At 42.4% G+C, this 121,896-nt stretch overlaps 1 protein-coding gene across 3 annotated transcripts; it reads left to right on the forward strand.

Annotated features, from left to right (window-relative positions):
* The first annotated feature begins 63,816 nt into the window (after window positions 1-63,816).
* RNF180 (ring finger protein 180) lies at window positions 63,817-119,507 on the forward strand. Of its 3 annotated transcripts, none has more exons than XM_069962717.1 (7): window positions 63,817-63,888; window positions 67,345-67,467; window positions 75,743-75,826; window positions 78,703-79,599; window positions 108,268-108,496; window positions 118,242-118,367; window positions 119,266-119,507. In XM_069962717.1, the coding sequence occupies exons 2-7, from the start codon at window positions 67,363-67,365 to the stop codon at window positions 119,460-119,462; spliced, it is 1,638 nt and encodes a 545-aa protein (XP_069818818.1). In that variant the 5' UTR covers window positions 63,817-63,888; window positions 67,345-67,362; the 3' UTR covers window positions 119,463-119,507. The 3 variants fall into 3 exon arrangements, with proteins under 3 accessions (XP_069818818.1, XP_069818819.1, XP_069818820.1); XM_069962718.1 differs by having other exon boundaries at window positions 119,269-119,507; XM_069962719.1 differs by lacking the exons at window positions 63,817-63,888; window positions 67,345-67,467 and adding an exon at window positions 68,772-68,855.
* The last annotated feature ends 2,389 nt before the right edge of the window (window positions 119,508-121,896 follow it).

Here is a 121,896-nt window from a genome sequence, read left to right on the forward strand (position 1 = left end):
TTTAGTAGTAAAATATTCTGTTATGCTTATGTTATATCGATATGGGATATGATACATCTAGTGAGGCTTAAGTAGAAGCTCCTGGGTCCTAATGCAAGATCTGTAGCAGTGCCCCTCCCCTTCACACACACACACACACACACACCTACCATGTGCCATTTAGAATACAGCTGTCTTATGTACATAAGGGCCCTTGTGCAACTTTTATCTCTGCACCCCCTACAGTTATGCCCCTGCCTTTGCAGTAATATTAATACACTTGACTATGTTATTCACTTTCTCTGCTGCAAGTACTTTAAATGAGACTGTATGTATGTTTGTATGTTTTTTACACATAGGGCCAGTGATTGGAACTTTACAGTATCTGAGGTCCGATTAGCTTTTATTGCATAGATATATTGGGGCTCATCTATGAACAATGAATAGTAAAAATACTAGTATAGACAAAAGTCTTATTGATGGTCCGCAATAGGATTCCTGGTCCCCAGTAGAAGTTAGTGGAATTTTACACAGAGTTTACAAGGTGAACAATCTATGCAATAAAACTTGATCCTGTTAAGAGAATCAATAATTGTTTCCTCCTCCATCCAGAGCACTTTCCACAAGTTTGGCTTGGTATAGATCACTCACATGCTACAGCCATGGTAGCCTTTCACCTTATATGATGTAACTTTGTTAGAAGTTGCCATCAAAATCAATCTCTTTAATTTTATTACCGTATCACCCTTTATCCCCAAAGTCTATGAGCAACTCACACAGAAGTTTACATTTTGTAACTTTCATGCAGAGTTTAAGAACCGGCTGACACTTGTGGAATTACCCTAATAGGGTATATTCAGCCCAAGTATGTAAGCCATAACAAGCTGGAAATACTGCCCTGCTTTTGACCATCCTTACCCTCCCTCTACTGTAATACAAAAATAAAATAAAATACAGTTAAAACAAACTGATCAATCAGGATCTTAGTGCTGCACATTATACACTTTACCCTACAGCTCAGCATTTGCTCTAACTCATTGCAGGAGATAGGCTCCAATATAAGTCTATGGAGCCTGGCTCCTGCCATGAGACGGATGGAGTAACAAGACGGGGAGTGAACTGTGTTGCTTCATGCTTTTCTGAGACATATCTAGAGATATCTGCATAATTAGATTTTATTAATCACAGTAGTACTTTAAAGGGGTTTTGTCATTTTAGACACTTACCCCCTATCCACTAAGTAACCCTTTTAGGATCCAACTGCAGGGTCCCTCCCCTGCAACCTTGAGGGTCTGCCTAACACCACACAGTGTACAGACTTGACCATGGCTACATTTAATCTTCAGAGGAGAGCCAAGAATAGCTGAGCACCACCATAGGCAATGAATAGAAGTCTTACAGTATGTGAAAGGCCCTTTAATAAGGATCAAAAGGGGTCCCACCAATGCCCCCCTTACTTAGCCAGTGGTAAAGTCACTTTTAAGCCAGTGGTAAAATCCCTTTTACCCATATTTATCTAGTAGTGCATTCATCAATTTCATATTATCGCTAATTTTGACTTTGGAACAATGCAGAAGTCTTTTTCCAATCTCTCATCTTTCTTCAATTGATGTAACACATATTTTGGTTTCTCATTTTCTTATTGTTTTTCCAGCAGACATGAGTGAATATTTCATCTTTTTCTTCTCTCAACATACTAAAAATAGCTCTGATTTGCTTTGAGTCTCAAACCTAGTGATCTGAATCTACCATCACCAATTTAAGCACCTCTCACACAACCCGCTGTCTATCCCTTATCTTTACAGAACATGTCCATGTTCACTTTTAATTGCATTTTTATCTTTCTTGTTATCATTGCACACAACAAGCACTAGGAATACACAATAGTGACAAGTGACTGCCAATAAAGTCAGCACCTGAGATTGTCTTCTACACTTATATAGCACATTGTCTTAAAGGAGAATGGAGGGGGTGGAGGTTAAAAAAAAAATTCTGTTTGGGAGTGGAGGAAACATAATAAAGAAGTTATATTTACCCATGTCGGGGCCTGCATGGCACCGTGATCCAATCCTAAACCCTGCTGACAGACTGCAGATCTACTCCACAGCTACATCATGACCCGGCTGATAGATGGCCCGCTCATCCAGTCAGTAACTGTGGTGGGACACCACTGCAGTCACTGATTGGCTGAGCGGCTAAATCCCACCCTTCAGTGATGTTTCAGCCAAGTCATGACGTAACTTGAAGCCAGGAGAAAGTGTCAACCGGCAAATTTCAGGAGCCCAGTTATGTGGCGCAGTGTGGGCATGAGGTCCGGTAAGCATGCTGCCTTTTTTATTTTCCCCTCACCCCCTGCCTGAATAGATTTTTCACCCCACCCCTGTGCGCCGTTTCTCCTTTAAAGACTGAGCCAAGCAGGAGATCCCTTAGCACTCTTTTTGGCCAGTCTGATCTTGCTTCTGTTTGCTCTGGCAACCTTCTACTAGTCTACTATCTAATATTCTAATAAACTCATCACCCTCTTATATATAAGTTGCCTAACAAATCTGCAACAAGCTTGTAAGTAGAATAAGTTCCTTAAAGGAGAAAATTTTTATTAAAGTATTGTATTGCCCCCCCCAGAAGTTATATAAATCACCAATATACACTTATTACGGGAAATGCTTATAAAGTGCTTTTTTTCCCTGCACTTACTACAGCATCAAGGCTTCACTTCCTGGATAACATTGTGACGTCACGACCTGTCTCCCAGAGCTGTGCGGCCTGTGGCTGCTGGAGAGGATGATGGCAGAGGGACACTGAGCATCCCTCGGCCATCATCCTCTCCAGCAGCCACAGCCCGCACAGCTCTGGGAGTCAGGTCGTGACATCACCATTTTATCCAGGAAGTAAAGCCTTGATGCAGTAGTAAGTGCAGGGGAAAAAGCACTTTATAAGCATTTTACCATAATAAGTGTATATTAGGGATTTGTATAACTTTTGGGGGGGCAATACAATACTTTGATAAAAATTTTCACCGGACTTTTCCTTTAACCATTGATTAATAATAAACTTCCACTGCATCATTCACAATGTTCAACTTCCCAATAGATTAACTTGTTATATAATCAGTGTTAATCTTAGTAATACTGATGAAGTACTTTAATTCTGTGGAAATGCTATCAATGTTAGTTTAGTTATAGTCTGAATAGAAATTAGGGAAATTACTGAGATCCATTTCAGGAGGTTTCGCTCTAATCGATAAACTGTAGGGGAGTCAGGACAATTGTCAAAATGACTGAAATCCTTAATCCTCTGCAGAGTACACTGAATACACTCACCCACTTCCCAAGCCTGTGGACCAGCATTTTTTTTATTTGCAGCCTCTAGAAGGCACTAGGGTCTAGTAATCACTAAACTGTAATTACAGGCTAAGGCTATGTTCACACTACATAAAACAACGGCCGTTATTTTCAACGGCCGTTATTTTGAGGCCAAAACATCTGCCGTAGAATTACGACCGTACGGGCTAGTCGTAAAACTACGGCCGTTGTTTAATATTGCCTCCTAGCATGTTTTTAATCGGGCTGAAACATGTCATTTAATTGAAATACTGCGACTAGCCCAATAAACCACTCAGTAAATTTTTTTATAATAAAATCAAGTTTAATTTGGCCGAAATAAATTTGACGTGTGCGGCCGCATTGAAATCCAATGTGCGGCCGTAGTTGTAACATTACCGGCCGCAAATAAATGTCATGTTCAGTTTTCACGGGTCCGTACGAACTACGGCCATACTCTTATACGCAGTGTGCATCGTATGACCGTAGTTCGTACGAATTGCTGTATTGTATCATCCTCAAAACAACGGCCGTAGGTGGGTATGTTTAAAAGACACTCACAAAAAAATTCAGATTCATAGAAGTCCAAGTTTTCTTTGTAAATTTGTTCTGATCACTAGTACTTGGCATCTTGAATGCTTATTGTAGCTTAGCTTTCACTTGTCGAACCTAACATAGTTAATAGCTAGCAATGCCTAGCAAAACTTATATAAATACCACCCAATTTTGGGGGTGTTCCCTAGGGTTTCCCATTATTCCCTGACTAAGCTTATGTATACCAATTTTGATTTCAAAAGTATCTGTAATTCTGCATACCTATACTGCAGCCCACATAGCTCTAGCTACCTGCAGGGGTCATGGAGGTTTGAACTTGATATAGAAACATACTAAAAAAGTCTATCCTTAAACAACCTCTACTAACTCTAGATGTGATTTATTGCATTCGCCGTGTGTTGTTGTTTTTTTTTTTTTTTTTTTAGTTTAGAACTCCTAAATCACCAAAAGGCAAGAGGAAACTCTTTTTTTATTGAAGTTCTGATTTTTGGTTTAACTCATAGAGTCTTCAGTATACCAGAAGCAATTTTTAGGTTTCCCATCGGATTTCTATTATCTCTTTCCCGCTAGGTGGATATTTGATATATTGCTTGTGGTTCAGTCTTTACCTGCAGGAGTTTATGAAGTATTATAGATTCTCAGATACAATCTCTTTACACAATCTTCAGTCGTCCTCACACGTGCTGTATATTACTTTCCTAGCGAATGGTCATTTACAACCAGCTGTCAAAAACTATTTCTGTTCCTTTGATATCATTTGTTTTTACTGTTACAGCTGCATTCCTCTACATTTACACTTATTTATACCTGTGTTTGTTTGGTTTTAACATGCAGCTACAATGTCGGCACTCCGTCACGTGGTGCCCATGGATATAATCGTAATATATCAACAAGGATTCCCGGCACTTCACCACAGCTTTAACTTGCAAAAGTGTGTTTATTTACAAGACATGGTGCACACATACAATCAGGCAAGACGCGTTTCGGCAAAGTCGCCAGGCAGTTGATAAAGGCGACTTTGCCGAATCGCGTCTTGCCTGATTGTATGTGTGCACCATGTCTTGTAAATAAACGCACTTTTGCAAGTTAAAGCTGTGGTGAAGTGCCGGGAATCCTTGTTGATATGTTTGGTTTTAACATCACAGGGGATTCCAGCGGTTGGACAACATCCCACAATCTTTTAGTTATGGCCTAACCTGTGGATACTGTAGATATGGCATGTCAAAAGTTTTTCTTTTGACACTTTAATCTTCCTGTAAACATCCAATGTTTTTTTTTATGATAACCCTGCTGCCTGGCTCTAGTCACTGCATCCCACAATAAGCATACTCAACTCTTCTAGCTGATCTATAAATTGCCCAGGTTTCTAACCTTCTCCTTGAATCTTAACTATATTCTTCCCTAACTTACCTCTGAATCCAATGATGTATGATGTGAGACAAAACACAGGAAGAAAATGTATATGTCCAGCAAATCCCTGTGAGCTTTCATCCGTATATACCCATTTTTAAATCAATGTCATTTAATGTATATGTTTTTTTAAATGAATGGAAGGAGATTGTATTGAATTGTTAATAAAAGTTATGAAAAGGTAAAGGTGAACAGATATATGGCAAAATGTATACAGTATATTCTTGTTTTTTTTCCTCGCCTCTCTAACCAAAGGCTTTCTTTAGCTTTCTGTATTATTTTCAGACCTGGACCCCAGATTTGATGCCTCCATCTCTACCCATCTACCCATCTGTAATACTACTAGCACTACCATCCATTACATTACATAAAACATCTACCCCATAGTTTTTGTTTCCTGAAATTGAGTCCACTGCCTATTCCTGTAATCTTCATCTTAAAAAAGAGAACACTTTTAAGGCCCTATTACACAAAATGATCATTGGCCGATTACCGTCCATCCAGGCTGATAATCATTTTGAGTAATAGCGCATGTTAAAAGGCAACGATCAGCCAACATGCACTGTGACTGCTGATCATTGTCGTTAAACATGCTGAGAAAAAGGAACGGCAGCAGCAGATTGTCACTGACTTCAATGGACAGCCCGAACAATCTAAGGATCTACTCTCCACTCACTATCTGTGCGTGTAATAGCACAGCGAGCAAGTAGGGAACGAGGAGAAAGCGAGGACTGACCTGACAGGTCGGCACTTGGTTTCCCCGGACAATCGTGCAATGTAGTACAGCCTTTAGGGTATGCTGACACCTTAGGATCAGTTGCAGAAATGGTGCAGTGATTGTGTGCCAAGACAAATCATAGTATGTATAAAAAATCTTAAGTAAATCTGCATGTGTGAACATACCCTAAGGGTCCTATTAGACACAAAATTTTCGTTATCCCTGACTAACGATTGCAAACTAGAGCTTTTGCGAACAACCTAAAATTGTTCACCACAATACACGGAACAATGGTCATTATTAGTGATGAGCGAACATGTTCGTGAATGTTCGTATGGTCGTATGAGCATGACCCGATTTTTTTGTGTTCCCCGATCACGAACAATTTGTTTGATGATTTAAAAATGGCTGTAACAATCATTTTCGAACATATTTAAATTTGCTAACACACCCAACTGCGTAATTTATGCTTTGCACCTAAAAATCTGTACTGATGTGTGTAACTCTAGACTGAAGCAATCTGTATGCAACTGTGTACGCAAATGTGTACACAACAAAGAAGTTGTTTTCATTTCAGGGAGTTTCGTGTTTATGCTGTTCGCTTTATGGTAAAACTGACATGTTATCTATGTTCCTCACATCAGTACAATTACAATTATATGTAACTTGTGTGACTTTTATTTTATTTGTCGGCTTTTGAAAAATGAAAACCTTTTTTTGGTCTATGGGGCTGTGTGAGGTGTAATTTTTTGCACCATGATCTGTTATTTCTATCGGTAACTTGTTTGCATATATGTGACTTTTTGATCACTTTTTATTACATTTTTTCTGGATTTGATGCGACCAAAAATGTGCAATTTTGTACTTTGGAATTTTTTGCGCTTACGCTGTTTACCGTGCAAGATCAGGAATGTGATAATCTAATAGTTCGGGTGATTACGCACGCAGCAATAAAAAATATGTTTATTTATTTATTTGTTTATATTTATAAAATGGGAAAAGGGGGTGATTTGGACTTGTATTAGCAAAGGGGATTTTGTATTAATAAAAAAATATTTTTACTTTTCTCTTTACAATAACTAGAATTCCCTCTGGGGGAATCTCATAGAGATTAATGCTGTGTATATACACAGCAATGATTAGTAAGATCAGTGATACATTGCTCTAGCCTGCTGCAGACCAGAGCAATGTATTGCCGAGCCGGGATCAGCGTCAGTGCGACGTTGGGGCCCCTCCCAGCCAGAAGAATGGATCTCCTCCCCCCCGATCACATCGTGAGGGGGAAATCCATCCCACTAGACACCAGGGACATAAGGTACAAAGCATTTAAATGCAGCTGTAAGGTTTGACAGCTGCATTTAAATGCTTGATTAGCCAGCGCGGCAACAGGTCCCGCGTTGGCTAATAGAAGCGCTCCAAGGCTGCTGATAGCAGCTGGGAGCAGCGCCATTAAGAGCGGGGTCCCGGCCTGACCCCTCTCTGAACTCCCCTTGCACCGTCATGACGTATGAGGTACGTCATGGGAGGCAAAGAGGTTAAGGTAGTTCTTATACTCTTGTGTATATATAAGTATACAAAGGATCATAATATCAAATGAACAATGTGTACATACAGCAAAAGATTTGTGAACCATTGACAACATTTTATGGTCAGCTCAAAAGATGTGATCAACGATGCATAAATAAATTTTCATTAGTCGTTTGATCGTTGCCCGTATACACACAGAAAGATTATTGGTTACATTCAAACTGTATAGAGATTTTTGCATACAATAGTATAGTACAAAAGTTTTTTTCATGTGATAAGGCCCTAAGGGCAATTTCACGCACAGCGTTTTCTAGGAAACTTGCATTGCAGTTTTTAAACAATTTTTTTTGAACCAAAGCCAGAAGGAAAATCAAAGGGAATGGAAAATAGACTGATGAACACACTTGTGGCTTTGGGTCAGAAAACTGCATCAAAATATGCTGTGTGTGAAACAACCCTAGTAAAATTTATACAGTGTATAGTGTATAGCACATACAACAAATTTGCTGTAGCAAGGAAAGATTATATGCATTATTGAACTTGCAGTGAGCAAATACTTTTCTCTCCTTTAATTGAACCTCCCTAATCATTTACACATACAGTGTGCACGTATGAGAGGAAGAGCTAGAGGCATCCGGCATGTTTGTATAATAAAATGGGATTTACATATCCTCAAGAATATGATCTTTAATATATAAAATACTCATCTGAATTGTAAATGATGCAAGGATTGCAAGCAAAATGAGTATGTCCCTGAGCAATGAAGCAAAAGCATTAACATGTCTTGTTATTCAAACAAGTGCAACTACAAGAAAAATAAAAGTATGTGTATTTTGACCGATAGAAAAGTAACTAGGGGCAAATATCTTTATCTATAATGATAAAAATACTACTTAATCACTAAATAGGCAACCAATGTCCAATCACACGACAGGTAGGCAGCCAGTATCATATCACACGACAGGTAGGCAGCCATAGACCAATCGTATGACAAGTCAGAAGCCATTAACCATCATATGACCGGCAAGCAGTCATTGTATAATCATATGAAGGGAAGGTCCATGCTGTTCAATCACACGACTAACCAATCATATTCAGACACTTGGGCTGTATTCCCACCTGCATTGACGACTGCTAACAAAAACATGGAAATTGTGAAGAGACTAAATGGTGTCCATCGGGCTTGGTTATACAGTGGAAATGGAATATATATATATATATATATATATATATATATATATATATTTACAACCATGAGGGGATAGTATCTTTTTAAAATCAAAATCAAGAAAAGCTAGTTTCTTTCTTCCCAAAAATATAAATTAAAAAATACAGAGCCATCCCTGTGCTCAGGTTGTGTGTCGTATTACAGCCCAGCTCCATTCACTTCAATGGAACTAAGGTTTAATACCATGAACAAACCGATGACAGGTGCTGCGCTGTTTCTGCAAGAAAGCAGTTATGTTTTTCTTCTCCTTCTCTTTCTATGTGAACAGATTCTAAGAAAGCATGAATCACTGTTTTTAATTTACTCCAGAGTAAAAAATATTTCCAGAAAGTTATACAGATTTTAAATTACAGTGGTACCTTGGTTTAAGAGTAACTTGGTTTAAGAGCGTTTTGGTTTAAGAGCTCCCTATACTGGGTTGGAGCGCGAGTGAAGGAGGGGCATGGTCTGCATAGCGGGGTCTACAGCACTGTACTCTGACCCAGGAAGTCTTACCTCACCTTCCAATTCATGGTAGATCCACTTCAGGCTGGGGCTTCCATCAGGGGACAGGACTGTGGAGGTAATTTCTCCATAGCTGCAACCCTTCTCTCCCCGGACAGAGAGTGCTGCTATACTGAGCCCACATCTGCTCTGCTCATTCTTTCATGCTCCCTGCAGTCTCTGTCAGCCCTTGTGTTTCCCATCCTCTCTATTACTGTACAGTAACTTATAATATCACATATTCAGATGTTTCTGAATGTTTGTTTCATCTGTTTTACATGTTATTCAGAATAATAAATCATTATTTTTGGGGTGTGGAACCAATTGTCTGCATATCAGTGATTTCTTATGGGAAAATTTGCTTTGGTTTAAGAGTGGTTTTGGATTACAAGCACGGCCCCGGAACGAATTATGCTCGTAATCCAAGGCACCACTGTACTTTTTTTTTTTTTTTAAATGATGTCTTCCAGTGCCTATCAGCTTCTGTATGTCCTGCAGAAAGTGGTGTATTGTTTCCAGACAGTGCTCTCTGCTGCCAACTCTGTCCATGACAGGAACTGTCCAAAGAAGAAGAGGATTTCTTTGGGGATTTGCTACTAAAGGGATTTAGCAGCAAACAGCACTGTGTCAGACTGGAAAGAATACACCACACCCTGCAGGGCATACAGCCGCAGATTAATACTTTAAGACATTTTTTTTAATGGACATAATTTATAAATCTGTATAACTTTCTGGTACCAGTTTATTTGAAAAGTGTATTTTTCTCAGGAGTACCCCTTTAACTACAGATGCTTCTGTGTTTTAGTATTTAGTAATTAGAAATCTGGGGTTAATAGACCTTTAGGAAATGCCCCAGAATGCTGGCATGCCCTAAATGTATCATTTGTTGTAGACATATTTTTTTCACACCTATATTTTTACACCTCAATAGTTTTGCGCAAGATACACTAACCTTATTATTACACATTACGAGGAATGGGAATACTTGATTTGTAGTCTATTTTACCATAGATATTTTCAGTGTTATTTCCTATTTCTTAAATGTCATCAACATATTCCAAAGAGATTTTCCCCATTGACATCAGCCCCTGTCTGTAGTACATCATACAATCTAGGGACTGTTCATGGAAGACGATTATCAGTATATTTGGGAAGAAATCAACACCAGCAGAACTTACAAACTACAGGCAGATGTTGCCCTTGGTCGGATGTGAACCCCAGATGCACTGCCCTGTATAATATGTTTGTTATTGTATTCTCACATCACTGTACTTTTATTATTGTTCTTTCATGTATTCTTATATTAATATTTGCTATACACCAATTGTCATAAATAATAAAACCTGTTATTTTGTATTTTTCATTTAAAGAAAAAAAATAACAGTTCTTCATATTCATTTCTAGTGTTCGGCTGGTTCAAGGGGGATTTTATGTGTGTCTTATGAATATAAATAAATGCTTGGGATTTCATTTTTATAAAGCTGAGTGTCAAAAGGATTGTGCTAAATCTTAATAAAACAGATGGTAAAAGGCCAGACCAGGGAATAGTAGTTAGAAATTCAGTGCGACCTATAACCCCAACTTTATTGCAGAGAATATATTAAGCATTACCAAGTGAAGATCATAGAGAACATTTAGTCCGAAAGCTTTATTGTTTGGTAATAATATCTTTACATTCTCAAATTTGTGCATTAAGTATTATGAAAAAACTGGTGCAGGCCTACGTCTGGTCAGTACCAGGTGAATTTATTTGGAATTTTTTTGTGGCTTTTTAATTAGACTAATTTACAAAGCCATGTTGACTTCATAATAAATAACACACATAATATTGGCACTAAATACATACCAATCTCCATTAGAATAGTCACACAAATTAGATTCTTTAGTAAATGTCTTCCAGTGTCTTTATTTTGGCCATAATTTTGGGGTAGCGTCATTTTTATGCCAAAAGAAGGCCGTATTCTTCAAATTACTGCCACAATTTGCATAATATGGCCATATTTTGGTGTCAAATTGACGGTCATTCAAATAAGCGGCTATGAAACAGGGAAAAGACGTTGTGTGAATGTAGCCTTAGGGTATGTTCACATAAGGTTTTTTTTCTCCTATTGTTTTGGGCAGCCATCATTTTGAGGTGATATTACAGAAGAATTTTGATAACAAGTAGTAAAATACTCAAAAGCTCAAAATTCAAGTCGAGTACTCCGTAATGCTTGAAAAATCGAACAAAAATCAGATCCCATTGAAGTCAATGAAAGATGCATTCTCATTTCTTGGAAACCTAAATTCGACCACTTGGAGGTCATCAAGTCGACAATGACACCTCAGAAAATGATGCAAACGCCTCAGGAATGCAACTGGGACAGCAGGGGAAGCATGCCTGGGTGCATCTAACTCCCCAATTCGCAGTGTTATGTCACTATCACATACAAACAACAAGAAAAATGGCTGAAGAAAAGTACACTGCACCTCCTGAGAGTAAGTAAATAAATATCTATGAAATCTTTATTAATTCATCAATGTAAAGGGACAAACATTTAAAATCATTTAAAAATACACACATACCAATTCACCGGTTCCAATCAAACACGGCGAAAAACTGACCTAACATGAACCAATAGTCGGAGCAGCAGCAAAAAGTCATACAGAAATGGCAGATGTATTGCAAACCAAGAAGTTGTGCAAAATCACAAATAATAAATTCCAAAAACCGCAAAAAATATTAAAATTACAAAGGACGATATAAGGCACAAGGCCATAGATCACCTAGAAAACATCAAATACAAAAAGTGAGACAAATGTTAAATGGCTGCTGCCACCCCAAGTCAGGTCAGACCAGAGAACCCCACGCGTTCCGTCACCAGGACTTTCTCAAGAAAGTCCTTTCCCTTGAGAAAGTCCTGGTGACGGAACGCGTGGGGTTCTCTGGTCTGACCTGACTTGGGGTGGCAGCAGCCATTTAACATTTGTCTCACTTTTTGTATTTGATGTTTTCTAGGTGATCTATGGCCTTGTGCCTTATATCGTCCTTTGTAATTTTAATATTTTTTTGCGGTTTTTGGAATTTATTATTTGTGATTTTGCACAACTTCTTGGTTTGCAATATATCTGCCATTTCTGTATGACTTTTTGCTGCTGCTCCGACTATTGGTTCATGTTAGGTCAGTTTTTTGCCGTGTTTGATTGGAACCGGTGAATTGGTATGTGTGTATTTTTAAATGATTTTAAATGTTTGTCCCTTTACATTGATGAATTAATAAAGATTTCATAGATATTTATTTACTTACTCTCAGGAGGTGCAGTGTACTTTTCTTCAGCCATTTTTCTTGTTGTTTGTATACGTTGTTTAGGTTGAGATAACTAGCACTCCTTTTCTTAATTTTTGTGGTGCCAGCCCAGTTCTTTACATATATGTCACTATCACAGGCTCTCAACAATACACTCCAAACACAACATAACCTCTATTTAAACTGGAAAAAAACACAAAGAAGCTTCTTCCCTCTACCTTAGCATGGACAGAAAGCCAAATTGTAAGAAAAAAAAATCCCGCACCAAATAAATCATGTTGCCTATGACAACCACATATGGCATAGATAAGAGGGAAATCAAACGGCACCCACCCCTAACTGTTATTGTTTATGTGATTTGGTCAGACACGTCCTACACATAAAGGGGTGTGGGTCTCATGGAAAACATGTAAAAATTGATTTTGAGGCCCTTGAGGTGAGCCCACTATAATAATTAATTAAATTTGAGATCCTTGAGATGATCCTACCAAAAATTGAGTTATAAGTAGCACAAAGCGTCAAAACTGGTCCCGCTACAATTAGAATGTAACAGCAAATAGATCAACAAAGGTGTATTGTGGAGAATTATTAGTCGCCTGCCTGCCTGTCTGTCTAAGTAGATGATGTCCTGGTAGCCATCCTATTTACTGTATAGAGGGGCTTTTGGGGTCTTGTCTGCCTACAATCACTTACAATCCTAACTGTCCCTACTCCAAGATCTCTCTCTTAACCTATCCTGCAACAGTTACAATGTAGGAGCAAATAGTTCTATTGCAGCCTATTCTGCACAATTAGCAGCTGTCTGCTTGTCTGTCTGTCTGTGGGAATAGGTAGCTGATGTGCTGTTAGCCGGACTATTCAATGTATAGATAGAGCTATATACTGTGCTATGTAGTGTATTAACCCTAAGAAAGGCTTTTGGGGTCTTGCCAGCCTAAAATCACCTAAATCCAAACTGTCCCTACTCAAAGATCTTTCCCTCACTAGGTTCAAGATGACATCTGATAACAAGCAGCAGGAGATGAGTTCTTGTAGTTTGAGGTCACATGAGTAAGCCATTCAATCAATGTAGATGCTGTTCTTGCGATGCCTGCATGCTCCTAGGGCTCGTCACAGCCTCCCTGCATGGTTATTGGCTAGAAAAAAGTGCCAACTATGGTGGAAGAAGAATCTAATTATTACAGCGTTTTGCCTTGGGTATTAAATTGAAAATGAATATATATTGAATAGTAGAACATTCGATCAAATAGCTACTAGATTGAGTACTACTGGATCAGCTCTTATAAATAACTATATAACAAACTTCATATCTCTCCCTTCTGCTACGTCACAACTCTGCTGATGGATGCACTGCTTAAAGAGTCAGTGACTAGGATAGGACACTGCTGCAGTCACTGATTGGCTGAGCGAGTTATCTCCCACCCTTTAATGATGTTTCAGCCAGGTAATGACATACCCTGAAGCTGGGAGGTTCGCAAACCTTGGATAGGATTCGAAAGTATTTGCGAATTTGGAAGGCAGGTAGCAGTAAAGGGAGTGAAACTGGTAGAATATGGGGTCGTGATAGTGGCCATCCTAACAGGCTTGGACGAAAGTTGCAGCTCCGAGTAAGACCCAGTGATCAGGTGAATACTAGCCAGGCTGTTATTGTGGAATGGATCCCTTAAAGTTCCAGCTCCACAGCAGTCAGTAGTCAATCCCAGATCTAGCAATCATTGGAAGATTCCTAACTGTGCTGGGTTTGTCTGAAGCTTTCTGCCTGAGGGTGCCCCAAAGGTTGGCTTGCGGCCAAGACACTACAGGAGATGGGGCGAGGAAATTCCCCGGGACTCTCAGCCACTGTACTCTGGAAGAATGGGAGGACAGTTAGCATTTGGAAGGCAGCGTTGTAATACCAGGGGTTGCTAGGCTCGCAAACAGTCAAGAGAGCCAGGCAGGGGAATCTTTTTACAAAGCAACGTGATCAAAAGGCATGCCACTAGAGGAAGACAGCCTTGAGGAAGAAACCATCCCCTACTACGATAATGATGTGGCAGACCCCTCGTGGAAACTGGGAGCACAGGAGTCGTCATCTTCATCATGGTGCAAAGATGTGTTTTTTCTACCAAGCCAGAATCAGGTCCCCAGAATCAGGGTACACTAAGGGGTACACCACAAGCTAATTTGAAGAGTAGCGTTCAGGAAGGCCCAAGCACTCTACGGGTACCCCAAGACAGCACCGACACTCAACAGCAGTTTTTCGGTCTCAGTGGTGGCAAAGACCATGGTACTATAATCACCATGTGTGATCATAAAGTGGGTCGGGTTGATTTCGAACCCAGGTACAACTTTTATGCGTCAGCACATAGAACATCACCACCCCATTGCCTGGAAGAACTGGGACCTCCACGCCACTTCTTGCCTGTAAACAACAACGGCTGCAGTTACCATCTCGCAGCCCCATCTCTGCAAGTCAGGATTATGCAGCCTTGGTTTAAAGCAGTAGGTCCCTCACATCTAACTCTGCCTCCTACATCTGGACCAGTGGGAAAACAATGCCACTGCTAAGACAACAGTTGCGGTCCGAAGCCATCACAATAAGACAGCACTACGCTAGCACCTACCCTAAGCTAAGATGATAAATGGACAAGTGGCTGCTCTGTATTTCTTATATTAAAAATTAAGTAAACCTACCATATCTGAACTTAAGAACATAATAAACATTAACTAATTATAAGGAAACACACCATACGTCCACCCCCACACTCATTCATTCCCTTTTATAACCTATAAAATCTATATCTACAATATCTCGTTAAAAATGTTTAACTACTACTAACCATAACATATTAATGAATTATATACACTACTATATAAAACACATAACATTAACCGATATATCTAGCTAAATGTTAACTTCCTTTGCATTGTGCATAACTTTATACCACAGAAAAAACAACAAAAAGGAGGTAAAAGGGGTGGACGTACAGTATGAGCCAATAGACGTCAATAGACTCAATGAGTACCCCAAGGCAGAGGTGGCAAGCCATAACAGCCTAGCAGTGTGCCTGCTTTGAAGAAGTGGCCACTGCAATCAGCAGTCTGGCAGTTCTTCTGTGTTGGTGGCGGCAAAGACCAGACAGGCCCTGTTACTCAACAGGTACCCCAAGGCAGCAGTGGCAATCCACAACAGCTTAGCAGTGCGCCTGCTCCGAAGAACCCGCTACTGCGATCAGTGGTCTAGCAGTTCTTACATGTTGGTATGTTGGTGAGCATGAAGTGGATTGGGTTTGGGTTCAACAGGTACTACATCTATGTGTAAGTACATGGAACGCGTCCACCCCACTTTCTATACTGCACACTAGCTGCACAGCTCTTACTTAAATCCACCCACAATCCCCTCTCCTATCCTCTCCTCTCTGTCCCTATCTCTCTAATACTCCCTACCTGCTCTAACTGCCTGCTGCAACCTGCTCTTCACTACACACACAGTCGACTGTCCGCCTCCAGGAAGTAGCTCAGCCTATATAGAGCGGGAGGTGCTGACATCACAGAGGGGCTTACAGCTGATTGGACGGGTGCAAGGAATTATGGTTAATTCCTTGCTCCTGCCCAGATACAACACTGTAAGCTAACATGTGCGGCTGCCTCGTTTAGCGAATTTGGAACGATTCGCCGGATTGGCTTCACTCAGCTCTAGTTACTAGAATCTCACTTTCAAATGCCAAACTTTTTAGATATCTGTGTGGCATGTCAAAATTTTTTTTTAGATGACAGTATTGCCTTGAGGTTATTAAACATAATTTATAAATGTTACTATTGTGTTATTTTTTAACCACCTTTATCTCTGTTTCTCTTTAATTATTTTATCTGCATACAGGGAAAAAGAACAAAAAAGAGCAAGGTGCTTGCATGTGCCACTAATTGGGTGAAAAAAGGTAGAACTGGTGGAATAGATTGATGTCTGCTCATGTGGGTCAGTCATGCAGGCAAGCATGATGTCTATATGTGCATAGTAAGTGGATCCAGGAGGCAGCCACCACTGACTGAAGCTCCAGAACCAGATTCTGATGAAAAGATGACTGGAGAGTAGAAAAATGGTGGTTTCAGAAGCGATCCAAACCAGCTTAAGTGCCTTTTATTGGGATCAGGTTAACAACATCTGACAGACAGCGTCAGTGGATAACCCCTTAGCGACAATAGACGTAAATGTATGCCATGGAAGTCTGCTCCTTAGCGACCTATGGCATACATTTAAGCCATTATCTGCAGAGGCTCTATGAAGCGAGCTCAGGAGCTAAACTCACTTTATAAAAGGCTTCTATAAGCTGTGCTACTGTCACAGTTTGATCAGGACCCCCACAATGTGACTGTAGGGGTCCAAACTGTTTCAGCTGACTGCCAGAAATCTAACACTTATCTCCTTTAAGTCAGCTTGGCAGTCTTCACATAGAGACTGCCACAGGTAGTTTCTATGTGAAGATGGTAAATAACACTGATCAATGTTATGCAATGGGATAGCATGAAATTTAGTTAAAATTGGCTCTGTGTGACCAGCAGCCATGCTCCTCACCTTCATCCCTCTGTACCTTCTGCTGCTGATTCTCTCCGGGGCATGGCCCAGCAGCATTAGGGGGCTGGAGCTGCTGCGGCGCACCCCATGGTTATTGTGATTTGCTATCCTGATCTATTTGTTTCCTGACTTTGGCTTGTGTCCCTGACTCCATGTTTATCTCCTGACTTTTTTACTCACTGCATTTTGCCGGTCCCTGCGGCTCACAAGATGGAGCCAGAGGAGGAGGAGAGCTGCTGCCTGCAGCCACACAGCCTGGATTAGGTGAGTAGGATGTTTGTTTTTTTAGGGGCACCTCTGGGGGCATTATTAGTTCATGGGGGCACCTCTGGGGGCATTTTTAGCTCATGGGGGCACCTCTGGGGGCATTTTTAGTTCATGTGGGGCACCTCTGGGGGCATTTTTAGTTCATGGGGGCACCTCTGGGGGCATTATTAGTTTATGGGGGCACCTTTGGGGGCATTATTAGTTCATGTGGGGAACCTCTGGGGGCATTATTAGTTCATGGGGGCACCTTTGGGGGCATTAATAGTTCATGGGGGCACCTCTGGGGCATTATTAGTTCATGGGGGGCACCTCTGGGGGCATTATTAGTTCATGGGGGGCACATCTGGGGCAATATTAGTTCATGGGGGCACCTCTGGGGGCATTATTTGTTCATGGGGGCACCTCTGGGGGCATTAATAGTTCATGGGGTGCACCTCTGGGGGCATTATTAGTTCATAGGGGGCAATTCTGGGGGCATTATTAGTTCATGGGGGCACAGCAGGGGATCCTACATACAGGGGGCATCCCACATTCCTACTCGCTTTACTGCACATAACACCAAACAGCGCAGTTACTTTGGGAGCCTACAGCAGAGAGACAGGAAAGGAAGTTGCTAGAAATGTGCGGAGCCTAAATTGTTTGTCTCACAGGTTCTGAAGAGAAGACGTAGCTGGAAGAAATCATCGTGGAGAACTGGACTGGATGGAGAGGAAAAGGGAAACTGATGCCTCAGATTAAAGAAGCCGTCACCTGTGAGTCACTGTATGACCGTTTTTTTATTTTGTAGAACATTATTTAGTAGGGGTGCCCCGAGGTGGAAAAGGTTGCGAAGCACTGGCATAGGGAATGGCTCCAAGTTGCCCCATGTTGCCTAGGACACGTTGAGACAAGTAGGCAGGGACAGTGGGCATGGAACAGCTTCAGGATTGCACTTGTCTCTGTTTCATCTGTGTGTATCCTGACCTGACACTCTGTCCTTAAGGGGTTACAATAATCTTTATTTCGATGACATGTTTCAAAACAAAAACTACTGACACTTTTATACCTAAAACATAGATCAACGAGTGGGAAGAATAATGTACACTATGACTGGGAGGTCAGGGCCGTACTTCTGTGGCATTAAAAAAAAACCTGAATTTTAAAGTTTCATTTTTTTCCCCAAAGTTCTTGCATTATTTGTTAGATAGTAACAAAATAAAACCAATTATTAAATATGGGTACATAAAATGTACAAGAAATGTAAAGTATGTATCATAAGAACATACATCAAATTGTTTCTAACAAGGTATAAACCATACTATAATCAGATAAAAATGTATCCTTTTCAAGTACATAAGAGGTTAATAACTTAAGAAATTTAAAAAATAAAATAAAACATTTATAAAGATGTCCACCTTATACAATGGACCGCATGGAAACGCCTGTAATACGAAGGCTATAACACTTAGAAAATCTCCCGATTGATTTCTGTCATTTTTAAACTTATCTGCCATTTGAAACATTTGTAGACTAGGAATCCAGATAACCCAAAATATTCTTTATTCATCATTCTTGTAAGATATGTTCTACAAGCCCAAACTCAGAAGTTTATCTGCTTCTTATCAAGAAGGATAACTGCTTTGTGCATGGGTTTACTCATAGGGCATGCAGATGTTGCCATTTCAAATGTGTCCTGAAGCCAGATAGCACCCATTTACCACATATGAAGACAGTATTGCTATGAATGGAACATGATGATTTGAGATGTCTGGTGCAGTTTTGCATCTATGACCAGGAGCTTTAGGTTATGTCCCTAGCAGGGAGGTGCACATTTTGGATTAATGTCCATCACATAGTGGTTGCTTGGAGTTTTTCTTCTACAATGGTTGAACTTTTTAAATGTAGTATTTAAATAAAGATTTATGAATAAAACATAGCCAGTTTTCATATCCATCCTTTATACGGTTAAAGTTATACTACTACTGTACGCTACAAGCATTGCCCAACTCAACCCTGACAGGCATGGGTTAAGCAGTTTCCAGTAAGTGGGCCATGCTTGAGGGTAATGCAAGTTCCATTTCTTCAGCCTGATTAACATATCCTTTAAAGTAGAAGCATCAGGAGGAGATTAGCAAGAAAAAGAAAACTCTTTAAAAGCTTGATTACATCTCCTATATTCAGTAATCTCTTTAAGAGTGTGCAAATGTAAGATTGTCCAGCTCTAGAATTCTCATTTTCTACCATAGAAATTGCTGGACAAAAAAGGACATATGGGAAATTCTTGAGTTTATAAACAGACCTCTCAAGACACAGCAATTTTATAGCAAAATTGGCAATTATTTTATCCATTATGGCAAAAAAATAATCTTTGCTCGGATCAAATAGTGAATAAATAAAAGGCGGAATCATGAATGAATATTTTCATTAGGGATTGTCATTTATTAACTATATAATATCTCCTTTATATTTTCCTACCAATTGTATCAATCTGATTGCTGCCTCACTCACTGCATCTTTTCCTTACTTTTAGCTGATATTAGTTACACCTACAGTATGTGGATGTCCATACACCAACCATATACAGTAACTACTCCTTGTAATGAGCAGTTGTACAGTAAGTCATGAATAGGATAGATAGATAGATAGATAGATAGATAGATAGGAGATAGATAGATAGATAGATAGATAGATAGATAGATAGATGCTGAGAATAAGATCTGTTTTAGCTCAAAACGCGTTGGTGTTGAGCTGGGCGTAACTAGAAATTGCTTGGCCCCATAGCAAACTATTGACCACTAAGCCGTCAAGTGTAGTCATAACTGCAAGGGCTGGTTAGGAGTACTTTCAGTTTAAGGGACATTTGAAGACCTTGGGAGGCCTGCTCGGCCACCTGGTGCTGCAAATGAAGACAGCTTAGGGGCCAAGTGTATTGCAGAAGCAGGCCATGGGGCCCCCTAATGTGGCGTGCCCCATGGCGTGCTTCTGCAATACACTTGGTCCCTAAGGCTGGCTGGCTGGCTGCTACCGTGGTAGTTACGCCCCTGGTGTTGACCACATCATACAGTTATGGATCGTTATATTTGTAACATGCTTCTAAGATTTGTGAATCAGGGTGAGTTCACACATATCACAGGGGATTTCACGCTACGATTCCCAGTACTTTCATTTTATATGAGTTTACATACTTGCAGTGGATTTTTCATTCTACTGCGAGTATGTAAATGTCCGCACTCTGGCCTGCTTCTATGGCTTCCTGAAGTCCCACTGTTAGCACTGGATGCTGGCAAGGGTTGTAAGACAGATACACAAAGACAGTGAACCCTTGCTGTTCCTGTCCACTGTCCCTGCCTACTTGCCATGGACAGTCCTAGGTGGCTTCGGACAACCACAAAGGCGGTCCCTGCTCTGTAACAAGTGAAAACAGAAAACAAGGACAGACAAACACAATAATTCAGGGTCAACAGTCCAGGTTGGCAATGGCAGACAGCAAAGGTACAAAATCATCAGGCAAAGGAAGGGTCAAAAGTCAAGCAGAAAGGTCAAGGTAGGCGGCAGATAGAGAAGTCAAAGAACGAGCAAAAAGGTCAGGAGAACTACAAGTCACAACAAAAATATGCTTAGCCTAGCAGGAACATTAATAGCCAGCACTGTCTGCTGGGCTTACACACTATTTATTGAGGATCAGGAACTCAGTCCAGCAGCTGATTGGACCGGCCCCTGATGCATCACACAGCTCACCTGCACAGCAGCAGGTGACCCTCAAGCTGCCAAAGCAAAACAAGCAAGACGAGTGGGGCTGAAAAAACCTAAAATAAACCTGTGTTCAGACAGGGTTCTGGAACTGCACCAACTCAGCACCTTCTCAGCCGCACAGCCCGAACCAAGGAGCGCCAGCGCACAGTCCTGACACCCACTCAGCCAATCAGTTCCCTGTCCCGCTGCAGCCATTGAATGCTTGAGTGGGATGTCAGGAAGCTGAGAGCCACAGAAGCAAGCCAGAGCGCGGATGGGTAAAGTATTAAACGGACAGCAAAGCGGAAGGAGGTAAGAGGCTTTACATGCTCGCAGTGGAATGAAAAATTTGCTCCAATTATGTGTGAAGTGTGAACCCATCCTTAAGGGAGATTTTAAAGGGAAACTATTAGCAGATTAGAAGCATCTAACCTAAGCATCTAACCTGCTGGTATGCCTCTAAAGCGCATTCGGCACTGAGGATGAAGATAATTTTCTTACTTTGATCCTCAGTGCCATTTTTGAGATATTACTCATTAATTTCATATACTAATAGGGCATTTTTGTGCACTGGGGGCAAGACTACCACCCTCAGTGCATCGATCTGCCCCAGCCAGTGGCCCCTTCTAATGAATATTCATCCAACGCTGTGCAGTGATGAGCGATGAGGGTTGTACCTGCAGAGCACAGCCCTAATATTCAATAAAAGAGACTGTCCGGCTGGGCAGGTTCAGTGCACTGGGAGCCCTACCTCCACCCCAATGCACCAAAATGCTCAAATTAGCATTTGAAATTAACTTCTACCATGTTTCCCTGAAAATAAGACAGTGTCTTATATTAATTTTTGCTATCAAAGAGGCACTATGTTTTTTTTCAGGGGATGTCTTATTTTTCCATGGATAATACACACTTATTGTTGAAAAAAAAATAATATTTATTATATGCTGTACAATAGTTGTCATCACAAATGAGCATAACCAGACATAACCCTGGTGGTGGCGGGGGTCTTAGATTTGGGGGATGCCTTATTTTCAGGGGGATGCCTTATTTTAAGCTATCCTGTAAATCCTCCACTATGCCCTTTTTTCAGAGAATGTCTTAATTTTGGGAAAATGAGGTAGTATCTTTAAAATGGTGCTGAGGATCAAGGTGTAAAAACTGGAGATGTGGATCCACAGAACCATCATTAGCGATGGTGTAAGTTGCACCAGGTAGCTAAGAGTCTAAGGGGTAGCTGGTCTTCACGAGAGCCCGCCACAAGAAATCACAGGAGAAAACTGCAAGAATGTCATGCTGAGCTCCCATTCCAGAATCTCATCTTCCTGCTCCCAGGGTCTCTCTTCAGGACCAAAAAGAGCCATCTCCACCTAACCGTCTTTATGCCCAGGATATCATTGACAGCGTAGCTGTTTGAGGAGACTAATTGGGGAGGAGGAGAGATGGCCTTACTGAAAAAGCGGTTGGGGATCACTGGCTTTAGAAGAGAGACGTGGATGGAATTCGGGACCCGCATGGTGCGAGGCAGACGGAGTTTGTAGAAGACTGGGTTGATGCACTTTAACCCCATCAATGGTCCTACAAACCGTGGACCTAACTTGTAGCTTGGGATCTTCAACTGCACATATTAGGCAGCAACTAGACTTTGCGACCGGGAGCAAAGGTCATAGACGGTCTCTTCTTTATGCATCAGGGAATGGTGTGCAACTGAAAGATATGCTGGAGGAAAGCGTTGGTCAGATGGGGAGCAGAAGGCAAACAGGGAAGAGGCATAAAATGGGATATTTTGGAAAACCGGTCAGTAACCACCCAGATGACAGTGTTACGCGCAGAAGGAGGAGGGTCAATAACAAAGTCAACGGCAATATGCACCCAAGGGCGATCTGGAATGAGTGAGGGCTGAAGCAGATCTGCTGGCTTTAGATGGGAATTCTTGTTTTGGGCACAATAGGCCACATATTCCTTGACATCCTTGGAAAGATTTGGGAGATCAACTGCCTGGTCTTATGGACTCCAGGATGTCCGGCAATCAAAAAGGAATGCCCCCATGTCAGAATCCTCCTTCCAAGTGCTCTCCAGCACAAAAATTGGGAGGTATTTTTAAGTATTAGATGCTGTAGATGGATAAAGAGATAGGTAGATAATGAGATATGTTGATATAAGACGAGTAGATAGATAAAAAGTTTGGATACGGTAGAGAGAGGAAGGAATTCATAGCTCTGACAACTGCTCTGTACATTTGTCCATAGATACTTTCTAGCTTTCCTGGCCTACTATTACTTACCCTCTAGACCAGTGCTTTTCAAACTTTTTTTTACTGGAGCCTCACCCAAAAGACCAAGGCAATGCCTGGGCCTCACCAGACTGACCAAGAGGGTGTCTGGGCCTCACTATCTGTGGTGAAAGTCCATTTAAAAGCTGAAAATAATGCTAGGGAGGTCTTTCACCCGTCTCCCAAGCTCTCTATACTAATAAATTAAGTACAAAATAAATTATTATTGCTAAAATGGTGATTTTTGCAAACAGCAAAAGGGCTGTGTAAATTATAGTTACTTTGTAAAAACTGGCCCCCCCAGCTGGGCCTCACCAACAACTAGGGGGCTCCTCACTGGTGAGGCCCGCCTCACAGTTTGAGAAGCACTGCTCTAGACCACTGTATTTGCAATAAGTGCAAAATGAAATAGTGTTTTATGAACTTCCTAAATGTATAAATGTACAGTAAGTTTAAATGCAGACCTTGAGTTATGTTGATACATAGGAATCTCCAAATATGTTCTTCTCTTTGACATTCCTCTAAGCCATACTTCATTTTATTGTTTGTCTTAGCTCCTTGGGTGTTCCTCATAAATATATACTTTTATGCAGTGCCATGATCTCTTTTTACATTTCAACGAAAGTAGATATGGGATTAATGTATAGGATCCACATGAATAAATTATAACTGAATCTCACATTCAGTACTTCACTCAATGTCCATTAGGCAATGCTTAGTGGCATTAAAGAGGTTTTACCACGGTAGATAAGATAGGGGATAAGTATCTGATCACAGAAGTCTCAATGAAGAAGGACTGCTCAGACTTGACCTCAGTTCCTTTTCCTGCATATGGTAATGCTGAAGATGACCAAATACAGCCTTCAGCTATTGTCAGCACTACCGTAAACAACAAATGGACAAAGAAATGGAAGATGCAATCCAGCTCCAGTGAGATTAAAATCTAGTACTTTATTTAGAACTTTATTTGAAACATTAAAAATAAAAACATCGATGCAATGAACACCAACGCATTTCGGAATATCCTTAGTCATGACATATCATGGCATGTTTTGTGGATTTTCTTTCTAAGGGATGTACCTTGCACATGTGTGCATTTTGTTATTAGCATTTGGATTACTATGCTCCACTACTTAATCTTGTGAATGTACCATTTGTGATATGCCATGACTAAGGAAGGGTATGCCGAAACACATCGGCCTTCATTGCATCGATGTATTTACTTTAAATGTTCTAAATAAAGTTACTAGATTTTAATCTCACTGGAGCTGGATCGCATCTTCCATTTCTTTACACATGTCCATCGGGAGTCGGCCTGGCTTTCTGATCCATGCTTCAGTTGTGGATGGAGACGTTCACATGAACTATTGGTGAGCTGATTGACTGTCTATTTTTCTGCAGACAATAAATGGAGCTGCAGCCCATTGGCAATTTTCACAAGTGTCATCAAAGGAGTTTTACTACCACTTATCCACAGGATAAGTGTCTGATCATGGGGGGTCCCACAGAACAGGGCTCTAAATGAAAAGGAATTGTGTAGACTCAACCAGCACTCCATTCACTTAGTATAGGAGTTCCATATATGATCTTTAGCATTCCCATTTATAATGAATGGAGCGGTAAACCAGTCTATGCTCTGCCACTCCTTTCTGAGTTCCATTAGCGAGACCTGTTCTCTGGCCTTCCTCACAATCAGACACTTATCTCTTATTCTCTGCATAGGGGATAAGTGTCTATAGTCGTAAAAGCCCCTTTTAGATTAGTGTTTTGGATAATTTTTTGTAAATCAGAAATATCTAGATTTAATAGCATTTTAAACAAGATGTTAAGCAATCGATAATACAGCCTTGCATATTACTTTTGCATGTTTGGAGTCATAGGAATCAATACAGACCCCTAAAAAATATGTAGCCATGTCATGCATATCGGCATTGTAATTCCAGTATGTATTTACTCTAATAAAAAAGCCAGTGCTAAACTGTGACATCACTTAGTGAAAGGTCCTAGGAGGGTGGAAGTGCTGTAGTTCAGAGTATTCAGAAATGGATATACAACAAACATATGGTTGTTATTGTATGCCCCATGTATATTTAGAATTTTTCATAGTTACTAGAATTAACATTTCAAATAAAGTATTCATACAGTGGTTATATTGGAAATAAAACATTAGACATAGCCATAATAGTTTTTTTAGATGACAGTAACGCCTTGAGGTTATTAAACATACATTTTTAAAGGGAACCAATCAGCCCAATTGGGCTTATATGGTTCCCTGGAGCACTGTTTTAAGCTCCTGCAGGAGCTTTACACCAGAGAAAAATTAGTTCAATAACCCAGGCGCGTAACATGCAGAGGCGGGGAGGTAGTCATCTGGGCGGCTTCCCGCCCGTGTTTAGTCGCCTCTCTCTGCCTGTCAGCACGTTCGGAGGAGATGATTGACAGGCAGGGAGGTCCACTACTGGCCACTCTGCCTGTCAGTCATCCTGCCTCGGCTGCTGCAGGAGCTTTATAAAGCGCTCCAGGAAACCATATCAGCCCAATTGGGCTGATTGGTTTCCTTTAAGGTTACTACTGTGTTGCTTTCTAACCACCTTTGTTTCTCTGTCTTTGATTATATTACCTTTTTAAACCTATATGCCATTTGAAACATATCTAGCCTATAAATGCAGATAACCCAAAATATTCTCCTTTATTCATCATTCTTGGAGCATTTGTTCTACACGCCCAAACTCAGAAGTTTATCTACATCTTATAGAGAAGGATAACTGCTTTGTGCATGGGTACCTATAGGGCATGCAGACGTTGTTTCAAATGTGTCCTGAAGCCAGATAGCACCCATTTACCACATAGGAAGACAACAGTGCTATGAATAGCACATAATGGTTTTAGATGTCTGGTACAGTTTTGCATTTAGGACCAGGAGCTTTAGGTTATGCCCCTAGCAGGGAGGTGCACACTTTGGATTACTAGCTATAATATAGTGGTTGCTTGGAGTTATTGTTCTGCAATGGTTGAACACTGGAAATTTTATTATGTAGTATTTACATAAGTTTTTATATTTACCGTCTATATGGCCCACGTTCTCCTACAACTGTATGCTAGAAAAGCATTGCCCAAATCAACCCTGACAGTCATGGATTAAGCAGTTCCTAGTAAGCGGGCCAAGATCAGTTTTCTCATAAATATACAATTTGGTGCAGTGCCATAATTTATTTTTATATTTTAACCAAAGTAGATGTGGGAATAATATAGAGGAAGTGTAAGGTCCATATGATTGATTTCTAACTGAATCTCACAATGTCCATTAGGCAATGCTTAGTGGTATGAAAGAGGTTTTACCACTATAGATCAGATAAAGGAGAAGTATCTGATAACAGGAGTCCTAAGCAGTACCCTGAATGGAGAAGGATTGCTCAGACCTGACCTCAGTTTCATTCACTTAGTATGGGAATTCATGGAGATGACTGAATACAGCCTGTAGCTATTGTCAGTACTGTCATAGACAATGAATGAAGCTGCAGCTCAATGGCAATTTTCACAAGTGTCATTAAAGAAGGTTTACTACCATAGATACTTATCCACAGGACAAGTGTCTGATCATGAAGGTCCCACAGAACAGGTCCCAATCAGGACTGTTATTGGAGAGGCATTGCACACACTTGACTACCACTCCATTCACTTACTATGGGAGTGCAGAAGATGACCAAGCTTTTGGCTATCCTCAGCACTCCCATTGAGAACAAATGGAGCAGCAAACCAATCTATGCTCTACCGATCCTTTCCAAGTTCCATTAGGGAGACCTGTTTTCCGGGTCCCAACACAATCACATGCTTCCCCCCTGTCCTATGTATAGGAGATAAGGGTCTGTAGTGGTAATTCTGTAGCTGAGGTCTGTAGTGGAGATTCTGCCGCCTGTATCTCTTCAAGCACTGGAAACACTCAGCTACTGTTCAGTGCCTTTGCAGTAGTGGCAATAGCAACAGAAGGTGAAGTCATGAGGCCATATGCTTAAATTAATGTTTCTGCTGTGTCTGCCACCATCTCACCTTTTATAAAAGAGGAGACTCCCACTGTCTAGTATGTACATATCCCTTCCGAGGGACACACATGACCACTGAGGTAACAGCTGGGATAACATAGTAGCTTATGGCAACTAGCCATCCCCTTTACGTGAACAAAATATCTGTTTGGCCCAAGTTTCTGGACTTAGAAAAGGCTTTTTGGCACAAAACAGATAGCTCTATAGTGGATTGCCAAGCATAAAGATACTAAAAAATATGACTATGCAGAGTTATAGCTTTGCTTGGCCCCTATAACCACATTGAGTATATATCTCCCTTTAAAGTCTATTTACTAGAGCTATGTGTTCATGGTCACCCAATAATAGCATTTATAAGTAATAATGTGGGATATATAGGAGTTTTTACCATCAAGGCCTCCACTCTTTGAGCAAATGGAAATCCCTGAGTGTACTTGTGTGTGATAGGATCAGCAGCAGCAAGGGAAGTCAGGATACCCCCGTTCTTCCTATAGGTGGGACCTCCCTTTAAATCTGTGAGATGGGAATACCCCTTTAAGTAAGAGGCTCAAAGTCCTTAGAGTTATAAATGGAGGCCTATTAGCCCCTCTCACACTGACATCATCCCAGTATCTGGTGTTATTGTTCGCAAATTGTTTGTAAGTGTTTGGTTTCATGCAGTCTAGTGAATGGGAGTAATGGATATTGATTGCAATATCTAGATTTAATAGCATTTTAAACAAGGTGTTAAGCAATGGATAATACAGTTCTACTTTTGTATATTTGGAAGCATGGGAATCGATACAGGCCCCTAATGAAATAGTTAAATTTCCGACAGCATTCAGCGTCTTGCAGCGGACGGATAGACATTTGGATTAATACAATTGTTCTATTATATGCAGCGGTAAGTTCTTACAGTGTGGCGCTCACAAGGCTGTGACATTAACAAGGCTGATTTTGGATAACAGTCAAGTAATGGTTTTTACATCTTCCATAGCTGGAATGTGCAGCCGCGCTCTGCAAGTGCCTATTCATAATTACTGTCAAATGCAATCAACCCTTGTTGCTATGAGTGGTTCTTGCAGGCTCTCCCCCAGCCTTATGTAGATCTTCTGAACTGCAAAGTATGCCAATACATCCAGCCTCGTGTCCTAATCTCGCTTTGACCGACTATGTACAAAACTTTACTGTCCTATTTTTTTTTAACTTGTTGTCATGGTTACTCTTAGCTAGCAAGATTGATGGGGGAGTAAGGGAACTGGATGCTTTAATCTAGTTCTAGTAAGCGGCTGGAATAAAACATACGACTTTCCAAACATACAGAAAAAAAAAGATTTTTATTCAGTGCCATGCAAATGTTATTATTTCCCCTGTGACTAAGACCTTGTACACATGAACTTCTTGGGCTAGGTTCACACTAAGTGCTAATGGTCGTAATCTGCAGAATCAGGCTGAATTGGGTAGACATTACTCTGTGTAATAAAGACAACGAGCAGCCAAAGAAACGATCATCAGCTGATTGTTGCTTTTTAACATGTTTAAAAATTATCAGCCAATGGCTAAGGAATGTGTTGAGTAAAATAATAAACTTTATACTTACCTCTTCATGCACCCCAGTGTCCTTCTAGATCAGTGTTTCTCAACTCCAGTCCTCAATACTAGGCTTAATCGAACATTGGAAAAAGCTAGGTTTGAGCGAACCTTCCGCATTTAATTGCTTATGCCTTCACGGAAGGAGGAGACATCCTGGGGACAGCCTGGAATTCTGGGATACAGTCTATTACCTAGGCTGAATCCTGGAATTCCAGGCGGTCCCCGGTTTGTCTCCTCCTTCCGCACGGATTGTGAAGACATCAGCAATTGAATACAGAAGGTCTGGCTAGGTTCGAGTTCGATTGAACCTAGCTTTTTCGAATGTTCGATCAAGCCTACTCAAGACCCACCAATAGGTCATGTTCTGAGGATTTCACAGGTAATATCATTATAGTCAGTGCACCAGTAACTGCCACAGCTGTTCATTGTATGGGATATCCACAAAACATGACCTGTTGGTGGGTCTTGAGGACTGAAGTTGAGAAACACTATTTTAGCTTTTCCCTACTCACCACAGCTGCCACTGGCACATCTGAAGCCATCTGTGCAGTGACAGGCCACTCAGCCAATCACTGCCTGTGGGCTGCCCTGTCTTGGCCAGTGATTGGCTAAGCAGCCTGTGACTTCAGAGACAGCTTTAGCAGTGCCAGCAGTGGCTGCAGTGAGCAGGGAGAAGCCAAAAGGACACTGGGAAGGTGGAGAGGTAAGTATATACTTTATTATTTACGATATTCAGGAAGGGCTGCTCAAACATTAATAAGTAGCCCGATAATTGAGCCATGGGCTCAGTAAGTGAGTATCGATCTAGAAGATGCTTACATTAAATGTTGACCCTAAGATTGTGCCCTCATGGCTCTGTCAGCGCTGTTGGATAGCAATTTTAACATGTCCTGCTCCTGATCTTTTTATGGGGGTTTTAAGCTACAAAATCTGTAAAATCTGGTCTTTTGTCAGATTGGGCGGTGGTCTTCTAAATAAGAGACATTGGCCATAGAAAATAATGGTTAAAAATCGGTCACAAAAAAAATTGGTCTTGAAGGGCCTAGGCCTTTTCAAAGAAGTGGTCTGCTCGAGAGGTTTCACTGTATATATTTTGCAATGATTGCATTACAAAGGCTTCCAGCTGAGTAATGGAAATGTTTGCTCTATTCCTGGAAGAGGATAATGTTATGACAGATGCAAATGTAACCCTGCAATACAGACATTAACACCAGTCAACATTATGTCACAGTCATCATGAGACAGATGCCAGCCTTTAGGGAAGAGGTACCCAACCTTTTGTTAGTGATGAACCACTTTGAAAACTTTAGATTGTGTAAAGCTGAACACTAAATATTAAAAGGAGGCAAGTCTATTAAATCTATGACAGGATGGTATGGACTATACCCTAGTGTTAACTGCCACTGATACAGTTATGACCCAAGAGCTAGGTTCTGGTAATGCTACGATGGTGTGCTTGGTTACTCTAGTGCACAATATTATCTAGCTGCCACATACAGGTGCCCAAGAGCTATATATGAGCCCTGATCCACTAGCTAGGGGATAATTTGTTAGGGTATAATTGCCAACACATGAAAACCAATATTATATCAATATTAAATTTAAATTACATTTATTTGTATTCATTTCACAAGAATCCAGAAATTCAGCTCAGAATTACTATGAAAAGAATGGTCTAATATTGTTGTTATTTATGCAGCGTTCTCTGATACTAAAGCAGGTGACATACTCTAGGGCTTATCCCATATTTCCAAACCAGCAGCTAAGCTAAGATTCAGACAGATGGCATAGGGTCATGAGAGCTCCAGCATTTATATGCCAACCTACCACATTACTGCATATGGTCTCCTGCCAATCTCAGCCAGTGCGCCACTGCTGTTACTAGTGCAGTGTATGAATGCTAGCTGTTACACACAGCAGGCAGTATTGATATGGGATTTAATATGTAAATCAAACGTATGTTCTTACCTTAAAGTCTGACGGTACAATATATCTACACCAATACACATTGGGTATTGAAAAGGATACCAGCAACATTCTAGTAGCTGTAAAGCTATAATATCAAATAAAGTATACAGGTGTTATAAATATGAGAGTTATGATCCAAGCTAGTTTAATCCTAGGCTTCACCACTCAGTGCAATGCAATCTTACTTCCCAAAGGTCATGACATGCAAAGACAGGAATATCTCTCTCTTTTTTAATTTTGGCCATGAATAACACATATGTTTTACATGGTCACATTGAAGTGTGCTTGCACAAGCATTACCTACATCACTCTATGGGTCAATGTATGTTGTTGATTTATTTTCCTACATATAAAAAATGTTAAAATTCTTTTTTTACATGCTAAATATGGATAGTGGAGGTATTCTCCCCTAGAAGGGATTAAGGAGCAAGGATAGCATATGGGCCTCTTGCTCTCCAATAGCCCATCATAAAGCACTCCCCCTTTACATCCTTCTGATAATCCATCTGTAATTGCGAGCCATGAAGCTCCTTAGCTCAGATTCTGACATACAATCTAATAGACAGTAGGAAGCTGCTCTTATGGCAACAGTAGACCACTTACCTATTGGTCTGCTAAGCAACAGCAAAGATTGCACATTTGCTTGTACATGTATATAATCAGGTCAGTATTTGGCACTAGGCACCGGACAGGCCTGTTTAGAGCGGCAGCACTTAAGTGAGTAAAAGAATGTAACTTTTGCTAGAGTTGCTGCCACAATGTTTTGGCATGGTGAAAAAAATTAAATTAAATTTCCACTTTTGGGTAAATCCTCATGGGTCACAACTGCTGTGAAACTTACCTGCAGCTTTGTAGTGAAATAGGCATGCAATGTATGCAAGTTTTGCTGCACATTTGCGACAGATCTGCATGGAAAAATTCTAATGTATGTGGAATCATGCTAAGAGGGTATATTGAAATACAGCCCTGCCATGGGCTGACAGCGAGTAGGTAAGAGCGGGGGGCCGCGGGAGCTGCTGATCTTTAGATTGTCCGGGGAGCCCATAGGAGATAGCAGCAGTCTGCTGCCACCACTCCTATTACACTGATTGACGGCCAGCAGATCGTCGTTATCTTTCAAAAATCTTTCAACCAGTTAAAAGACAAGAATGAGCCGACTGTGTATGTCAGCTGATCATTGCCTTTTAACAGGATCTATTACACCAAGTGATTATTGGCTGTCACGGCTGATAATCGTCCGAATACGGACAGTAATTTCTCGGTGTAATAGTGCCTTTAGACCCGCAGCAAATATACAGTATATGTATCATCTATCCTGTGGATAGGTGATGAATGCTATTTGTGCACCAATACTACAAGCATCAGAATTTATTGTGCTCATTGAAGAAATATTATGATGTTTAGTAATCCAAACAGTAACAGTGACATTGTATGTGGTAAGGGTCCATTTACACAGAAAGATTATGTGACAGATTATCTGCCAAAGATTTGAAGCCAAAGCCAGGAATGGATTTGAAAAGAGGAGAAATCTCAGGCTTTCCTTTATGACCTGATCTCTGTTTATAGTCTGTTTCTGGCTTTGGCTTCAAATCTTTGGCAGATAATCTGTCAGATAATCTTTCTGTGTAAATAGACCCTAAGGGCCCTATTCCACGGGACGATTATCGTTTGGATAATCGTTAACGATTAACGATCTCAAACGACCGCTATTGCGAAAGACCTGAAAACGTTCACTCATTTCCATGGAACGATAATCGTTACTTATGATCGTAATTGCGATCGTTTCTCTTCGCTATTTATTCGCTATTGCGTTCGTATCTATTGAGAACGACCGAACGATGTCTTATTCAATGCGAACGATTTGCGAACGAGCAACGATAAAAATAGGTCCAGGTCTTATTAAAAGATCAACGATTTCTCGTTCGGTCGTTAATCGTTAACTGCATTTCAACCAAACGATTATCGTTCAGATTCGAACGATTTAACGATAATCTGAACGATAATCGTCCCGTGGAATAGGGCCCTAAGTGCTAACAATTATATTATTTAACTTATCTATATATGCAATATGGATACCTACCGTATCAGGCCATTTGTGTTAATTGAAGGGTCTTAAAAAAGGTGGTGTAATGCAGGAGCTAGCAGGTGATGCGATACGGCAGCAGCACTTGTCGTGGGGCTTAAGTGACACACTAGCTCTCCTAAGATTCTGACACACTCTGAGAAAAGAGAAAAAGTTAACCATTCCTTACCAGTTGTTGGCCGGTCAAATCAAGCACTGGGAGCAGGGCCGGATTAAGGTTGGCGAAGGCCCCGGGTGACAACTTTGTTGGAGGCCCCCCCCCCCCCCCCAAAAAAAATAACTATACCGCGATCTATACAGATGGCAACTTACTGTAGGCGACTTAGGACAGACCCCTCCTCGCTCCTGGCTGTTTGGCTTAGCATCCTCTTCTGTTATGCACGTGATGGTCACTAGAGGTTGCAGTACAGAGGAAGATAAAAAAGCCCTAGAGACAGGAGCAGGGAGGGCTGAGTACTCACAGCCGTGTTCTCACATTGTGTTTGTGTTAAGAACCCAGCACTTTCTGTGTGCTCTTAGCCACTGTGTTAGGGCAATATTACACGGCCTGATATCCTGGGTAAGTAGCGCCGTTCTACTAGATTGGCCCTTGCTTACAGAGCCTATTAGAAGGCTGGATCAGCCATCAGTCACACATCACTATTAAACGTAGCCAGGGCCGGCGTTAGGGGGGGGCAAGCAGGGCAAATGCCTAGGGCCCCCATCCCCCAGGGGCCCCCTACCGCAGTTCCAGTGGAGAGGAGAGCACAGACAGCGTCCTGCAGCGTCTGGCAGTGATCCCCGGCTGCTGCTATCAGGGGTCACGCAGAGGCTGCAGGACGCTGGGCTCCGTGTGTGTAGCTCCCCCTCCCCCTCCCTCCAGCTCCTCTCACTGCACGTGACTTCCTGCTCTGGTGTGGAGCTGTCGGGACGATGGAGGAGAGGACTGCCGGGTGAGGATGACAGCCTGCTGCTGCTGCTGCTGCAAGGAACATGAGGGGGATTCACCACTACAACCAGCATGCTAGAGGGGGTAAGTATTCTGTATATGTAGTGTGTACTGTGTATGAATGTAGGTGTATAATCCATGAATGCAGTGTGTGTTACATGTCCTGTGTATAGTGTGTGGACTGGATGGTTTGTATCTGTATAATGTGTTTTCATGGGTGTGTGAGTGTGTGTGTATATATATATATATATATATATATATATATATATTAGTGTGTGTGTATTAGCACTGCTGACTCCAAGTGTTGAGGTGAATAGACTGTATATAGGAGCTGCAGCCATTCTCCGGCCTCATCAGTCCTATGTAATTGCTGCAGCTCCTATGTATAGTGTATGATGACATCACTAAGGCAACACGGTGTATTTTATTGAGAAAAAAATAAGGTGGTATTCAGTCCTTAGGTGGTGGTCACTGTATGGTGGTAATATTGGTCTGTATATAGTGTGTATATAGAGTCATTATACAGGGGTCAGTCTATGGCAGTAATTTTGGTCTGTATATAGAGTCATTATGCAGTGGTCACTCTATGGCGGTAATATTGGTCTGTATATAGTGTCATTATGCAGTGGTCACTCTTTGGCATTAATATTGGTCTGTATATAGCGTATATATAGAGTCATTATTGCCATAGATTGACTACCACATAATGACACTATATACAGTACAGTATATATAGTACAGCCATAGAGTGATCGCCACAGAATATTGGTCTGCATACAGTGTATATAGAGTCATTATACAGGGGTCAGTCTATGGCAGTAATATTGGTCTGTATATAGAGTCATTATGCAGTGGTCACTCTATGGCGGTAATATTGGTCTGTATATAGAGTGTATATAAAGTCATTATACAGGGGTCAGCCTATGGCAATAATATTGGTCTGTATATAGCGTATATAGTGTAGAGTCATTACTGCCATAGATTGACTGCCACATAATGACTCTATATATACACTATATACACCAATAGTACAGCCATAGGGTGACACCCACATAATATTGGTCTGTATACAGTGTATATACAGTCATTTATTATACAGTGGTCAGTCTATAGCGGTAATATTGGTCTGTATATAGTGTATATAGAGTCTTTATGCGGTGGTCACTCTATGGCGGTAATATTGGTCTGTATATAGTGTATATAGAGTCATTATGGGGCGGTCACTTTTATGGTGGTAATATTGGCCTATATATAGTGTGTTTTCTTCAATAACGGTATGGAGGTAATATTTGGTCCTGATTATAGTGATTTTTTTAAATTTATTTTTTTAAAGCAATTCATATAAATAGTTCTTGTATTTACACCACTAGCGGGCAGTCCTGACATTTAGCGGCAGTCCTGGCATGTAGGGGCAGTCCTGGCATTTAGCGGCATTCCTGGCATTTAGCGGCAGTCCTAGCATGTAGTGGCAGTCCCAGAATGTAGCGGCGGTCCTGACATTTAGGGGCAGTCCCAGAATGTAGCGGCGGTCCTGACATGTAGGGGCAGTCCCGACATGTAGGGGCAGTCCCGACATGTAGAGGCGGTCCCAACATGTAGGGGCGGTCCCGACATGTAGGGGCGGTCCCGACATGTAGCGGCGGTCCCGACATGTAGCTGCGGTCCTGGCATGTAGCGGTAGTCCTGACATGTAGCGGCATGTAAACTTCTGAACTGAGTAAGGGCCCTAATACATGGAGCGAAAATTGTCCGAATCAGGACGCTATCGCTCTGTGAGGACACTGGGGAACATGATCAGGTAGTATATATCACAGACACGGCCTGAGGACACCGGGGAACATGATCAGGTAGTATATATCACAGACATGGCCTGAGGACACCGGGGAACGTGATCAGGTAGTATATATATATATATCTTTATTGTTTACTATATACAGCAACACAGCACACACATCACTAATGATATACTGTATATATACACATAGGGGGAGATTTATCAAACATAGTGTAAAGTGAAACTGGCTCAGTTGCCCCTAGCAACCCATCAGATTCCACCTTTCATTACTCAGATTCTAAGTAGGTGGAATCTGATTGGTTGCTAGGGGCAACTGAGCCAATTCTTCTTTACACCAGTTTGATAAATCTCCTCCATAGCTTTTGCTGTAGTAGGCTCTCTAAGCAAACTCCATTCTACCAGATTGGCGCTCACTTCTATAGAATATCAGGCCGTGTAATACGGCCTTAAAAGTGGCCGTATGTTTCCAATAACTGCTGGCTGAACAATCCTTCAGCTGACAATTATCTCTCCCATCCGGTCCCGTCCTCCCCATACACAGAAATTTGGCACATCTGAGTTTTCCTGTGTTTTCTATGAGAGGGTAAAGCCATAGCCATACAGATCTGATGGCGGCTTATCTCTCTTAGAACAAAGAGGTTGGGCATTGATTTTCCATCAAGCTTGATCCCCTATGTCCACTGATATCATCTATCAGAGGACTGTCCAGAGAGCCCCATACACCTTACACTGATGGCCGAACCCACCAGGAGCAACAGACACCAGCAACAAAAGAGTAAAATGTATGGGGACCTTAAATTGTTGCTAAAATATTTCAGCATTTGGGGCCCCACCTTTAACTTTGCCCAGGGCCACATCTAGTCTAAAACCGGCCCTGAACGTAGCAGTACACGGCCGGTGGCCAATGATTTTGAATATGTGGAAAGACATTGATCAGTTAATGGGGGGGGGGATTTTGCTAGGGAGAAGCAGTGTGGGTATTATGGCTTGGAGCAATATGGCCTAACCTTTTCTTTTTTTTTTTTTTACTCGGGGCACCCCTACCGAATAATTTTCTAAATGGTGACGTCTTCTTTGATCTGAGGAGTCACTTTCCTTTTCCTCTCCATCCGGCCCCGGCCTCCATTATGATTTTTTGCAGCAACAATTCATCTCTTCAGAACCTGCAAGACAGACATCTCAGGCTCCGCACTTTTTCAGCAACTTCCTTCCCTTTTTCCAACCCATAAGGTCCCAAATAGTAGTAATTCCACTTTTTGGTGTGATTTCCAGTAAAGTGAGTAGGTATGTGAGTTGCCCCCTATATGTAGGATCCCCTGCTGTGCCCCCAAATAGTTATAAAGTCCCTATGTCCCCATATAGTAATACTGTCCCCCTGCTGTGCCTCCATATAGTAATAATGCCTCTTGCTGTACCTCCAAATAGTAATAATGTCCCTGCTGTGCCCCCATATAGTAATAATGCCTCCTGCTGTACCCCCATATAGTAATAATGCCTCCTCCTGTGAACCCATATAGTAATAATGCCCCCTGCTGTGCCCTCTTATATAGTACTATTGCCCCCTGCAGTGCCCCTCCATATAGTAATAATACCCCCTGTGGTGCCCCTCCATATAATAATAATGTCCCCTGCTGTAGCCCCCATATAGTAACATTGCCTCCTGCTGTGCCCCCATATTACCCAAGCATTATCATTAACCCTTTAGTGGTGCTCTTGTAGCTGGAGTTAACCCCCAGTGATGCTCTCTGGTGGCTGTAGTCAACCCCCCTCCCCTCCTCAGTGTTGTCCTGGTAGCTGTAGTTAACTCCCAATGCCCAGTGGTGTCCTGGTAGCTGTAGTCCCTCCCAGTGGTGTTCTGGTAGCTGTAGTTCACTCCTCCCCCTCCCAGTGCTGTCCTGGTAGCTGTAGTCCCCCCAGTAGTGTCCTGGTAGCTGTAGTCCCCCCCCAGTGGTTTCCTGGTAGCTGTAGTCCCCCCAGTGGTGTCCTGGTAGCTGTAGTCCCCCCCTAGTGGTGTCCTGGTAGCTGTAGTCCCCCCCAGTGGTGTCCTGGTAGCTGTAGTTCACTCCACCCCCCCCCCTTTCCCCCCGGTGCTGACCCAGTGGTCCTCTGCCCCCCCCCCCCCCTGCAGCACACGTCTTCTCCAGCAGGCGGCACACGATGAAATGACATCATCGCGCACAGCCTGCACGAGGGAAAAGACGTGTTGTCAGGCACCACGCTCTCCTGTGTCTAACAGCCATTTTAAAACAGGAGAGCACTGTGCACGCGGTCCGCATCAGGGGATGTTGGAGGCCTGATGTGGCCCACGCGCACAGCGCTCTCCTGTGTCCAGTGGCCGCTAGACACAGGAGAACGTGGTGCCTGACAGCTCCTGGAGTTTTCCTGCCATAGATGCACCAGCCTGAACCCGGAACCCTGCTTCCGGGTTTGGGCTGGTGGGGGCCCCTATGTGGTGGGGGCCCCGGGGCACGTGCCCCAGGTGCCATCCCTTTAATCCGGCCCTGACTAGGAGTCAGTGGAAAACTGAACAACTTTAAAACTTAGGTTTACTTGATAGCTTTTTAGGTGTAATGCACATGGAAATAGTCAATAATTCACAGTTTGCAATTTATAGTCCTTGTTGAGGGTGTTTTAGAAAAAGACTTGTGACAAGTGTAGCATGGTGACTACCTGAAGGATACTGTCTAGTAAGTATTGAACAAGGATCTTTACAGCTTTATGAGGCTGCAGTGAGAAAGAGGGAAACATCCAGGAGTACTTGGCACCAACCTGGTTTGAATCGTCTTTGATATTAGCCCGAAACATGACTTGCCAGGGCAGGCATGTCCGATGGGGAAGACAAAACTTCTCCTCCCAAACTGGACTTTGCACCTCTGTGGATTAGAAGACTTAAGTACAGATAATCTCCCTTTGAGCATGGATAGGCTGGATCCCTTAGTGGTAGTAGCACCTCAGGTATTTAGCAATGTATGCTTCTATTTCCTAAGCAGGATAATAAACAGCAGTACAGGAGCTCAGGTTCAGGGGCAGAAACAGCATAGGCACTGGCCAGCGGCCATGCCCCTGGAGGAAGACTCTCTGGATAAAGCTGGGCTTACATTCACAGGAATATCTAATAGAACTTACAGCTTACATCCACAGGAACATCTACTAGAACTTACAGCTGGGCTAAACTCAGTCTGAACTAAGCCCCCCTCTTCTGCTCCAACCACCCATTTATACTATAAGGAGTGTGCAACCATTGGTGGAGAGAGGCCTGAGGTAACTCGACATGATTGGTGATTGGTTGAGGAGAATAAGGAAACTAAACTACGGCCCTGATAAGCCTAGGAGAGTGGAGGAAATGTGACAGACGGCTCCAACAAGGAGGTGGAAGACAAGTATGTGCAAAACAACATGTTAACCTATTCAGTATATGCTAGCTGTCAGTGAATTGCAAATGTTGAGAAGTCCCGGAGAAGCGATCAACACATCCTTTACCAGATGGGGTCTGCGCCGTAATGGCGCTGATCCCGACTCGGCACTCGCTTGCTTCCGGCATACAGCATAGATCTCAATGAGAGATCAGTGTTCATATACTAAAAGTCCCCCAGGGGGGCTTCTAGTATATGTGTAAAAAAAAAAAAAAAAAAGTGTTGTTATTGATTAAAAAAAACCTCCCCTAATAAAAGTTTGAATCACCCCCCTTTTCCCATGTTATAAAGAAAAATAAATAAATAATCATATTTTGTATCGCCACATGCGTAATCACTCAAAGTATTCATTTATCACATTCCTGATCTTGCACGGTGAACATCGTAAGCGCAAAAAATCCCAAAGTGCAAAATTGCGCATTTTTGGTCTCAATAAATCCAGGAAAATTATTATAAAAAGTGATCAAAAAGTCGAATATGTGCAATCAAGGTACCGATAGAAAGTAAACATCATGACGCAAAAAATGACACCTCACACAGCCCCATAGACCAAAGGATAAAAGCGCTATAAGCATGGGACTAGAGCGATATTAAGGAACATATTTATGTTAACAATGGTTTGAATAAAAGAAAAGTTATACATGTTACATATTGTTGTAATCGTAACGACTTGAGAAACATATATAACAAGTCAGATGTGTTTGGGTTTTTTTTCAAATTCACCACATTTTTTTTTTCTTTTCTGGTTTTGCAGTGTTTTTTATGAAAAAAATTCAGCCTGTCAATGTAAAGTACTATTCCCCTTAGACCTGAAATAAAAGTTAGAACAAGGTTCTACATACACAATCAGCAGCATAGGAAGCAGGGTTCTGGGACACTGCACATACAACTTGCATTTACAGTTTCCGAAATCTAAAAGTCCTGAAAAAGAATTGTAATGCATTTGCTACTACAAACGAATAAATAACAAACTAAAACCTATTAGAGATGGGTACTGTATTTATTTACATTGCTAAATAGACAGGATGACATCCTACCCCCCCAGCAGTAATTCTCTCGATGAATTTATTGAAGAGGACATGGCCACCAGCAGTCTTGCCAAAAGGACATTAATGGGTCAAGATTTTCAAGATATATGGGTCACATATAAAAGATGCCCCTATTCCAAGCAATAAGTGTTGCCTTTAGGCTTTATGTACAAATGAATAAAGCCTTGGAATGACTAGAGGATATGTCTCCTGAGAGGTCAGAATTATCAGGAAGAATGAATAATTTTGTTTATATAGCACCAACATATTCCACAGCACTTTATAATTCTGGCAGTATATACATTGACAAAATCAGACATTGCAGAGATACACATGTAACTATCAAGGCAAACATGAGGAGTAAGTGTAAGGAGCTACATATGGTTGGAGGGACTGTGTCCTTGTGATGCTGCCTTACTGTTGTCCATACTTTCTTTATAGAATGATAATAGAAAGATCATCCTTCATCCTGACATTCATGTAGAGCAAATGTCAGTTTCAAGCCTTCCCAGCCCCCCAAAAAACTTACCCCTTGTGAAATGTGATTACCCAAAAAGATCCTCCTACGAAACCTTTGGCAAGCCTAGCGTGTTATCCAAAATACCCCAAATCCCTTTAAATTTCTGTTCTGCTTTATACCTAATATGTATTACCATCTCCAATCACATGATACCATTTATTCTAGCAGTAAATATTGACAAGGTCAGGGGGTCAGCTGGAGAAAATGGTTGATAAATAGCTTTTGATATTGGTACAAAATCTTTAGTATTCCTATTAAGGTTCCTTCTGATACCTCCACATCCTCCAGAATACCCATCAGGCTGAGAGATCTATGATCTCATTTCAGAAGAAGCCCATGACATAGCCATCTGCATATCATTGACTCACATAGAGCCTTCAGCAATCTATGTGTCGCCATATGATGATTACTTATGGTGGCATATTATAGAGACATTCTTCCCAGGAAGTATTACTGAAAATAACTCCTTAACAGATGTAACACAGCTATATGAATTCATAGGGAACCGAAGATAGAGTATAACCATGAAGACCCCCATGGGTGCGACATTATAGGTTGGATCCATACATCCTGAAGCTTGTACAAAGCCATAAAGTTGTAAAATGCATAAAGCCTAAGGCAAATTTACAAAATTTCTCAATTTTCATTTAGTTGGATACATTTTTTAAGGTAAGCACAAATTGCCCTCTGCACATGTAATGTAATTCTATAACTGTATGTTTTCATTTACAGTATTCATGAATCTGCATTAAAACTACTGAAAGGGATTATCAAAGATTAGAAGAAAAAACAGTGGTACCTCGGTTTAAGAGTAACTTGGATTGAGAGGGCTTTGCAAGAAGAGCTCACAGTTTTTCAAAGTTGTAACTTTGTTTAAGAGCATTGCTTTGGTGTAGGAGCTCCCTGTACTGGGTGGAGGGGGGGGAGGGGCATGGCCTGCATAGCGTGGTCAACAGCCCTGTACTCTGACCCAGGAAGTCTCCCTCACTTTCCAAATCATAGCAGATCCACTTCAGGCTGGGACTTACATCAGGAGACAGGACTGTGGAGGTAATCTCTTCATAGCTGTAACCCCTCTATCTGCCTGCTCAATCAATATGGCCTGCTCAATCCTTCATGCTCCCTGCAGTCTCCCTCCATTCTCTTTATTCCTGCTATAATGTGCCTGCACTTACACTCAGCTATACACACACTGCTGCTATAATGTGAGTGCACTTACACTCAGCTATACACATTGCTGCTATAATATTCCTGCACTTCACACTGCTGTAAAGTTTCTGTCACTTTACTCCGGCACAGCTCTGTGAGTCTCACTTTATTATTGCTCCATGCTGAACACACCCCCTTCCCCATTGCTGTCATGTGACTACACAAACCTCTGACAGCAGCCCTGCTTCTCGATTCTAGCCTGTTGTACTGCGCTACTGCATTATGGGGATCTGCAGTTCCATCCTGTATCTACAAACTGCTGCTGTTTTTCAGGTTTATGTACTTACTATACATTATACACCACATGCTTGCTATACTGTACAATAACTTACATCCAAAATAGATACACAAATGCACGTATCGATAATCGCTCAATGTTGAGCTTCTGCAATATAAGTTACAAACACAGTCTCAAACTAATAGTAATCCTATGAAAAAAAAAAGACCTTACGTGTAATAATTAACTGGAGTCAGCATGAACTAAATATTAGAATCCAAAACTTTATTTATTAAAAATTAAACAACAAAATAGCAGTAAAGAGTTCAGAAAACCACACATGGAAAACAGCACCACAGGTATGAGCAGGCCAGGGTAACCTAATGATACAGGCTGCACCACGCTGTAAACTACTAAGAGCTAGTCAAAATCATACAACAATGGCATATGTAACAAGGGGGTGATGAAGGAGACAAAACGTACGTCGGGGTTTGGCGGCATCCAGGACGGGCAGTGAACTGTGGATGGGTATGTTCTGCACCTTGCTCCATGCACTTTAGTACTTAGTCACCTTACCATAGATGGTCTATTTAGGATATTATTTGGGCTATAGTGCCATACATCTTGTTACATATGCCATCGTTGTATGATTTTGACTAGCTCTTAGTAGTTTACAGCGTGGTGCAGCCTGTATCATTAGGTTACCCTGGCCTGCTCATACCTGTGGTGCTGTTTTCCATGTGTAATTTTCTGATCTCTTTACTGCTATTTTGTTGTTATATTTTTAATTAATAAAGTTTTGGATTCTAATATTTAGTTCATACTGACTCCAGTTAATTATTACACGTGTAATGTCCAATAACTTATAATATGACATATTCAGCTGTTTCTCATTGTTTGTTTCATTTGGTTTACATGTTTTTCAGAATAAAAAAAAATCATTATTTTTGAGGTGTGCAACCAATTGTCAGCATTTCATTGATTTCTTATGGTAAAATTTGCTTTGGTTTAAGAGTGGATTTGGATACAAGCACGGTCCCAGAACGAATTATGCTTTTAATCCAAGGAACCACAGCATTTGCTTTCTACTAATAGCAGTGTCACACTGGTTCACAGGTTAAGTGTGGTATTACAACTTATCTCCATTCACTTCAAAGAAACTGAACTGTGATGCCACACAAAGGCTATGTTCACACAATGTCAAAATTAGAGAAAAGGCAGCCGATTTTGATATTTAAAAAAAGACCGTTACTGCCACAATTAAACTGACTGCAATGGCAGTGCGTTGAAGTCAAAGGAAAGACAGACGTCCAATGCACACAATGTATTGAATAATGGACGTTGTTACAGCGGACGTCAAAATAATGAACAAGATCATTATTTTCGATAAGCCGACGTTTTTTTATTAGTTCGCACACAGTTTTTATTTTGTCACTGTTTTTACTATTAAATTCAATGGACTTTTCAATTAAGCCACCCCCAAAGGGCAATTAGTAAACTCAATCTAGAATAATGTACCAACACCAGTCATTGCAAGGGGAGGCCAGGCTGCTAAATGACGTCCGTTATTTTAGACTTAAAATGACGGAGATAATTTTAAACGGAGCTTAAAAAACTTTGTGTGAAGCCACCATGTTTTTCTAATCCTGGTCAATCCCTTTAAATTGATGAATTATAATTTTTTGAATAAATCATAAGATCAGTAATCATAAAGTAATTGTGAGTCTTAACATGTTTGCTTTACATCACTGCATCCTTTCATTGCTTTAATAGCTGAATTTAGAATGGTTGTAATGTTTTATAGAGATACTCTTCATGCTCCTTGTAGAATGATATTTTTTGGAGAACAGTTTGAATGATGTTGTGTAATATAATGAATTAGTCCTGGTGCGTAATTACAGGATATAAGAAAATGGTAATAGACTAAATATATCATCAGTATATCAACAATAAAAGTAGATTAACGTAGAAATAGATTATTAAACCAACTAGAAAGGCACAGACGAGGAAGAACAGATCTTACAGCAACTTAATTATGGAAGCTTAGATAAAGTAATTTATTACGACTTATTAAAGGCAAAATTACTGATATATTTTTTTTTTTCCAGAAAGATCATCCTTTCTTTGAGAAAGTAGATTCATTATCTCAGGGCCCATTCATATTGTATACCACAGTGTACTCGCCACGACCGAGCATTGTCTATTAGTGACTACAGTCAGACGCTGGCATTTTCGGGTGATTATCGCTCTTTGTAATAGAGACAACGGTCAGCCGATGACAACGGTGATTGGCTGATCGTGTCTTTAGGTTTTGACCTAAATTTGCAATTAAATGACGGCCATCCACTAAATTTTAACAGTGTGTGAACATAGCCTTTCTGTGTTTTCAATCCACTTCTGGTTTTGGTTGCAAAATACTAACCAAAATACTGAGCAAAAATACTGCAAGGGAACATAGCCTTATACATTACCTCTATGCTCCCAGTCTTCTCCTGCCTTTTGCTCGCTTCCCGGCGGCTGCAGCTTCAAAATGGGCTCTGAGCTGACAGGCCACTCAGCTAATCACTGGCCACAGCAGTCCCGGAAAGTGATTGGCTGAGAGGCCTGTCTCCTCAGACCGGTCGCTCTGAAGCTGCAGCTGCCGGGAAGCCAGCAGTGGGCAAGAGAAGACTGGGAGCATGAAAAGGTAATGTATAACAGTTTAGGGCAAGGGCTGCGCAGACATTGCTAACGATGTCCGTGCAGCCCTTGCTAAACGATTATGAAGCCGTGTAATAGGCACAGTAATCTGTCAGCAACCGGACCTTACCCAAGGTGCTGACAGTGTGCTGTAGGTGGTATTACATGCAGTTGAGAGCAATGAAATTTACCACTTTTTTACACTGGCTTTCTGGTGAAAGCATTGACAAATCCCCCCCTGCAGCTGCTGTGGTGTGTGCGATGATAGCAGCCTGCCTAACATCCTGATTTCCTGGGACTTGTGCTACCTGCACTGTGCCATCAGATGGGTCTGTCTCAGGTGTTGGTCAGTCCCATGAGTGTGTGCCGCTCTGCCAGGACTGGAGTCTAGAGTGAGCCATGGCGCATCCCACTGCGGTGATTAGGCTGCTCGGTGGTGTGGGGCTGCTCTAGTCGTCTCTGTCTCCCTCCATCTCCTCACACTGGAGCTGTCATCCTGTTTGCACCCACATAGCAGCCGCCGCACAGCCCTCACCTCCAGGAGTCACAACGTCGCAGACTTTTGCACACACTAATCCCCACCACTAAAAAGGGAAGTCCTCTTTAGGCCCCTGTAGGAGGAGTTACTTGGTGGAGGAAGTGAAGCCTCAGTTCTTACCAGATTCTCAGACAGGGAAGAAGCAAAACCTACTGTTCCTGCTGTAGTTAAGTCAGGGACTGGCTACTTCAAGGACCCCTGAAAAGGACAATGAGTAGTCTAGTGCAGACACGAGTGTGTACAGATGCAGCTAGAGACAACCAGTTCTTTATTTACTCTTACTATACCGACTGTGCAGTGCTAAGCATTTAAAAGGGAGAAGAGTCCAAAAAACACCTTACCCATGCAGAGAACACATCTAGAAAGTGCAGGGCAATATCCTGAAACACAAGAGGAACTAGCCTGGATAAGACAAAGTTATTGAAAGAGGTCTATGTATCCTGTCTTGCAACGCAGGTAACTGGGAAGGCCCGGAAGCTTAGCTACACCCAGATAACCACCGCTGGGGCTTGTATCACCCTATTACAATGGGTAGCTCAACTCTGTAGGGCAGAAGGTGGTCAGACATAGTCTAAACACAGGTACAAGTATGAGTATTTCACTCTAAAGTATTTCTTCAAAGTTACGGCCCAGTACATTGCTACACTGGGTTAGGGCTCTTTGACAAAACTCTTCTCCTCTACTTTACTCTCTAAGCACCGCTACACTACCTCTCTTCTACTCTATTTCTCTAAGCACCTCCTCAAGCACAAACGAGTTAAGCACCAAAGTCTGTGTCAAAGATTTATCTATTGGTGAAAGTGTATTGTACTACTGAAGAATTTTCTAATAAAAGCTGTTCTATTTTTACAACACTCGGACTCATACTTGATACGCATTAGCAGCCATACACACAAGCCGCACACCTTGGGTTATTTTTTCCCTGTCTGTGGGTGACGGTACCGATAGTCCGAGTGGGTCAGTTGCCACATAGGACTACAGTGACAAGAGCCCAAGGGACCCACTACAACTCGGCAGGATACCGACAATTGGGGAACACAGCCAGCCACACAAAACAAGCAGGTACCAACATCACACCTGTGTGCTGGACAAGCACTGGCGTCACAACACTAAAACCTTTGGCTGAGCTGACACAACCAACATTAATAACATCACCTGTTGGTTCATCACAGAAGAAAAACAAAGTCTGCCACATCAGCTGAAACAGGTAAGCACAAGGCATACACAAGAACCTCTGCATAATGTTCTGATAATAGCCTATGCTGCATTATATAAGCATAAACATATTTGGAGTGGTTGGTTGTATAGAAATCCAAAATATTATTGTCCCTTAAGTGGAGTCTCTTAGATGAAAAGTAGTAATATTCTATTATTTCCTGTGGTCATCCAATTTCACTTTTTTTTTGTCTTCAGTTTCCAGTAATCGAGAAACATTTTACTACTCATGATATGGAATTATCTATTATAATATAAAAAAGCCTAATTTAATAGCATTATGCAGAATGTTTCATTTGTCTTGACCCCTGGGATATGGCTTAGAGCACACAGCAGGCATTCTAGGATGTCTTGTGGAGGCTATAAACAGCTGAAATTGCACGTAAACACCCCCCCCCCCCCCATCCTTTCATCTCCCCCCCCCCCCATGTATCTTATAAAGACAAGCAGAAGACAACTTAATTGAAAAGTCATTCTTTATAATGTAATTTTTTTTGCAAAAGACACCAAAGAAAACTTTCCGATGATGAAATTACAGTCCTATTATTTAATAAAAGGAAGCTTTTAGGCAAGCCGCAAGGCAGCGCCAATGCTACATGTCTGTCCAAAAGGCTTACAGATCAATCAGAATTTGGTCCATTGATTCTTAAGTAGAAGGAAATGTTCCTGTAGGCATTTTTACAACGGTACAAAAAAAAAACAAAAAACATACATACATATTTCTTTCTGACGTTAATACTTACAGTACAATTTCTCCGTAAAATTTTTCAACCATGTTCAATCAAATATGACATGTATCTCAGAATACCTTTGATATAAAGCAGGACGCTACTTATCCTTGTCTTTCCTCCAACCTGGCACAAAAGTTCTAGACTGAGGCTAAATATATTATGTCACAAGTAATTCATCATTTTACTTGTCTTTACAGGATACTAGGACCAGGCAGGTGCTGAATCATCAGGTTTTCCAGGTTATAAGACTGATATAAAGCGGCTAATAATACCAACAAACTCAACGTCACAAGAACCTTAGCCAAATGTTTCCATTTTATCCTAATACATTCCTAATCATCTATTTAGCCATCTTTTTGTCTGTTCTGTTTTGTGTTCCAGTCTGTTAAACTATATGTCTCTCATTCTATCCATTTGGTAACAGGATGCTTAAAGGGGTGTATTTTTAAATCAACTGGTGTCAGAAAGCTATACAGATATGTAAGTTACTTCTACAGAATTAAAAAACAAACACAAAAACAAACAAACACAAACAAACAAAAGTTCAGCTTCTGTATGCCCTGCGGGAAGTGGTGTTTTCTTTCCAGTCTGACACAGTGCTCTCTGCTGCCACCTCAGTCCGTGAAAGGAACAGTCCAGAGCAGGAGATTTGTTTCATGTAAGGATTGCTTGACAACAACACTTGTGTCCTTTCTTAACACTTTTATGGCTCAACATAACCCCCATTGTTTGTCAGGAGATGACTAGCTTTAACCCCTTAGCGACCCATGACGTATCTGATACGTCATGGTGCCGCGCGGGGTGTTCAGAGAGGGGTCCCGCCAGGACCCCGCTCTGAACGGCGCTGATCCCGTCTGACATGTGCAGCCGGGCAGTGCCTCTATTAGCCGGCGCGGGTCCCGTTGCCGTGCCGGCTAATTAAGCCTCTAAGTGCAGCTGTCAAACCTGACAGCTGCACTTAGATGCTTAGATCCACACATCCCTGGTGTCTAGTGGGACGGATTATCCCCCCCGCGATGCGATCGCGGGGGGGAGATCCGTTCTTCTGCCAGTGCCGGGCCTCAGTGTCGGAATGACGCTGATCCCAGCTCGGCAATAGATTGCTATGGCCTGCAGCAGGTCATAGCAATCTATGACCGATTTGATGGATCTTTGCTGTGTATATACACAGCATTGATCTCTATGAGAGATCATTGCTGTTTATATACAAGTCCCCCAGGGGGACTTCTAGTTAAAGTAAAAATAAAAGTAAAAAATTTTTTTATTACTAAAAAATCCCCTCCCCTATTAAAAGTCCAAATCACCCCCCTTTTCCCATTTTATAAATAAATAAATAAACAAATAAACAAACATGTTTGGTATCGCCGCGCGCGTAATCGCCTGAACTATCAATTAATCACATTCCTGATCTTGCACGGTAAACGGCATCAGCGCAAAAAAATTCCAAAGTGCAAAATTGCACATTTTTGGTCGCATCAAATCCAGAAAAAAATGTAATAAAAAGTGATCAAAAAGTCGTATATGCGCAATCAAGGTACCGATAGAAAAAACGCATCAGGGCGCAAAAACTGACACCTCACACAGCCCCATAGACCAAAGGATAAAAGCGCTGTAAGCCTGGGAATGGAGCGATTTTAAGGAACATATATTTGTTAACAATGGTTTGAATTTTTTACAGGCCATCAGATAATATAAAAGTTATACATGTTATATATCGTTGTAATCGTAACGACTTGAGGAACATGCATAACTAGTCAGTTTTACCATAGGGTGAACGGCGTAAATGCAAAACTCCCCGAAATCAGAACAAATTCCTTTTTTTTTTCTTCAATTTGACAGCGCAAATGATTTTCTTTCGGTTTCGCAGCATATGTTATGGAAAAATAATGCCTGTCATTGCAAAGTGCAATTGATTTTGCAAAAAATAAGCGATCATATACGTGAGTGTAAACATAAAGTGGAAAAAGCAAAAGTGCAAAAATGAAAATTGGCTTTGACCTTAGGGGGTTAAAATTACATATATGCCATGTCATTCTATGTATGAACATCCAGTATGTTGAGGGTTTTGTTAGCATGTTGTGAATCCGATACTGTATTCAATCTGTATCATGAGAAAATGGAATCCTTAGTGTAATTTAAGGAAAGGTAAGGGTAGAAACATTTGAATATTTCCAGGAGGCAGAAACATCAGAACAGGCCCAGGTAAGGTATGACACTGATCTGGTGCTGTACATTAAGGAATTGTGTGCTGCTGAAAGGTGGTGCAGAGTGAAGTCTTTAGAAGGGCAAACTTTAGGCATCAGAGTGTGTGGTATAACCACATATGCCAGAAAAGCTTATTCAAGGTGTTTGAGCAGATTAAATGGGTAGTGCGGCGCTCAGAAATTATTCACAGAATAACACACATTACAAAGTTATACAACTTTGTAATGTACTGTATGTTATGTCTGTGAATCGCCCCGTTCCCCGTGTCCCACCAGCCCCACCCATGTACCCGGAAGTGTGGTGCATTATACATTGCCTGATCCGTGTTGAGGGCCGTCCGCCATCTTGTGCCAAACGTCATCTTTGGACGGACGGCCGAGTCGCTGCCGTCCGTCCCCCCTCCGCCGCTTCACAACTGTGCTCAGCCGCGATTGGCTGAGCATCGGATGACGCTGCAGAGGGCGGCCGGCATTCGGGACAGTCGGAGCTGTTCGCCGTCCGCCCGAAGAAGACGTCACTCGCTGAAGATCGGAGACGGGTGTCGGCAGGTGACAGGTGAGTATAGCGCACCATACTTCCGGGTACACGGGTGGGGGTGGGGGGACACGGGGAAGGGGGCCATTCACAGACATAACATACATTACAAAGTTGTATAACTTTGTAATGTGTGTTAGTCTGTGAATAATTCTTTACCGCCGCACTACCCCTTTAAGTGGCTGTTAGCAGATAAGCATGGGCACAGACTTCTCTGTATCTATGTTTAGTGTCCCAGAGCAGGTGTGCAGCTACATCTTAGCACCAGATATGTCCCACTCTGGGCTAAAGCCAGGACAGTTTCTAGGTCATTTTGGCAACAGGGCAAATTATGATAAAAGTGCCCCCCCCCCTCCCCAACTCAGTTCAGCCCTGGGGAAGAAAGGGGGGATTTTATCAAGATTGCCAAGATGAAGCAGTATGTGTGTTACAGCTTAGAGCACCCCTAAATAATGTTTGATCTGAGGCATCAATTTCCTTTTCCTCTTCATCCGGCCCAGACCACCATGACGATTTTTTTCCAGCTACAATTAATGTCTTCAGAACCTGCCGGACAAACATCTTAGCCTCTGCAACTTCCTTCCCCTTTCCACAGCGATAGGGTCCCAAACTGTAGCAATTCTGCTTTTTGGTGCACTAAAGTCAGAAGGTATTTAGGTTTCCCCCTATATGTAGGATCCCCTATAGGAACAATGCACCCATAGTAATAATACCTCCTGTGCTCTGTCCCAATAAAAATAATGCCTCCTGTGCTCTGTCCCAATATTAATATTGTCCCTGTGCTCTCTCCTCATAGTAATAATGCCCCCTGTGCTCTGTCCTTAAAGTAATAATGTCTTCTGTGCTGTGTCCCCATGGTAATAATGTCCCCTGTGCTGTGTCCCTATAGTAATAATGCCCCCTGCATTGTCCCAAAACAAAAACTAACCAACTCACCAAATCCTGGCATGGAAAACTCTTCTGGCTCTCTGCTGGAGAGATCAGAGAGTGGCATGTGTGAGGTGAGATCTGGGGAGGGGGCTGGTGCTCAGGGCGGTGCTGAGATCAGTGGGGTTTGCATGGAGGGAGGGTTTTGTAGGTGCTGGCTGGTGGCCAACATTCAGCCCAGAGGTCAGTTGAGCCCTGGGAAAAAGGGGCAGCGGGCGCAATGACACGGTGAGTACAGGGCCGACTTAACAGCATTATGGGCCACTGGGCAGAACTGTGAACTGTTGACCCCCTGCTAACTGAACCTTCCCAACCTTGTGACCCCTCTCATCCTCCCAGTCATGTCTGAACTGTCCCAAATAGTAGCCAATCCCTGCCCAAAAGTGCCCCATATAGTAACCAATTACCCCCAATAGTGCCTCATAAAGTAGCCTATTTTCCCCATAGTGCCTCATATAGTAGCCTATCTCCCCTATAGTGCCCCATATAGTAGCCAATCCCCCCATAGTGCCTCATATAATAGCCAGTCCCTCCTATAGTGCCTCATATATTAGGCAATCCCCCATAGTGTCTCATATAGTAGTCAGTACCCCCTATAGTGCCTTATTTAGTAGCCAACCGCCCCATTGTGCCTCATATAGTAGCCAATCATCCCCAATGGTGCCTCATATATTAGCCAATCCCCCCTAATGTCTCTTATATTAGCCAGTCTCCCCACAGTGCCCCATATACCCATATAGTAGCCAACCCCCTCCCCCTTTCCCCTTAATGCCCCTCCCCAACAGCTCCACTATGCCACGCCTTTTTTTTATCATTCTTCAGCACAGGCAGAAGGGCACAGAAAGGGAGGCCAGAGGGAGAGAAGCTGCGGGGGAGCGGGATAGGTAAGGTGCTGTCTTTGGAAAACTCCCCACCCTCCAGTACTTAAGGATCAGAAGGCAGCCCGCAGCTGCGCTGCTAATTGGTTGCTGGGGGCTGCCTTCAGACTAAGGGAGCTCCCAGACAGTTGCTCCGGCAGCAGCCCTTAGCATCCCATTAGCAATGCTGCCCAAGAGAAAAGACTGCTCTTGGTGAGTGTGGGGTGGGGGAGTGGCTGGGCGATGTCCTAGAAATGGCCGTGGCTGAAAACTGCCTCTTTACTACTCCACCACTTGGTGTCTCATTATTCTTATTATGTGCACATCTGAGGGTTGACAAAGGGGTTAACTGTGCATGTTACATGTTATTATGTTGTCCAATCCTTAGCCTGTGGACCTCACACCACTAAGCCTACCATACACTTAGGTCCTGTTCTTTCTAGTATTTCCTACCAATGGGAATGTAGTCCCAGCCACCACTAATTAAGGCCTCCCGATACTCGAGTGCTCGTTTCGAGTAACGAACCCCATTGAAGTCAATGGGAGATTCGAGCATTTTTGCAGGGGACTCAAGTTCGGTAGGGGGAAGGTCTTGTGAAAACCTGTCAACTTCAGAAAATGATGGAAACACCACGGAAATGGACAGGAAACAGCAGGGGCAGCATGAATGCATGCCTCTGAGGCTGCCTAGTGGCACCATTATGCCTAATTCTGTGCAACAGCCTGGTTAAAACAGAGGTAGGCATATGGACCACCCAAAAACTCAGCCTGACACAGCATGGCAGTGAGAACACAGGGAACCATTAAAACAGAGGTAGCATATCATGTACCAGCCAAAAATTCAGCCTGACAAAGCATGGCAGTGAGGACAGAGTGAACAAGGTAGAAGCGGTAGCCAGTCAGCCTTCCAAAAATTATACCAGACATAGCATGGCAGTGAGCACACAGAGAACCATTAAAAGTGAGTGAGGAAGCAAGTGAGCCTCCCCAAAATCAGGCCAGACACTGCATGGCATTGAGCACACAGAAAACTCCCGGGGGCAGCAGTAGCCAACATGGAGGCCAGGCAGGAGCAACAGTAACCAACATAGAGGCCAGACAGGAGCAACAGTAACCAACATGGAGGCCAGGCAGGAGCAACAGTAACCAACATGCAGGCCAGGCAGGAGCAACAGTAGTCAACATTGAGGCCAGGCAGGATCAGCAGTAGCCAACATGGAGGCAAGGGCAGGCACAGCAGTAGTCAACCAGTGAACGCCCAGCAGTAGTCAACATGGATGCCAGTTAAGGCCCAGCAGTAGTCAACATGGATGCCAGTTAAGGGCAGCATGGTGGCTCAGTGGTTAGCACTGTAGCCTTGCAGCACTGGAGTCCTGGGTTCAAATACGACCAAGGACAAAATCTGCAAAGGGTTTGTATGTTCTCTCCGTGTTTGCGTGGGTTTCCACGAGATGAATTCGGCTCCATTCATTCTCTATGGACGCCGGACCTACCTCCACAGCGCGGGCGCCGGCTTCTGACTGGGATATCTCCATCCCAGGATCAGCTCTGGGAGCGGGACTCGGCCAGATAAGGTCTGTATAAGGGGATCTAGCTGAGGGTCGGGAGCCGACAGGGGGGGTGACAGGTCCTCTTTAAGGCCCAGCAGTAGCCAACATGGAGGCAAGGGCAGGCCCAGCAGTAGTCAACATGGATGCCAGTTAAGGCCCAGCAGTAGTCAACATGGATGCCAGTTAAGGCCCAGCAGTAGTCAACATGGATGCCAGTAAAGGCCCAGCAGTAGTCAACATGGATGCTTGTTAAGCCCCAGCAGTAGTCAACATGAATGCCAGTTAAGGCCCAGCAGTAGCCAACAAGGGCAGCCACACCAGTAGTCAACATGGATGACAGTAAAGGCCCAGCAGTAGTCAACATGGATGCCAGTTAAGGCCCACCAGTAGTCAACATGGATGCCAGTTAAGGCCCAGCAGTAGCCAACATGGAGGCTTTATTTTCAATTTGACTTTGACTGTAGCAGTCGAAGTAACATTCCCTGCACCTCTCCCCCCACCGCTGTTTTGATTTTTAATTTAACTTTGACATTTGTAGTGATGTGGCTCTGGCATCCTGGTTTTAATTCCTTGAGGATCTGGCAATTGTCTCATACAAAGGGATCATCACTTGAGGTCCTGACGTACTAAATTATGTGCTGCCCAACAACTAAAATTGTTATTTGTTTCTTTAGTTCGAGCAGGGTCTAATTTTTTTTTCCTTTTTCCTCTTTTGTTTTATCATTTTATGCCAGCAGACAGACATCAGGTCTGTATACAGACACACACTTAAGAACAGAATACCGACAAAGTATACCACTCTGTTTAAAAATTGTAAGAAATTCTTAAAAGAGTGAGAGAGAGACAAACACAGAATTAGACAGCAAAGTTTGCATTGTTCATTGTAGCACTATTTGGTAATAAAAGAAACACATGTTTGTGCATTTTTGAAGATCCTTCTCATATTCCATTTGGAAAGATGGGCAAGGTCAGCTTCCTTCATTTTACTTCCTTTGTTTTTAAATGGCAATTTTCTGCCATGTTCTGTACCTTCACAGCCAGAGGAGTATGTATCTCCTTGCAGTGCAAGGATCTGCAGGCCCTTGTGGCAGGGAATGGGCAGACAAAACCAATAATCCACTCTTAAGGCCCTATTCCACCAACAGATCTGACGACAGATTATCTGCCAAAGATTTGAAGCCAAACCCAGGAACAGACTATAATCAGAGAACAGGTCATAAAGGAAAGACTGGATTTCTCCTCTTTTCAAATCCACTCCTGGGTTTGGCTTCAAGTCTTTGGCAGATAATCTGTCGTCAGATCTGTTGGTGGAATAGGGCCTTTAGGGTCTGTTCACACGTACAGACTCACTGCGTAAAACTCGCATCAAACTCGCATGAAAGTAGTTGCGTTTTTTGTGGTGTTGAACTTGCCTGTGAAAATCATGTGAAAATCTAAACTTGCATATAAAAATTGCACCAAACACGCAGCGAGAATACACATACATTGACTTGATAGCAATCAGTATTGCTGTGAATGTATGTGCGAGAAACTTACAGTGATAAATACGCAGCGAGTCTGTACGTGTGAACAGACCCTTAAGGAGAAAGATATTGCCACAACCTTTAGACAATTTTCAGAGTTGTGTATCATTGAGCTTCCAGAATGAGCAAAACACTGTGCAGTCTTTGTTAGGATTTTATAATAAATTTGTAATAAATGTGCTCAGACTCAGGGAAGGGTCCAGAAAAGAGTTCCTGGGAGCATGGTGGTGGTGGATCTGAATCCCTTCTTTCCCTGGAGGGGCCAGGCTGTGGGGAAGGAGGCTGAGCTGCTGGAGCAAGGGTTCCACTCCCTTGGGTAGCGTAGGTGGACTACGTGGAAGACTGGGTGGTGGATAAGTTACTAGACACATGAGCAGTGAAGTTCTATGCAATGAGCAGTGAAGTTCTATGCAGGTGTACTACAAATCCCAGCAATACAATGTAGTACCCACTAGTTTTGGGGGGCTGTGCGATACAATCTGGTAGTGGCTGGACCTATACACATTCTCTGACACCCCCTTCCAATGAGTAGTGAAGTTCTATGCAGGTGTACAAAAAATACCAGCAATACAATATAGTACAGCAGCACCACCAGCCCCAAAATCAAAAAAGAGTACACTGATCACTTCTTAGGGGTGTGTATGCAACACCTAATGTCCCCTTTCTGCCAGCAGCCGATCACCACAGTGTGCTGGTTAAATCGCGGTAGCAGCACTGCAAGTCCCAGCCAGCAGTCTGTAGTAATACTATTAAAAAACAATTTGAAGCCCTTAAAAGGTCTGTTTATTTGTATTGCTAGTATTCCCTGCCTACTGGAACTCTAAATCCTACACTGACACTCTCCCTGACCAGCAGCAGCTCTGTCCCTGATCCCTCACAGCATACGTCTGAAGCGAGCACTACCGGCTGCGCTTTTTATATGGCAGGGTCATCTGATCTGGCCAACCAATCGCTGCTATCGACATGTATGGGTCCCATGTGATCGCAGGATGTACCAAAGAGTCTCCTGCATGTTTATTGGCTGAGAAATAGCGCCTAAACTTACAGGAAAAGGATGATGCGATTTTCTTGAGTATCGCGAGATGCTCGTCCGAGTAACGAGTACCGAGTACCCTAATACTCGATCGAGTACCAAGCTCGGACGAGCATTCTCGCTCATCACTACTGCTGAACTCTGTGGTTACTTTGCATCTGCACCTGTACTCACACTTGTGCTAACCTTTACATAGCCTAGTGCTAGTATAACCAGGGCGGGCATACCACTCCTGGCCACCATGAAAAGTGTATAGTTGGTAGACCAACACCTAGCCCACTTTTAACAACACCAAACAACCTCATGTTACGGCATATTCAACCCCATACACAGCAAGTTAGTGTTCTGCCATCTTTGTATCGAAGCCAGCAGTAACTATTTTAACTCCTTCACATCAGCAATCTGTAAATATACCTTCCTACTACACATACCCCGTGCAGTAGAAATGTATATATACGTTCCTGACTGTGAGGGGGTTTGATGTGTGCGGGATCACTACAGTAAGAGCGGCCCCGCACACATCCAGTGTCCCTGGAGTCGAGGGTAATGAAAGGCAGCGGGTAATCCCACAGCTGCCTCTCATTAACCCCTTAAATGCTGCAATCTATAGCGATCGCATTGTTTAAGATACTCAGTGACAGGACAAGCTCCTGTTACTGAGTGATCGGGACCTATGGGGGCCCCGATCGCTTGTACCGACGAGCGGGGGTAATCCACTTACCTCTGTCCTGTCAAATCGCCCATCCATGCATAGAGTCTGCTCTCAGGCAGCCTCTATCCATAGATCGCCAATAACACTGATCTATGCTATAATATGGCATAGCATAGATCAGTATATGCAAGCTAATGAGCTAATGATTGCATTATTTAAAGTGAAAAAAAAAGTGTTAAAAAAGTGTAATAAAAAAAGTTTTTAAAAATATTAAAAACCCTTATAACGCCCCCTCCTAATAAAAGTTTAATAAACTTCCTTTCCCATTTTAAAAATAAAAATATAAAAATTAAATAAGTGGTTAAATAAACATATTATATATCGTAGTGTACAGAATTGTCCGATCTATTAAGATATTACATAATTTATTGCACACGGTGAACGACGTAAACGGGGGGGGGGGGGGAGACACCAGGATTGTTGATTTTTTAAAAATATATATCAGTTTTTGACCAATTTGACCCGGACATCTGTGCACCAATGAACTCGGTCTTGAAGGGGTCAAAGATTTGAGGTACAGTAGCTCTTCTGTGGGATCAGACAGGTTAGCCCACCAGACAGATTAACCCACTGACATCAGTGAATCCATGACCCAACCAGTTGACCTTTCTTGGACCACATTTTGTAGGTGCTAACCAATACATACAAGGAACACCCCACAAGACTTTCTGCTTAGAAGATAATCTGACCCAGTCATCTTGTCATTATAATTTACTCAGACTCTCACTCTCAGGGCGTTTTAGACAATTTCAGGTGTCGCCTCAGTCAGCAGAAAACCCAGAATCGATCCTGCTTAAGCGTTCCCTTTTAATTTGTCCTGCTTTCCAAAAAATATTTTAAAGAAATCAACAGGGGTTGTGATCGCAACATAATACATATATGGCCAGTAGATGTCCCCTTCCTGTCAAACTGCAGTCCCTGCAGTTGATATTTGGTCTTTCTCTGTTTAAAAAGAGACCAAACACAGGAAGTCCCAGTCCTTTGCACTTTCAGCGATGAGGGCTTAGTATTGATTGATAGTCATTCCTAAGTGCAAACAGAGCTGTGCTGTATGTCCACATTCAATAGCAAAGAATCCTGGGGGTGCTTGCTCTGTATGGTCAGCTCTCCTGTCACAAAGCACTAAAACTTTTGTAACCACACAGTAACATTATACTGACTGAATTGCCTTGTCTCCTGGTAAGCATGCATAGTTGATAATATAACAAAGTAAAATATAATTTTATCCTGGCAACTAAAATTATTTCTAAATTGATGTATTATGTGAAATTATGTGAAATTATTCTGCTGCCCTTAAGTACGACCCACTGAGGTGGGCCAGGCGTGTTCAGTTTAACTGTAATCTCCAGGAATAACCGGACGTTGGTACCAATGTGCCGTCAAACAAGGGAGGTTGTAGGAAAGTGTCTGCACTGTTGCATGGAAACAGAAGGGTCACAGTTCAGAGAGGGAATCAGTGATTAGGTCCATGGGGGAGAAGAACAGTACAGAGATGTAACATACTAAAAACAGCACATTTGTCCTTTGTTACATGTATGTATGAGGTACACACCTAATTTTGCCAAGTTTACTTTACCACAAAACCCTTTAATGTATCTCATTTTAAAAAGGCGCAATTCTCACAAGATTATTGATGCTATTTACTTCACCAGTCAGTGGTTTTAATGTTATTGCTGATCAATAAATTAAAAAAAAATTTATAATAACAGAATATTATGGCAAAAAATATGTGTCAAATATATCCTCCAAGCATGACACGGTTATAGCTTTCTTTTAATCAGACACCATTTTTTATGAAGAATCAGAAATGTTACAATAAAATATGATTACAGTCATAACCGCTTCTCGTAAAATAGTAAGAAAGACAGCGTGTGGTCCTTATACGCCGAGACATGTAATGTTGTCGAGGTTAGAAGCCAGAGCTCAGTGTTTATTGGGGATGGTGCTGGCAGAAGCTTTGCCTTACTTGAGCTTAAATTTGGTCTAAAATCGTATGAACAGATGTTTGGGAAGATAACAGGATATTTAGTAAGAGAGATTAAGGGCACTATTCTGCTCAAATGTTCCATAGCTTCTGTGCACAGACGCCCACAAACAGGCTTCTGCACCTGGTGACCTATTTTTTTTTTTAGAACGCCACAAGTGAAGAACCAATGAGAAGGATACTTATGTGGCAGACCTCCGAGATTTTTGTCTGTCTTCATATTCCATTGAGCAACAATTTGTTCAGTGACGTAAAGACGTCATTCCGTATAAGCATATTTCCCCGTATTCTTTGGCAGATGGCATTGCTACTTGCTATGATAAGACATGACATGGCAAAATTATACCAGGGACGTGTTTATATGACGGAGGTAAATGGGCCAGATGTTGTATAATATCAAAACAGAAAGCAGAGGGGTGGCTAGATGTCTGGATTTTCTTGATCCAGATAATAGTATCACACGTAAACCAAGAGTTTTTTTTTTTTTTTAACTTGACTGCACAGTCTGGTGGGGGATGAAGATGCACAAAGGGGGAAAATGCATATTTTTACCTAAAGAACAAAATGTCAATACTGTGTATGTAAAAAAAAAACTAATATACAGATATGCTGTGTGCGTCAAACATAATCTACAGTATTGTTCCTGTTAACAGCAATATAAAACAAGAGAGAGACACTGACTACAGTGTGTCTGGGGAGAACTCCTTAAAAATATCTGCCCTCATATCATGTGCATATAAAACCCATTATTTAATAAATGTGCCGTCAGAGCATGACCTAATTTTTTTTTTTTTACTAAATTTGCACTTTACTATCTATATCATAAAATTATCCTGAAATATTTTCATTCGGAACACTAAACTGATACCTGTAGAAATCACTTTTCAGCAGTGTCCCAACTATAACTGTATTACAATGAAAGGTGGTACCACTATATAGATAAAAGAGGATCAGGCATTACAATGAATAATGATCACAGCTCCCTTTACTCACCCTGCCTGCACAGTGACCACAGAGCATGCCTAAAAACTCTCCCATAGAAGTGAATGGTTTATTCTGCTGTGGCCCGTAGTGCTCAGCTAGTATATAGCAGGTGTGTATTAGTGTTTTTCTCTGGGGCACTTGTCATGGTGGCCAGGAGTGGCTTTACCCCTGGGCACACAGGCACTGGCATTTTAAAGGGTAGTACAATGTGTGGTCCAGCAGTTAACCAGAATGGGGGCTTTTACTTAGGAACTTCAGTGCAATACAGGTTATAGCAACCAACGACTCACTAGGTGCAGGTGTAGGTGACAGTAGAGATTCAGGGAAGCCGTCTTGGGGAAACGTATTTTGTCGTCATAATGTAGAGAGTGGCTTAGTGTACTGAAGAGAATCCTTAGACTCACGGTTAGAAGTATCATTTAGTTAGAAGAACGTCCTCTGCCAAACCAGCTTAGCGACTGCAAGCTTTTGTAGCACGAGTCCCAGGCTTAAAAAACAGGGAAAAGCTAACTCCTCAAGATTACCCTAGAAAGTTGAGCAGTCATCAGTAGGATAATTCAGCTTGGGCTCTTTGTCCTACTGAGGATCAGCGTCTTGACTTTGTAGACTGTTCTGCCTTTTCAGAAGGATACCATGTGTAGACAAGATTAACCCAGGTGACAGTTACCCCACCTTTGGGTTTAGCAGTGTATGTTGTCCTATAAGTCTCTCACAGAAGAAATCTATAGCTCTAGTTGACCCCCCATCATCCTCTAAACAAAAGACAAAAAGGCCACAATCTGGAGATCCTGGAAGGTCCCAGAGATAAGGATGCCCCCACCCCCCTTGGACAGGGTTGGACAGGATTGAACAATTGAGAACACCAAAGAAACCAACTTCACTAGTCACTCTTCTGGGTATGTTCAATATTAGATTTAGATTTATCAAGGTATGTGGAAAAGAAAACTTCTTAAAGCATCCAATCACAGCTTACTTTCCAACTACAGTAAAATAGAAGTTGAACTCTGATTGGTTATTGGTTGCCATAGGCAGTTTATACCAGTTTCTATTTTACACAATTTGGTAAATCTGCTTAATTATTTCTATTATTAAAGCACAACATTAACAGTGTTGTGCAGGATAAAACAATTGGTAGCGTACCCACAGGATAGGCTATCAATAGTTGATCAGCAGGGTGCTGAAATCCAGACACGGCTCCCCTGTTGATCAGTTGTTCCCACATTACTATGAGAAGTGAATCAGAAGCAGTTGGCTCTGTTCTCTGTGTAGTGGTGGCACCAGGGGTGGCACCAGGGTACTGCAGGTTCCTAATCACTTCAACAGGACAAAATCCTCTGCAGTGTGAATGTGGTGCTTAGTTTAGCACTGTCCCTTGATGTTTCTTGCCACTGAAGGATAATATTCTTACTGGTTGTTTAGAGTTTGCTTACTTTTGTAGTCCACACTAGGGTTGAGCTGCCATTTCCTATTGCAGAATGTAGTTCTCCACATGATGTGACAGCAATGAGTACTGATCCCGGCCAGAGGAGCAAAATCTATTAGTTGCATATTTGCATTTTTCTTGCATAAACAAAAAGTATTTGATCACCTACCAACCAGCAAGCCCCTCCTACTCTGCACTTATTACCTGAATTAATTGCAACTGTTAAAAAAAACACTTGTCCACACACTCAGTCAATGATAATCCAATCTCTCTGCCATGGCCAAGACCCAAAAGCTGTCTAAGGACACTAGAGACAAAATTGTAGATCTGCACAAGGTTCGGGTGGGCTACAGGGCAGTAGGCAAGCAGATTGGTGAGACGGTAACTGTTGACGCAATTATTCCAAAATGGAAGAAAAAGAAGATGACTGGTAGGGATGGTTCGAACCTGCCGAGGTTCGGGTTCGTACGAACCTGTACTCTTGGCAATGATTCCCTCTGTCTTCCACCTCCGTGGAGAGGGTGGATACAGCCGTAGGACCGCCTGGAAAACTGGAATACAGCCATAGCCATAGGCTGTATCCCAGTTTTCCAGGCGGTCCTCCGGCTGTATCCACCCTCTCCACGGAGGTGGAAGACAATGGGAATCATTGCTAAGAGTTCAGGTTCGTACGAACCCGAACCTCGGCAGGTTCAGACCATGCCTAATGACTGGCAATCATCCTCAGTCTGGGGCTCCATGCAAGAAATTGCCTTGTGGGGTAAGAATTATTCAAAAAAAAGGTCAAGGATAAGCCCAGAACTACATGAATGAATCTGCTCAATAACCTAAAGAGAGCTGGGACCACAGTCTTAAAGATTACCGTTAGTAATACACTACACTGTCATGGATTAAAATCCTGCAGAGCAAGCAAGGTCCCCCTGCTCACGCATGGGAGGCATGGGAGAGGGTCATGTGATTATGGCTAACAACCTCCTTCCCTCAGTAAGGATGGGTCATGGCTAGGTTCTTCCAATCACCCAAAGCACACAGACAGGGCAATAAAGAACTTCAGCATTTCAAGCTCCAGACCTAAACCCAATAGAAAATCTGAAAGCTGAAGCTCAATGTTGTAGAGCGACAGCCCCAAAACCTGAAAGATCTGGAGAAGGTCTGTATGAAGAAGTGGGACAAAATCTCTGCTGTAGTGTGTGCAAACTTGGTCAAGAATTACAGGGAACGCCGGACGTCTGTAATTGCAACAAATTTTAAGTACAGTTTTTTTCTAACGTATCAAATACTTATTTCATGCAATTTTCATGCAATAAAATCAAACAATTTGATTCTCTACATTGATAGACCTGTCTATTCTATCCAGTTATAGACCTCTCCATTCTTTGTAAATGGGAAAACTTGAAAAATCGTCAGTGTACCAAATACATATTTTTCCCACTGTAGTAGCTGAAATATTGGGCTTTTTAAGCAAATGAAAATGAATATATATATATATATATATATATATATATATATATATATATATATATACACACACAGTGGTACCTTGGTTTAGGAGTGAGTTGGAATGAGAGCGTTTTGCAAGAAGTGCTCACAGTTTTTAACAATTGTACCTTGGTTAAGGAGCATTGCTTTGGTTTAAGAGCTCCCTGTACTAGGTGGGAGGGGGAGTGGTCTGCATTGGTGGTCTACAGCTCTGTACACTGACCCAGGAAGTCTCCCTCACCTTCCAAAACATGGAAGATCCACTTCCTTCATACTTCATGCTCCCTGCAGTCTCTGTCAGCCCTTGTGTTTCCCATCCTCTCCATTCCTGCTTTAATGTGCCTGCACTTACACTCAGCTATACACACTGCTGCTATAATGTGCTTGCACTCACGATCAGCCATTTACTCTGCTGCATAGTTCTGTGATCCTCACTTCCTGATTGGTACATGCTGAACTCCTGACATGCTGTCCACACAGACCTCTGACAGCAGCCCTGCTTCTCTATTCTAGCCTGTTGTACTACACTAATGCATTATGGGGATCTGCAGTTCTTTCCCGTATCTATAAACTTCTGTTCTTTTTTATTCTTATGCACTTACTATACATTATACTCCGCATGCTGATTGCTATACTGTGTAGTAACTTATAATATGACATATTCAGCTGTTTCTCATTGTTTGTTTCATCTGTTTTACATGTTATTCAGAATTTTGAAAAATGATTATTTTTGGGGTGTGGAACCAATTGTCTGCATTTCAGTAATTTCTTAGGGGAATATTTGCTTTGGTTTAAGACTGGATTTGGATTACAAGCACGGTCCCCAAAAGCTTGTAATTCAATCCGAGGCACGTGTGTGTGATTTCTATGTAGGAAAACCTCAGTTTGGGTGTGGTATTGCAGCTCATTTTCGTTGAAGTGAGTAAAGCAGAATTGTAATACCACACCCAGCCTGAGGACAGAGGTGACCCTAATTTTTCTAATCCTCTATAACCCCTTTTAAATAGCAATTAGTTTTGAATAACATCACACTGAAGATCTGCTGATAATGTCATTTTAAGTAGCTGCACAGTGGAGCCCCCAGTTTAAATCGATACAAATCAATACACTGTTTGCAGCCAAATATAATTCTAGCCCTTATGTTTATATTTGAAGATAATACTATGTATGTTGTATAAAAAGTAACATTGCAATAGGGTTCTGGCCAGAGAGAGGGCAGTATATACACATATATACGGTACATAGACTGCAGAACAATGTTTACCTCTCTATGATTGGGTGCTTAACTATCATGTGATCTCCTCCTACCAGGAAGTTGAGTGCAGCGTGGGATTGTGCAGTGGAGGCGAAATCTAATATTACCATAATTATAAGATTATATGCGTCTGTACTGAGGTTTCTCCCAAAACAGCTGACTGCAGCCGTGCAGGATAAGGTACTGATGCATTGTTATGTCACCTGATCTGCAGCATGGGCACTGCTTGTTTGTCTCACCAAGTTCAGTATAAATGCTAATGGTGTCTAGTGGGACAGCAGAAATGTCTATACATAGCAGCGATAATCCTGTGTTATGTAGTGTGGAGCCTGTAGCAGGATAATTCACAGTATATTATATGAGAAAGTTTCCAGACTCTTTACCTGCCATGAGACTACAACTCTCAGCAGCCTAAACTACAACTCTTGGCAGCATGTTTGAAGTTGTAGTATCTATTAGAAAAGTTGGGAAGCTGCAGGTTGCATATTACCACCATATATTGTTTACTGGACATACAGGATCATGAATATATTGTTCTGCCCTGCTAACAGCTGGTAATGAATTGTTAGGCTGGGGCTTCAGTGCCAATTTAGCCACGACACTTGTCAAACGAACAAATATTGCCTTGTCGCACCGCATTGGTCATGGTCAGTTAATGGGTACAGATTGCAACCCTAAAGATGTCACAACCATATCAATTATAAACCTGTAGAGTTTAATAATGCAGATTGTGGGGTTGTTCAGGTTTGCAAAGTGTCACAATTTGTTAAAATGTTGAAAAGAAACAGGCTCAAAAATTGTGCTACAAACCCTGGCACTACACATTTGTTATAGGAATAGTAAATTTGGCTTGTTGGGGTTAATTCTTTATGCTATGTTGACACACGGTATTTTTGCTCAGTATTTTGCAACCAAAGGCCATGTTCACACAAGGTAAGTTGTGTATTAATCACAGCTGTTGTTGCCGATTTTAAACAACGGCCATTATTAATACAAAAGTTATGTTGCTTAGAAGTCTGAGGGAATGCCGGAAAACTGCATCCCAATTCAGCTCAAATCAAGATCATTCACTGATTTTCACTGACACCGGCTGTTCTGTGACCCGGCCGGGTCACAGAACAGCCGGTCTTTCACGTAGTGTTAACCCAGCCAATACCAGAAATGGATTAACCCCTAGGTGACCCTGGACGTACCCGTAAGTCCAGGGCCGCCTCCATGTGTTCAGAGCGGGGCCGCGCGGCGATCAAAAAGTCGCATATGCGCAATCAAGGTACCGATAGAAAGAACACTTCATGGCGCAAAAAATTACACCTGACTCAGCCCCATAGACCAAAGGATAATAGCGCTATAAGCCTGGGAATAGAGCGATTTTAAGGAACATATATTTGTTAACAATAGTTTGAATTTTTTACAGGCCATCAGATACAATGAAAGTTATACATGTTACATATCATTGTAATTGTAACGACTTGAGGAATATATATAACAAGTCAGTTTTACCCCAGAGCGAACGGCGTAAAAACGAAAAAAAAACAAATAAAAGAGATGCGTTTTTTTTTTTTCAATTTCACCACACTTTGAATTTTTTTCTGGTTTTGCAGTGTAGTTTATGAAAAAAATTCAGCCTGTCATTGCAAAGTACAATTAGTGGCGCAAAGAATAAGGGCTCATGTGGGTTTCTAGGTTAATAGATGCAAGTGCTATGGCCTTTCAAGCACAAGGAGGAAAAAACGAAAATGCAAAAATTGAAATTGGCCCGATCTCTCTAAGGGTTAAAAACGCAGAACGGCTATGTTCACACACTGTTGAAGTTAAGTGGATGGCCGCCATTTACTGGCAACTAACGGCTATTGTTTTAAATTAACGGCAATTATTTGCCATTAAATGGAGGCCATCCACTCAATTTCAACAGCCTTTCTGTGTTTTCATTCCACTCCTGTTTTTGGTTCCAAAAAACTAAGCAAAAATACTGTGTAGGAACATAGCCTTAGGCTGGACTCACACTAGCATTATACGGATGCATTTTTATATTCTCAATTTGGCTGCAAGTCCAGCTCAATGACAGGTCTGATGATCTGAACTGACAGCTGTCAGGCTGGAACTTGCAGCCATAATATGGATGCAAGAATGCGTTTAATAATGCTGGTGTGAACACTCACATAATGGGCACTGGACCAACATATAACTTTTGACATATCATACAGCCATGAAGAAAGAGATCACGGCAGCGCGATCCATTGCTTGACTGGCCAGCTCATTCCATCAATATTTTCTCTTAGACTTACACTGATTTAAATTGACGGAATGAGCAGCCAACCAGCTTTGGATTGTGCTGCCGTGATCTCTCCAAGGCCATATCTTCTGTTCAGAGCGGCTCTCAGCAGTAAGACCCACTATGATCAATAACCTTTGACATGTCTGATTACATTCAAAAACAGAAAAATTGCAACAGCCACCTGCAGGAGCCAGGACTTACCGTATATACTTCCCTGTCTTTTACACGAAAAACAGCTCTAGAGATTTTTTTTTTAAAGAAAAAGATTTTCTTAGCAATTTGATCAATTTGACCATTTGATCAAATAGAGTGTACCATCTCATCATGTTAACGTGACTTCAGAAAGAGATGGTCCTAGACAAACAGTGGCTTCTCTTTGGCTTACATTAAGCCTACAACTGGGCATGAAGGATCAAACTAAACTCTGTTTAAAACACCCACAGAAGATAAGTGGAGTACACCCCCTACATATAACACAATACAAAACAAAAATTGGCAAGCATTCCAATACCACTGTTCACACTATGCATGTTGCTTTAGCTAACATACAGACAAAAACAGAAAAGGGTAACAACAACCTGAAAGTACCAGGACTTACCGTATATATTCTACCGTCATACACACAATAAACTGCTTTTGCAATTTTTTTTATTTATTTTTTAATATTCCCATATTAGGCATTTATTACATATCCATAGTATATGTCTTCTATCTGGTGCTGCCATGACATCCATTCACCATCTTAAAGCACTGTTATCATTGAAATTAACTTTTGACATTTCGAAAAGACAAAACAAATGTTAAGATCGGTCAGAGTCTCAGAGCTGGAATCCACTTTGACCATTCTTTATATCTGGGTAAAACGCATAGCAGCTCAACTTACTTACTGGTTGTCCAATGTGACTTGTTTTTTATGCTGCTCACCAACAACATTTATTAAAAGGTGGATTTTTATTGGAAAAGCATATACAATATGTGCCAGTTGTTTTAAAGTTTAAAGAGGTTGTCAGGGGAAAACGTAAACTATGCATACTGCTCCACTTACTAAACAGTATGCCAGGGATGCTTTATACATTACCAGCTTACGGTCAGTAGGTTCACTTTGTGCCCAGTCAAAGAGATCTATCCAGCTTTTTAGTTGTAAGCCAGAAATGACTTCTGCACCATCTAACTTTATAAGTTATTTCACAAAGGCAGCTGGGAACTTCTCCCCAGCTGGATGACCCATGCTCTGAGCCAATCAGGAGATTGACAGTCCTTGTAATATTCTTTGCCATTTACTGACTGACATCAGAATAAAGGTAACTGTAGTATTTATAGTAAAACACTGAGTATAATAGTATTTGCGTTTTTGTCTGCAGACTGTATAAGGTGCTAGAATGAGCTACAGGAGCACAGCAGTCCTTTTACGTTGCTGGAAATGTAGAAAGTTTGTAGGAAATTCAGCATGTATCGTCAACAATGGAGAATGCACACAAGCTCAGGTCAGTATTGGTGTTTTCATAATGAACTTTCATGGTGATTCTCTATGTGTAATGGGCCTTTGATTTATGCATATTCCTCATTGTTCATTCTTTATGTTGTAAAGATCTCTTAGCAACAAAGGCTTTTTATTGAACCCCCATGCTTAGCATTAGTAGGGCTCCTGGCAGTCAGACAACCACTAATCACTGAAGAAGTCTTTAGTGGGACAACCCCTTTCAATTACCTTTCCCTAAAGGGGCTATCCAGTGCTACAAATACATGGCCACGACTCTTGTCTCCAGTTTAGGTGCGGTTTGCAATTGGGCTCCATTCACTGTGTCCCAATACGTTCATCCATATAGCATACATAAGCCTAGAAATTCGGTTCCATTCTGTAGTCTGCTGATATACCTGAGATAGCTCCCATTACTGAAGATGGACAATGGACATTAGTCTAACTGCATCAAATAGTCTTGTAAATGCATAACCTCTGGAATTACAACTGAGGCCTGGACACTGGACACGCTAAATGCACTGTAATTATTAATATGTCATATATAGTTGAAAAACTAAAGGGCATTAAGGTTAGGGAGTAGAGATGAGTGAAACTCGAGCACACTTGGATTGTCCAAACCCGAGTGTGCAGCATTTAAATACCGGTGGCTGAGGAAGTTGGATGCAGCCCTAGGAAGTCTTGGAAAACGTACATACAGCCTATGGCTATGTTCACATGGCGTCAGAGAAGATCATCCCAGCCGGTACTGCAGTACCGGATGGATGATCTTCACTTCTCTTGAATTCACTGAAGCTCACTATGAAGCGTGCGGCCGGAGCCACACGCTCCATTGTGTGAACTCATATGTCTTCTGCGGCCGCTATTCAATGAATAGCCGCTAGCAGCTAGCGATCCCGGCCGGAGTGAATACACTCCGGCTGAGATTTCCTCAGCCCACTGTAGGTAAAGTATTAATCACTGCCGTGTTGCAAATCAGCAACACTTTACTTTAGGTGTGTGCACATAGCCTATGGCTGTATCTATGTTTTCCAGGCAGCCTTGGGGCTACATCCACTTTCTTTAATGGACGGGAATCAAATACCACACGCTCGGGTTTGGACAACTCAAGTGTGCTCTAGTTTTGCTCATCTCTATTAGTGAGTATTTATACTTCTGCTTGTCTATGATGGTAACAAGAATTGTTTTCCACTTCATATACTATAGATAGGACTTTCCCTCCATGCATTTTTATGACACAGACAAAGAGAAGAATATGAAGCCCCAGCGCTTGCACAGAATAGTAAATGTGCCATGATCTTTGACTTTCCGCTAATGAATGTATACAGCTGAAGTGGCGAAGGGCACTGCTAGAGTACTGCCGAGCTTTCCCCACTGTGCTCATTGAGATTCTAGGTGAGCTGGATCAGGATCATTGTTATTGCAATTGTAGGAAGCAAACAGATAACTTCTTTAAACCAAATTGATCTTGATTCCCATTTGACCTGGATATCGCTGCTGATTTATGGCAGAGCCTAATACACAGAGCTTGTATGGCAGTGTCTGTATGAATCATAAGTAAGGAGTTATATAGGCTCTGTGCATGGCCTTAGAGGCTTCATCCAATTTTTTAGGGAGCAATCTTTCTTGTGGACAATACCTCTGTACTCACATAATTTTATAAAACATGCCACAATTTTATTTATTTATTTTTTTAGAATCCCTATATCAAAGGTGCAGTTTCAGTGGTATATAGCATGAGACCCCTGAGGCCAGTGACAGACCACAGCGGTTATGTCTATATATAGGCTTGTCAGAGCTGTAGTCAAGTAAAGGAAGCTGGCGGCAAGGACTGAAGTGGCAGCACTAGATGTGATGATAATTAAATGCGTAAATGTAATGGTACCCCAATCAGATGCTCTGTGGAAGAACTATGCTGTACAAATAATTGATGCACAAGGTAGTGTAATAAGTGTGACTTAATTCTAAAGTATAACAAAAGAGAACATGTGCAGATCAGGGAGTGAGGAATAAAGTGGTAATAGAGACACAAGGCACAACACCTATATCAGCATGTGGATTAAAACTAAGTTGCTGGCAGAAATACCCTGTGCTTGCTGCCCGTGATCTATCACCAGTCACAGAGGATGTCAGAGGGAATTGGAGATGGATTGATGGAGGTAAAACCAAGGATACAGATCAGAGAATAGGTGTTGGACTTGGGACATAAGGGTTAGTCCAACACCTATTCTGTGATCTGCGTCCTTGGTTTCACCTCCATCAATCCATTTTTAAATCTAAAGTATGACGTAGCACATATTATTGTAAGGTTAAGGGTCTAATTTAAGTTCCAGAACATTAAATATTAAATTAATTGGTCAGTCTACCCCATTTTTTAAGGTGCATCTGATGTAGGCTCTAGAGATAGAGAAGCAATGATAAAGACTAGGCTACACAAGGACATGTATCACATGACAGCAAAGTGTATCTAAGTTGCAATTTAGCTTAAAAAAATAGCAAATCAAACAGAAGCTGCAGATCACAGTTGACCGCGACTTGCATTGAGATCAGTGCCAGCAATGTTGTGTGTGACTTGTGACCAAAAAGCCATTAAAGTTGTATCCCGACCACATTGACAATCAATAGATATGATATAGCAATTGAACATTATGGTCTTTATGTCATAAGGCTAGGGTTACTGTATAGTTCTAGTCTAAAGGTATAAGCATAAGTTCCTTCTTTAATTTAGCTCAATCCTAAGCATTGGTGTTGAGCGGACTTGCCAAGTTCAGTAACGTTTTCCGAAGCCAAATGCTCAACACAACTAAGCGTAGTTAAAGGGAACCTGTCAACCACCGTGCCGAGGTGAAGGTCGCCAGACCCCTCGCTAGAGCCCCGGATACTTACCCCATCTCGCCAAGTTCTGCTCCTGGAGCCGGTCCCGGAATGGAGATATCCTTGTTGGAAGCCAGGCGCATGCGCTGCATAGATGAGTCCGATGCCCATAGAGATTGAATGGAGCCATCATTCTCTATGGGCATCAGACTCATCTCTGCAGCGCACGTCTCCATCCCGGGACCGGCTCCAGGAGCGGGACTTGGGGTAAGTTTCCGGGGCTCTAGCGGGGGGTGGGGCGGCCTTCACCCCGGCACAGGGGGTGACAGGTTCCCTTTAAATTATCAAAGGAGTCCCTTTAAAATTTGGGAGTTTAATATGTGAGAGTGCCAAACCATGGAAAGTAGTACTACTTTTCATTTACTAGGTCTCCAGGCCTAGTATCAAACATTAGTTTCATATAATACATCAGAATCAGCAGTTCACATGCTTGAACCCCCTTCCATTTACAAGGTGGCTGAGAGAGGAAGCCATAGGTAGTGAAGTGGTCACTCACTACCTCTTTATTTACATACACAAAAACTTGGCAACGCCAAATTTCATGATTGGTGAGGGTCCCATTACTTATACCTCAAGCAATTATCCAGTAAATAGTTAATAAAAGTTGTTCATGGGGCCATACCTTTTAATAAAAACCCAAATAATAATTTGCAATGAAAGCCACAGCACGTTCTTCAGTTACCACTCGCCACTGGTGACATCCCAGCTTTTCACGATTAAACTTAAAGTTTAAAGATTAAAGTATCTTCCTGTCATTTATTATGAACTTGAAGTGTGTGACCCTTCCCCAGGATTTCACGCCAACAAATTTGACTGGGGGCTGGAAAACCCTGCAGTTATTTAATGCATTAAAGCTGTCCTTGTCACATGTCATTAAACGCTAACAAAATTACATTTGTATTAGCACTGCACATTGGAAACAAGTGAAGGCAGGCTTGAAAAGTGTGATTTCATGGATGGGACAGGCAAATAATCCACAAATACCGCTACCCTGGGGCAACACATTTAGCGCCCAAGATTTAATCTTTGTACAGATTATTTCTGTTACTTCTTAACAACCTGCTCTTAGGAACAGATGTCGTGAGAATCTATGCCTTAACCGGACGTGTATTGCTGGCTAGGTAAATCTGAAAAGGACAATATGGCAGATTATACATATCATACACAAAAGTAAGCACATAAGTATGGAGTACAGCACTGTACAGTAAATGCAAGATAGTAAAATAAAGTCTCTACCATGCTCCTTCTTCACAGATTCCAGATAGGAAATATGCAATGCTTTGTATAAAGCATGGCACCCATCATAGAGCTGTTTAGGATACATTCACATTGGGCAGATTTCTGTATTCATCTGTATGGAATTTTTAGGAATCTATGCATTGCTCCCCAACATATAGATGCCGTCATATGTTTCTGCTGGTGTTATGAGAAGTCATCATGGACTGTCAGCAGGACATGATGGGGATTGTAGTTTTGCAATCTGGAGGACGGGGAACACATCCATATTACTCTGCCCCTCCAGTAATGCTCACCTCTCCAGGCTCCTTCTGTGCTCCAATGCTCTGGCATCTTCTGGTCCGGTCTGGATGCTGTGAAAGGGCCAGTTCACACGAAGTAAAACTGGCAGAATTTCTCTCCGTCGTGGAATCCGGCCAGCCTCAGTGTCATACTGGCAGTTCTCTCTCCCAGCCTGCACTCCAATTAGCTAAAGAGCATAATGTAAAGTATGAGCGGGAGCTGTACTTTACATAGTATGCACAGGCTGTCAGTTTTTCCGTGCGGCTGCATAGAACACCAGCCGTAGTGTATGCAGGATGTATACACTACGGCCGGTGTTCTATACACTACAATGTAATCGCACACTGTCAATAAACAGCGGCTGTTGTTGCAATTTGCAATAACGGCTGTTGTTTATTTTAAAAATACAGTGTTAACCTAGCCTAAAACTGTTCCAAAAACTGAATCAAATTTTACACAGGAAGGTGAACCTTATCCAACCAAGTTCTGGTTAAGTAAGATCTTGTAAGTAAGTAAGCCCTGTCCCCATCTATAATGTAAACTTGCTTGTAATAGGTTTCTATTACATGAATTAGTCCGTTTATCAGCAGCACTCCCTGATACTGCTGAAAATCTTCCTGGTCCACTCTGTCTTCATTCTTCTGTCCTCACCCTTCCTTCTGACACAGAGGTCACATGATCTATGAGTAGTATAAAGGAAAGAAGACACTGTTTCATCTCTCTCTCTTTTGTGCATTTTATTTTTTATGTGATCACTGGAGTTCCCCTTTAAGTTCTTAATCTGCTTTGGGATATGGAAACTGTACTGTGATTGGCTGCTGTGGACAACAATGGCAGCCTGTGAGGCTGAGTTTACTTATTGGGGGACATTTATCAAGACTTAGTAAACATAAACAAACAAAGATCCAATCAGATCATAGGAAATGTGCAGGAAAAGTACTATCAAAAATATATACATTTTATTTAATGTATCAAATACAAATTTAAAATTACATTATTAAAAGGCCAAAGCAGAACAATACAATATAAAACAAATCAATGAGAGGACATGCAGAAATCAATTGACATTTACAGTTACATAAAGCACATGTTGGGCTACAAATTTATACAGTGAAACCTCTATGTGCTGACCACCCAATTGTGCACCAAAAATGGTCTTTTATGGGGGTGGTCTGGTCATAGAACAAAGTATAAAAAATGCAGAATTAAGTGTATAACTTAAGCAGGAACATGTACAGCATACATTTACACATAAATAATGATGAAAGAGCCCACAAGCATGTATTTTATCATGTGGTTAATGGGACAGCATTAATACAGCAAACAGCAAAGTACTGTATTATGAACTTTTTTCGTACATTTCGTAAACTATTCTTAGAACTGAATACATTATAACATAAGTACAGTATTAGCTCTATACATCATTCTATTGCATCACTGGTATCAGGTCTGTAAACCATTATATTCCATCACTGGTATCAGCTCTATATACCATTATATTCCTGCACTGGTATCAGCTCTATACACCATTCTATTCCATCACTGGTATCAGCTCTATACACTATTCTATTCCATCACTGGTATCAGCTCTATACACTATTCTATTCCATCACTGGTATCAGCTCTATACACCATTCTATTGCATCATTGGTATCAGCTCTATACACCATTCTATGCCATCACTGGTATCAGCTCTATACACCAGTCCATGACTGGTATCAGGAGCTCTTTACACGATTCTATTACAGTACAGCACTGGTACAGGCTCTATACACCATTCTATTACACTGGTATCAGCTGTATACACCATTCTATTACATGACCAGTATCAGCTCTATACACCTTTCTATTACATCACTGATATCAAGATCTATACACCATTCTATTACATCACTGATATCAAGATCTATACACCATTCTATTACAGCACATGACTGTTATCAACTTCCAGTGGCAGGGAAGAGGGGGTAGGGGCAAAGATTGTGGCAGTGCACTCTCCCAGCCCTCCCCTCTCTCCCTGTCAACCTCTGTAAGCAGCCAGGACACCCCTCCCCTCTCTCCCTTTGGGCCCTGTAAACAGTCAAGACACCCCTCCATTCTCCCCCAGTCAGCCTCCCCTCTCTCCCTAGTCCGCCTTCCCTCTCTCCCTTTTGGCCTTCGTAGGCAGCCAGGACACCATAGGCCAGTGGCTACAGTTGTGGTGGACCCCGGCTATAACTGACAGCCGGGACCTACCACAGATGACACAGGCACAACTTCTCTGTCATGCAGAGGATGCAAATTACCAGGAAAGGAGAGGGGTTAGTCTGGGGGGTCCTGGTGGCTGCTGGAATTTCTCCCAGGATGGCACCACAAGGCCACTTTGTGTACTGTTCCTGGACACTATAGGGCTCCTTCTTCCTCCTCCCAGCTCAGTCACGCCTCCTCTTTCTGCCCTTAACACTTTCTTGTCCTGCACGCGTACTGGGTAGCAATTTTAACATGTAAGTCCTGCTTCTGGTCTTTGGTCAGATCAGTGTGTTGTCTTCTAAAAGAGAGGCATTGTCCATAGAAAATAATGGTTAAGAAAATTTAGTCACAAACAAAAAAAATATCAGTCTGGAAGGGGGTAGGTCTTCTCAAAGAAGTGGTCTGCTCAGGAGGTTTCACTGTATAAAATCCCAATAATAGTAACAGGTGTTTCATGGCAAAATAGACAAAAAAGAATGGTAGTAAATAAAAGAGTGGATAGTGAGAAAAATAAAATATACTATATATAGTATATACTACTGTATGTACCATACAAACTGTGCCACCAGAGTATATGCCCCTAAGCCTAAATATATGGGAGTATTGCCAATCGCCCACTGCCAGCAACAGAAAAAAAAAACTAATGTGCAAACAAGATCTCAGCAATGCCATGCCTCCTCCCTGCCTTGCTGCCACCTCACTAACACCCACAATCCGCCACGGAGAAGGAGCAATTTTGCTATTTTCATGGTATACACCAGGGGTGCATGGTAGTATACTGTATATGCCCTATAGTATTTTGGTCCGCTTTTGTAACTAAAGTTCTTCTCAGTGTTGGTTCGACTCTGATTATCATATTTACATCAGAAAGCATTGTCACATAGACCTATCTGCTATGTATGCATACAACCTTGGCCAGGCATAGTCCTTGTAATCTGTGTGCTTTATCATTTAAAATAGCCTGGCGTCAGGTTTTCTCGCTGCAATGGATTGTTGGCATAGAAAAAGACACACTCTCCACTGAGCAGGGGCCCCCGGTCACAGTCCCTTTAGTTATGTCTGACCCACAAAACCTAGTCCATTTGTTTCATTGTACAGTGCAAAATAGGTGCTTTATGCCTATGCAACCGCCTCATAGTGTCGGCCACTGATCTGATCAGTTTGCTGTAGGAGACTGGTTTGACATTGAACACCAGCATCATCCAACTTCAGCATGCCTCCCTATTCTATATGAATGACAAACGTAATTAGATGTAATTAGAGCAATACGTTTTTTATTGTAAATGTCAATTAGTTAGGAAAAATTAAATTATATAAATTATGTTCTTTTAACATAAATCCTGCTAAATCAGACAAGCAAACCCTTTTATCATACTCCAGCTTAGCAGAGCTATGCCCACCTCTCTCCGATCCTTATCCCTTCTTGTTTCATATCTCAAGAACCACAAATCCATCTCTAATTAGGTTTAAAGTCAGAACTTCTCTAAGAATACACAAAGAAAATTAGAAAAATAAAGACTTTCGGGATTAGACAGCCTGGCATGCTTATCTTTAAAGTACTTAATTATATGATGTGGCTTTGATAGGAACTTGTAGTTTTCACTGTTGCTTTATTTTACTACATCTAAAAGAGTCTTTTATTTATTTTTTTGTTCTTCCAGGAAATTTTGGATCAAGAGACCTGTAATATATGGCACCTGGAGGCTGAAGCAAGTCCAGAGTGGATAAAAAAAATGATAGAAAAGGTAACATGTGCACCTTACCCTATTATGGCTATATGCAACCGACTGAGGCCGTCTGCTCCCTGATGCTTACTTTTCTGTGAATCCATATCTCGGAAGTCTTCTGAGATGTGGAGGGGCGGATATATAACCTGATTATGGCATGCAGGCTTAGTTGTCCAATAGCTGCACAATGTCACCACTATAAACGGTCCTATTTACGACATGTGGATTCACAGGAATTGAGCACTGGAGACCTCCTGCTCCCTGCAAAGTCCATCTGTCATTATAAAAAAAAGAACTTTTGACATGTCACATAACCTGAAATAGAGAGGTATTAGGAGAAAATAGTAGAGGGAGGATGCACACCAGAGGGCTAAAAATCCAAGGTCAACTCCTTGTAAAATCAAAAGGAAAGTCTAATGGCATCCAAAAATAGTGGAAATCTTCAAGTGATTTATTTAGTAGCCAAGTACATAACAGCAATGTTTCAACCCAACAAGGTCTTTTTCATTGAAAAATTTGAACATTGCTGTTATGTACTGTACTAGGCTACTAAATAAACCACATTTCCACTGTTGTCGGATGCTGTTGGACTTTCCTTTTTGTGGTGTCAAAAGTTTTAATTAGTGGTGGTCTAACTGTTGAGACCCTGACCCTTATCAGAAGCACAAAATGGGAGACGTGTACCGAGGCATGCTGCACTGTCAGTCGTCTCTGGCCAAAGGGTCCATAGATTTATAATGGAACTGCCTGGGTAGAGATGGCACCGCAGACCCCTACCAATGAAAAAATTTGACAGGTCAAAAGATTACCGTTTTTTCAGGCTTATAAGACGAATTTTTAACCCCGAAAAATCTTCTTAGAAGTCGGGGGTTGTCTTTTGTGTTGTCGTATGGTCGCCCCGTACGGTGGAGGAATTAAAAAATGGACCACTACAAAAAAAACAAACAGTTAACTCACCTGGGGCTTATTCACAGCCTCCGTGCGCCTCCTGGCCCATTCTCGGCCTCCGCGCGCCTCCTATCTTGTTCCCGGCGCAGGCAGTGTGATGTACACTGAGAGCTTCGGAAGAATGACAGAGGCTCCGGAAGTACCTGAAGCCTCTGTCATTCTTCCGAAGCTCTCCTGCCAGCCGAGCTTCTCCGATCTGTCTACGCCGGGAATGGGACAGGAGGCGCGCGGAGGACGGGAACGGGTCCCATGTAAGTTAACTGTTTTTTTTTTTTTGTTTTTTTTTTTAATATTTAGCTGCAGATAACATTTTCTGGCATATAAGGTGAACCCCTGACAATCTTTTTGAAAGTCAGGGGTTGTCTTATACGCCCAGCTGCCTTATATGCTGGAAAATATGGTATTTTCTGAGGGTGCCTATTTTATTTATTAGCAACAACACAATGTACTGCAGCATTTCCCTGTTCAGTTGAATGGCAGTGCAAGATACTGCTGGTTTGTCCCATTCAAGCAACTAAGGCTGCAGTATCTTGCACTAAAAGTATAGCAATACTGGTGGCAGTAGAAAAAACATTGAAGAAGCTGAAGTGCTCCTGTAAACAACACGGCCTCTTCAAACAGATAATTGACAGAGGTGGAGCAACCTCTCTTAGTCTAATGACGTTCTAGACTCACTGGAGCTTGTTACTGTGGCAGGGCAGGGGAGAACATCATCAGGGGTAAGTTAAGAGGGACAGCGGACCAGAGGACTGACGCTAGACTTGAGCAATGTAAGTATACTTTCATTTGTTATTGTACAGCTCTAGCAAGCTATTGCATGTTTTTTTCTTCTTTGTGAGTAGCCATGTTAGAGATACACACTGCCTTCCTGGCATAAGCCATTAAAAAAATCACAGACTTTTGCACAAACTGCCCAGTTTGCAAAAAAATCTGTGCCTTTTCTGTGGCGAATGGCTCACTTGCCTGTTGGGTGGGCAGGGGAGCTGCAATGTTGGGAGTAGGCTTGGCTCCCTCCAGCCTTAAAAGCTTCCAGCAGTACAACAAAGCTGTCATTTAGTTAAGGCCCTATTACACCAAGTGATTATGGCTCGTATTTGGTTAGTTATCGGTCATCACGTCCGATAATCGCTTGGTGTAATAGCTAGGGTTAAAAGACAACGGTCAGCCGTCTAGCTGATCCTTGTCTTTCAACATGTTGAAAAGTTCTTCAACGATAATGACGGTCTGCTGGCCATTGCAGGAGTGGTGGTAGCAGACCACCACTATATCCTATCATTAGATTGTCCGGGGAGCTCCTCCCGCCCCCCCACAAACACACACACACATACTCGCTTGCTGTTGGCACATGTAATAGCTTGGCAGCGAGCGGGAACAAGGAGCAAGCAAATGCTGATCTGACATGTCGGCGCTCCTTTGCTCCTGCTGATCTGCCCGCATAAAAGGTTAGAGTTTTAATTTACTTCTATTTACTTTTGTAAAGTCTTTTGTATGGGAATTAGCTCACTATACTGGTAATTTGCCCATTTAGAACATATTTAATATTAATATTGGACATTATGTTATCCTTTACTTCCACTTCTGAAAATTGATCTTGCTACGCATGAAACCAGCGGTGTTTATTATGTCCAATCTTCCTTGTAGACATACTGAAAGACGTTTTCCATTCCAGTGATATATTTTGCATATTGCACAGCAAGGGCTTTATATAGGATGTCCTTGTCTTATTGTGGGACATGGCCTTTGTAATGCTTTTTCTAGGAGCATCCATGTGGCTAAATATTTCTTTTTTTTTAAAGCTCATTGAAAAGTGTGCTGTTTGCTGACTAGCTTGTATTTCACATAAAGCACATCAGGAAAGAGGATTTTTTTGTAGTGAAACAAAGCATCAGTGCAGTGCTATTGTAGCACAGTATACGATCATCTGCCCAACTCTTCTTTACTTTCAGGAACACTGGACAACTGGTAAGCTGCACTGCCCATATTGCAGAACACGTCTCGGGGCCTTTAACTTTGTTGACAGCACCAAATGCTCCTGTGGTAGGCTCGCAGTCATACGTCTTTGCAAGAGCAAAATTGATGTAGACATTGCTGTGAAAACACCATGCCAAGCTTCATCTGCCTCTGAATTCAATACATATTTTGACAAGAAGTTCAGAAATGGGATGGCGGAGTGTGCCAACAGAAACTGGATCATGGACAGACATGTGGCAGTCCCTGGAACATTGGTGGATGCGCTGTGCCTTGAAGTGCCTGGATATGAAAAGTACTTTGAGCCAAGTGGTAAAAAACCTTGCATTACCCCCAGTCGTAAGAAATTTAACTCAATGTTACGGGAAAAAAACATGAATTTTAGCAGGAATGTGCTTCATAGGAAATCGAATAGCATGGACCTGGACATAACAGAAAATCTACGATCGAAACCCTATGTAAACACGACTGGGTCCTTTATCGTAAAACATAAACCGTTAGAGGTTTCATTACTGAGCTCAAATGGTGCTGCTTGTAATAATACATATACTAACTGTTCTACACTTCACATTCTACCAAAATTAAGATCAAGAGTTACTGAAACTCTTCACAACCGAGTAGTTCCTGGAGATTCACATCATGAAGAAGACACAGGCCTATCTTCTGCTGAAGTGGCCATCACTCCTGCACAATCAGCACCCAGAGAAGAGGGTGTCATTACCCCCACAGTAGAGGGTCCTTCCCAGATTATTCAGTCAACACCCCTTACCTCAACTTCAGTTACCCAACGCTTAAACAAGAGAGACAGTAACAAGCTGAAGAACCTAAGAAGAAAGCAAAGGAAGCGAGAGAAGTGGTTACTTGGGCAGAAACAGGTATGTTTGGTCTATTCCAAAAATAATGCATTGTGTGCACACATAGAGACACGTACTCTTTGGAGGTTAATTTGTCACACATCTTGCAGAGTGACTATTGAGATTAGTGGATTGTGGTTGTTTTATTTAGTGATTCTAACTTATAACACTGTAATATTGAAGGGGCTTTATTATAAGACACAAACTCTCAACAATCGCTCCAGCTCTTAATGGTTTCTGCAGGGCAAAAGTATGTTGCCGCAGCCATTCACATGAATCACTGTCCAAAAAAAAAAGTGGAAACTACTTTTACAGAGCAGATCGCTGTTCTGCTGCATAGATGGGAGTGCGAGGTCCGGGTAGGCACTCAGCTGAGCCTATGAGCCCTGATAGGGCATACAACTCCATGTCAGTGTAAGGATCAGAATGAAAAGCTTACTCTTATAATACACACTCCAGTTCCCTCATCATTTAATGCTGGTCATTTAAACTTCTGCTCATTCTGGGTTTAAAGGGTTATTCCTATGTTAACTAATATAGTTATACTTATAGGGCTCAGCAAGTCAAATATTTTTATACTTACAATCATTTAGTAAACTTCTGTCTTCCTGATATGCTGCTCTTTTCCTCCTATTTTTGACAGCTAATTGTCTAGGTTGCCAACCACTGCTCTGCTCTAAAAGCAGTGGTCCGTCTGGCATTTGTATATAGCTATAGTGTGTGTATATATATATATATATATTATGGGTGACATCTATCAAAATACGCCCCTGGAAATACGCCACAGGAAAGAGGCATCTCCCCCCCCCCAACTTCTTTTGTGCCTCATTTATCAAAGTTTATGCCTGGTAACGGATTTAAACCAAACAGAAATATACACCTACGCCAAGAGCAGGTTCCACCAGTAGTAGACCTCTTAGTAGGCCTCTTAGTGAATCCGGTGGGGTAATTGGTGACATGACCTGCGAACGAGTAAAAAAAAATGTAATTCCTCCCTATACAGTTGTGCTCAAAAGTTTATGTACTCCACCAGAATTTTTGCTTTCTTGTCTTTTTTTCAGGGAATATGAATGATAACATTTTTTTCTACTCATGGTTAGTATTTGAGTGAAACCATTTAAACTACTGTGTTCTCTCTTTTTAAATCAATAATGACAACCAAAAACATCCAAATGACCCTGATCAAAAGTTTACATACCCAAGTTCTTAATACCATGTATTACCCCCTCCAATATCAATGCCAACTTGAAGTCTTTATTGGTAGTTTTGGATGAGGCTCTTTATTTTTTGCCCATTGTTCTTGGCATAAAGCCTCCAATTCCTGTAAATTCCTGGGCTGTCTTGCATGAACTGCGCACTTGAGATCTCCCCAGAGTGGCTCAATAGGAGACTGAGATGAACCTTCACTTTGTTTTGCTGGTCTGCAGTTACGGACGAAAAAGCTGTCATGGCGATTACGAGGGTGTTGCTGCCCATTGCAGTATGAACTGGATTTTATGGATATTTGAAGAATAAAAGTCTACTGAATGTTGGTGAGTGCCATCTCTTTTTACTGATTATTTGAAGATTTTGCTATTTGTTATCTCTAAGAGTGAAGTCCCCTTTATACAGCACTGACGTAGAGCAAACTGTAGCGCCAAATGCTTTGCCTTTTACTAGCCAATAATAGGTGACTTAGCCTTGTGTTTTGGATCGTTGTTATGCTGAAACATCCAAGTACGTCCCATGCGCAGCTGCTGGGCTGATGAGTGCAAATTTGCCTCCAGTATTTGCTGATAACGTGCTGCACTCATATTTCCTTTAACTTTGACTTTTAAAGTTTCCTGTGCTGTAGCTCACACATCCTCAAAACATTAGCGATCCAACCCCATGCTTTACTGTAGGAATGGTGTTCCTTTCATCTTAGCCCTTGTTGATATCATAGGCCTTGTTGACATCATTGATGGTTGTTGCCAAAAAGTTTGATTTTGGTCTCATCACTCCAAATGACCTTGTTCCAGTTTTGGGGCTTGTCTCTGTGCCGTTTGGCATATTGTAGACGAGATACTTTGTGGCATTTGCACAGTAATGGCTTTCTTCTGGCGACTTGACCATTTACCCAATTTTTGTTTGTCTCCCTGACTGTCAATTGGTTTTTACAGAGCACCTGACTTTTTTGTTAATTACTGTTTGAACACTGCTGACTATCATTATCAATTGCTTGGATGTTAGAACAAAGTGAAGGTTCTGTATTGGCCATCTCAGCCTCCTGACCTCAATATCATTGAGCCACTCTGGGGACATCTCAAGTTGGCAGTTCATGCAAGACAGCCCAAGAATTTACAGGAACTGGAGGGTTTTTCCAAGAAATATGGGCAGCTTCACCATCTGAGAAAATAAAGAGCCTTATTCACAACTACCATAAAAGACTTCAATCTGTCATTGACGTTAAAGGGGGCAGTATACGGTATTAAGAACTGGGGTCATTTAGATGTTTTTGGTTGTCATTATTGATTTAAAAAGAGAAAACACAGTAGTTTGAGTGGAAAAAAAGTTTTTGTGTTATCATTCATATTCTCTGGAAAAAATTTGAGCATTACGCTCTCTCTCTCTCTCTTTCTCTCTCTCTCTCTCTCTCTCTCTCTCTATATATATATATATATATATATATACATATCTCATAGCTATTAAAGATGAGCAAATTGCTCATCTAAACGAAGCAAATCGCTTGTTTGATCAGCGCTCCGTTCATCAAGCTGACTGCCTTTTATTGCTGCTGCGCAGCTTGCTGCTCCACCCCAGGCGCCGGGGAAAAACTGGATCCAATCCCAGGAGTTTCCCGGGATTGGATTCAGCTTTTCCCTGCATCCTGGGAGGAGTGGCAGGGAGCGGAGCAGCGCTATAAGGCAGTCGGCTTGATGATTGAAGCGCTGGTTAAACAAGTGCTTTTCTTCGTTTAGATAAGCAATTTGATCATCTCTAATAGCTACAGTATATGTGTGTGTATATATATATATATATATATATATATATATAATCAGGTAGACCACTGACTTTAGAGCAGAGTGGTGGTTGGAAACCTAGAGAACAAGCTGTCACAAATGGGAGGAAAGTCAGGAGTAGGAGGAGGAGTAGGAGGCAAGTTTGCTTAATAATTTAACTATAGTTTAACTGTGCTGTCATGAGAAAACCCCTTTAAGAGTCCAGTGGGCATCCCTAATCATTCATTAACAGACTTGCTTGTATAAGTGTGCATTTTAAGATCTCTGTCAGTCACTTTATAGGACTGCCCACTAGACTCCCAACTCAAGAACGAGCAAAGGTTTAAATGCATAAATGACCAATTTGACTGACGAAGCTATATATATTAATCTGCTCAGGTCCTCCTGCTCTATAACAGGGTGCTTGCAGATTGGATTGCATGTGTAACACGTCAGGTTTACTTTAAGGCTGCTCTCTTTTGTAGCTTATAGTTGTCGATTTCTGCTACAGCTGCAGACATGACCTGTATTTTTACTGGACAACCCGACATGCACATGACTTTTTGCTTCATCTGTTACTTCTACAGACTGTGCATATTCGGTGTGTTTAAAGTCAGTATGTAGGACATAATGAATATTTTAGTGTACTCTGAATACACAATAGCAACAGAGTGCATAAAGAGAAAAAGAGTTTCCCTCTGTAACTATTCATTGGGGAGCCCTCATACATAATTTTTCATTGGAACTGGATACCCCTGTAGTGTTATCACCAGCAGTGGTTCCACATAGCTAGGCCCTTTGTCTAAGTAGTAGGTAAAAAGTGTTTTAGTGCCATCACGTGAATTGTCTCTTTTTTATTTCTTTTATAAAAAATGATATACTGTACTGCACTGCCACAGCAATAGACATTTAGGGGGACATTTATTAAGTCCAACGTTTTTTACGCCGGACTTAAAAATTTCCCCGCATCTCCGGCGCTACAGGGATTTATGTAGAGGCGTACTGCACCTTAATACATGTCCCCCATACTGTTTAGTGCCAAAGTTGCAATGTCACACCATGCCAAGTAAATACTACCATATATTGTCCAAATACTATAATACCAACATACAGTGACCATATAAAAATAACAGTGCTTTTCAATGTATGAATACTACTGGTCACAATATCCACAGGGGCTTTCATAAAACACCTTCTAGGACAAGACTTTAAGACTAACCCTAACACTTTTGGCACCTAGATTATACCTTGTAGAGTCCAGCTTGTTCTTGGGATAGTCCAGCTTGTTATTGGGATAACTCAAAGGAGTTATCCCAATATTAAAAGTTATTTCTAATACACATTATTGATCTGTTCATACACTGTTGAAATGATCAAATCGTCAGTACAATAAAGAATAACTATAATATAGTAACATTATAAAAACAAATACTGAACTAAAATGACATATCACCTTACTCAGAGAAACTCATAATGACCTTTGTGTAACCCTTTGATTATTAAGGTTAGCGCTGATCACGGCTTTCACAGAGAGAGTCCATAGGGGAAGGCCCATTTGATGATATCACAAGGTATCCCTATAATGCAACTTAGTATGGACAATAAAGGATACTATACTATACTAAGGACACAAACTATATGCCAGTACATTGTGGTTCAAAAAAAGTAGAAACATATATTTATCAAGACAGGCCGGGTGCAGGGAGCATGCCAACGGCGTCCCCAGCTACCAACAGTGTCCTTGTTTCTGCCACGCCAGGGCTGTCCTGCCCCCCATGAGCCGCACAGCTGTGTGTGTTGCTGACTGGTGGCCGACACCGCCAGTCAGATTGGTGTGTGTGTCGTGGGGCTGGAGTCTCAGCCCCAATCATGCCTGGGGCTGGGACTTAGAGCCCCATATATATCCTCCCATACTTGTATCCCTTGCCTGCGATAGAGCCTAGTTTACTAGTGTAACTTGACCCAGCGTTTCTCTGCATTGTGTACCAGTATTCTGACCTTCTGGCTTCTTGACCTTTGGTCATCTCTTTTGGATCTTGTTTTTGTGCAGCACTGCCCGCTTGTTACCGACCCTGACCCTGATTTATTGTGTTTTGTCTGTCTTGTCTTTGTTCTGTGTTCACACTAATACAGGATTAGGGATTGTCGACCGGTTGTCCGCTGCCGCCTAGGGCTGTTAAGGCAAATAGGCAGGGTCAGCAGTGTGGGTGTCAGCATCAGGGCTACATCTGTCCTTTGTCATCCTGTTCTCCATCCTGACAGAAGCATGGAGCAGGTGTAATTTTTTTTCCTGGTTTACGCCTTGTTTATAAACCTTGATAATTGAGGTGTGGAATGAGGCCATGCCTCCTCTGCCTTACCATGGCCCAACTTCCCGCCCCTCAGGCGAGCAGGGGTTACGTCTAGCGTACACCAGGAAGAAGGCAAGAATCTGAGCCTCCTCTGTGGCATACGCCTGGGGTGCATGTTAATAACTCTCCCCTATAGTTAAAAAAATAAAATCCTCTCATGGAATTAAAAAAGTAAAATAAATTTTAAAAAGGTAATACAAGAAAAGTAAAGTAATAAAAAAGTAGTAAAAATTATTTAGCATTTTTTAGACACCTGCAGTAAAACAACATACACATACATTTGTCACCTGTTCCATACTTTTAGAGCATAATTTATAAGGGATATGCAATCAAATAAATGGTTTTTTTTCAGCATTTTTGGCAAAATAAAAATTATTATAAATTCAAAACTGTTGTACATGTCCAAAAGATATAATGCCTAAAGTACAACTGAAAAGAAAAACGCAAAAAAAGTTATGTATTATGTACAGTACATTATTTTTTCAATTAATTCTTATGAGTATGCTGAGGTAAGGGGTATATAGCCTACCTTTTTTATACATTTTAATTAGACTCTATACATTTTTATATGTTTACATAATTAAAACAGAAAAGTTAAATGTACCCTAAAAGCAAAGTGTAAACCAAGCCTTACACCAATTGTCACATGACCACAATGACCTCTGTATTGTATGTTCTTTGGTTCTAGCCCCATATAGGCAGATGTGATATGCAGTCAACTGTAAATAAATTGGTGTTGATTTTTGTTTTATTTTTGCCTTTACAATACTTGTATTATACAGCTATGGAGAGTTCTGGCTGAAATGTTTATTTATTAACAGCAGAGGGCACCAGAGTTCATGCTTCAAAAGCCATAAATATCCCATGTTTAAGATCTCACTCTCTAAGCTTTGTGTCATCTCATTTTTACAGAGCTGCCTGTTTTATACCAATTAAAATTTTTATATGACCAGCACCTATATCACACTCCTAATCCTGGATAGTCGGTACATTTCAGGTGTTTGCATATAAAGCTGCTTCCTTCTTAGAAAACAGCTGTATAGAAACACGTCGCTCTTACCTGGGAGGATTGAATTTGACACATTTATTTTTGTACATAGGATACCTGCTGTAGGAGTACCAGAGCAGCCATTAGATTAATAGTTTCTTTTTCATAATCTGAAAAAATTATATCATGTGATCCTTATAATTATCCACTTGCAATTTCTCTGTTTTATAGTACTAGTACACGGTGTTAGAGACACTGGGCTCTTCACGGCCGTAGTCTGTAGTTCCTAGGAACAACACCATGTAATGCAATTGCAATTATGCATAGTCACTATATATATATATAGTGGTGCCTTGGATTACGAGCATAATTCGTTTTGGGACTGTGCTTGTCATTTAAATCCACTCTTAAACTAAAGCAAATTTTCCCATAAAAAAATCATACAAATGCACACAATTGGTTCCACACCCCAAAAATAATGATTTTTTTTTTTTATTCTGAGTAACATGTAAAACAGATTAAACAAACATTCAGAAACAGCAGAATATGTAATATTATAAGTTACTGTACAGTAATGGAGAGGAGGAGAGGATGGGAAACACAAGGGCGGACAGAGACTGCAGGGAGCATGGAGGAATGAGCAGGGCACATACATGCAGCACACTCTGTCCGGAAAGAGAAGAGTTACAGCTATGAAGAGATTACCTCCACAGTCCTGTCCCCTGATGCAAGCCCCAGCCTGAAGTGGATCTGCTATGCTTTGGAAGGTGAGGGACACTTCCTGGGTCAGAGTACAGTGCTGTAGACTCTGCTGTGCAGACAATAACCCTCCTCCACTTGCGCTACTACCCAGTACAGGGAGCTCTTAAACCAAGTTACTCTTAAACCAAGGTACCACTGTATATATATATATATATATATATATATATATATATATATATATATATATAAAATTTCTCCTTAAATTAAAATTACATATGAGGCTTAATCATGTCTTAAAGAAGTGCTCCCATGAACACACATATTCCCCGGCCCATTACTTGTAAATAGGAAAACTATGTAAGTACTGTTTGATTTCCCATATCTATAAATACTGCCTGGTTATTGAAAACTATGTAAGTACTCTCTGGTTATCGGTGACTATCATTACTACCAGGGCCGTATTACCAGCCGCTGCTGCCCTAGGCGCTAAACCTGGAGTCGCTCCATCCTCACTCACCAATTAGCATCAGGATTTTCTTGTTTCTAAACATCATATTAATATCTGATCAGTCTGGCTATGTTCACACTCTGTATCAGACCGGCCATTCTCTGCCCGGATCATCCCAGCCGGTACTGTAGTACCAGCCGGATGATCTTTTTGGCCGTAGTGCTCTGATGCGGGCGCATCAGTGCGCGCCTGCATCAGAACTTTCCACTGCACACAATGAAGCAAACGGCCGGAGCCGCTTGCTTCATCGTGTGAACTGACATGGGTTTCTACGGCCGCAATTCACTGAATTGTAGCCGCAGAAAACTGACATGTCAGTTATTTGCGGGTCCGCATGGAATCACGGCCGGAGCGTATACGATGTGTGTACACTCCGGCCGGGATCCCATTGAAGTAGAGGCAGTGTTCACAGGCGCATAAAGTACGGCCTTTGTTGTCATCAGAAACAACGGCCGTACTTTTACTTAGTGTGAACATAGCCTAAGGCTGCGTTCCCACATGCAGCTGAAACCAGACACTCAGTAACCAATAAGCGCATGGCCACTAATCCTGGTAACAGCACGTGACTACTGAGGAAGAAATGGGAGCATGGTTTTGGCCACATGTATTTCCCTACACATAAAAACATTAATTTGCTTTTTTTATGGTTTTTAACAGCTTAAAACAAACAAATTTCCACATTGAATTAATAATTAGAGCCGTCTTCATATTGTCTGAGGGAATCCTCACCATAGGATTGGTAGAGTGGTACGTTATAGCTCCAGGAGTCAAGTTGTTCCCTTCCCCCTGGTGCTGCCCCCCTGCAAGGTGCTGCCCTAGGCACCGGACCACGGGTGCCTAGTGGTAAATACAGCCCTGATTACTTCCTCACTGTAATTACTATGTGAGTACTGTCTGGTTATAGGTAACTATATAAGCATTGCCATGTTTTTAGTAACTATGTAGGTACTGAGTGGTTATAATTACAATGTAAGTACTCTTTGCTCATATACAAGTATGAAAGTACTGTCTGGTTATAGATTACTATGCAAGTGATGTCTTGTTATAGGTACAGGTATGTAATTATTGTCTAGTTTTAAGTAAGTTTGTAATTACTACCTGGCTGTAGTTACTATGTTGTCTAGTTATAAGTAACTATGTAAGTACTGCCTGTATAAAGACGATTAGTACTGCCTTGTTATACTGTAGGTAACTGTGTAGCTATAAGTAGCAACTAAATAAGTACTGTCACGGAGTGATTTTTAACGATTAACGACTTATGATAAACGATCGCAAATGAGATTGTTTATCGTTAACCTGAAGTCGTTCACTATATTACACAGAACGATAACCGTTAGATACGATCGTTACTATGATCATTTATTCCTTCTGATTGTTTATCGTTAACCTGAAATCGGGAACAGGGAACAATTAGTGAATGATTAACGATAATTTTAGGTTCAGATCTAAATCAACGATCAACGACATACAAACGATTTTTCGACCTGCAATTAGACAAAACGATTATTGTTTAAATTCGAAAGATATAATGATCTTTAGCACGATAATCGTCCAGTGTAATAGGGCCCTTAGAGGTGGCAGATTTTATGGAGTGGCCATAAATTATACTGTCTGCTACACACCACTGACTTCTGGACACCATGACCTGCAAATGATAGCTGGACACAGACACAGAATGCAAGGAAATCAGGACTGCAAACACTTTGCAGGTATTGTTATATGCTTCACCATTACACTACAAGTGGTCACTACTACTATAAATGGAGCACAAGGTGTAATGGTAGTACGACCATGAATAAGATCACCAGGAGTAGTCACAATGCATTGACTCTTATATGTCAGGTGCTTTTATTCTTGAAGAAGCAATAGAGTGAAAAATTTTTACACATTTGTGGAGTTAGAAAAATTGAAACTTTTTCTGTCTTGTCCTCACCAAGGATGTAAGATAATGCCTAAACAAGGTGATTTATTGTGGAGCTGGATTGTGTGTATGTATTTATTATTATATGCTGCAGACAGCAGAAAACTTAGAATCGGCCCTGATAGCTATGTAAGTACTGTCTGGTTAAGGTAATTGCACTCCCTGCACTCCCTGATTATAGGTGACTATATAAGTACCATCTGAATATAGGTGACAATATAAGTACTGTCTTGTTTTAGCTAACCATGTAAGTGCTGAATAGTTATAGGTTATTCCTCTTTTTGGGAGGATTAGCTCATTTTGAGAAGTCTAGTGACTGATAAAATACTGTAACCTGCAGGGGGAGAGGGGAAATTGATTGCAAGCAGACCTCTCCTCGTGCCCTCAGTAAGTGACGGGGAGCAACCACGGGACCCCCTCCGGAAGTCATTCTCCCCTGAGTTAGGATGGCTGTCCCGCCTGATGAACTGACCAATCACTGACCGGAGCCCTCAGCCGAGTCATGACATGGACTCCCCGGAGATCCCAGAGACCGGCAGGGATGGATCCCACACCTTCTCCTACAGGCACGAGGAGAGGTAAGTGACTACTTGCAATCAATTTCCTCCCTCCCCCTGTAGGCTACAGGATTTGATCAATCGCTGAACATCTCGTTTAAAAGGGGTGATTGGCTTTTAAGCCACCTTCAAATAGTAGAGGGTTCTCATTGTCAAAAAAAGTTAGAAGAGCCAGAATATAAAAGCTCATAGTCACTGCAGTAAAAATAAAGCAAGGCAGGGCACCCATTATAATGAATTGATTCTCGTCCCGCAGTCGCTCAGTGCCAAGAGTATTGCTGGAACTGACTCTCAGCATTAGCTAATAGACTTGTCATATGGCCTCTATAATATAGCAGAATGTAGCGCACTCTTTATATTTAAAGAGGTTGAGTTCACACTGCGTTTTTGCAGTCCGTTTTCTTTTTATCCTTTTTATGAAAAAAACAGATGAAAAAACGGATAAATTTGTGTGCATCCATTTTAATCAATTTTTTTAATTGCCTTCCATTATGAAAAAAGGATTTAAAAAAATCAAAATGCATCCTTTTTTTAGCGTACACAAAAATGTTTTTGTGTACGCTAAATAATTCATTTTGATACGTTAATGTAAGTCATGGGAAAATGGATCAAGACAGATTCACATAAATACATCTGTTTTATGCAAAAAACGGGTGTATTTATGCGAATCCGTTTTGATCATTTTTTTCCATTACTGCAAAAACAGTGTAAACCCAGCATAAATTAGATATTTGGTTATTAGTTCTTTCTTTGTTTGTTTTATATTCAAAGATTAAATAAAGCACAATTTGTACCAGGCCCCCACTTGCCATTTATATGATACTATTGACACTGGGACTTGGGTGTGACCACAACCCCTATGCAGTGGTGCTACGATAAGCCCCATATAGAGCACTTCAATTAGCTCCACCTACATTACACAGCATCCAGACCTGACCATAAAAGGTCAGAGCATCGGAGCACATCAGTAGACAGATCCTGATGGGAGTTGTAGTTGTGTAACAGCTGGGGAGCCACATATTGGGGCCTCGAAGTGAAATTTTGCACGAGGGCCCATGGACCTTTGGATATGCCCATGCGTCTGTACCTCCTATGGCTATGCCTATTACTTTTTTAATAGACACAATAAATAAAACAATAGAAATGCTTTCATATTGATATAGCTATAGAACAGCAGTCCTGTGGTTACATTTCCTGCCACCTTCTATTAAACAGACTGCATTCTCTCCACTACAGCAGATGAAAGTTATAGATCTCTATTAAATAAATTGGCTCTAAATGAGTCCAATGTTAATCATATTGTGTATAGTAAATAATAAATTATGACTCTAAAAAGCAAATGAGCAGACATAATGTAAATTGAGCTGCTTTAGCAGCTGCCATATATTCTGTTCTGTTTGGCTTCTCTCCAGACCGAATGCTACAAAGCGGGGTCATTTTATTACAAAAAGTTTTCCCTTCTATTTCCTAAATGGTTAAAATACGGTAAACTTAAGAGTTGCCCTATCTGTGAAGGATCAGTTCTGCAGTGTTTTCCCAGACACAAGGAAAGTTCACCCAATACATTACAGGAATTTTTTTCCCACTCTCAGTATCTACTGAAGGGAAAGCAACTAATGAAACAAATGGTGCCAGATGCTATTAAATATGTGATGTCAGTGTCAGGTACTTGGAAACAGAAGGAGAGGCCGGGGAAAGGGTTTGAGGGGGTGTCTCACCATGGTTAAATACCACCCATCTTACTTTGTCTACAGTCTGCTGCAGAAAAGTGCTAACCTCCTGAATATATTTACAATGATCCGCAGCATTCGCAGGAAAGGCGATTTCTTTATCCATTCTTTTTCTTCTGTTGCATTAAAAACAGCACTATTGATTGTGGCACTTAAAAGCACTTTTAATTATTAATTTTGTTTTCCTTGGCAGAGAAAAATGGTTCTCAGTGAAGGGTTTAATGGAACATGAGACTGTTGATCAAACTGCGCTCTTTATCTGCCTTTCGGAATTTGTCTGATGTCATACTTGGTGAGCAAGGGGCACACTGGTGAAGCACTAATGTATTTGTATTGCAGAAGCAGAGTTACTGGGGCTGCTTAAAGGGGAAATGTAGTGTAAATGATCTTATGATCTATCATAGAAGCTTATAAAAATGGTCTGGGCCTACCACTGAACTCTAAAATTAATTCAGCTGTTTGGGATATGATCTCTTTTGCAATAATTGAAACTGTCATTGTCGTTATAACTTTCAAAATTTAAATCAACAGTAGATGTGATATAAAGAAAGTTTGCAATTTACATTACATTATTTTTTTATAGTTATCATGGAATACACGGTACTTCCCATTCTCCGTTTCTCAAAAAACTGGAAACAGTCAGAAAACGGGAAGTCCTGTGTATCCCAGGCCATCTGAGCACTCACAAAGAAGGCAGTCATGTGATTGAGGGACACACTGAGCCGTGACTCCCTGGACTGGCCTGGAATTCCTGTGTTTAGTCTGCCTTCAGGAGTCAGGACCTGGATTTCTGGTAAGTTCAGCTTTGTTTTAAAGCATCATAACAACAACAAAAAAATGAATGTATATGGCAAACTTTCTTTATATCACATCTACTGTTGATTTTGATTTTAAAGTTATAACAAGAGTGACACTTTAAGGCTGGGTTCACACTATGTATATTTGAGGCTGTATTTGGTCCTCATGTCAGGTCTTCATAGCAACCAAAACCAGGAGTGGATTGAAAACACAGAAAGGATCTGTTCACATAATGTTGTAATTGAGTGGATGGACGTCATATAACAGTAAATAACTTCCATTATTTCAATACAACAGCCGTTGTTTTAAAATAACAGCAAATATTTGCCATTAAATGACGGCAATCCACTCAATTTCAACATTATGTGAACAGATCCTTTCTGTGTTTTCAATCCACTCCTTGTTTTGGTTGCTATACAGCCTCAAATATACAGCCTCAAATATACATAGTGTGAACATAGCCTAAAGGTCAAATTGAACATGCATTGCTAGGGTAGGAGGAACTGATTGATGGTGGATTCAGTAGAACTTGAAATGAATTCCTGCTCGTTCTGGGCTTAGGAGTCCAGTGGGTTATCCTTGTGAGTGACAGTTATTTTTGTATACATGCTCAAACAGTTAAGGCTATCAATCACTGGGCAGGGCTGCCCATTGGACTCCTAATCCTTGAATGAGCAACAGGAATTTAGATGAATAAATAATTTGTTCTGCTTAATCATTTACCACAAAATCAATCTGCTCAGTTTCATAGACTGCAAGGTAACGTATAATTTCTTATTAATCATGCCCGTTGTTGCAATCGGCAACAACAGCCATACTTTTATGAAAATATACGTAGTGTGAACTTAGCCTAAGTATGCATTAAAAAGGGGTATTCTATAAGGGGGATCTTCTCAAAGACAACGAGCACTATGCCTAGTGTATACCGGACTAAAAATCTGTCATACTAAATCTGTTGTGGAGAAGGAGAATGTATTCTTGTGGCCTTATTCACTGCAAGCTTGCGAGCAATGAGTCAAATCCGAAATGCGTCAGCATTTTTTTAATATGTTCATACTCTCCTTTGTATGATATGCTCTAGTATAGTTATCTTGGATGTGCCTTATTCTGAATTTCTTAATGCAGATCAGAGTGAAGGAAAGGTATCTGAAAGCATAAGCAATTTAACTTGTAGACAGGAGGTTGCCATTGGCAGGGGGTTGGGGGTTGCACATAAAGTGGTATCATTGGTAAGAGAAGAAATATAGTATAGAGCAGTGTTGTAGATTAACCCCTTCAAGACAGAGCCCTTTGATGCCCGGATGTCTGGGTCTTCTAAGAGTCATAGCGCTTTTATTTTCCACTCACAGGGCTGTTCGGGGTGTCATTTTTTGCGCCATGATCTCTAGTTTTTATTAGTATCATATTGGTGTACCAGAAAAATTTAGATTACTTTTTATTTATTTTTTTCCAAAATATAATTTACAAAAATCAGCAATCCTGGTGTTTTTTTTATTTTATTTTTTTCCATTTACGCCGTTCACCGCTAGGGAACAATAATGTTATATTTTAATAGATCAGACAACTCTGCAAGCTATGATATATAATATGTTTATTTATTTATTTTTTAAAATATTTTTATAATGGGCAAGGGGGTATTAACTTTTATTTGGAGGGGGGTTATAAGGTTTTTTTATACTTTTAAAACTTTTTTTACACTTTTTTTTTTTTTACTTTCACTTACTTTCACTTTAAAACATGCAACAGTAGATATGTACAGTATATGCATATACTGATCTATACTATGCTATACTGATAGATTAGTGTTATCGGCGATTTACTTTATGCATAGAGCCTGCCTGAGAGCAGACTCTATACATAGATGGCCGAACCGACAAGACGGAGGTAAGTGGATTACCCCCGCCCGGGGTCGGCTCAAGCGATCGATAATTCAGTGACATAATCGCTATGGATTGCAGCGTTTAAGGGGTTAATGGCAAGCAGCTGCAGGATCACAGCTGCTTGTCATTACTCTCACTGCAGCGATCCCGCACACATCTACAACCCCTTCAGTCAGGAATGTATATATACATTTCTACTGCGCTGGGTATGTGCAGTAGGAACGTATATATATATGGATTGCTGATGTGAAGGGGTTAAAATATGGTTTTAAACTTTATTTTTGATGTGACAGTCAACCAATGGAGGAACTGATAGAGGGTTGGCATATGAGGAACGGAAGGAGAGGCAGATGCAGAGGTGTTGCTGGTTCCCTATGCAAGATCGGTAACAAGGCCCCAAATACTTTCTTATTCTACTGTTCTCCTAATATGAGGATGTGAGACCTCAGGGCTATGTTCACACATAGTATATCTGTCAGTCTTTTCGTCCGTCCTTTTTCAACCAAAACCAGGAGTAGGTTAAAAACACTGAAGTGTGAAAATCTTTCCATTATAATTTTGCCCTGTCAGTTTTTTTTTTGGTTAAAAAAAAAGTGACTAATAAATGGAAATACTATGTGTGAACATAGCCTATGGGCCCCCTCACGCAGAGTTTAGGATAGAATAATAAAATGGTACAGTAGTTTATTTTTCGGCAGGCCACAAAGGAAGGTGTTACAGTTGCCTAGCTGGTATAAGTGTGTGTACTAATATCTTGTCATTTATTGTATAATGGATAAGTTATAGACTATGCTGGTACGGGAATGGGCCAGCATTTATTGGGAAAAGGCAGTCGTCTATTGATATTGACAGCCGCAAGTAATAAACATTATTATTATCTGTTATTATCAATAGACGACTGCCTTTTTCCAATAAATGCCAGCCCATTCCCACAGTTGGAACATAGGCATATAATGGATAAGATTGTATAACGGATAAGTTATATAATGGATACGCTTGTATAAGTAATGGATAGGGTACATGTAACTTATTTGGAGGTGATGACTGATTAAACATTAATAATAATAATAATAATAATAAAGAATATGGATACTGACTACACTGTGTAGAAGTGGATGAGTAACAAAAATTTCTGACTAGAAGCTAAATCCAAGTACATTACATCTATGTAAGTCAATGAACTTATAATTCCTAAAGCCCAAGCAGGCGTGTTGATTAATGGCCTGTTGTTCAGTAATATTGCTTCTTCTATTTCCATTAATAGTTATTTCCTTTAATACTTAAAACTGCATACCTAGGAGTTCTGCTGCGGAAAAGTTAGTAGAGCATTGATCCCTCTGTAAATAAAGGTTGCATGATTTATAGTCTCATAGGCAGTAGATCTAGTCTTGTAGGGATTACAAGCTGTTGTGTTTTTTGTTTTGTTTTTCTTCCAAGAAAAGAGAAGTGAAAAAATATATCTGGAAATTTCTTAAAGGAAAACTAGCAGCAGGTTACAAAGGGCTGGGTCACAAAGGGAAAATTTAGTTTTCCTCTCATTATCCTCAGCGCTGTTTTCCTAAAATTATGTTTTAATATGTTAATTAGTTGGTTTGGTGCACTGCGGCAGAAATACCATACCACCATACCATCTGCATAAATATTGAGGTGGCACGCTGAGGTACAATTTGTTTGATGATCTGAATGGTTATGACAATCATTTTCTAAACATATTCTAACTTGCAAACTGTGTAATTTACATTTTGATCATGATAATCTGTACGCATGTGCGTAACTCTAGACCAAAATGTACGCACTCTGTACGCTACTGCGTATGCAAATGCATACACTTATGCATATGCAACTCTGTAATTTACGCTTCGCACGTGATAATCTGTATGTATGTGCGTAGACCAAAATGTATGCTTCCACTCTGCGTTTGTTATTTGTTCGTCAATGTTCGGCGAACACGAACCGATCATTAGTGTGGGTCCTATTCATGCATGATAAAAACTGGTCTCAGCAACTGTACTGCCCAGCGTGTAGTTGCATCTATCCTCATCCAATTATACACCAAAGTTCTGTGTGACACACACTTAAATTTGCCACTAATCTCAAGTACACTGTTCATCTTAACAATGTTATACCTAAACAGATTATACCAAGAGAACATATAGGCACATATTTCCAAGGTGAAAATTTTCCTCTTCATTATTTGTAATTAAAAACATAGCAATAATGGATGTTCAACTTGTGCTCAGCGGAGACCCAATAAAATATAGCACCACCACAATGTATGGGACAAATTATGGGACAAATTAAATGTATGGGACAAATAGTCAGATATTATTGGCACAATGCCTTTAAGTATGTGTATATATATATATATATATATATATATATATATATATATATATATATACTGCACAATAAAAGTCATAATACCCTTATGTATGTAAACATGGATATATTGCACAATAAAGATCACTAAGATTACATCCTACTATTGGGCTCTGCTATCCTAAGTGACAACAATCTCAATACTAACAAAAGTACTGCATAAGTGATAAAATGTATATAGTGTAGGTCTTACCTGTACTGTATTGGTGAGATAATGCCAACCTTGAAGCGTGTTTTGTATAAAGATGCTTCCTCTGGGAGCCCCTCATCCAATATAAGATCAGACAAGATAGTATGACCGAATCTTTTTTTAACCCTTTAAATTCGTAGGGACATTGGGGAAGAGGTCAGCTTTTAATAATATTAAAGACATTCCTATAATACTGCCACACACTGTGCCCCCTGAATATCATACTGTCACACACTGTTCCCACTAAATATAATGATACGCATTGCACCCTCTGACTATAATACTGCCACACACTGTGCCTCCATATATAATACCGGCACACACTGCGCTGCTTGACTATAAAAGTGCCACACTGTGTTTTCTGAATATAATACTGCTACACACTGTGCTCTCTGAATATAACCCTACCTCACATTGTACCCTCTGAATATAATACTGCCACACAGTATACCCTCTAAGGGCCTGTTCACACTGAGCAAAACAGGCAGAACTCACATCGCAGACTTCGCTTAGAATCCTCCCTGCCTCACTGTCTCAATGTGATGTCTTGTGGGCTTCTGCTCTCCAACGCTCTCTGCTCAAAGAATTGACATGTCGCGCGAGACATCACATTGAGTCAGTGAGGGCTCTTAAATCAACTCTGCCACATGCTGTGCTTTCTGTATATAATACTGTCACACCGTGCCCCTAAGTATAACCCTACCACACACTGTGCCCCTGAATATAACAGCGCCACACATGGAAATGAACTAAAATACACACAGTACCCACCCTCCTTACACCTCTGGCTACAACCAGGGCCGGATTAAGGTTGGTGGAGGCCCCGGGCGACAATCCCCCACCCCCCCAAAAAAAATAAATAAATAAACTATACCGGGATCTATACAGATGGCTGCTTACTGTAGGTGAATTAGCACAGACCCCTCCTCGCTCCTGGCTGTATGGGTCAGCATTAGAGATGAGCGAACCGGGTTCGGGTTCGAGTCGATCCGAACCCGAACGTTCGGTATTTGTTTAGCTGGGGCTGCTGAGCTTGGATAAAGCTCTAAGGTTGTCTGGAAAACATGGATACAGCCAATGAATATATTCATGTTTTCCACATAGCCTTAGGGCTTTATCCAACTTCAGCAGCCACCGCTAATCAAATGCCGAAAGTTCGGGTTCGGATCGTCTCGAGCATGCTCGAGGTTCGCTCATCTCTAGTCAGCATCCTCTTCTGTTATGCACGTGGTCACTAGAGGCTGCAGTACAGGGGAAGATGCCAGGCCCTAGAGACAGGAGCAGAGGCGGGGGGGGGGGGTGGACTAAGTATCAGAGTGTATTCCCACATTGTGTTTGTGTTAACGCAATGTGAGAACACAGCACTTTCTGCGCGCTGTTGCCCACTGTGTTAGGGCCTGATATCCTGGGTAAGCATCACCGTTCTGCTAGGGTTCGAGCTGGTGGGGGCCCCTAAGCGGTGGAGGCCCCCGGGGCACGTGCCCCTGGTGCCCTCCCTTTAATCCGGCCCTGGCTACAACCCCTACTGAACTCCCAATTATAATACTTAAATCCTCACCTTCCAATGGATCATAGCAACTAAGGGCAATTTCTACCATTCAATAACTCATTTAGGTGGAACGTTGACAAAGATTAATTAATCTGAACATGTTCTTTGATTTATTGAATTGCTTGATCTTTTCTTTAAAACAGTAAAGGAAAGTAGCCTGGGGTAAGGAACTGATTTCTATAATCCATGTGGATAGATATTCAGAGAAAGAAAACTCATGAAATTAAAATGTGACCTTTTGTTCTACAGAGAAAGACCTTGGTTATTTTATGTTTCTTAAAGGGTTTTTTCCCATGATGATAAATAGGTCTACACTGATGCATTACATGAAGTATTTCTGAAACTGTACAGTCTGAGAGTTATACTGTATAACCATGGGTGGATTTTAATGGCACAGGGCCCGGAGATCCGGGGGGGGACCAGCGAGATTGCTTTCATTAAAATAATGCCGCCGCTGCTGCCCGCCAGACTGCCAAGGGGGTCACCATCCAATGGGTGAGTGAAAATTATCTACTCACCCATCGATGGGGCCCCCAGATCCTCCGCCATTTTTAACTATTCCAGGACACTGGAGACTCCTGGCAGCCCAGCCCACTATAAAACTCTCCCGCCCTCATGAATACAGTTACCAGCGCTAATTGGCTCTGTGCCTTGTCCATCACCTCGGAAAACTCTCCCCCTGGGTTCTCGCGCTCGAGTTACGTCACTCGATCGCTTGTTTGAGAGCTGAGGAGTAAGGGCACCAGCAATCTTCCATGTGGTAATTAGAACAGTTGCCCACAGCAGTGGAACGGATCATGCCTGCTGTTTGCACATCGGGAAGGGGGAGGCTAACTACCTAACGACCAGGGGGGCTCAGTCAGGGGGAAAACATGTGGAAAACGCCAGGGCTCAATCAGGGCTCAGTCTATTGACTGCAATGTCAGGTCTACACCTGAAAACTATAACCATTGACTTCTCTGCTACATTATATAGACTGCAGTAAGTACATCCTCATAATGTCAAGGAAAGAAGTAAGTTGAGCCCCACTTTTTAAATACTGCACCTACTGTATGTGTATGGCTAAAGTTTACAGACATAAAGCCATTTGGGTGATTAAACATAATAATCCAATTCTGGGTCAAGTTGTGGCTAAATCTGCCCATTAATTGGAACAATGATACTTTAAGTGAATGGTTAATAACACTATGCTCTTTTAGGTGCAAAGATGTGATCATTAATTTCCTTATACTGTATATTTTATAGCAATTAAAGCTCTGTCTTTCGATAGATAGCTCCCAATCCTCTTTTTAATCATTGTACAATTCTGTCTGGCTTACTGTGTCGCTAGGGGAGCTTCTACTGCATGCTGTTATATTATTCACCTTTATGTGTGCAGTACCTAAGCTCCCTCTAGAGGTGACTGTAGACTGATCAAATGTTATTGTTTAACTAAGTCCAATGAGGATATATTTATATTAGCAGCTGATAACTACTATGCGTACAAGACAACTCCTGACTTTTAAGAAGATTGTCAGGGGTTCGCCTTATATGCCGGAAAATGTTAACTGCAGCTAAATAATAAAAAAAAAAACAGTTAACTCACCTGGGGCCCGTTGCCTGCATCCGCATGTCTCCTGGCCCATTCCCGGCACAGGCAGCTTAAAAATGGCCACATCCCCACCGTATGGGGCGACCATTATAAAAAAAACAAAAACAATTAACTCACCTGGGGCCCGTTCCCGGCCTCCCCGTGTCTCCTGGCCCGTTCCCGGCGCAAGCAGTAGGATCGGAGACCTTCGGCTGCCGGAACAGCTTCGGGAGAATGAAAGAGTCTTCGATCACTTCCGAAGCCTCCGACATTCTTCCGAAGCTCTCCCGACAGCTGAGCGTCTCCAATCATATTTCTTGCGCCGGAACGGGCCAGGAGACACGCGGACGCCGGGAACGGGCCCCAGGTGAGTTAATTGTTTGGGGTTTTTTTTATAATGGTCGCCCCATACGGTGGGGATGTGGCCATTTGTGAGCTCCCCCACTGTATGGGGTGACCATACCAGGCGTATAAGATGACCCCCGACTTCTATGAAGATTTTTTGGGGTTAAAAATTCGTCTTATACGCCGGAAAATACGGTATGTAGAACTTTTTGACACCGATTTATTTGCTTTTTTTTTTTTAGCTGGAGAGCCCCTTTAGGTCTATGGGGAGAGAAATGCTCAGCTGATTGGTTCACTCTGCTTATTCTAGCAATTGCTGGAGGTCTCAGTACTCAAATCTCAAACACTAAAAACTTTTTTTAATGTTTTTATTATTTTCAGTTATTACTGAAAACCAATATATCAATATACATCAATCTGTTCAGCTCCTCCTGCTCTAAAACATGACGCCTGCAGACTGGACTGCATTATCAATGTGACAGGTTCCTTTTAAGCAGCATCAAGTTAAAATAACTGGGCTACAGTTCCAGGAACAGTCACCGCAAAATGTGCAAGATACAATGAAAAGAAGTCACTATTCACTGCAATGCTATGGCCCAGTCAATAGGTTAATCATGGGGGTGCAAGGAGTCGGATCCTCACCAATCTATTATTCATAATGTATCCTAAGAAATACTTGAAAACTGCCTTTTGTATAAGATAAAATTATATGGCCTGATAATCTAAATGCCTAATGAATATTAACCCCTTAGGGACCAAGCCTGTTTGGGCCTTAATGACCAGGCTCATTTTTCTAAATCTGACCTGTCTCACTTTATGCGCTTATAGCTCAGTGATGCTTTAACGTATGCTAGCGATTCTGAGATAGTTTTTTCGTAACATATGGTACTTTATGTTAGTGGCAAAATTTGGTCACTGTCTTGTGTGTTTTTTGTGAAAAACATCAAAATATAATGAAAAATTATACTTTGAAATTCTTTGAAATTCTTTGCTTCTAAAAAAAAAAAGGCACATGGCAAAAGTTAGTTAGTAAGTCACATTATCAATATGTCCTCTTTATTCTGGCTTCATTGTGTAAACATAGTTCACTTTTTTAGGGTGTTACGGGGCTTAGAAATGTATCAGCAAATTATGAAATTTTCATGAAATTTCCAAAACAGATTTTTTTTAGGGACCAGTTCTTTCTTTAAGTTGATTTAGGAGGCTTGTATGCTGGAAACCCCCATAAGTGACCCCATTTTGAAAACTAGACACATTAAAGAATTAATCTAGGGGTATAACCCTAGCATTTTAACCCTACAGTGGCTGGAGAAAAGTATTCACAATTAGGCCGGAAAAAAATGGAAAATAGAAATTTTCCAATAATATATTTGTTAAGATTAAAGTATCTCATTTTCATAATAAACATGAGAGAAAATGCACGCCAAATTTTGTAACGCAGGTTCTCCTGAGTACAATGGTACCCCATATGTGGGCGTAAACAACTGTATGGGCACACAGCGGGGCTCAGAAGGGAAGGAGCGCCTATTAGCATTTCCAGTTAAGATTTTGCTGAAGAAGTTTCTGAGCGCCCGGTGCTATTACAGAGCCCCTGTAGTGTCAGCAGAATAGAACCCCCCCAAAAGTTTCCATTTTGGAAAGTACACCCCTCAAAGAATACATCTTGGGGTGTGTTGACCATTTTGACCCCACAGGTATTAGAGGAAAGTATTCAAAAGAAGACAGTAAAAATGAAAAAATAGAATTTTTTCAATAATATGTTTGTTTAGTTTGAAATTTCTCAATTTCACGAGGAACAGGGGAGAAAACTCACCCGAATATATGTAAAGCAGGTTCTCCTGAGTAGAACGGTACCCCATATGTGGGCATAAACCACTGTGTGGGCACACAGCAGGGCTCAGAAGGAAAGAAGCGCCAATTAGCATTTCCAGTTCAGATTTTGCTGAAGAAGTTTCTGAGTGCCAGGTGCATTTGCAGTGCCCCTGTAGTGTCAGCAGAATAACCGCCCTCCAAAAGTCACCCCATTTAGGAAATTGCACCCCTCAAAGAATACATCTTGGGGTGTGGTGACCATTTGACCCCACAGGTATTAGAGAAAAGTATTCAAAAGAAGACAGTAAAAATGAAAAAATAAAATTTTTCCAATAACATGTTTGTTTAGTTTGAAATTTCTCAATTTCACGAGGAATAGGGGAGAAAACTCACTGCAATATATGTAACGCAGGTTCTCCTGAGTAGAACGGTACCCCATACATGGGTATAAACCACTGTGTGGGCACACAGCGGGCCTCGGAGGGAAGGGAGCGCCAATTAGCATTTTCAGTGCATGATTTTTCTGAAGAAGTTTCTGAGCGCCAGGTGCGTTTGCAGAGCCCCTGTAGTATCAGCAGAATAGAACCCCCCCAAAAGTCACCCCATTTTGGAAAGTGCACCCCTCAAAGAATTCATCTTGTGGTTTGGTGACCATTTTGACCCCATAGGTATTAGAGGAAAGTATTCAAAAGAAGACAGTAAAAATGAAAAAATAGAATTTTTCCAATAACATGTTTGTTTAGTTTGAAATTTCTCAATTTCACGAGGAACAGGGGAGAAAACTCACCTCAATATATGTAACGCAGGTACTCCTGAGTAGAACGGTACCCCATATGTGGGAATAAACGACTGTGTGGGCACACAGCGGGCCTCAGAAGGAAGGGAGCGCCAATTAGCATTTTCAGTGCATGATTTTTCTGAAGAAGTTTCTGAGAGCCAGGTGCGTTTGCAGTGCCCCTGTAATGTCTACAGAATAGAACCCCCCCCCCAAAAGTCACCCCATTTTGAAAAGTACACCCCTCAAGAAATTCATCTTGGGGTGTGGTGAGCATTTTGACCCCACAGGTATTGGAGGAAAGTATTCAAAACTAGACCGTAAAAATGAAAAAAATAGAATTTTTCCAATAACATGTTTTTTTGGTTTAAAATTTCTCAATTTCACTAGGAACAGGGGAGAAAAAGCACCCCAAAATTTGTAACGGAGGTTCTCCTGAGTACAATGGTACCCCATATGTGGGCATAAACCACTGTATGGGCACACAGCAGGGCTCAGAAGAGAGGGAGTGTCATTTTAGTTACAGGCAATATGTGGGTGTTTACTGAATATCTGGGGTGGTAATGGACAATCTCGGGGTGTTTACTGGCTATCTGAGGTGGCAACAGGCAATCTGGTGGGGTAATGGGCAATCTGGGGTGGTTACGAGCAGTCTGTGACAATCTGGGGTGGTTACGGTCAATCTGGGGTGGTCACAGGCAATCTGGGGTGGTTACGGGCAATCTGGGGGTGTTTACTGGCTGTATGGGGTGGTTATGGGGTGTTTACTGGCTATATGGGGTGGTTATGGGCAATCTTGGGGTGTTTACTGGCTATCTAGGGGCTGTTACTGGCTATCTGGGGTGATGATGGGCTATCTGGGGTGTTCACTGGCAATCTGGGGTGTTCACTGGCTATCTGGGGTGGTGACGGGCAATCTGGGGTGGTTGCGAGCAATCTGGGGTGGTTACAGGCAATTTGGGGTAGTTACAGGCAGTCTGTGGCAATCTGGGGTGGTTACGGGCAATCTGTGGTGGTTACGGGCTGTCTGGAATGTTTATGGGCTATCTGGGGGGGGATACGGGCAATCTGGGGAGATTAAGGGGCAATGAGTCGAGATTACGGGCAATCTGGGGAGATTACGGGCAATCTGGGGTAATGACAGGCAATCTGGGTTAGTGACAGGCAATCTGGGGTAGTGACAGGCAATCTGGGGTAGTGTCGGGCAATCTCGGGTGGTTATGGGCTGTCTGGGATGGTTATGGGCTATCTGGGGTGGATACGGACAATCTGGGGTGGATACGGGCAATCTGGGGTGGATACGGGCAATCTGGGGAGATTACGGACAATCTGGGAAGATTACAGGTAATCTAGGGTGGTTACAGGCAATCTGGGGTGGTTACAGGCAATCTGGGGTGGTGACGGGCAATCTGGGGTGGTTACAGGTAATCTGGGGTGGTTACAGGTAATCTGGGCACTTGACTTTGGTGACAGGCGTAAAAAAGTGCCGGCACCATTTGGAACAAGCGATCAGTGGTATATAGTATATACCGCTGATCACTTGTACTGGGACCACACCGGGTGGTCACCGATCATTGCCCCATGCTCTCCGCCACCTCCGGTGGTGGAGAGAATGAAGCTTTGATCATTTTTAGGAATCCATCACTGTGAACAGAGTCTGTTCACAGAGATGGCGGCGGCCATCTTGGATCAGATGGCCGCCCTGGGAGGGGAGGGTCAGTGACCAGGTCACTAGGGTTAATTCTGGGGACAGGGGGGGGGACATGTTCTCATCTCCTCTCACTGTGGATTCACGGTGAGAAGAGATGAAAGCGTTCAGCTGCGCTGGCAATGTCTGTTAACGGTGGCCGCCGTTATACTGTTAATAACGGCGATCGTCGGTGAGGGGACTGGCCGGGACTTACCCCACACTCTGCCCCAACCCCTCAGCTACCTCCGGTAGCTGAGAGGAGGGGGCTGCGGGCATTACCGGTGCTGCTGCACTATTCTGCACCATCGCCATAAAGAGCTGATGGCAGCAGAATAGAGCCTATTAGTGATCGCCGTAAAAATCTGTATCAGCGGTCACTAATAACATAATACATATATTCTCTGGGTCGGTATGGTTACGGCGATACCACATTTGTGTAGGTTTTTTTTAACTATTATCACTTTGGCGCAATAGAAACTATCTTCCTAGCAAAAATCCACAAAAACTGTCGCCGCATTGCAAGATCCATAGCGTTCTCATCTTTTGCGCGACAGAGCTGGTTTTGGGCTTGTTTTTTGTGGGAAGATCTGTAGTTTCTATTGATACCAAGTTGTATATGTATATGACTTTTTGATCTCTTTTATGACGTATTTTCTAAAGTGGATTGATAAAATACAGCTATTCTGGTACTGTTTTTTTTATTTTTTTTACAGCGTGTGTCGTGCGGTGTAATTATTGATATAGTTTTATAGATTGGGTCGTAACGGACGTGGCGATACCAAATATGTATATGATTTGTGTTTTTGATCACTTTTATGTCACGTTTTATTGGGTATGGGGCAATGTAATGCATCTTTATTATTGGGGGGGGCTGGGGGGGGGCTGTATTGTGTTTGGTGCACCCTTTTTTTTTTTTACTTTTTTTTACTTTTACACTAGTGTACATTACTGTACACTAGTGTAAAATTCTTTGATCACTGATACAATACATTGCAGTACCTGATGTACTGCAATGTATTGTATCATGCCTCATTCTGACAGGCAATAGCCATGGCCACCCCTGTCAGCATCAGGCATCTCCATGGAGACCCCAGGGACCTTCATTAGGACCCCGGGATCACCATGGAGACATCGGAGGACCGGACAGCGCGATGGACCCATCGCGATCACCGGGACCCGTTAGATGCCGCTGTCACGCTTTGACAGCGGCATTTAACGGGTTAAACTGCGCGCAGCGGAGAATCCTCCGCTCCGGGCAGTTACAGGAGGGTGTCAGCGGTCACACTGACTGCTGATCACACGTCCTGCAGCCGCCGCCGGGCGGTAATTTATTCCGATGCGCCCGCCGTTAAAAGGCGTACGCATCGGAATAAAACCAATTAGTGGCCGCCGTGAATATGCGTGCGGCGGTCACTAAGGGGTTAAAGGGGAACTCCAGATAAGAAAAACTTGTTTTCTATTAAAAGTACATTAAAAGTTATACAGATGTGTCTATACAATGTATTACTGTATCTGTACGGTTCTGCCAAACTAGTAGCTGATAGAAATCCACAAAGTGCCAATTCACATAGTCTCCTGCTCCCTCTGCTCTCCCACCTTAGGAGACAAATGTTCCAGGCTTTTGTCTCACATTGTGTGTGTTTGCTGAGATCAGGCTGATGATGCAGACAGGAGGCTTGGCTGGATCCCCAAATCCCCTGAGTGATTCACCATCTCTGTCTGGCCAGAAGCAAGTGCTGCACTAATTTTACTGATCGTGATGGGGGGAACTCTGGGAACTCATAAACCAGTAAGGACAGAAACACAAACCAGAACAACCCCCCCCCCCCCAAAAAAAAAAAAAAAAAAGATTTTCAGTAGTTTTAAAACTGGAATAGACAGATAAGTAATGCGTTATGCTTCTGCAGAAGTTTCATTTTTTTTTACCTCTACCTGGAGTTTCCCTTTAAAATCATGCTTTAATTATATTATCTGGAAACCTTTGGAAGCATTACATTAACTTAAAAAGGGCATTTTACAATGATAAAACCTATTTTAACTGCCTAATAAATCAAAATATATTGGTAAATAAAGTTTTGCTACCTTTTTTGAGCATTCATGCTTTCCTTCTTTCTCGGATGCAAACTCTCTGCTATGTTGTCTTCATGGCTCCACTTCCTGTCTAGAATTAACCTGTACCTTCTGAATACTCTATCTGCTATTGTCACATCCGCGGCCGCGGCACATACCTCTCGCTGCGCCGCTGCTGCCCCATCTCCTGCTCTGTGCCGGGGCTCCTCCTCCTCCAGCTCCCTGTCACCCCGACGGGCGCGTCCCTGTCTCCTAGGGAGCGCGCGCCCCGGCTCTGCTATAACTTAAAGGGTCAGTGTGCCTTTAATTGACTGCTGCTCTGCTCTGAGACTCTCCTATAAATTGCAGCCCTGCCCCACCACAGGTGTTGGAGCCTCTGCATGCTTCCTAGTGTGTTTTGTCCCAGCCGCCCGTTGCTCCTGCCTGTTGTACCTGTCCGTTGTTCCTGCCCGTTGTTCCTGCCTGTTGCCCCTCTGTTCCTGTTACACCTCGTCCCCCGTCACTAGCAAGCCAATCCAGGGGTAGCGACGTGGCGGTCCATCCAGCCTTGCGGTGGGCTCTGGTGAAGACCAACGGCCCTTAGACTCCGCTCCCTGGTGCGGTTTACGCCATCGCTGGTGACGGTCCAGTGGATCCACTACTCCAGTCATTACAGCTATAACTGGGATTAAGCCAACATTACCTCCTACCACACCTTCTTGACTATAACCTTGACCATTACACCCAAAGAAGCCTTCCCACAGTTTATTAAAGTTTAACTGAATTCCAAGCTAGCGTTTACAGCAGGAACAAGAAGTCCCTGACAGGATGTAAACTTTATAGGAAGGAGGGCAATGAAGAAAACAGAGTGGCCAGCTTGTTTTAGAAGCGACCACATAAAGGTAGTATAATAATTTTATTGACTAATATGTATTCAGTTATTAGACAGCTGTCTTAATATCTCTTTGTATGTACACACCAATGACAATATGGCTATCTGCAGCACAGCACCAACACTTAGTAGCCAAATTGCTGCCAAGGACACGAACAAGGAGCTCCACTCTGTATTCCTCTCTCTAGGATAGACCCCATACCCATAGTATCTCTGCAGGTAGTTCCAGCAGGGATAAATAGAGCAATATCAGAACTGTAGCCCTATAAACCCAACCTGATCCATCTGAGTATGACTAAAGTACAAATAAAACAGACACATAGCATCCATAGTCATTAAACCAGAGGCATTCCCTTGTGAAAATGAGACTTTAGTCAGACCTTATTCCAGTATAACTATTTACTACTCTATGATAATTACTCCCTCCACTTCTATTATCCTGATTCTCTAAAGATGACTCCCTGTTTATTCTACTAATGAACCAAGTAGAGGATTTGCTTTCATACCCATCTCAGACTCAGCACTGTGCCTCTACATTTCACTCTGCAACTCGTCTTCGGAAAAGGAGTGGGCATAGAGGACTGAGCAGACTTGTGATTGATCTCTTTTTGGAATACAGTAGGCTCAGCTCATTATCTGTATGACAAATGTGCCAGGACTTGTGAAGCATCAATCACTGTTGCCTGCATGCAAAGGAGATCATGTTAGCAATGTCCTAGCCACTGTGCTATGCAGATGTCTGCAACCAATTATTCATTATCAGCTTAATCTAGGTAGGGAAAAGCCTTCTTTCCAATTGCTAATGGCAGATTGAGATTCATCTCCGGTGATACATGGCTCCATTCTTCCCCTGCTTCCCACTCATTCCCCTTATTGCAAGGAATGTGTAATAACGGCTTTCACATGACGTTGTGACATGCCTGTTAATTCCATGTTAAATTGACTCACTACGCTAGTATGGGTTTATGAGTCATTAGGTGTTCATGTGAAATTACTTTGTGTGCAAAAACCAATATATCACGTCTAGGTTCTTTTTTCCATAGATCAATAAACCGCATCATATAGCCACAGAAGATGACGACGAGCTTATCAAAGAAAAGGAGAGCTACACATGCGCTGTATGCTTAGATGTATATTTCAATCCCTACATATGTTATCCGTGCCGGCACATCTTTTGTGAGCCATGTTTACGGACACTAGCGAGAGACAATCCTTCAAGGACTCCATGTCCACTGTGCAGATCAATTATTTCAAGAGTACATTTCCATTCAGGTAATGACAATTTATCTTAATTTTTATCATCCTGTATGTTTGTCATTACATTTTCATTAACATACTTCAATTGTCAATTATTTGAAACCAAACATTGAAAAACATTCCAAGTCTAAACCTCATTCAACTGTGAACTGTTGGAGTATAGCTGGTGGGACTACATTTAAAGAATAGAAAATGACTCAGGTCTTCTGCTCCCCAGTGCTCACTTTCTACATTCCTCTTTTCCGCATCTCAGTAGTATTCATTTCAAGATTGGAGGGGTTGGATGGATATCTTGATCATTGCATGCATGTGGCATCACACCCAATATATATATTTTTTTAATTTTTATAAAATTTTAAAAATTTATACAACAAAGGCCTATAAACAGGCCTGAACAACAAGAAAGAACATCATACACAAATGTATATCAGCCAACAATAATGTGAACACAGTAATTCTCCATAAGTTCAAATATATAGATAACCAAAATTATTTCGCAAAGGGCGAAGAAGTTTTTTAAAGCCTTCACATTAGGTAAGGAGACAGGAGATAGGCAAATCTCATGGGAGTATTTTGAGTTAACACGGTTAATAACTTCTGAAATCGTGGGAGGATTGGGCGACTTCCATGCGTAATCAGAGATAGCCTGGCTGCAATAAGAATATTTCTACAATGTTCAAGTCAACATTTCTGAGGCCTGAGTCCCAGAACTAAGGAATGTCTCCTTAATTTTTTTCTCATCTGTCCTAGATTTTTCCTTGGCCTGTGCTATAGTTTATAAAATCTCAGAATCCATATTATAAGAACTTATGAATACAGAATGGAGAACATTATAGAGAAGTTCTAAGCAGTTCAAGCGGTGAATTAATACTCACTAAGCTCCTGTAGACTTTCTGCATTCTTTTGATCTGCCTCTAGCTCTCTTCAGCCATTCTTTACTAAACCATTACTTTACATATTAACCCTTAGGCGACCCTGGACATACCTATACGTCCAGGGCCGCCTACATGTGTTCAGAGCGGGGTCGCGCGGCGGCCGCGGTCCCAGGTGCTGCTCGTAGCCCGGGACTGCGGCTATTAGCAGGCATGGTCCGATCGCCGTGCCTGCTAATAATGTAATCGGATGACGCTGTCAAAGTTAACAGCTGCATCCGATTACTTGACGCAGCCGTTCCCTGGTGTCCCAGAGGAGCGATCCACACATCCTCCTCCGCCCGGGCTCAGCGCCGTAATGGCGCTGATCCCTGCTTGGTACTCGATTGCTTCCGGCTGCAGCAGCCGAAAGCAATCAAAGTGCCTATCTCATCGATCTATGCTGCATATCTATGCAACATACTGTAGATCTCAATGAGAGATCAGAGTGCTTATACTAGAAGTCCCCCAGGGGGGCTTCTAGTATAAGTGTAAAAGTAAAAAAAAAAGTGTTATTAATGAAAATCCCCCTCCCCTAATAAAAGTCTGAATCACCCCCCTTTTCCCATGTTATAAATAAAAATAAATAAATAAACATGTTTGTTATTGCCGCGTGCGTGATCGCCCAAATTATTAAATAATCACATTCCTGATCTTGCACGGTAAACTGCGTAAGCGCAAAAAAATCCCAAAGTGCAAAATTGCGCATTTTTGGTCGCATCAAATCCAGGAAAATTGTAAAAAAAAGCGTTCAGAAAGTCGCATATGCACAATCAATAGAAAGAACACATCATAGGGCAAAAAATGACACCTCACACAGCCCCATAGATCAAAGGATAAAAGCGCTATAAGCCTGGGAATGGAGCGATTTTAAGGAACATATATTTATTAACAATGGTTTGAATTTTTTACAGGCCATCAGATTCAATAAAAGTTATACAAGTTACATATTGCTGTAATCGTAACGACTTGAGGAACATATATAATAAGTCAGTTTTACCCCAGGGCGAATGGCGTAAAAACATCACACATTGAATTTTTCTCTGGTTTCGCAGTGTACTTTATGAAAAAATTTAGCCTGTCTTTGCCAAGTACATATCTGTCTTTGCAAAGGGCTCATGTGGGTTTCTAGGTGAAAAAATGCAAGTGCTATGACCTTTTAAGCACAAGGAGGGAAAAACAAAAACGCAAAAATTGAAATTGGCCCGCTCCTCTAAGGGTTAAAGAGGTTTTCAAAGATGAAACCATTGATATCTACAGGAGTTGTTCGGTAAGGTGCTGACACCCTGTTCCCCTGCTGATCAGCTGTTTGGTACCCTTAATACAGTGAGAACAGAGCCAGAAGCAGATGGCTCCATTTCCTGTGTAGTGGCAGCATTAGTTTACTGCAGCCTCAGAGCAGTGTCCCAGAGAAGGTGTCCACTGCTGTCTATAGAAACAAGCAGAGATCTATATTCGGAAGAATCAGTGAACTGTTCCCAGTAGAACCACGTCCGAAAGAACCGGGAGCTCCGGTCATGGAGCTGAGCAGTCAGATCCTCCATGCGTCTGATATCTTCCACTTTCCGGATCCATAGTGCAAGGCTAGGAGGGTCTGGTTGACGCCACAGGGCAAGAATACAAACCCGGGCAGCGTTGATCAGGTGTCGGAGAACTGAGGAACGGTAACTTCTGAGGGGGATGTCAGACACGTGCAGGAGGAAGAGGGCAGGAGAAAAAGGAAGAGGATAGTCGGTAAAGGAGGAGGTGATACGCCACACCTCCTTCCAAAAAGTCTCTAGTTTGGAGCAGCTCCAGAATGTGTGCAGAAGGGGGCCCTCCTCACCGCAATCCCTCCAACAGTGTGGAGACACCTCAGGGAAAATCCGGTGGAGGTGGGTAGGAACCTGGTACCATCTGGATAGGAGCTTGTAGCCCGACTCCTGGATACGGGAGGAGATTGAGGAAGAATGCGTGCATGTAAGCACTCGGTCCACCTGCGCTGCAGAGAAAGAGGTGTTTAGATCCTCTTCCCAGGCCGCGAGAAGGGGGGGGGGCTGATATGGAGGGGAGCCCATCATGGCGTATAGAGGGAAAAGAGAATGTCTGAGAGGGCCGGAGCCCAGGCATAGAGATTCGAACTGAGTGAGTGTCCGGGCGAAACAAGAGGGCATGGGGAGGGTGAGGAGGTGAATGGTGAAGCTGAAGCGATCTCCAGAATCCCAAAGGGGTGGGGTCCATCAAAGCATTGAGATCGGAGAGCGAGGGCCACGTCGTACCCCTGAGGAAGAATTGTGCACAAAAGTAGCCAGCACGGAAGCCAGCGTCTTTCACCGCCGGGCGAAAGGATGGGTTGTCTAGAATCGGGAACAGAGGGGAGGGGTGTGGGGCCAGAAAGCCGGCGGAGAGGTGTTTATGACAGACCTGGAGTGTCGGGGCAATGGTAGGATGGGGGCTCACGAAGCAGGCTGAGGCCGGTAGCCAGGGTGCAGCCAGCAAAGACAGAGGAGTCATCGCCTTTCCCAGATCCACCCACAACTTTGTAGAGGAGTGGCGGTGCCAGTCCAGTACTCTGGACAGGTGGGCAGCTACATAATATTGATAGAGGTTGGGAAGACCAAGGCCTCCTCGTGATTTGGGGCGATACAAAACTGCCTTTGCTAGCTGTGGCTGTTTGTGGCTGTTTATGAATTTGGTGAGGAGTGAGGTAGGTTGCCTGAAGAACGACAGGGGGACCGCAATCGGGAGGGCCTGAAAGAGATACAGGAGACGGGCAGGACATTCATTTTAAAGATAGCACATCGGCCAAACCAGGAAAAGGTGCCTTTGTGCCACCGTAGTAAGTCCGTCTCTATCGTCTGAAGCTTAGGTAGGAAATTCACCTTGTATAAATCGGACGTGGAAGGTGTGAGCCGAACCCCCGGAAGGGAAAAGACGCTTCGAGGGAGGAAACCACCTTGGTAGAAAGGGAGATATTGAGGGCCTCAGATTTTTGGAGATTAATTTAATAGTTAGAGAGGGTTTGGTAACGGGATAGTTCAGACAGAAGGTTGGGGAGAGAGACAGTAGGCTGAGTAAGGAAAAATAAGAGGTCATCCGCGTAAGCAGCAACTCTGTGTTTCACTGATCCCACACGCACCCCCGAGATTACGCCTCATTTGTCTAAGGAAAGGCTCCAGAGTCAGGATGAAGATGAGCGGGGAGAGAGGGCAGCTCTGCCGCGTTCCATTAGAGATTGGAAAGGAAGCAGAGAGAAGGCCATTGACCGATACCTGGGCCGAAGAATGGGAGTAAAAAGAGCCAATCCACTCCAACATGTGAGGGCCGAGGCCGATATGTCTGAGTGTGGCAAAGAGGAAAGGCCATCCTACTCGATCAAAAGCCTTCTCCGCGTCCGTGCACAGGAGCATGGCTGGAAGGGCAGAAGAACGGGTAAGTGGGTAATGTTTATGGCTCTAGTGGTATTGTCGCAAGCCTCTCGCATGGGCATGAACCCTACCTGGTCAGGGTGTATTATGGCTTGCAGAAGGGGGATGAGACGAGCCTCCAAAATTTTAGAAGACAATTTAAGGTCCAAATTCAGAAGGGAGATGGGACGGTAGTTTTGACAATGTGAGGGGTCTTTACCATCTTTGGGGATAACTGAGATATGAGCGCGGAGGGCATCTGTGGGAAGAGGGGAGCCAGTGGACACAGAGTTGAAGGCGGAGAGGAAATGGTCCTGAAGGAGGCAACCGAAGGTCTTATAGTAGGGCAATATAAACCCATCCGGTCCCGGAGCCTTGCCCGATGGGGACGTCTTATGTGCCCATTCCCATTCCGAAGCCGTGATGGGGGATTTGAGCAATGCGGCGTCCTCCTCGGGCAGGGCTGGGAGACCCGAATCCGTCAGGTACGAGGCAATAGCCGAGTGAAGGGGTATGGAATCCGAGGAGGCTGCAGGAGTTGACAGGCCATAGAGGGAGGTATAATAATCCCGGAAGGATTCTGCAATATGGGAAGAGAGTTAGTTTCGATCCGGTGGGAGAGGAGATATGGGGGATGAAAGAACGAGCTCTCTGTAGGCGCAGGGCCCAAGCTAGGGTCTTGCCTGGTTTATTGCCGAACTCAAAGTAATCGCGGCGACATCACACTAGAGAGGCCTTGGCATTTGCAAAGGTTAGATCTCTTAGCTTACTTCGCAAGGCCGCCAGCTCTGACCCTGTGGCAAGGGCAAGAGTCCTTTTGTGTCGCTTGTCCAGGTCCGCAATCTGCTTGATCAAGGACAATATTTGGGCTGATCTCTCCTTCTTAAGGCGGGATGCCAGCTTGATAAATGTGCCCCTTATGAAGCATTTATGTGCTTCCCACACCATCAGCGGGAAAGACTCAGGGGGGGCATTAGAGGAGAGGTAGGTGGTAAGGTCAGCCCGAACTTCGGCCAGGACCCCTGGGTCCCTCAGCAGAGTCTTGTTTAAATGCCAGCGCCAGTCCCGAGGTTGGGGGGGGGGAGGAAGATAGAGAAAGAGAGAGATCATGGCGTGGTCAGAAAAGGAGATGGGATCGATGGAGGCTGCTGTCACACAGTCCAAGTTAGCATGGGAGACAAAAAGATAGTCAAAGCGGGTGTCATGATCGCGCCTGAAAAGGCATCAGTGCCACCCTCTGCTGCGAAGATTCGACCTCTGCGCCAAAGACTGCGATTTTGGCCATAATCTTCCATTTATTCTGTGTTTTGTTTGCCTTGTTTTTGCCCTGTCTGAACTGTGTCTTATTTCTTCTGGTCTGCTAATTGTTTTCCCTGCCCCACCTGTGTCTGTGCTTCTAAGCTACCCTGGTCATGTAACGGTTAACCTGCCTTTGCCTCAGTGATTGACAGCTGGTCCCTCCTATCATCTTCTGGACTTGGTTCCTGGTGTCCTATTTAAGATTTCTGTTTCTGCCTGGGCCTTGCCGGTTATTGACTTAGTCTCTGCCTGCTTGTGGTTCTGTTTCTTTGCTTCTCCTGATTTCTGCCTTGTATCTTTTGACCTCCCTTGCTTGCTGCCTGCCCCCGACCATATTGCCTGTTATTTGACTACTCTTTTGGATCCTGATTTTGTACCTTTGCTGCCAGACTGTTGTGACCCGGATTGCTGACCATTCTTATTGTGTTTGTTCGTTTTGTCTTGTCTATTGTTTCACGTATCCAGGCCAGGGATCGCCGTCAAGTTGTCCGCTGCCATTTTAGGGCAGATTGCGGCAATTAGGTAGGGACAGTGGAAGGGGCTGAGCTCAGGGCTCACTGTCTCTGTGTGTTTCGTGTGACTGGTCCTGACAGCGGGAGTATACATTGTGGTGGTGTGAAAAGAAAGTGAAGTCTTTGTCACGGGGTGAAGTAGCTGCCAGGTGTCCATTAGTTGGGGGAATGAAGGGATTGTTTCACCCAGCGTAGAGAGGAGAAGGAAAGAGCAGAGTGGCCAGAAGAAGAGTCAAGAAGAGGATGAAGAGCCATGTTGAGGACAACCATACCCTCCAGGAAATCATCCACCTCCGATAGACACTGTTCCAGAAAAGCAATTTGACCTACGTTGGGAAGGTAGATCGTGCCAAAGGTACATAGAGCACCCGCCATTTTACCTTTTACAAAAAGGAACCGTCCCTCTGAGTCCGACCTCTGATCTAAGAATTCCCAGGGGGCCGAGCGTGCAAACAATATCGACACCCCCTTCGTTTTGAGTCCGGGGAGCAGCTATGGTAAGCTGCTGTGAAGTGGTGGTCCGACAATTTCTGCACTTGGTCCCTGCGGAAGTGGGTTTTCTGGATAAAGGCCACCGAGGCCCTTTTAGCCCATAAAAGACGCAGCAAAGAGGAGCGTTTCTCTGGGACGTTTAGGCCTTGTGCGTTGATCGATAAACAGAGCACTGCTGACTCAGTGAGGAGTGGGCCTAGACAATGGAGGGAAGAGGAAAGGGGAAAGGGGGGGAGAGGAAAGGAGGGGGAGAGGAAGGGGGAAAGGACAGGGGGAGGGGGAGAAGACTGGGGCGGTGGGGGGAGGCTGGAACGGTGGGGGGGGGAAGCAGTGTCAACCAAGAATAACATGACATTCCCACCCACCGCAGCCGGCATATCAACAGTCAGTCCCGGTGATGTCCAGTCTACTAGAGAGTCGCATCTGGACCCTGCTCTAGGGAATGAGCCGTGGGGGAAGTGGGGGGAGGCTTCAAGAGAGGGCACGGAGGGGAGCTGCAAGAGGACGGTGACTCCGCACCCTGACACTCCGGTGGGGGGGAAGGAGGAAGGGGGGGAATAATGACTGGAGGGGTGGGATGAAAGGGCCGGGATGGAGCTGGGGAAACCAGGCAGGGCGGTAAGGAGGAAGGGGAACAGTTCGCCGGAAGGCCCTTCAGGGTTAACTGCACCACACCACGGCCTCCATGTCCCAACCGGACTTACATTCATGGACAGTCTTACTTGGCTGGGGAAAGCCGCAGGATCACCACATCTCTCCAGTGTGCTGCAGCGGGCAAGAACATCTAACCTGGAACATAGTGGCGGCACCCCCGATCAGGCCAGTGAAGCAAACCAGCATCAGTAGGGAGCCGACATTCAACAGGACTCTAAATGACGGTCGTGCGGAGAACGGCGGTTCCTTTGCCGGGGGAGCGGGGACGTGGGCGAGGAGGAGAGCAAGATCTGCGCGACTCCGGTCGCGGGGAACGATTCCCCGTAACATGGCCTACTGGTGGAGGCAGGAGGTCCGGAGCCATCCAGTCCGGCAGGTGGAGTGATGATAATTCGAGCAGTTCCAAGGCACCAGGCAGATCCCTCGGTGTGCGGAGCAGGTAGGTGGTCCTGGCGTGTCTGATGATGAGATGAAACGGATAGCCCCATCTGTAGGACGCCCCAGAGTCTCGGATAGCATCCAGGATGGGTCATAGCATTCGGCGCTTGGCCAGGGTGCGTAGGGAGAGATCCGGGAGAAGAGTGATCTCAGCCCCTTTGAACTCTATTGGGCCTCGTTCCCACGCGCGCTGCATGATCGCCTCCTTCTGCTGGTAATAATGTACCCGGCATAGGACGTCTTGGGGGCGGTTCCTGTCACGTGGGCGCGGGCCTGCTACCCTATGCGTGCGGTCCAACTCTATGTGGGTATCCGTGGGGTCCCCCAGATAGCGGTTGAGGATGTACTTGACTGCATGGGTGAGGCGATCCGGCCCGATATCCTTGGGCAGACCGCGAATCTTAACATTATTGCGACAACCCCGATTCTTTAGGTCATCCACGTGGGAGATCAGGTCTTGGGAGTCCAGGCGGGGGGGTTAGTGAGGAAAACGTCTGGTCTGTGGCATCTTGTCTAGATTTCAGCCCGGACACTGCGGCAGTGGTAGAGGAGATCGAGGATTTTATCTCTGCTATATCTCCAGTGCGTTGCTCCTCCATGCGCGCCAGCTGTGTGGTGAGCTCCTCTCTGGTGGCGAGGGCCTGAAGCAGATTTGTCACCTCGGAGAGTAGGGTGTCAAAGGCCATAGAGCCCTGTGGATCCAGCTCGGTAACAGCTGAGGGCGACTCCCCTTCTCCCGGCGGGGTTCTCAGGATCGCCGGTAGCGACTGGCTTAGGTCTGGGAATGCAGGAGCCATCTTCTATGTGGCGCACCGGGTAGCTGGTGCGGCGGCCATCTTGGTGTGCTGCAGCTGAGAGCAGCTCGGTGCCGTCCGGACAAACTGGTCCAGGGAGGTTCGGGGGTCGACCAACTTGGTAGCGGGTGCCTTCCTACCCCCAGTGGGCATAACGCTGTTGCTGTGGTGGTGGGCAAAGTCCCGGGAATGAAACGTGAGGCCCGGAGCTGTGGTCAGACGTGTCCTCACTCGGCCATGCTCAAGCCACGCCCCCCCCGCTTAAAGACTTTTTATTAGCCAGTCCTTGAGCTGGGTACCTCACACTTTCTCTGCCTATCCCAGGCCAAGGTTATGGCCTTCCACATTGTTCCTGCCCAATTAAGGTATCCCTTAGAGCAGGCATGTCCAAAGTCCGGCCGGAGGGCCATTTGCGGCCCGCGTTCCGAACTTTTACGGCCCCCCAGGTATCCAGCTTGCTATTATCTGCCTGTGTTATAAAGCATATAGCATGTAGCATGTAAAATGGTCGGCCCTCGCACATGTTCACTTCATCAAATTTGGCACTCTTCGAAAAAAGTTTGGACATGTCTGCCTTAGAGGTATACAGTATATACTGAGGTAACACTAATTTGGGGAAGTTACAAGCGAGAATGTTTCCAGAGAGTGTGCCAAACAAGAGTTCACCTGCTGCAATACCCCCTAGGGCCTGGCCTGGAGGCCAGTTCCCCTGTGTGGGACTTTATGCCAGGAGTACAGGAGTTACTGCTCCTCTATATACTTTGAATGGGCAGTAACAGAGCTACTTCCAAATTTACTAAATCAGACTGCCAAAAAATCTTGGGAGAGTCTCTTATCTCTAATTGTGATGGTAAAGAGTATAACGGGGCTGGGTTCACACACACAGAATTTGGTCAGTATCTGGAACGTCTAATGCATTCTGGTCCTCACATTGGGCAGTACTTTAACTAAAACCAAGAATGGGTCGAAAACGCTGAAAAAAAGGTTCAATTGTTTTTTAATATGTTTTTCCCTGTGTCACTTCCACTCTGCAGTGCACCAAATGCTGCAAAAGCAACAAGGGGTTAAATAGAAAATGAAAATAGTGCGGTAATGCCAGGATTTTTGATATATTCCTTTTACAGCGTATCATATTCATTAAACACAATTTATGTGATCATACTAAATGCACTGTTCTATAGAATAGTGCTGATTCATCAAGTCTTAGTGGTGCTGGCTGTAGGCAGATTGTATTACTTTGGAACATGACCTCATTTTTATCTGTTTAATTACAGATCTCAGCAAATGTTCTGTTGCATTCTTTCCAAATGAGTATCTTAAAAGAAAGCAAAGTTTTCAGAGGGCAAATTGTGCAAAATGGCCTCTACCCAACTGCAACAGACTATTCAGAGTCTTTGGAGGTAAGACTTTAGATGTGGTTAAAGTTATATAATATATCTATTTGACTATCTGTTTTGGTGTGTGTCATTCCTCAGTATCTAAGATGAGCAGAGATGCATACTTTAGAGCGCCTCTAGCCCACAACACAATGCTAGAGATTTATCAAACATGGTGTAAAGTGAAACTGGCTCAGTTGCCCCTAGCAACCAATCAGATTTTACCTTTCATTCCTCACAGACTCTTTGCAAAATGAAAAGTGGAATCTGATTGGTTGCTAGTGGCAACTGAGCCAGTTTCACTTGACACCATGTTTGATAAATCTCCCCCATTGACTATGGCACACTATGCCAGTAGCGTAGCATGCCATTTGAGCAGCATAGCATGCCACTATGCTGTTTGATTGCCACTACTAATGTTGAGCTCTGTTGTTCGATTTGGCAACATTCTCCGAACCTGAACGTTCAGCACTTAATTCCCTGTGGCTATAGGTTAGATGTAGCCCTAGCACTGCTAAGGAAACATGGATACAGCGTATGAATATTTCTATGATTTCCAGGACTACCTAGGGTGGCATCCAACTAGTGCAGCTGCGGGGAATCAAATGTACAGCGTTCAGGTTCGGAAAATGTTGCTAAACCCGAATCCGCTCAACTCTACCTACTACATCTATATGTCAAAAAGTAGAAGTGACAGCTTATCATGTAACAATATGTAAACTATGCAGTTTGGATCTCAATGGGCATCAAATTTATATTAAACAGATGCATACAGAGTCTGCAGTATATGGTAGGTGTAAACATCAGGGGATTTTCCCAGTGTATATGTAGTGGTAATAGTGACACCAGAGCCTATATGTACAGGTATATGTTATCTTGTTTTCTTTGTGGTACTCTTCCTGATTATACCTGTGTTTGGTAGCAGATTTCAGAAGACACATGGATCCTGTAGGAAGAAGGCAGTTTCCACATGGGGAGCACAGGCTTGACTTTGAAGATGAAAGTCGTGGTTGGAGATTTGACCTGGACATGATTATTATATACATTTACTCTGTCAACTGGGTCATTGGATTCATTTTATTTTGTCTTTTGTGCTATTTTTTCTTTCTCTCTCTTTAGGAAGACATATTTGTAAATCCAAATAAAACAAATGGTTCTAGCTGATCAAGTGCCAACACTTTTCTGTATATCTGTACATTTGGAAATATAATTCAGAAAACATTCCCAGAAGTTGCTGCTCCTGATAAAAACCTGTTAAAATGGGATGCCAACATGGAGGCGCAAATGCAGGCACAGACCTGAACATAGTCAGCTATTGACTTCATTCATGTAATTTTACTAAGGTATACATGTATTTTCAGGGACTCAAAAGTGCAGCATTTTTGAGTCTCGGAAAGTACATGCAGGGCCGATTCTGGGGTCTCTGCTGCCTGAGGCAAACCTCAGGCAGCCGCCCCCTCACCACCATCCGCAGCAAGCCCCAAACCCCCCCACTCCCCCTGTCCCCACGTCGCAGGAGCCCAGTAGGATGTGGGGACAGCAGTGAGCGTGGGCGGCGGGCCAGCGGGACAGGTGAGCGGCTGCACGGCTGCTGTCATTTTTGTTAAGTGAAACTTAACACAAATGACAGCAGGGGGAACATTATGCCACCCACTGCAGGACCGCAAAATCTGCCGCCTGAGGCGGAATTCTCATTCTGCCTCATGGCAGAAGCGGGCCTGAGTACATGTATACTTAAAGAGGACAGGCTCCCGACCCCCAGATAGATCCCCTTATACTTACCTCATGTCGCTGAGTCCCGCTGCCGGAGCCGGTCCCGGGACGGAGATATCCTGGTTAAGGGAAATATCCTGAACGTAGTGACTAGCTGATTATATTCTGGTTGACCTCTTACTGCAACATACTACGAAATTGTGATGTGAATCCATCATAAATAAAATGGGGTCAGATGTATATTTTCCTCTTTTAATGTACCCTGTAACAGTGCAAAAACTGTTCATAGAAGGTTTGAGAAACATGAGAAAGACATTAAGGTGTTGACTTGGCTTTCAAATTCAATAGATCTCAACTTGGTCAAGCATCTTTGGGATTAAGGGTTATCCAGAAAAAGCTCTGCTACTTTATTTTGCAAAAACAGCACCACTGCTGTCCTCAGGTTTAGTGTGTTTAGTTATTACAATTCAACTCCATTCAATTCAGCTTCATTTAATTAAATGGAACTAAGCTGCAAAACCAACACCAAAACTGAGAACAAGAGTAGTGCCTTAAAAAAAAAAAAAAGCAGCCATGTTTGTGTAAGGCTGGCCTCACACTGCCTTAAGATTTTGGAAAAAAGCACACAAAAAAAGTAAGCGTTTTTTTTGTTTGTTTGTTTTTTTTTGTAAAAACGCCAGTGGCCAGATGATAGCTGGAAGTCAATGGAAGTTTATGATACACATTTATGATACACGTTTTTGAGGCATTTCTGCAGTTTTTCTAAAATGCTGCGTTTTTTGGGCAAAGGGTGGCATTTTTCTCATATAAACTTCTATAGGAATGTTCTGGTCATCTCAAAAATGCCATTGCTGTGTGTATGACATTTTTTGTATGTGTATGTGTATTTTTTTCTGGCGTTTTTGTACCTTTTTTGTTCAGCAACTATGTCAAGTGATGGCAAAGGAAACAGAAGTTCATCCATCTTGGTGCACACAAAAACACCTAAACCACAAAAAAAGAATAAAAAAAACCCACAAAAAACAATCCAAACTTGTAGACCAGTGTAATAAACAATAACAGAATAGAATACAACCTCAAAACAACAGGACGTTAAAATGTTTCACTGTCAGTTCATATTAAGAGCACAAGTCCAGACAATCTCTGTATCATAATATAGGACTAGCTATGGGACTAGCTAATGGGTAATAGAGTAGATTTAAAGCAACTCTGTACTCAAAATCTGTCCCTCCCAAACGTGTACCTTCTTTTAATCCAAGATCTGTCCTGGGGTCCGTTCGGCAGGTGATGCAGTTTTTGTTCTTTAAAACAACTTTTAAACTTGTAGCCCTGTGTCAAACAGCTGTGGCTTACAGTATCTGTGCCCTAACCTTGCACCACCCCTTCCTCCTTCCTCCCCACCCTCTCCATCATTAGGAATGCCCGTCCTGTCTGAACATTGCACAGGTGCCTTAACAATCCAGCCCATGTGCCATGCTGACACAGGTGAAGAATATTAGAAAACCTGCCTGGAGCATTCCTAATGATGAGGAGGGCGGGGAAGAGGGACAGAGAGGGTGTGCCAGTCTAATGCATACACAATCTAGGCCACGGCCGTTTGGCACAAGGCTGCCAGTTTAAAAGTTGTTTTTAGCACAATACCTGCATCCTCTGCCGAACGGATCCCAGGACAGATCTTGAATTAAAGGCAGCTATCCAAAAGAACAAGTGGTTTGGGGGGGTCAGATTGTGGGTACAGAGTGGCTTTAAGATATAAGGTAACCCTAGATAATCACAGTGGTGGGGGGAGAAAATATATCAACTACTTGTTGATAAATATATGAACACTTTAAGTACACTT

This window comes from Dendropsophus ebraccatus, chromosome 3 (assembly GCF_027789765.1).
Source record: "Dendropsophus ebraccatus isolate aDenEbr1 chromosome 3, aDenEbr1.pat, whole genome shotgun sequence".
NCBI lineage: Eukaryota > Metazoa > Chordata > Amphibia > Anura > Hylidae > Dendropsophus > Dendropsophus ebraccatus.

Bases quoted from the DNA above. Each gene is read 5' to 3' on its own strand.
- RNF180 (XM_069962717.1), top strand. From the start codon at position 67,363: ATGAGCTACAGGAGCACAGCAGTCCTTTTACGTTGCTGGAAATGTAGA. The intron at 67,468-75,742 runs GTCAGTATTGGT...TTGTTCTTCCAG, and splicing joins GAGAATGCACACAAGCTCAG to GAAATTTTGGATCAAGAGAC. The intron at 108,497-118,241 runs GTAATGACAATT...GTTTAATTACAG, and splicing joins AAGAGTACATTTCCATTCAG to ATCTCAGCAAATGTTCTGTT.